The sequence below is a fragment of the Necator americanus genome, chromosome I, assembly GCF_031761385.1.
Source record: "Necator americanus strain Aroian chromosome I, whole genome shotgun sequence".
Lineage (NCBI taxonomy): Eukaryota > Metazoa > Nematoda > Chromadorea > Rhabditida > Ancylostomatidae > Necator > Necator americanus.
This window is the reverse complement of record NC_087371.1, coordinates 8,802,273-8,909,433: the sequence shown is the minus strand read 5'-3', so window position 1 is coordinate 8,909,433 and position 107,161 is coordinate 8,802,273. Positions and strand designations below refer to the sequence as shown.

The following is a 107,161-nucleotide window of genomic DNA, read 5'->3' as shown; positions in this document are numbered from 1 at the left end:
CACAAAAATTCTTAAATTTCATGAATCATCCGAAAGAATATTTAGTGAATGAATTTATGGTGGAGTTGTTACGAGGCCTACAACCACAAAATAAAAAGGTGGATAACCTTTATTCCAATTTTTTTTTCTCACCTCGGAGTAAATACAGTGCTCTATCGATATATTTTTTAGAATACCCTCGTAGGAGTACGAAGGGATAGGCATGGGTAACAATAATAATCCAAAGAATATTAACAAATAATATAATCCAAATAATAAATAGCCAAGCTGAGCCAATCTTTTCCGAACTTTCTACACATTTCTGGATACAGCACCTATGTGAACTAGTAAATGGAGTGATTTTTCACTAAAGAGCAGGAGAGGTTAAATGAAAAACTACAGCGCTTCCCAACGTCCAAAATTTGGATCATTCCTAGCTGATATGACGTGACCATGGACGGAAAGAATGGGCTGAACGGAACGGAAATTCCACCATCGAATACCTGTCTGCTTCCGAACATCAATTTGCAAAAATTATTTGGGTTAGCTCTTTTTTTTTACTAAATGTGTAGATCACTTGCGTACAGTCCCACATTTTCTCGGGCTGTCGGAAAAGTCATGCAGTGCATGCGATGTGCTCATTAAACGTGAGGAAAATTATCCGTTTTTTTTTCAAAGCAACTGATAGCTGGAATTCTAAATAAAGATAAAGTGCGTAAATATTGTACTGTGTTGTATGCAAATAATATGTTTGAAATACATTTAGTTCAATTTAAAAAAAAACTGTTAATTAAATAAATAAGAATTAATTTATTAAATCAAATATAATATTTAAATATAATTTATTCATTTAAAAAGTGAAAGATATTATGGATATGTAAATGAAGATTCTAAAGAGAATTGGATTATTTACAACAATATGGTCGGGAAACGGTCTCGGTCCAGACGCGATTATTTGTCTCGAATGATATCGAAAGCAGACATTCATCAGAAAAACGTTCTGCTCTCAGTGTGGTGGAATTTCAAAGGTATCGTATTTTTCGAGCTTAATACCAAGAAACCAAGCAATCATTCCGGATGTCTACGGTCGGCAACTGGGCGGCTTGAAAGAATTCTTTATCTGGAAACGTCCAGAGGTCGTCATTCGTAAAGGATCGTCGTGGTATAAGTATTTTTTAAAGCGCACCTGCTTTCTCACGTCAGCATTTACGTTGAAAAACAATGTTACAAGCGCCAGAGGCTTTCCAAGATGGCGGTAAGCGCTGGTAGTTCGGATCGATACACATTTTGGACACAGTTCAAGCTAATCAATCAGAATTTACGACAAAACAAGACCATACACATAAGTTTGCCAAAAATTGTCAAAAAAATCCAAAAATTATTGGAACTTGGATGCGATGTGTTTCCATCACACCCATCAAACTCACCTGATCTTGCATCATCAGATTTCCACTCAATCCCTCATTCTCTTCAAAACTCCTACCATGATATAACGGTCAATTCCGATGAGGCTGTAGATCAGCACTTTTATTCAGTTTTGCGCGGATAAATCGAACAGATCCAGATATATATATATCCTTCAACGAGTTGAGAAATTATGGGGCTCATTGAAAGATGGCGACGGGTTGTCGAACAAAACGGACAATATGTCATTGATTGATTTCTTTTTTATATGGATAATTGTGGACTTTTGGGAAACATTGAAAAAATACGTCATGACTTTTCCAACAACCTAATAGGATTTCGTTTTAACTTCCCCTTCTGAAAACATGGTAAAGCCTTCCATGCCGACATGGATCTTTAATTGGAATCCCTTTTTTGTGTGTCTGTCAAAACCGAAATGACGCTCGACCGAACGAACGAACGAACGCATGCACGCAGCTCGTGCGTCTACGTCGCCGAATGTCGGCCGCGTACACATCGGCCGGCGATGGCTAACGGGGAAAGCGCGGCCGAGAGATTTCTTTTGCTGATCCATTGCTGCTACAGTAGCTGGATGAATCTGCTATTACAGGTTCATCGGCTAAGGCGACACACACAGACACAAGCACACACATATACACGATCGCCTCCTTGTACGGCATACTTTTCGTGGTCGTCGTCGTCGTTGTCGCCGTCGCCGCCGTCGCCACCACGCAAAAACACACACAACACAACACACACACATACAAACACCCGATCCACGTACAATAGACACATTAATGCGCAGATCTTTAGAGATGTCCACGGGATGCGGGATTCGTCGACGGTGGTAGCCGTGTGAAGAATTCGCCGAACTTGAAGAGGAATTCAGTTTACAAATTAGGTTAGAAAAGTGGCTATTACGGGGATAAGTTCATAAAAATAAATAGAACAAATAGAATCGAAGTCCCCAGCAGCTCCTTAACCCCTTCGTGATTTGGAGTTCATTAAAGTATCCGCAAATTCGTAAGCGGTTACCAACCCCGGATTTGTTATCCGTCAATGAACTTAATAATTCCTTTTTCCTTATTCGTTAAAGGATCTGTCTTTACATCAAATTTCCTTTAGAAAATTTCTATAAACATCAGAATTTTCCTGAAGGATCTGTCCTTATATCAGAATTTTTTTTTATTTTTCATAAGCATCAGAATTTTTCTGATATTCTTCTTATGAACACAAAACCCAATTAACCATCGACAAGTCAGCAATTAGTGTTTCCTCGAACTCTAACCCCTTTCTCGGTTCTGGAGTTCTTCTGAATTTTCGGAGGATTCCTGATTCTGACAGTCTGTCGAGGCGTTATTTCTGTCCTCGCTTCTCCTCCTTTTCATAGAACTTTTTTTTACTTTTTTTTCAGGAAAGACAAAGGAAGAAGGGGGAGTTGGAGTACTATTTTTAACCTGTAATGGCTGTATAGCTACGATTATTATTTCCATCTTCACACACAAACACTTTTTTCGGATACGATCAACGAATTACTTTTTTCTTGCAATTGCTTCTACCTATGGTTACGAACGAGCTATTCGAGTGCTGGAAAACTTTCGCGTGTATTTGTGAATAACGTGAACCATAGAGGAAGCATTTATTTATTTATTTGTTTATTTATTACGCTCAATGACGTGCCATAATGGAAGTGGCAAGGACAAATAAAAAACTAATACGGTACTATGTAGGGAAAAATATATAGTGAAAAATTCATATAGTGAAAAAGTAGAAAAAAGAGGTGATTTAGCAGTTATGGTTAGAAAAACTGTTATTTATTGTTTTTATTTGTTTTTTGTACGCTTACTTCTTGTTTATTGTCTTTGGTCATAGTGCTAGACATATAATTTCCAATTACGCCAAAGAATCAGTGTAAACTGCGTCATTAACAATAGTTTACAGCGGTTCTTCTCCGGTTTCAAGCTCCTGCATTAAAACTAGACATAATGATCGAGATCAATCGATTGATCAGCCAATAATCGATAGATACAAATCAATCCGCTGATAATGCTGCAGTTCTCACGTTTCACGCATAGTTTCCGACAGTAACGTAGGGTTTCAGTGTTAAAGATCAAAAACGTCGTGACAAATCAAATTTAGCCAAAACTAATTTAATTGGAAATGTTATTAATAAAAGGCTCTAGTTTATATGAAGTATTTTGAAAATTTCAAAAATACCATCATAAAGATAGAAAAAAATTAAAAAAAACCATAGAACTAATTAATTTGTCATAGAAACTACCAGAATACTATAAAAAGAAGTAGTGGCGAGGGAAAAGCCGTTCCTTTTGTCATGCCCAGGAGAGGTGAGAAAGTAACAGCTACTGTGTTCGGACGCTTCGATCCCAATAATCCAACGTCTGCGAGAAGCCTTGCCACCAAAAAAAAAACAAATTATGGACGAAATGAAGTGCGTATCATTCGAGAAGCAGTGAATTATATTTTGATGTACTTCTGCAATTTTGCTTTGCTTGATTTTATGAACAAATTTATGTATGCGTGTAGAGTTTAGAAAACTTTTCTTTTAAAAATCATGAATGGATTTGAAGAAACGGACAGTAAAGCGAGATTCATGCGCAGATCTTTGTTATAAGCGCTGATCAAAAGGTTCACTGACAAGCTAAGTTTCATTCACCTCAACTAATTATGTAGCGGCTGTTATGATTAATAAAACGATAAATAACAATAATAAACAATAAACCAATTTCAAAATTTCATAAATTCCGAACACATAATAGATCAAGAGAAAAAAGTGCATAATATCGATCTAAGTGAATAAAGCTTTCCCTTTCCACAGTTCCGCGCATAATTTTTCTATCTTTATTTACATTGTTTACTATTTATTTAGGCTCAAAACGCTACAGAGGCTACAGAGGGTTTAGAATCTTCATTAAAATATTCCTAGTATATTTTACTTTTTAATTGATTAAATTATATTTAAATACTATATTTGATTGAATAAATTAATTTTTATTGATTTGATTAATTAACAGTAATTTTTTAAAAATTAAACTAAATGTCTTTCAAACATATTATTTGCATCCAACACAATACAATATTTACGCAATTTATCTTTATTTACATTGTTTACTATTTATTTAGGGTCAAAAGGCTACAGAGGGGCTACAGTAGGTCAAAGATTTAGTTGCTCCTCAGAAAAAAAAATTATTCGTATTACTTTGGTATTTTTGCTCGAGAACCCTTCAATAACTTTTTTTGCATTCAAAATTAATACCTGAAATGAATGAATTCTACCACTAAGGCTTAAGTTTTTAATTTCACGAATTTCATTGAGAAAAAAATAGCCAATGCGATAAGATCCCCCTCTTATTTAGGTTATTATGGATTTGAAGATGTTTTGCGTTGACGATAACATCTCGAATAGCATCGTACGCTCGTTCAATTACATATGCTAGATTTCAATTGGAATCTATACAGGCCATAGTCAGCACACAATCCGAGTTTACAGCTATACCGCAGCACAATGTTCGCATGAAAAGCATCGGGGGATTCACGTGATCAGCAGTGAAGAGTTAGGGGCCGTCGAACTCGTCCAGGCCACAGCAAAACTGTGTCATTCCTGATCTCATATTGGCAGCAGCCGTTCTTTTTACTTACAATGGATTTTAAGCAATTTCCCACCGAGGATTCTCCTGAATGAATTGCTCGAATTAATCAGAATCTGCACAAAACCTGCAAAAACATCGCTTTCATCGATGCTACACCATTGAAGGTCGGTATATTCACGAAAGAAGTATATTAGTTCAAAAAAGTACCATTTTTTTATCGTTTTGAAAAGTAAGGAAACTTTTGGAGTAAAATCTTGACCCTCCTAAATTTTGTCCATATAATTATTTCGTCTACGTAATCATTTTCGACATTAAAAATACTGTCCAAAGCCAATACCAAAGAGAAATACCCCAAAATTAAGTTAGATTCCGCCAAAAGCATAAGTGACGCTATCAAAATTCAATAAAAACTAAAATAGAAAAATAAAAACATTAAGATAAAAACTAATAAAACTCTTTAATTGGTAACTTAGAAACTCGGTTCTCAATGTCTCCATGATACTATAACAGACCCGAGAACCATTTAAAATTTTAAAAACTCTACCTGGATGATCTTGGGAGCTTCTATTTAAAAAATAACGGTAGAATTCCAGAAAGACGTCAAATTCTATTCGATCAATATTCTAGGATACAGTCGTTTCCAAAAAAAAATGTGACATTGGTACGATTCCATTCGTGGAGACGAAAAATTGGAAATTGAAACGAAAAAATTTAGCCATCTCCCTTCAACATTTTGTCCACAATCATCAATAAATAGCAAACAATTATTATCTTAGGATTATTGACCGATTATTTTGATTGTTTATTAATATTACTTCATTTTAAACCTTATTAACTTTATTCAAATGTTCAAAAACTTCACATTCGTAAATAAATTCTTGATAAATTAATTCGTGAATTAGTAAAAAATAGTCATATTTTTCAAAATAATCCACAACTATCAAAGAGTTACTAATAATATTACTATCGAGTCTATTACCAACTTCTATTAGTATTACTGATTTTATTCGAATGCTTGAAGAGTTCAGAATTTCATCGATCTCCTCCTACATTATTACTTAATTGCTGAGAATGAGTTCCGAAAATTTCCGTTGAATTTTATGCGAAATCTTTAAAGAGCGAAAAAACCAACGTTTCGTTCTTTTTTGTAGGATTTCCTAGTCCTTTCCAGTATTTCTCAAAGATCCCCCGAGGGCTCAGCAACGGTAGCAGCACCCCTTGTTGCGGTACAGTGCTGCCCAGACCGTATAGAATTGATGCGTAGCCAACAAACTAAGCTAGTTTCTTTTTCTCCCTTCCGTGAAAACGGCGGTTCATGTGTGTGTATTAGTGTGATCGTGTCGTCGTCGTCTCCCCCTATTGTCTCTCGAGTTCCATAAGCCAAAGCCCGGCACCTGCTGGTACGAAAACTTGCTATTGAAGTCATGCTTTTTGAAATCGCACCAGACACAGACACCGGCCGAATCGCCAATCATGCACCCAAGCACATCATTAGCAGCAGCAACAGCAAAAACCGCCATCGACGACAACGTCGTCATCGACGACCACGACGCCGACAACGGCGTAGAATTGCACGGTCGCAATTTTGCGTACGCAAGTGCATACGGAATACGGCACAGATGCAGTGCGCAGACCCACATACACATACACCAACACAACACGACGTAGTTGCACTACTTGGATAGGCCTACTTCTCGGACAACCGCTTTGTGACACATTGAGGACAATGTCAGCCATGGCCCGATTTTGGTAATTTCGCGATAGAAAAAGCCTCGTAATGGGACAGTTCTTTGTAGCCATGACCTCGAATTTTTTGCCGCCTACCAACTACTTCCAAGTATTCTTTGGTTACGCTTGGTATCTGGTGTCGTAATCTTTCCAAGCAAGTGCAGCCAGGCGCATTCCGAGGGATATCGTCCCGGTTTGTGCTTCGCAGAGGAAAGATGGCGATGGGATTCTTGGAAGAGGAAATAATTTTAGCAGAAACCCAATCGCTTCGTTTCTAAAAAATCCCGAGATTTACAAGGGCTTTTAGACGGGAAAGTCTCCTACATCATCCACTTTAACTCTATCTTTTCGGGAAATTCCATTTTTCTTATGAACGCACATTTCAAGAGGCGGAAATAAAATCCACGGTTCACTAATTTATTTCTTTAGTTTGAGGAAAATATTTAGTTACGGTTCGAAACACTCAACTGTTTTTTGTTTCGAGAATTATAATTACATATCAATGAATAATATTGTTATTTCTTAAAGGCGTAGGAGTTGCAGGTTTGTATGTGGTTCAATGGATTTCCTATATGGGAATCAATATGTTTTTGAAAAATTGGACAACAACAACAATGACAACAGTAACCACAAATTTTATAATTGGATGAAAAATAGTTTCTTTTAAAAAATTTAACTTAAAAAAGACCATAACAAAAGAAGAATCGACGAAAAGACAAAAGCTACTGCTCAGAGTGAGTTACAAGGAAAATTCTAGATAGTTTTTTTTTTCCCATCCATTCCTTATACCTTCCCAATATGTCATCTACCACGGTACACATAAATATCCAGATCTCATTATTTCTATTTTTCTTGTATGTTTAAGGATTTCCAGTTCTCTCATTTTGCTATGTTTATTTGTTAAAAATCCTCATCTAAAAATATCCTCCTAGGATCTAGAAGGATAACCAGCCAGCTCTTTTTCCTACATTTCACATGTTCCAGTTGGTAGTTCTTTTCTGGTGCATAAGGATTTCTTATCCATTTTGTATCAGGAAATATAAAAAGGGAATTTGAGGAAGTAAACAAAAACAATATATGATACCTTACAAGCGATAATAATGAAAAAATAAGGAAAAAATAAAAATAATAATAATAAATAATGATAACCTAAGAAATATAAAAAGGAAATTTGAGGGATTTTATCAGACTCAAAATATCTCACGAAGTCATGGTATTCATAGACTAACAGTTGTTTTAAAGTATAACTTCAAAATTAATCAGTTATTAGTTTCCTGAATCTCATCGAGGTGGTTTAACCCATTGGCACCAGGTCAGGAAGCATCCTAGGTAACCATCAACAGCGCTGCCATCAACGCAACAGAAGAAGGAACGCAGCTTAACGGAAAGCAGAAATCCTTACAGTAACCTCCTTACAGTATTGTGAAAAAACGGAAGTACTCAGCATTCGACCTGACCTTTACAGTGAAGTTTCACTGTGGATTGCGGTAAAATCGCTTTGTGCAACGATTTTAATGCAGCTCCGGTCCTTCCCGGCACTTCTTCCACGATCCTAAACATTTTCTTTTTCATTCTACAACATAATCAATCTGAAGTAGCCGGCATGCGGTCGTGCCCAGCGTTTACTCGTTGTCGATTCTCGAGCGCACGCGCGCGCGCGTCAATTGTAACGCATTGCGTAATGATGGAACGTAGTGAGGCGATAAATGGAAGCGCAAAAGCGAAAGTTTCGCGATTTTTTTTCGCCAGCGCTTTTTGTGCGATAACGCGGCTAGCCCTAATTGAAACGCTGACGCTGGCGACGACGGCGACGATCTGCGCGCTCACGTGCGGCGGCATCGGCGCGCGATCGCGATCATCTCGGCACCGTCAGCGAAATGATGAGTGAGCATCGAGAATCGCGTATAGCGCTCGATTAAGGAGGTGTAAACACGATCCGAAAAGTAACGGATCGAATAAAGAGAAGGAATAGAAGAAAAAAAGTTGGTAATTGCTAAGGTGGATATAACTGCAAGAAAAAAGTTCATTCCATTTTTTCCAATCACTAACGGTTACCTTTTTCCGAGTTTTCAGACTTTTTAACATCTTTTCTCATTTCGAGGGAATTTTTGCGCCGCTGCAGCTTCTCTTCAACAAATTGAAGAAATTATAGAATTTTATTTTTTTTCTTTTCGAGAATTAACACTGACGCTGAACTTATTGCAGAATGCTATTGGTTTCATGGCAGAATCGATGAATTTCTCGAAAATTCCAATCGATAAAGTCGAATGGCGTCTGTAAATGTAGTTCTATATGCATTCCAAAGTTTTTTTCTATTATAAAACACAAGAATCTTAAGATTTCCAATATCTGTGTCAACGTGCCTCATGTCGAGGCCATGTGTTTACTCAGGACGACAAAAAACATTCTACTCTCTCGAAAATTTGTTTATATTTATTTGTTTATTCATTATGCTGAAAAAGGCGTGGGAAAAATAGTGTGTTATGGATAGGCAGACAAATACAAGAAAATTCAGATAGTGAAAAGACAGAAAAAAAGAATACAAGAATAAAACAAAATAATAAATAGTAATAACATGAATAAGTAATAAATAAAATAAATAGCAAACAAAATAAAACGAAAAGGAATAAAGTGAAAACAAAAATAAAAGAGAAAAAGACAAAATAAATAAATATAAAGATAAAAATCAAAAAGACACGTTACTATGCCGGAATTAATTGAGAGTCAAACTTTTCAATATAGAGATCAGTTTCCAGATCCGAACGATTCTGGATTTAGTACTCAAAATTCAATTATTGAGAACAAAAACAAGTTTTACTTGTGCCACAATTAAATAATACTGTTGTTGTCGTTGTTGTTGTTGTTGTTGTTGCTGTTGTTGTGTGTAAGAATTGATAGGAATTCGTACGATTCTGAATTTAGTACTCAAACTTCAATTATTGAAAACAAAAACAAGTTTTGCTTGTATGAAAATTAGATAATAATAATATTATTATTGTTGCTGTTGTGGTGTGTAAGAATTGTTAGGAATTCGTGTTCCCTAGGGATTTTCTTCTAGATTCTGGAAATCAGGATTCGATCGCTATTTCTCTATTCTGACATCCAGACGGTTGTCCAGTTTGTTTCTCGTGTGCTGTTGTCTCATCTCATGTATATCTCAATCAATTAGTGCTCGTTTCAGATAGCTAACGTGCACTTAGCTAACGTTCAATGAATCTCGCAGTCTTGTACTCGATCCGAAGCATACAAATTCGATTATCCTCCTCCACATTTCTCAAGCAGTCCATCAACGAATCCGAAAAAAAAAAAACGTATCGACGAACGGCGGTATGTGGTGATGTTTGTGTGCTGAAGAAACAAAGCAGTTCGTTCGTCGGCCGCCCTCGAATTTCGATTCTCCTCAAATTAAGCGAATCGTTGCAAATTTTTACGATAACGCATCTGTATACAGATAGATAGACAGTTCAAACGACGAGCCAAAAGCGTGTCATGACGTCCACGTCGTGTCATCCGCGACGTCATTTGTCAACGACGAAAGAAACCGATGTCTGATCCATGTATCCAGAAACAGAACATACACACCACCACCACGACACGCGCACACGAGCGTGCACGTGAAAAATCTTACTCGCCGATCACTCGAAAAAAGAAAGCGAAGCGGGCCGACGACGGCGACGACGAACGTTTTGGAACACAAATCGAACCGAGGCCATAAACCGAACTCCGTCGTTAACGAGTTCCACATCTCAAAAACAGCATTTGTTCAAAGAGGACTGCATCGAACCAGTTCATCTCCTCAGAAAAACGTCGAGGAAAAAGCTCTTTGTTTGTTCATAACACCGCATCAAAGAAGAACACATGTAATTCTCTAAGAATGAAACCCTCGGATATCACATGGAAAAGCGTAAGAAATTCACAAAATTCCAAAAATTAAATGTCAAAAAGAAACAGCACCTGGTAGGTCATTTTCGTCCACCGAGGGGTACGGCAAGTGAGGAAGTCGATGAATCCGTGATCTTACCGGAAACACCTAACTGCACCGGGAAAAATGACCTACATGACAATATCCATGAGATCAGAAGGAAAAAGGAATAGACCTTAATCAATCGATCGATCTCGATCAAGTAAAATAGAAACAGTTGGAGATTTTCCTTAGTTTTATCCTGAAGTAGTTCTCTGAAAATCTTTTTTTATGTAGCAAAATCGTTCAATAGTAATTTTATCATACACATTCACTCCTCCGGCGAGCTCAGCTTCAACTCCCATGGACAAATCTTTTTTTTTCAAAATTCAAAGAAATAAAAATTCCACAAACGTCGCATACAAGTTTTCTTCAGAAGTTCTCATTGAAAAGAGTGAATATTCTATCTTTCATACACATGCAGCTTTACAGATTTAGAGTAGAGTACAATTAATATTTTGAACTGCAAATTTTGAATATTATAAACAAATAAAATACAAAAATTTAATAATTTAATAAATTTTAAAAAATTGATATTGTAAATCTATAAAATAAAATTTGACACATGTCTAACAGTTCTAGAATCTATTAATAAATTTATTTTATTTATCTATCAATTCTACTACTATTTATTATTATTTTACTGATTTATTTTGATTCAATTAATTTATTTCTCGAATTTTTTATAAGAGTTTGAGAACTTCCTTTTTAAAATTCTGTTACTTCAAAAAAATCTAAGAATAGATAAATATAAATAAAAAGCACAACAACAAATAACACACGCCCCAGTGTGAATTGAAATCGAAATTTTGAGTACAAGTCCGGGCAGGGATAATAGTGAATTGTTAGAGTTTCAATTTATTCTTTAATCAGAAATTTTTCCAGGAAAAAGGTTGGTTTTGCGAATTTACTGGTGGGCGCTTTTAGAGAGAAATTCCCCTTGGGAGTTGCTGTGAAGAAAATCTGCGCTTATCATAGTCATTAGTCTAATTTTCAAGCGTTCATGAAATAATGAAGGAAAGACATATTATTATTATTATTATTATTATTTTTATTATTACTATTATTATTATTACTATTATTATTATTATTATTACTATTATTATTACTAAAACTATTAAGATTATGGTAGTAAGGTTGTAGAGAAATCATGATAAAATCTAGTAGTGCCATGGATAGAACAATTTCTGTGATCCAGATACAATATCACTCGACATGTTAAGCGTTTCCTCCTCTTTCTCCTCTCTCTTTCTCTTTCTTTTTCTGATTTCCTGAGGAAACCGCTACCATCGGGAGCATTCCACAGTCGTTTTGAATCATGTGCGACTGAGGTGATTCATATACACACATATGTAGGTTACAAACATTTTATTACTATTTACTCACTTTATATAATGTGATTTTGTGCGGAATTTTCAAAACAAGCTCTTCTTAATAATTAAAAAAACTTCCCGAACGAATAAGTCCCAAGAAATATACGTGAATTTTGACGCTCGCCCCGTTATAGTGCAAATGTAGTGCCCTCTACCTCTATTCTACCGCATGAAAATTTGGGAAATTCCCGGAAATACGTTTTTTTTTTTAAAGTAACTAAAGCTTAAAAAGCTTCAATCCTAAAAGAAAGCCTAATTTGAGCTCAAAATACCAAGCCAAGTACCTATTAGGTTTAGAAAAGTACAACTAAAAAGATAGTTCGAGGATTTTGAACAGAAACATAAAATGATGAAAAAAAATGAAATAAAAATAATTTTCAAGACAGATAAATCTTTGAAAAAAAAAACGCTTTTGATCATTTTTCCCCTGTTCTTCAGCAGTTGAAAACTTATTTGTTTATTCATTTTTATTTATTCACATAAACCGATAGTGCACAAAAAAAAGAAAAACGAAACATCTTTTGCTTGAGTCAAAACATCTAGAAAAAAATTTAAAAGGATAAAGAAAGGATAATTTGAGAACTCAAAAAAAGGTAACTACAGCATTTCCAGTTTTCAGTTTTCAGTTTTCATTTACAGTTAAGATTAATTAGAAAGAAAAAAATTGAAAACCTTTTCTCATTCTGTTTATACATCCTTCCAAAATATATGTATATATTTGAACAAAGAATGAGCAATTAGCTATTGTTGCCGGGATTGGCAAGGATTATTTGAAATTACAAGTCTTTCCTCCGAAAAAAATTTACTGAACTAAACTAAACTGAAGTAAATTTGGTTTATTTATTTTGTTAAGGAATTTAATAGTTTCAGAATAATTCTCTGAGTGTTATCAAACTCTTTTCCACGTAGGACCTCGTTCCATGGTGCTGTTGCCAAAATACGTACTCGCTCAGCTGAGTAACCGAAGAACAAGGCCATTCGCTTTCTCTTTCATCCCATCTGGAAGTTTTTGCTATGGTGCAGCTCACGTTGTTGAGCGATTTTTTCGGTGTAACCGGCGCACGGCAGTTTCTCGCCCTTCGCTGTACCACGCACCAAACACGATCTCCAGTGCGAGTGTCCTTGTCCCTGTTCGTTGTCATTTTTTCGGACTTCACCGACCTTGGAGTGCCATCAACACTGACCCATATCTATCGCACTACAGCTACCAATCAAACCAAATCGAGTGTATCTTCGCCACAAATTTCAATTTCAGTGAAAATTTCAGACATGAACATGAACGTCGAGGCGGCGGGTACTCGTCGTGTCGCGTTCGCATTTCATCTCCACCTGACCGCTCAATCTCAGCCACCTCTTTGCACTAAAAGCACTACCGTACTTCACTAGATCTGATCCCGATTGCAGCGCTACCTTCGTCGCGGTATCGCGCCGCTTCATCGCTCGAAACGACCCCGCTTGTTGCAATGAGTCCAACTGAGGTCATTCTCGCGCGGTTACGGTAGCGGACAGCGATCAGCTGATTTCGAAGCGAAGTGCACCCCACATGACTTTGTACGGTCCTCCTTAACTCTTATAACCACGTTAGCGGACGAGGAAGTTGAAGTTTTGAGGTCATTTGCAGACCATCATATTTTTTTGCTGCAACATTAAGGACCAGTTTTTGTACGTCTTCGCGCAACCAAAGAACCACAACAACTTCGATCTTCACAAAATTCTCGCAAAATTCAAAATATTTGCCTTTTTCGTGTTTTTTTTTCTCAGCGGTGGAAAAACAACGTCTACCACATTTACACCTTCATTCAATGATGATAGAGATCCAAAACTGCAAAAAACGGTACGAAGGTGCGCCATAGGACGAAATGTAGGGACTACTGGTAAGCTGGAGAATTTCCTCACAGAATTCAAATTCCACTAATGAATATGGGTCCCATTACGTAGGTCCCAAAGTCGTAATAGTCCCATGCCACATTATTAAGGCGTAGAAGACTTCTCGATTTGTTGAGCTGTCGAAATTATCCTGGATATGGTAACAATTTGTAGAAAAGAAGAGAATCTGTAAAAATAGAAGAGATCAGAGAACAAAAAGGATTGAAAATTCCAAAAAAAAAGAAGGATTAAGTGCTAATTGTATATTTAAAGAAGAACATTTCAACCATTCAGGTCCTGGAAAAAAAAATAAGGAGCGCTTCAAGCGAATCAAATTTCATCATATTCATCCATGATCTTTTTCTCCTATCCCTCAAATTCGACAATATTTACTTAGAAACTTGGGTTCCCATTGTGACTGGATACAAATGATGAAACGAGAAAAAGCACAAAAGAAATATGGAAACAAGGATGATTCTTCAAATGAGACCGTCGAACACAATCTGTATGACGTCATTCTGGAAAGGTACTCCATGAAAAACTTCAACCTCAGTGTTGACTTCACCTTCTTTCTACGCTGCTGCACTTCTCCAACGTATCTGCTAAGCCATCGCCAAAAGAAATTCCACAAATTCCTGCATTAACACAGATTCCAGGAATCCCAGAAATTCTTTCCATCAACAGAAATTCCAGAAATTCTTCGGAACTCTTCTTCGGAATTCCAGAAATTCTTCGGAACGCGCGACGTTTCGTCGCAGTGGCGATGCGGCGACGACGACGCTCGGGTCTGCCTTGACCCGAAATTTTCTCCTCGCCGCGAAATCTCGGGAATAACATGACTTGACGACAGTGATGTTCCCTTCTAGTGTTATCATAGCGTATTTTTGCACGATCTCTGGATCATCGCTTGCACCTCATCTCTGCTGTTGTAAACATCCAGAAAATCCCTGTGTGTTTCATGTGTTAGTCCACCCGTTCCGAATCCACAAGCAACCGACTCAAATCGCTTTCATTGCGCGTTCTGAAGTGGACTTCCCCCCACCGCGGTCGTGTCGTTATGTCATCGCTCGCTTCCCTTCGCTACTTTTTTGCGACCTCTGGCGGTACATCTTTGCGCATCTCATCTGCAATTCCTTAACGAATGTCTGTCTGTGTGTATGTGTTCATCTGTTCGTTCTTTTTCTGTTCCAATTCGCATTGTTGCGCGACATTTTCATCGTCGTTTTATCTCACACGCTGCTGCTGCGGCGGCGGCGACGGCGGCAGCACGGCGCGAATGCGCCAACTGTAGAGTACACTTGGTTCTCGTCGTGTACTACGTCTTGTGGTAAAATAATCGATTTCGATGAGATGGTAGGAATTCTTTTCAGAAAGTCACTTGTTTATCATTTTACTGCCCGGGCCGAACTTCATCTTCCTCGCTAGCGTTCCTTAGAGCAGTGGAAACTCCGAAAATCCAGTTAAACTCGACCTTTTTACCCGTACGGGACAAACATAATTAATATGAGCGACATTTAAACATAACTGTTGGGATTTATTCATTTTTCTGTTGAGAAAAAGAACAAATTCTCAAGGAAGACGGATTGAAATATGAATGGAAGGATAGGTAAGCAAAACTCCCTACACTTCCATTCAATATAGATCTAATTCCTGGAGGAATTTGTCGTCACATGTTATTGGAAACAAGTGGGCTTCCAGTTACATTGGTGCCGTTATTATGCTCTTATTGCGCTTATTAGCTTCTTTTATTCATCTATTTGCCTATTTATTTATTTATTTATGTATTTATTTATTTGTTTATTTATTCTTTACATGCCAATTCATGCGGCTTACGAATGGCGTATAGTAATTTCTGGTTACGGTCGACGTCTAGAACTATAGGTCCTCAGTATGAGTTTACATTTATCCAACGTTCTATATTCTATTAATTATATCAATCCTATGACCTATATTATAACTGATTTAATAAAAATTCATATATTAATATCCTTAAATATAGCAGTCACTAAAATAGCATCCTCTATTATTTCTTGTGGACTCAGAAAACTTCGCTTAAGCTAAAATAAATATGTGTCATTCATAAATTCTTCATAAAATAATTCATAAAATAAATAAGTGTAATAACGTGCTTAAAGAATAACTAATAACAATATCAATTAAGTAGTTAATAGAACTAAAAATAACATATATCCTTGTAAGATTATTATTAATATTAAATAAAGATCTAATTTAGATCAAATGTACCTACATTAAGCGGGACAAGTTTACAGAACCCCTTTTTACTGGTTGTATACAGTATATCAACAAGGATAAGACGGGTAGAGTGTCCAACGTTAATCAATCCGCTTGGGACCCGCCAATGTGTCCACTTCAATACGGAATTTTTTCCCGGTTTACCAACCGGGAAAAACTGGCCCATATAATGACTTGCGGGGGTTAACCGATATGTCGAATCAGTGTTTTTTTTAATCCACCCAGACAAATCCGATACCAAATAATCGACCCCTAAAGGAAAAAGACTTGGTTCGCTATAGGGCGGTTTCAAACCTCCGATCGATCGCGCAAACGTAGGGGAACCTCTTACAGACTGCGCTACATCCGCCCTTACAATATATTATTTTATATTTAAAAACGTATATAAATACAAATTCAAAATATATAATAAGTAATAAAAGTTACATATATACAATAAAACAAAATGTATAATAGAAAAAATACCTATATTAATAGTAATGAACGCATGCGGAATGGATCTGACGCGTATTTGCAGCAAAGTTTACCCAAAACAATGGAATTTGATGAGGCACAATTCATAATATGGAGCGAAACAGCATAACTCGTCCAAACTCATCCGCTCCGACGCAATGGTAATGCCCAGAGTAAAATAGGGGACAAAAAAAACCGAAAATAAAGCTATAAAATAGAATAAAATGATAAATAATCAAGACTAAAAATTTGCGCTCCATGAAAAATATTTTCTAGAATGGGAACAACAAAAATTGATGTTCCAATTTACATTTGCATAAACTTTAAGGATTCTAAACTTATGGATTATCAATTACTATTATTCGTTGAAATTAAAAACAAGTTATTAATTTTTTGAAAAAAAAAATAAAAATAAAAATAAATAGCATATACAATGCAATTATGCAGCAATGCAGCAATTTCGCTATAGAAAATTTCAATTCAGATTTTTCTCTTGATGCTAAAACTATATTTTTTCATGTTTCGTTCCTGGAATCTATCTTATTTTTGCAAATTGACGCCACCACAACAAACTTAAAGTTTTTTTTTTTTTTTTTTTTGAAAAATACAAACACCCGGTTTCTTCTAGGCAAAGATACTGTTATTTTTAGAAATTGTACAAAAACTCTTCCTCTCCAAGTCAATTGAAATCTGTTATATTTCTAATTTTGCCTTCTTCTTTCTTTTATTTTTATTCTTGGTGTACGATTTTAGTGAACTTGGGGATTCAAGAGTGTATTTTATGGAAAAAAAATGGAAGTACAAGTCAGGAGTAGGTAATAGAAGTCAGTTTGTCCTCTAAGAGGTTGATTTTGCTGTTCGCACAGGGAAATTAGTCTCAATTCGAAAACATATTCCATTCCAGAAGGATTTTACGGGCCCATAAACAATTCAATGTAGAAAAGAAGCGTCTTTTGGCAATTCTTTTCCTTTTTTTCTCAAAAATTCTGATATAAGCGCTGAGATCTAAAAGTTCACAGAGGTGTTTCCAGATTTATTCGTTGGAATCCCTCTCGATAGAAAACAAGAAAGTAATTCGTGGAAGGAGCGAAATCCTTCTACTTATCTTCGTATTTTTGTAAGGAAGGCAGTGTTCGAGGGAATTTTCAATTTTGGACCCCCAAGGACGTCGTTTGCAAAAAACCAAAAGGAACGATAAAAACAAAGGTCCTTCTAGGAATATGAAAAAAAAGAATAGATGAATCAGGACCAGCGGACATGAACGGACTCCACACATCTACGGCAGCTGCTGAGTAAAGAGGGTGAGACTTCACTGGTGTACTTCTACATCACAACGTACTACTCGAAAGAACAAAAACATCAAAAATATTCCACAATTGAGGCCTATACAAAGTAAATCAATTAGAAGAAAGTTCTGCTTCATATTCTTTCTTTCTTTCTCTTTTCTTTTCGTCCATAAAGAAACCAGTAATGTTCTGGCAGAAGTGCAAGCGAAAACATTTTATCGTTACCATTTAAAAAGTAATAATTAATTATTGTTAATAATAATAATCCTTCTCCTCATAACAACAGTAGTGATAATTCTTGTTTTAAAGTAGTAAACAATAAAAAAATCCTTGTTTTGGTCCTCTATTGAAACTAAAAAATTTTGGAGTTTAGGAATTTTTTCTTTGAAATTTCAAATTTCAGCATCATCAGGAGGTTATGATCAAATAAGCCGGTAAGTAAGCGAAAAAAAAGCAAGTTAACTATCGCCTATCAACAATGGGAATCCTTCATGGGTTGAAGAGACAGTCGAGGATAAAATGAAGGGAAATTATCCGAAAAAAAGGAGAAAGTTGTGTGGAGATCTTCGAAGTCCTAATCGTTTAACCTCGTATAGCTCTTAAAGACACCTCACATTTTAAGATCCAAGAAAAAATTCCAAAAAAAAACTAAATTCAAAAATTTTCCTAGAAAAAGGCCAGCCCTTAGTAGTTTTAAAAGTCAGATAAAGTCACTGGCGTATCAATCCACTTGGGCTGCGCCAACGCGTTTTACTGGAATTCGTAATCGTTGAGGTTTTGGAACGCGTGTTAGCCTATACAATGACTTGCGGGGGCCAGCCGGTGATCAAGTCAGTGTTTTCATCCTCCCAGACAAGTCTGGTACCAATTTATCGACCCCGAAGAGATGAAAGGCTTGGTGAGCACTAGGGCGGATTCGAACTCTCGACCGTGTGGCTACAACGGACCTCTAACCGACTGCGCCACACCCATTCACCTCCCCTCACCTCCCCTTCGCTCTAATAATATCTTTATAGAATTTTGTAGGAAAATTCCAAGGATATTATATCCGGGATTTAACAAACTTTTGGAGAGTACACCTTGCTATGATTGCTTTTCGGAGGCAACATTGTGTTCCAGATAAGAATCTGGCGCAATCGTGGCTTGATCTCGGAAAAGCGCTCACCACCCGCTTGCTCGTCGTCCGCGCACCCGCGCGCATGCGTCCAAACTTGCTGGGGACCCGATTTATCTAAGCCTAGGGGGACTAAAGCAATGAATAGTCCAGTGATTTGGCTGACGAATTTAGCGCTATGCACCGTATTTTGAGGATAACTAAATAAAATATAATTAATAAATCATTTGGGTGGGGAAATTAATGGGAAACTCCGAGAAAACTCCCGAAGAAGAAAAAGACCGATACGCAATTCATTTTCGTTCGAGGTTCATTCATTTGCGACAACGATCTGGTCTGATTTGATCGTATGTTTTTCGTTGTGTCATCGTCGTCGTCGTTGAAAAGAAATTTTCGTTTTTAGACGTCCGAATAGGTTTTATGAATATCGTCGTCGACGCCTTTCCGTTAAAAATAAACCTGACTTCAGCGAATGAACGCACAACGGGGCGTGGCCAACACACGGACGGGTCTTGCAACGGAAAACAGCGAACGACGCGTATCGATGCCATTCGCGCGGCTGCTGTTCTGATTCCGATTCTGATTTTTTCCCCGGTGTTTCTCCGGACAACTCGTCCTTTCTTTGTTCTATTCGAAATTCTCTACATATTTCTTGCATCCTAGAAAACTTCCCAATATCTACTGCCGGACCTAGCCTTGGACCGTTATAGGACTCCCAATCTGTCCCTTCTCCCCTCCTGAACAACACTACGGTAGAGGTATAGTTGGCGCCAGTGTAGGTTCAGATCGTGGACCTAAGGTGCGCCCACGCTTACGCTACGCGGGACCGTAAAATCCCTGCAGCTGATGGCTGCATGCACGGCTCTCACCATCCATTTCTCACCGATCTCTTTTCGCTTCAATTCATCCGATCCATGCTAAGTTCTCGGCATGCGGGATGATCCGAGAATGTTGGCGGCGATGCTAACGGACCGTCTAGACACACAGCCACATCCACAACTTGCTACATGGACTCAACGTTCACGCGGGAGACGGACGGGACGGCATGAAAACATGAAATTTACTTTTGCTTGGCAGCAACGAAATCTGCGAGATCAATTCAAGAAAAAAATCATGAGGCACCACGAAAAAATAGATTTTTCATGACATAGTTCAATTGAAGATTTTTCATTCCACCTCTACTTAAATATTGGACAAATAATTTCGGAATACTCAGCTCCTAAATACTTTTCTGTGTAATCTAGCACATTTCTTTGCTTTTAGTGGGAAGTCATGGGAACTTGCAAATTTGAAAAAAGAGTTAGAAAGGAAAAAATGTCAAAATGACGTAATTTTTTCGTAACTTTTGTCAAAATAACGTAACCGAATAATAACGGAACTTTTCTTTCGCAACAATTCCTTATAAGTTGTCCTCGAAGTTTTCCTTGAGCTCAAAAAGAAAAAAAAAATTGGAAGAATTTGTATTTTCGTAATTTTGAAATAATATTGAATTTTTTCCTAAGCTCAAAAAAAGAGGTGAAAGATCACGGAATGTTTTTGTGAAAAATCATCCCAGAAAAACGCTTCCCCTTCCCAAAAAGTCGCATAAATTTGAGAAAAAAATGCGTGGTCAATTTCTATTTTTTCCGTTCTTAGATGTGGTTTTCGTGAAAATTTTGTTCTAGGTTCAATAATTTATTTGATCATGCGATGACAATGACAGAGAGGAATAAATGAGGTAGAAATATCAGGGGAATCTAGTGACGTGAAGAAAAACTGCTGAAACCACTAAGAATCCAGTAAAAGATGGATTTTTTGTTAACCAATAGGTGCATGAATGATGTTTTTCCTCAAATTTTTTTTCAATTCATTAAAAAAAATCAAATGAGCACTGTTTGTAGCCGAATAGATAAATCGTAGATAGCTGTAGTTTTACAGATTATAAATTTTTTATCTTTTTAACCTTATCTATTTCACATTCGCTTTGCAAAATTCTTTTTCTACAAAATTCTGCAAAAAAAAAACTTTTTCTATAGGGTCAGCGTAGTATTTTTTACAGAACAAAAATACTGGCGTAGTATTCTTACAAAAAAAATGCAAAAATAATCTACACTCATATGATAACGATCTACAATGTTTGGATTTAAATTTTGAAGCACATACTTAATCGCTAGGAGAATACTCGAAGATCTTCTTATGATTCCCTAAACATTTGGGAAATGATGGATGGAACTGTGAAGTATCAGTTTTTGTTCTATTTCCTATTCCCGTGATAAATTAGATAGATAAATTTCCTTCCAATTTTTTTTTTAACTAAACTCGAATCGTATAAAAAATAATTTTACAGTTGCAAATATATTGACATTGTCGCAAACAGAAGAGATTCACAATTTAAATTTCTAACAATTAAATTTCTTTCGGCGTAAAAAAGAACTAAAATCTTAGATAAATGAGTTTCATTTAATTTCAGACAATTCAATTAATTTCAGAATAAAATAAACCTAAAATTATCTCGTAAATAAGAAAGTTTTTTTCAAATAACGTGTCAAATAACGCTTAACTGCTTTCTTTCTGTGTGCAACTTTAGATTTAAAAAACAAAAACTCCTATCACATATTAATTAACCTAATATTACACACTAAAAAAAATCCTGAGTGTTCAGTTAAAATTATGGAGTGATCGAATCACTGCAGCTCTGAGAATTTTAGCTTTTTTCTTAAGTTCTAACCGCTACCAACTGTTTTGAAATCTGAAATCTTAACACCAGGCCTAAACAAATTTTTCGTTGATTATCGTAGCGAAGAAAAGATGCGAAACAAACTCACCCGTTACTGTGTGAAGTATCCACGCTTAAAAAATGTGTAGCAATTAAAACGAGGACGTCAGACATGCGGGCTAAGTTCAAAGAAAAGTCCAAGCTTCAAAAAACAAATTAAATCAATTCTCGTCCGCCTTTTCTTACTTTTTCCATTTTTCGTTTTCTTATGATAAGTATGCTGCCATGTTTATACTACTTTGATTTAGAAGAACTCGGAAATTCAGAAATAGGAAAAAATCCCTCGAGCAAAAAAAAGTCCTGTCTTAAAGCGAGTAAAGGATGAATGTTCAAAAATATTGTTAAGGCCAGTTTTCCACATTTTTCACCTTCTTAGAGCTTATAAAGATGTCATTTTCCAAAAAATGCAGGGTTTCCGCCCATAATTTTCCAGTTTTTTAAATTAAGTGGCCTTGACTGCACTGCTTTTCATGTATCTATTTGTGTTTATATGTGGTATTTTGAGGGTGAGTGTAGCGCAGTCGGTAAGAGCTTCGACTGTGAGTGCACGATCGATCGATGGCTCGAAACCGCAGTGGTGCCAGCCGAGATTTTCATCACTATGTAGTCGATAAATTGTTACTAGGCTTGTCTGGAAGGATAAAAATGCTGACTTCACACATCGGCAAGCCATCGCAAGTCATTGTAAGGCTGCACGCCCGGCTTCACAAACGAATTTTAAATTGAAGTCGAACGCGTAGGCGTATCCCCACAGGGATCAATCGATGCACACGTGCACTTTATCCTTTATTCTAAGGTGTTTTTTTAAATAACAAACAAAACAAGTAACAAATAACTGCAATGTTCTTTAGAGCAAAATTTTAAAAAATTTATTGATTTTATCGGAGTTATTCAAAGTTCATGTAGTACGTCAAAGAAATGTGTTGTTTCATCTTCGACGTGGAAATATCAGGGTGAATCCTAATTTTCGTGGTAATTCCACTCACTTCCTCAAAAATCACCTTCTCATGTTGATTACTATCTCGAACCTACAACCATAATGCAGTATCCAGTATATGGGTCCTTACGAGTATAGGCACGATGGATACGAAACCATCGCCAACTTCTTTCCCCGATCGCGCTAACCAAAAATATTATTTGATTATTTTGCTGACACAAAATCGGCACTTCGCTGCAGGACCCGACGGTTTCCTGCAAAAATATTTCCGATGCTAGAACGAATGGAATCGTAATTTCGCTACGCTGCGATGTGTTTATCTATGGACAAATTTTTACTGGATAGCGTTGTATCCAACTAAAGCATATTTGCCAGCTAGGGCACTTTTATCCAGCTGGAAAAAATTTATCGGATACGACCTCAGGTGTGTTTCAAAGATTTTTCGGATTTTTACTGGATCATTTCTGTGCATAATAATGCCAATAGCCGTACGGTTGCACGTAGTGGCTCCTCGAATGTGGCGCGCCTCTTTGGAAAGTTCTGGAAGCTGTCGGGGGTCGCTATATAAACAGAGTGGAGCGACGATGGTCCCCAGCTGTTGCATCTCTTCCTTGCGCTGTGCTGATCAGTACCTCAGCGCTCGAGCATCTCACTTCTTAAGAACTTCAACTATGGCTGTCTTCTCATCGTAGAACCCAAAGAGGCGATTCTAGAAGTTTCCAGAAGCCGTTGGCTCAAAGCTCCTCGATGACTTTCTATACAACTTTTGTTCAATAGTTTATTTAGAGCTCTTAAATCACAACAACCTTTAGATTCTCGTAGAGCTATTACCATTCTACCAATTCTCTTTCTTCGCTCTTAGTTGTACTGATGAAAATATCTGGAAAATTCTGGAAAACTCCATCAGGAATTTCTCTTCGGACTTTTTGCTTTACGGTATTTCTTTAGTTTTTCAATTCTGAGAAAATTGCAAGAACAGCTATTAAGTGGCTTTACACTATTTCTTTTAATCCAATCCGAAAGAATAATTGGCTGGTGTCCGGAATTTTATGATCACAGAAGCAGTTCTGCAAGAAATTTCCTGCCGAATCCAGAAATCGATCCGATCCAGAACGACCTCCAGAAAACCGTATCCAGCAATTGTTGTTGTGACCAAATTCACAATGCATAGTATGCAAAGTATGCGCGCTGTTTATCCTCACCGGGACCGATTGACCTTGGATATACCACATAGATAGGGGATATAATACAATCGCTGCCAGTATGCGACAGCCGCCGCCTCGTCGTACCTTCCTTCTCATCTTGATCATCCTCCTTTCGCTCCATTCATTCATACGTTCGTTCACTTATTCATTTATTTATTCGTTCATTTATTCATTCATTTATTCGTTCATTCATTCGTCCGCCGTGTTCATTCGTTCGATATCTTCCTTTTCATGCCGCCTAACGTCTCTTTCCTACTTTTTCCCCCCGTCATTCCCAACCACCACACATCAAAACACACCTGCACAACTCGTTCCGTGAACAATGAGATCCGCATTGAATTGAGCTGATATGCAGCGTATGTGTATGTATGTTTGGATTCCGATTATCAATCCCGCATTAACTGGTCGTCTAACCTGTTCTCCAGCGACTCCAACAGCCAAATCCTGGAAGAGACCACCACACCTTTCTCTCTACACTTTTCCAGGCAACAGCACTGCTCGTTTCTGTCTTTTTTTTTCTTCATACATTTTCTACATTATCACCGCTATTTCATGTGGAATTTGCAACCACACTGATAAATTGTCCAGAGAACATCATTTCAATCGTCCTCTAAAAATTCGACCCATGGTATGACTGGAATTATGGGTGTTTTTTTTTGCACAAATACTAGCTGTAGATCCGCTGTGTGGCTACGATATCCAAAAAATTCCGCAATTTACGGACTCTGTAGTGATTACTGATAATTAATAGTGATATGTGCTATTTCCAAGTCTCCCTATGTAACTGCAACTACAAGGAAAAGTAATAGGAATTGATCACAAGCAAAATGAAATCTTTTTAAAATTACTCTAAGGAGTCATTGCTTAATTATTACTTATAACTACTCTAAAAATTAAATTAAAAATTAGATATTACTCTGAAAAAAACCACCAAAAGACGCAAAAATAATCCTTTTTCCGGATAAATCGTTCTCAATGTAAATCAGTAGATCAAAAAAAAGATCCTGTTGTGTTGTCGAGAATTCGTTTCTCTGCTGGGATGGGAAAATTTAAAAGCGGTTGTTCAAAAAATCAAAAGACGAGAGCCATAGTTTTATTAAATTATATTATTTTGCAACATTTAAATCAGCAATCTCTCCGGTATTTTTTGTTTTTTTTGCATTTCATTTTTTTTGGGCCGATTTTGTTTCTGGATCAATAAATAAATGATGTTCTCATGAATATAGTAGTATAAATGAGAAATATTGGTTCTGCTCGTGCCCTGTCATTTGTATCGGCTGAACTCACGAAGGAGAGTGTTTTCAATCGAGTGAATTCAACTTAATGTACTTCTGAAAAGGTATTTGGATCATATATCTATTTATACTGCAATCGAATACCGTATTTAAATGGTTTTGGCAAATAGCCATAATTTTAGAAGAATTCTAACAACGGGTTAGAAGATAAGGTTGTTGATCGATTCTTTTAGGATGCACCTAGGCGTGCTAGTTTAACTGCAAAAAAAAAGAGGTAACCCCTTTGGTATAGACTCAGAAACCTCATAGTGAGTGAGGTTCAAGGAGGGACGTGCGTGCAACCGTCCACAGTGATTTCCGGCTTATGTATCAAGCCAGTATTTTTATCCTTCCCAGACACGGCTAGTACAAATCCATAGACCCCGAAGAGCTGAAAGGCTTGGCTGTCACTAGGGCGGTTTCGAACCGTCGACGATGCGTTCGCAGCCGAACCTCTTAACGACTGTGCTAACATCCGAAATAGGACGGAAATTCACCCAAAAACAAATGTTGGGTGAAGTAATTTTTCTGGCAATTACCAAAAACAACCAAAAGCAATCTTTTGTCTTCTTTTGGGTTGTTTTTCCGTTCTTTTTCACGGTTCACGGGTAGCTTAGAAACCAAACTACATTCACGTGCATATACATTTGTTCTTATGAGAATGTTCTTCATTCCAAAACCAGCACATGACTAGTCGGTATGGTATTATTCATTCCAAATCGGACGGACGAGTTTCCGGCGATTACATTTGGCGAGACGACGACGCGTCATCCTAGATCTCTCGCCTACGATGCGTGAGGCGCCAGGTGGCGCCGGCGCCACGCGTTAGCCTTCCGTACGCGCAAGCTCCGCGAAGTGGGTGTGGTCTGCCACTCAGCGTCCGCGGCGCCGACGGAAATGGGCGTGGTCGAGCCGGGCGGGCACACAAAATGGGCGGGGCGGAGCGTAGCGGCGCTACGGGGCGGCGGGTGCTACTGTCTACCAGTCTCGACTTCACGTTAGCACCGACACCGTAGCTAGCTTGGTTCGGTCTCAGGCACGGTGTCGTCTACGGCTTACTTAAGCCGACCATCTCCCTTATTTGGATGGTGGTGGTCGTGGTCGTCGCGTTTCGCGACCACGTCTTGGTTGACTCTGGGTTTCCTGCGATTCCGTTCGGGATGCATCATTGATAGTTAACGTCGATGAACAATCGTGATTTGTCGTTTTCCCAATCTGCTCCACATATTTTACAGTTTCTTTCCAGAACACCACTCGAAATGCTTCCCGATAGCCCTTCCCCACGTGCCGCACTCGCCCTCTCAGACCTTCAGCCTCAGACTGGCGCCTCCACGTTCGCTGTTGGTACTGGATCTGGGAATTGGTGAGTCAAAACTCTTCGATGGGTTGTCGATTACTTACTTACTTTTTTTCGTACGACTTTGCTTTTGATCGTCGTTTTCCAACCTCGAGCATTTTTTTCTTTTTGGCAAAACCGTAAAATTGTTACCCTATCATTATACTATTTTTCTTCTTTCTGTGCTATTAGTGAAAAACTCCGTGCGATTTTTGCAATTATGAACGAATTCTGGCTGGAAGTCTTCCCTCCAGTCTCTAATCATTTCCCTCTCAGCATCATTATAAGCCTCATTTCATCACGACCCATTGGTTCTGGATGAATCGTATTCTAAAGCTGGGGCGGTCTGGAGTTCATTCAAAACCTCTCAAAACAGCGCCCATTTGAGTCCAGATGGTATCCTGAGCGCTTTCCGAGAAATAATAAAAGTATTAGTGTAACTTTTATCGTTCGAATAATTGCCTTAAAATCTTTAATCTCATTAGGATTGTGCAATTTGTGGTCATCTTTAACGTTACGGCCTATGATCTGTTTCATTCTCGGTAGAGTCTTCTAACGTAGAGCTACGTTCGCACCAAGTTTATTAAAAATTTCCAGGATCGATCCCAAGAAATTTACGAATCCCGTTTGTTAAATCGAATTCTAAACTGAGAACCTCTAGGACTGTAGCAACCTTCTAACGTTTCTTGGATCTGCTGAGTAATTGAAATGATTTTCGCATTCCGTTTAGTCATCCTCTGCATCTCTCTAAGAATAAGATTCTCAGGAGCACAAATTTCTCGTATCATTTTGAGAATAAGCTTTTTGAAAGCTTTTTGAAATTTGAATAGTAGACAATCATGGGATGTTAATCGTTCTTTTAAGTTCCAAAATTTTGGCACACACTGCCGCTGAACCGCTCCAGAAACATTTCGTTCCCAATGAGCGGCCATTATTTTGTCGCTAGCATTCAAGCTTCCCCCCATACGCCCATAAAAGTCAGGGTCTGTGAAGTTTTTATGACGACAATTGAGTCATAATCCTCAAACTGCACATCGTTCGTCCATCAAACAAAGCTTGTTATCCGCTTGCAAATCGTTACGTAATCCTTACGCGAAGCTTACGGGGAGGCGATGCTTAGAAGACTGGTTGTCGGGCGGCTAACGACGAGTGACCAGCTGTGGTGGGTGCCGCCGTCAGCCGTCGTCGTCCACGTCCGAGAACGTGCTCGAACACGGACGTTAGCCTAACCATAGAGATTAGGGGAATCTCGCGACACACGCTGTGTCGCCAGGTTACGCGCGATGCGAGCGCGCGTGCGAGCCGGCGCGTTTCACGCAGCACTCGCAGCGCTCTTATTTCAACTCGTCTCGTCCGCTTCAAAACCGGGAAATGAGAAAATTTTTCTCTCGAATTTTTAGGTCAACACACGGCGTTGGCGGTGTGGGCGGAGACTCGTTCATGGATAAGAATAGCAACGGTGGAGGATTGTTCGGTAACAACAGACAAAATGTAAGTCCACTCCATGTTTCTTCCCACCACCACCATCATACTAATTCATAATAATTCTCTAAGGCCTAATTGATACGTGCCAACGGATGCACGCTTATTTACACCAATAAATAACCGGTACATTACTGTAATGAACTATTGTGTTACCTACTACCAAGTTTACACTATAAAAGTCGTAATTCTCACATGGTAGGTACTATTCATAGCTTTTGAGCGACACCAGAAAATGGGAAAATATACTCCACACAAGTTCAACTTCAAGTTTATCTTTACGTGAATGAGCAACGTGGGAAGATTCCATGAAGACGAAAAAAGACCGAAAATCTTTTGAAATTAATCCTAGAAGCATTTTTTTTGCATTCTTATAAGTCCGAACAGTGGGTGAACGAAGTAGGAGCAGCGAGTAATTGAGAATCCCTGCTACCCACCTTCTCTCTTTTCGATGAAAATCCACAAAAACCCAAAATTCATGTTTGTTTCCAAAACTAGGAAGTTGTGAAAAAAAAAACTTTTATTGTCTTCCTCTCTCTGTAACGTACCTTAAGAATAAAATTTAAGGTGCTTTCAAATAGCAAAAAATCTGTACACCTATATTAACTCAATAGACTTTTGTAAAACTGTCCAGTATAAATATAATAATAAATGTCCGTAATAGAATTTTTACAGAAGTATCTTGAATCCCCCCTTCATACTAGCCCCCCTTCGTGCCCACATCCCCAGGACTTGTAAGAATCCAAAAACTGTGCTTTCAGGATGATTTCCCGGGGATTTTCGCTCCTTTTTCGTTTTTATGCAACTTTCCTACGTTGAATCACCTAAGGATAAACTTAGATTTCTTTCGAATTTCTTTTTCTCCTATGGAAAAACTCTTACGCTTAATTTTTGGTGATTTAAAAAGAGCTTAACAATTTCTCACTATTCATGTCAAAATTTTAATGCTCAGTCATCATAATCTATGCTTCTTTAAAATGTTATTCTAGTTTTTCTGGAAGATTTTAGTGTTCGTGCAAATCGCTCGAGTGTCCTCAGCACTTTCTCAATTTCATCACCATTTTCTCGTCAGAAATTCATTTTATGAAACTATGAAGAAAGCAGAAAGAGATTAGAAAAAAAACACAAAGATGGAAATCTTCGATTTTCAGTAAACCTCAGGATTGTAGGATATCGAACTGGTTTTTTATGAGTTATTCTAAGTTCCGGTGGGGGTTACTCAAAAATTACTTAAGATAGGATAGTGATCATCTAATACATGATCTATTGTGCTTATTCTGGTTCTTTCTCGAACTCCTGAGAACATTTTTTTTTTCGTAATAGCGTTTAGCTGAACATAAATTCATTTTGAATCACACGCTCCTTACGTAAGATAACAGTTGGATCTTATAAAGAAGACGATTTTTAGGAATTCCAAGTAAACTTAATCCTTAGCAGAATCCATTAAAAAAAAAGAATGATGTCGGTAGCCGCAGCACCCAGTTCCTTATAACTACACATCCCCCAAAAGACCTCTCACATGAACGGAAGAAGGTAAAATTCCAATTATGCGGACTGGAACTCTCCACAGCTACAGCTCTGGATAATTAAAGTCTTGCGTTCTGTTTCGTTTGCTTTTTTTTCTCATTTCTTTATGAATGAATAATTTTCAAAGATATTAAGATTAATTATAAACAATTTCCCTCACAATAACAACCCTGAGGTTAGAAATCAGCTGCATTAGGAGTATAGGTATGTAGGTCAAGTTCTCCTGAAAATAAAAATTCAATCGAATGACTACAGCGGCTACAATGAGGGTGATAATCTGCTGCAGAAAAATGTAAATAAAAAATATTTTCTTCTGGAATCGATAAAGAGGCTAGGAGTGAAGTCCCAAGAGTAATGAAAGAATCCCTACCTCCGCTTTTACTATCCATAAGCTTGAAAGATGCTATGCTTTCTGGTTTCGCCGATTTCACTCTCACTTTCTACCCACCGAAACATAGAAGTTTCAAAGCGTCCCGCGGTGATGGCCCGAAACCATTGTCTTCATCCAGAGAATCGTGGATGACCTCATTTCACGGTAGCTTTCGCTTATAAGGCCCATTTTCAGGACCGCCCATTCGACTCGTTCTTCAACAATCAAGGCCCTTGTGGCTGTGCCTCGTCGTCGAGTTCTGGTGGTGGACTATTCTCACGAAAATGAACTTCAGGTATGTACCGTATACGATATTAGGTCCCCGTTTGATAATATATCTCCTTATTTTGTGGTTTTTTGATTTCTATTTGAGCATAGCTTTAGTGATAATAATTCGTTCCAATTATTATATCACAAGGATTTAGTACGGGGATTTGACACGGGGGCGGGGGGAGGGGAGGGTGGCTGACCTCGTGATTCCCCCATTGTGTATGGTGGTGGTGTGTGTACATTTGTGATGTGTTAACCGATCATCTTCTGTTTTTCTGGCGCATCCCGCATCCGATTTGTCAAGGTTATACATTGACGGCGGGATCGTAGTTTTACCCTACTGACCCACCCGGCCAATTCACATCACACAGACATACACACACGCACACTACATAGATGGTGATTACAAAAACACATTCACGTCGATGAACGTCGTGTACGCGGCGGAAAACGATGAACGACGACACGACGAGAACGAGAACGTGTGCACGAGTTCAGAAATTTTCTCGTACACACATATTCTTCTCAGGAATTCTCAAAAACTTCTCGAGAATTCCATCGGAATTCGGTACAGGTCAAGGAATTCTCGATGGATTCGATTCCAGCAGAATTTTTGAAGAACCTTTCGTCATTCAATGATACACGAAAGATTAGAAAAATTTTCATTTTCTTCCTTTTATTATTCTTCTATTCTTTTTATTATTATTTATTTCCAGGTATTGTAACGCTATCTCTTCTATCACAGAGAAACACGTCTAATAATTTAATGATTTCTATAATATATAATTATTTATTTATTTATTTATTTATTAAGCTCAAAGGCGTGCCCAGAGTAAGAGGCAAGGAATGAATACAAATAAACAATAGAAAATCCAGCAACGAGAAAGGAGTAGAATGAGAATAAGCAGGGATAAGTCACGCGAACAGTAAAGCAAGTGACGATTTAGTAATTTATTAAAATAATAATATACTTTATAATATAATTTTTCTCTGTGTATTTTCCCTCAAAACTTTTTGCTTATGAGCTTAGTACATCCAGTGGAAAATTTCCGAGAATTTTTTCTACTGATCTTTTTGATGCTACGCAATTTTGCACCAATACTGCTTAATTATTCGCATTGTACCTAATCCCCAATGAAATCGTTGCTGCTACAAGGAAATTTCAGACCTCATCAAGCCAACGCTGCTTCCCTGCATCCGATGAAAAAACTCCGAAATGGAAATCGCCACATTTGCTGCGCTGTCACGTCCAGTAGAACCCTATAAAACCCCTTTGAAAAAAAAGTCGCACATTAAAACCGATATCGCGTCATTGAGCCTATTTCTTACGTATCATTACGTTTGCATTAATGCGTTCAAGAAAAAAAAACACGGCAATCTGCGGCAATTCTAAGCACCTCATTAGTGTTCTGGATTTTGCTGTCTTTAATGAAACCATTTCACATCCATATTCGAATGATTTCAAAATATTCTTTTTGCTGTAGCTGTAGCTAACAGAATTTGAGTTCAATTTATCTGAATAAGTTCAGCCTATTAATCCAATGCCAAGATAATCGAAACCTCTGCAAATATATTTCTCTTAAAATTTTGAAAAAAAATACTTACCAAAATTTATGAAAAAGTTGAAATTTTTTTTTATAAAGGGAAAAACTAAAAAGAGAAAACAAATAGACTTTTTTGCTTTTAGGTAAACCATAGTTATACGAGTTTGTTTCTCTATGGGAAATTTTATCAACGCATTTGAATATAGTACATTTAAAGTATTAATAAACTTCGGTACTTATTGTGAATTCATCCATGCACCATAAAATTGACAAATATCAACTTCGTGGATAATCTACGACATTTTTCCTAAAAACATAACTCAATGATCTGTAAAAATAATGTAATTGAAAAAATATTATTATAATAAGCTTAATAAAAGATGCATCAAAACCCATCCGTGCTCTTGTGACGAAATTTTTCTCTTTTCCTCAAATTTTCTCAATGACCTCTAGCCTTACGAGTACGTACCCTATCAAACTACTTGAGCTCAGCAAAAATCGTTTACGTCTCTTGCGTGCTCTCTGTTTTTTTTTCTGGATCTCACGGCTTTAAATCTGCAAAAATGTGACGTGAATTGCGGTGAAGTGTGATGTTTACCAAGGAAAACGTCTCCGCGTGTTTTCTGGGACCTCTTTGATCTCTCCACGTTCTCACGTTCTTACATCAGCCGTCTCCAAAGAAAAAAATGGCTATTCTAAAGCTACACATATACACACACGCAACTTTCAGCCACGATTTCTCTACGTGTGTGAGTGTGACGCGTGAACGAAGAAAGCGAACGCACGAAATCCAGGAAAACTAAACTGACTTTAAGATACGACGCGATTAGAGCGTGGTTTGTTGAAAATGGAATGAAAAATTCAAAATATTGCAATTCGTCAACGAAACGAATCTCTGGAAAACATTTAGCCACGTTTACTGGACTTAAAGAATTTATTTACATCGTCGATGACGTCACCAGTCATCTTCAATAAATCACTTAATGGTTTCATGGGTCAGCGCTTATTTGTAGTCTCAAGAAAACACCACAACCGAAGTAGACTATACATATTTCAAAATAATTAATTTGACAAAATAAAGAATAAAAATAGTTATAGAAAAAATTATAAAGGATGAACTCAATAGTCTCTGATAAAATCAATAATTTTTTTTTTTTAAATTCTGCTCTAACGAACATTGCACTTATTTGTTATTTAAAACCCCCTTAAAAATAAAGGATAAAGTGTACGCCGTTGATCGATCCCTTCAGAAATGCGACCATGCGTTCGATTTCAATCTCAGACCTCATTTCAGGTTTATGAACCCGAGTCCTGTCTTCCAATAACTTGTGAGGGCCAGCCAATGTGTCAACTCGGTGTTTTTAGTTCCCTCCCAGACAAGTCTGGTACCAATTCATCGAATCCTAAGGGATGAAGGGCTTAGTTGTCACTAGGGCGGATTCGATCCTCTCATCAGTCGTGTGTAGTCACAGCAGAACCTCTCACCAACTGCGCTACACCCGCTCCCACTAATAAAATAATGATAACAAAAATATAATTCTCGATTTATTATTTAATCCTCTTCCAAAATGTGGATTTCAATGTATGTGAGAACGCCAAAGTTCAAAGATATCTTTTTTTCTCTTATCCTATTATTTTCAATTTTTAGGCTTCGTACTTCCGCGCTCGTCGTTCTTGTAATTACTCTTCTTCATTCTTCTTCTGTTCGTGGCGACGTTAATTTGCCCGAGTGCCATGATATCCCAAAAGTGCTGTGTTGTACCGAACGTGTGATAGGTGAGTGGAAATCGAAACATATCTATATCTATAATAATATCCAAAAAAAAATTGGCAATCCGCCAACAGTTACGTCGCCGCCACGCGCGCTTTCTTTCCGCTCCGGCAAATCTCTCGCTCCACTGTAACGTCGATGTTTATCCATTGATAATTTCCTCGGGATCAGGTGATTCGGAAGAGATACGTGCGCGCGTGCGCCTTGACGGGGAAAACCCGTTACCATAGGCACAAGCTCACGTGGTCCCCTACGAATTAGGCCGTTGATGACAGGTGAGGCGTCATTCCTGCACTTGATCTTTGAGACATTCGCCGTCGAGAACCTGCCGCACAGGACTTTGGACCTTTGTTTGGATCGATCAACGCAGGAATTTCATCCGCTTCTATCAGCTTTTTGTATATAGAATGTTTGAGAATTTAAAAAAATCCAAGTATCGTTTTTGAGACGAACCACGAATTCTCCTGAAGATAGTTCGAATATTAAAATCCGAGAAAAAATCCTCATTTCTGTTTCTGCAGAGAACACAATTCCAGAGAAAAGTTTGTCCTTTTATTTTTCCACTTTCGTTTGGCGCATGTATGCAATCCCTAGTTTTTTTTTAAGATTTTTTCTATTAAAACCTTTGAAAACACGCAGAATTGCCAGCAAAGTTGCTAGTAGTAATTGGAAAGATCCAACAGCTCTCCGATTTCTGATGTCTTATATATTTGGATCTGTTTACCACCGCATTTTTCGAAATTACTACAGAAATCCAGCAAAAAACACGACTTCACCGAAATACACTAATTCCTATCTACTTCTCAAAAAAATTTTTCTTATGCATGTCGCTCTACCGATCGATAGATCAATTTTCTTTTAGAAAAATGCTTAACTGGTTGTATTGACTATGTGACGGAGAAATGCCCGCAAAAACTCGAAAAATATGATAAAATTGAGGAAAAGAAGCCGGTTGCAGATAATAAGGTACGTTCTTTTGGGAATTTTCTGTTTTCCTTGTTTTTCTCTTTCTCTAGATCTAAACAATACCAAAACAATAACAACAACAATAAGTGAAGAGGGGTTCCAAACGTCTCACCTGCATATGTCTGATCTTTGGGGATTTTCGGGTTAAATAGTTGTACGATGCTTTGTTTGGAAAAGAAAAAGAAAAATTGTTTGAAAAAGGAGAAAATCAAAATGTCGAATTGATCCTCTGCGAGCTACACAGGCGATTGCTAATTGATTTTATTGGATTTTATTTTGAAAAAAAAATACCAATACGACATCCCACCATGTCTAGGATCATTGGATGTGGAATATTTCGATTAAGCTCTGAATAGAACAACTCCAAAAAAAGGCTATGATTCTCAATGACAAGGCGCTGTATTCCTGGAAGTTCAAATAGTTTACGGAAATCTCTGAAAACGTATCGATTAGACTTCCCATTGAACTGAACCATTCAACAGTGGTATTGATTGATTGGCTATAGTTGGTACCTGTCCAGAAACGTTCGAACAATGTTTATGCGCATGAATGTAGCGCGTTCAAAAACTTCAAAGGATTACATTATGGATGACTGCCTCGGCAAACGTATGAACGAACGAATTGAAAAGTTATGTAGATGAAATAGGTTGTACAAGCGCCTGGATTTTCTTCGTTCTCCTACTTTTCCCCGGATTTATTTACATACTGTTCTTTTCTGTAAATTGTGTGGTACGTTGACAGGTCGTAATCCTTCTGGAGAAGGTTAGAAATCCTTGCGTGACATCGTTTTTTCGAACAAAACAGCCACAGTAAAAGCTACAGTAATACAACAGTTTCCAGGATTAGGATGACCAAATCAAACCAATAATGGAAAAACTACCAGAATTATTGAAAGCAAAGTTAATTTGTACTGAATCAATTGATTAGAAAAAATATAAAAATAAAAACAAAAACAAAATATCGAACGTTGCGCGTTCTTCCGTGAGGCAATTTTACGCTCAATTCTTTTTTAAACTCATGGCTTGCAACTGACTTCACAAAAAAAGCTCCTGCTATAATGTTTCGACAGATAAATAGAATTTTGTGAAAAACTGTCTCCTTTCCTCCACAGTTCAGATCAAATTAACGCTTATACTAATTTTTACAAGTCATCAAATTCATACAGTAGCAACGTAGTAACAAGGAATTATGTGAAAATGTCATATGAACCGTATTACTAGAAATTCCAAGGTTCTACCCATCCTGACTGCAATTTTTTCAGGTTGAAAGCGCCCAGCTCACTCGAGGTGCACGACCCGTCCTGCTGCCAAAGGTCAGCGCCACTCGTCCTCCCACCGCTGACGAGATATGGACGGACACGTCGGATCGGCGACGAGCACCCGCTGGTAAGGCCTTTGGCCCGCTTCCATCTACTCAACAATCAATAATGACTGGCTCCTCCAATACTGATTCAATCAATAATGATTAGGTTTGTAGGTGGTGATCGAAAACTCCTCAATCAAGAGTATCCGATCACTGAAGTTACCGACGCCGACCTCACTGCGGAATGTGGCACCGAAAAATCCAGACCACCGTATTCACCTTGTCTTGCTCGTAAAACAGTGGACGATGTGTTCAAAACGTGCTGCCAGCAACATGTGAGTTTGAATGGCGAAGTAAAAATAAAGTAATCCATTGCGAGCGAGAATTGTTCTCACGGTTTTCCGTGATTTTTTATTTTTCTGATGTCCATTGCAATAACGATCACATTCCCTTTTGATCCTCAGCACATACATATGGGATCCTAGAAATCTCCCACCCTTAACTGCGTGCTAAGGTCGGGTCAAAAAGAAATTAAACAGTGCAGTCCTCAAGCTACTACGCTCAAAGCGGCGCGTTGAAAATATCGGTTGAAATCGATATGGGACCATTGCGAACTGCAGCAACGAATGGTGCCAGCAAGGGTCCCCTCTCGATAATTGCTACGCTCCACCGCACCGCTCCGAGCACAGCCGCTTACGTAACTACACGGAACTTCCTGTCGTTTTGACCTGAATCTACACTGCCTTTAAAAATTTTAAATTAAATTTTTGTCTGTGTGTCGCAATGCAGATCATTAGAAGATTTCCAAAACTAATTGACCATGTACGCTTATCCCCGAAACTCACTAAACTCAATACTGTGGACATTTTTTTCTCGAAGAAAATGGAATTTAGGTCCCATCCAGCTGCCATTCATTGTGCACTTACGAACATCGTGAACATGTTGCTGCTGAGATGTTGATCTCGGCAGTACAACAAGATGGATGCGATCTTAAGGTGAGCCTACAGTCTTACTGCAGTATACCGCGATCGTGCCGTATCGTTAACGTTACAGTATCTGTCGTCCATTCTCTACTGTGCTCATCAAAATCGTGACAACCGTAAGTGCTGCGAGTTTCTCGGCATGTCCAACTCCGAACTAGGAGTTGGTGATCGGTAAGTGCCGGAATAAACTTAGCTGGTTTGAAGTACGAATCAATATCTATCCTTTTCACAGGTGCCTTCGTATGTGCAATGTTGCTCCATCTGGTGATCGTATCAATTCCGTGGAGAAATCAGATCTGGTCTGTCTGTCCAATTGGAACGTCATGATGTACTGCGCTCGTTCCGGGCTGCGTACTTTCAACTGAACCTCTCCGCAATCGTTCCTCTCCTCAATCATCTCTTAATTTCTATTCTCTTTGAGCATTTCTCCGTCCGCTCACGTTCCTTCTCTTTAGTCGTACGGTCGGTGTGATCGCTGTCTAAAAGTCGAGAGATCTCTATGCGTTCCGCCGCGCCGACCGCCTTACCGTAGTCGTTCAGGGTTCTTCTTCATTTCCTTTCTTTTTTTTCTACCCGCTTTCATTTCTTTCGAAATTTTTTTCGTTTCGGAATTCGCCCCAATTAATAATGTGCTTCATGATGTGTGCGTGTGCTCTATGTAATAAACTTCTGCTGCTCGGGTGCGATGCTGACGTCATTTCCTTCCCTGCTTCTTTCGTTTTTCGTCTTTCTCGCTCGTCTTTCGCCCAGAGTGAGTGTGGCGCCGCGGCCCTGGCGGCGGCACAGGCGGCGCCACAAGCCCGCCCCGTCCCCTTCTCTCCTCCACATACGTTCTGCATTACAATACCTGTGATATACGCGCAATTATTGTTGTCTGTGATTGTCAGCACGCTCATATCACTCATTCGTTGTGTGATCGCCTTAATTACTATGAACCTACTAGAGTTAGTGGTATGGGCTGGCCGAGTTTGCTATGTAATTTATTGATTGATTGATTGACTGATTGATATTTAATCACATATTTATTTATTTATTCACTTATTTATTTACTGTGATAGCAATCAGATTATTAACCTGAATTAGAAATAAAACTGAATTCCTACATGATCAACAGATGATTGGTTGATTATATTACAAAGAAGAAACCGTGCATCGTTTTAGAATTTATTTTTTGTGACGTTTAAGCTTTGACTCTTCAGCAGTCTAGGAATGTTCGACCACACAATATAATTCAACAGGAGAAAAACTGTTCAAAACAAAGTTTGCTAATCTTCCAAATTTCCCGGGCACCTGATAGCGATTATTGATTGATTGCTAATTATTGCTTTATCTGAGAGAAATAAAGAAAATATTTGAGGAATGTATAATAGTTTCAAAAAATCACTACGATGCGATACAGAAACGTTCATGCTTCAATGAAAACTAGGACGCGTTCACCAAAATCAAATTCAACGAATCCATTTCCTGGTAAATATAACTTGAAAAAGAAGTATTTCTATCAAATTGCAAATAATTTAAAAATTCCTAACTAACTCATTGATCTCATTACAATAGAGGATTAATGAAATGAAGAAAAGAATAAACTATTTTGTATGAGCGAAAAAAAATATTTTGAAAAAAACCTATTTCTCTTTCTCGTCAAAAATCACACCGAACGTCGAGTCCTTTAAAAAAAACCTCAGAAAAATGGAATACTACGTGATGTAAGGTAAAGAAAAAGCCAGAACACTAAACGCAAGATCAATTCACTTCGATTAGAAAACGTTCGGTTTATTTTAAACCATCCAAAAAAAACTGCACTGTCCACTTTTCTCTCTGTGATGCTTATCAAAGCAAAAATAAAAAAAAATAAAAAAAAATAAAAGAGTCCTCTTTGAGTGTTCTTGCTAAGGAGATATTGTAAAGCAATAATTTCAACCTAACATTAATTCTATTCGTTTTTTGAAGATTGTGATGTCGATCAGAGAGGAAAGTACTTAAGGCATGAGGAACGTATGTATGTACCGGTGCAATACTTTCCAGTCCACCTTTACAATTACTCAAGAGACAGACTGCACAGTACATTACTGTTCGTGAAACTTTTCAAAAAAAAAATTAGGAAATACGCAAGAATTTGGAATTCATCTTCCTTTCTAATTATTTAGGAGGTGGGAGATAAGATAAGAGAGATGACCATTTAGAGAATGAAATAAAAATGCAGATGTTTGTGAAATTTTTCTAGCTCCTAGAACAGCCGACAAACAGGTAAAATTTCAGAAATTCTACAGCATCTTTATATCTCTAATTTAACTCCTCGTTTTCTGGAAAAAAAACCACTCTACAAAACTTTCTTCTTTCTCTGTTCCTTTTCCCTGTTACTTAAAACATCTCAAACGACCAGCGCTCGTCCTTCTGTCTGTGATTCGACTTACACTGCTGATTAAACAGTACACTTTAGTGAAAATGGTTAAGGTCTTAGGATTTCTGGAGTCTTTTTTTTTTCACAGACAAACTAACGCCTTGGCCGAACTGGCCACATTCCTTCGTCAACGAAAAAAAAAATAAAATACATATTAATTGACGCTGAGGAAACTAACCCCTTGGGTAAGAGTACGAGCAGAGTAAATAATCACATCTATCTCTAATTTCTGCGATAATTACAGGAAAAATAATCAAAAATGAAAATGAATGAGATCACCTGCCTACAGTAATTGTTGTGATGAAGACTGTGAAGGTGAACTTCGCAATAGTTCGCGCAGATCGAAAAAAAAAAATGATCGTGTCCCAGGATCGTTTCTAAAAGAACGAGGTATGTCTTCAAGTATAGCACAATCTTCAAAAATTGAAGTAGCAAGGAACTACGTTGAAAGACGGGAGGATGAGAAAATCAAAGGCCGTTTCCAAACAAATGTGCCAAGTTTTTCATGAGTGCAAATATCTGAATAGAGTAATCTTCAAAAATCGAAGTGGCAAAGAAATACGTTTAAAACTAAAGAAGAACTTTCTTACTTTATTTTTATTTTATTTTCTACTTTATAACTTTTTTTTACAAGTATATAAGCTTTAAGCTAAAAGCTTTATAAGTATAAAATAAAAACTGAATTTGATCTATTCTAACGATAACCGACAATTATTACGGGGAGGGTGACAAACTCAAGCATAAAAAAATTAAAGGAAGTAATGAAGTGAATAAAAACTAACTAGAGATTCACGAGAGTTTGTTTGCAATGCCAATATCGCTATATCAAAATCGCTTTCGCTCATTTTTTTTATCTGCCACGATTCCCGGAACAAATATTACCATTAATCAATCCACATTGCTATGAGGTGATGAATAATAAACCTTGAATAGGAAAGTATCAGGAATATAAACAGAATCTGTAAAAAAAACACATAAAACAAAAATATTTCCACAAAATTGTGACATTGAAAAAAAGTACGTTGAGGTGAATGAAAAAAAGTACGTTGAGGTGGAACTTTGTTGCCTGAACGCAATGATTTGGCGGATTTTACCGATAGATCAACGCTACCGCAGACCTTAGTTCACGCAAGATCGCATAAGGTGGCTGTGTCACTCACTATCCTGACCAAGTCGAAGCAGATCGATTAATTATATCCGACCACCTTCTTCCAAACCCTCCCTAAAACGCCTAAGGCTCAAATTCTTCGGGAAACTGATTTGAATCCTGAGCTCAACTGTGAATTGCTGCGGTAGGCTGGAGTGGAGATTCTACAGGTCGATCAACAACAACCAAAGGTACCCAACTTCGCGCATCTCTTCGTCAAATCCTTACATCATTCAGACTTTCCAATCGTCGAACTCGTGAACACTCGATCATTCGATCTCTGAATGCCTACTACAGCTTACGTAGCTTACGTATCTAGTCACTTGGATATGCAACCAAGCCGAGTTCCGCTTGATTCAGCCAGAAATCCAGCAAAGACGTTTCTTGATCAAATTTTCTGTGCAACAAACTGAACAATTACAGGCTACATTGAAAATCCATCAGTTCGTTAGAACTCTAGAAGCAGCATCGCTCGAGTTCTGGAGGTAATATTCGGTCAACTTAAGATTGAACCAAGAATTACAACTAAACATCCTCAACTTCTGAAAGCAGTAACTCACTGCTTTCGCTACTTTTTGGCAACTTCCTAGTTTTCTTTCTTGCAGTTCTACAAGACGAATTACTACCTTCCTTGAACTGTGTTCCTTGGGAGGTCTGCTGGAATTACTACTCCAGATTGGGGCCACTATATAATGCAAAGGATTGGCAGTTTTGCAGGTTTTTTTTTCTTGAACTCAGTCCTCTCATCAAATCTTCAAACACCTTTCCTGAACTCTAGGAACTTCTCACCGTCTTTTGATTGAGTTTGACTATTATCCCTCTTATTCGGTGAACGTATTCTATATTTCTTCTCGTGATTCCTTGAGTTTTGCAGCTGGAAAGATGAGTTTTTGTAAAGAAACATGGAACAACAACAAAAAAGTAACGTTTCACAGTCTATCCATGTACTCTCCACTGATCTATGCAAGCATGGCAATGATAATAAAATCAAAAAAACAGATATATTTGAAAATTTCATTCACAGGAAAAAAATAATAAATAATAAATGATAATAAAAATAATAATAAAATAATAATAAATAATAATATTCCCTTCCATGGCTAATCGGGTTTAATAATAATATTAAGCATATTATTATATTAATATTATTATTAATCCCCAATAGCCACAGAAGGGAATAACATAGAAAAAGTGTGCGTTTCAAATGAATTTACCAGTAAATACATAACAGACGATGCAGATGAAGAAAACACAAAGAAAAGTGTTCTCTTAACGATCATCCAATTCAATAAATAACATCACTTTGCGCTTCAGTTGTGTGCTCCAAATTCCGAAGCTAGCATAGTAAGAAAAAAAACCAATTGCATTTTGTTCAAGGAAAATGCACTATAAGATGATTACTTCGAGAAAATCTCAGCAGAAGGATATGCCTTCTCCACCACTTGCTTAATTCCTCCTTAATTTTTATGTTGACAAAAAAAAAAAAAAAAAAGTTACCTAATGCAAAACTTCCAAAATTAAATATAAGGGAAAAAAAAATTTTTTGGAAAAAATTTCCAAAAAAAAAACCCAAAAGAAAAAAAAAAAAAAAAAGCCAAAAAAAAAAAAAAAAAAAAAACCATTACCCATCTGGAAAAGGAATCTGACTGATTTTTGTTACAATTTGCAACATTTAATTTGCACATGTTTTGTTTCTGTTTGTTTATTCTCACACTTTTAGTTCTCAATCAGTGACGTATCCTCCATCAGTATTGACGTCCGGTCAGTTTGTAGATTTTATACCTGCAGAATTCCGAGGATTTCCAATCAAAGAATTACTGAATTTGTTTTTTAAGCTCATCCTCGTCAACGAAGTTACGTCTTTCCGCATGATGAGTCAGAGATCGGAAAAGTGTGCGGTGCGATATCCAGACTGGATGGCGCGGATAGTGAAGGAGCTTCACCTGAGCCAACTTCACGACATGCGCACGCGCGTTGTCCTGCAGGAAGGCTTTCCTCTGTAACCCTCTAAGCTTTGTAGGCACCCGGTCCAACTGCTCGCAGTACTCCTCAGCAGCGATGGTAGAACAATGTGGTAGAAGTTCATAATAAATAACTCCCTTAACAGCATCACACCACGAATCTGAGTTGGTACGGATTTCAAGTGGAGTATTCGTTTACGAGATCGTAGATTATGGAGAGGTGGGTGATTCCGTCCATTTCTTGCTAATTGGCGTTAAAAAAAACTGCCCGAAAGATCCGGCGCATGCACAAGGCTGGCGCGCTCCAATCGAACTCGTTGTGGAAAGTAGTGCGCCAGAATGCTCGAAACCGTATTTTCCGGGCCGTTTTTTACTACAACTGGGAAGAAATGGGCGGAATCAACCCCCTCTCCTTAATCTACGATCACGTATACGAATACTCCACCTGAAATCCGTACCACCTCAGATTCGTGGGGTGATGCCTTTAACATTCCATCAGCAGCACAAGATGAGCTTCACGGACTCCGATCGAGACCCTTGGGCCCTTAACGAGACAGAGAAAAAGCGGTCATGGAGGGTGATAGAATATGGACTGAGACGAGAACCTTGGGGGCATTTGATGAGGGATATTGGTATGTGGTTGAAAGTCCCCTCAAAGAAATATCGATATTATTGATATGGACCTCCCCTGCAACCGCCTCATAAAACTGTGCATATTCTTTGCCAACAAGGAATCTATTTGGGATACACTAATAATCGATAGCATTAGGCTAACAGGCTGCTATAAAAATAAATTCAAAAAAAAATATCGAAAGTGGCTACAGAAAATCGTCTTCGCTTCTCTGGTCATACACTGAGGAGACCAGGAGATCGTCTTGTTCAACGAGTTCTGAAGAGTTTGTCGGGTTCAAGCTGGAAGAGGCCACCTGGCCGAAAACGGAAGTTCTGGACTGAGGTGGTGAAAGAGGACTTGAGGACACTCGGCGTGGATAGGCAGTTCAGGCGAGACGTAAAGTTTCGCAGAATATGGAATAGCGACGAATAGACTGATTTTGTTCAAGCTCTCGCTGAAGGTCGAAAAGGTTGGGCAGAGCTAAGTTAAGGGACGGCACACCTCAGCGAGGATGTGGGTAATGGCGTCAGGCGATGACATCAGCCCGCCGATTACATCTAGTCAAGTGATAGGTATTGTAATTGTTATTAATTAATCTATAGTAAAGTTAAAAGATAAAGTTTCTGGCGTTAATCAATCCGCTTGGGATGCGCCTCCGCGCTCACTTTAATTCAGAATTGTTTGAGGTTTACGAACATGTAACTGGCCTATACAATGACCTGCGGTGGCTAGCCGATGTGTCAAGTCAGTGTTTTTATTCTCCAGACAAGTCTTGTACCAATTTTTCGATAAGGGCTTGGTGAACACTAGCGCGGATTCGAACCTCCGATCGATCGTGCAGGAAGCGGAACCTCTAACCGCTACACTACACACGCTCTAGTTAATGTATCATAATTTATAATAATTAATAGCAGAACAATAATAAGAACTACCAGCTTATTAACTAGAATAAATAGAATAATTAGAATTAGCAACTTATCAATTGCGCGAATAAACAACATGATTGTTTCAAATATCTTCACATGCAGAATTTTTTATGTTTGTAAACAAATAGCAGCACTTCTTAGAAGTTAGCAAAATAATTCTTTGGACACGTTTTGAATCGTAAAAGAAAATTCATTAAAAGTTCTTGCAAATGGCGTTTGCAGCAGTTGCAAAAGTTGCTCGGGAGAATTCATTTATTCCAATAAACTATTCTCGTCGTAATAATGAAAGCGACACGACACGATTTTCACCTGCACTCCGAGTCCTTCATAGATCAAAGCTTAGATTTTGCACGAGCCATATAAATCTCTAACATGAAGCCCGATCATCCGGGGTACTTCGATTTCCCCTGGTGTGCTTTTATTTGTGTTCGATGGAAGAGATGCACAATTTACACAGGGGACATCTATAAAACTCTCTCTATTCACACGATTTTTTTTCCTCCATGGTGTTGACGTTGTGACGCTAACATCAGCGTGAAGCATTGTTCATTGCGCTGTGAATCATAAAATCACAAATCACGATCGTCACGAGAAAAATACATTTCAAACACCACGAACTTTCGTCATCGTAAATCAATAAATTTCGGAAATAATCAATAATTAATCATTTAGATCTTACAAAGAGCTTACATCTTGCAGTTTCTCGCAAATTTCTTTGAACATCGAGTGGACATGTTTTTTTTTTTTTCAAGAGGAAGAGATCTATTGAATGGTGTTGATTTAGTACAAAAAGTCTGTGTTGTTCAAATTTTTTAAACAATTTTTTTCAAACTCCGTTAACCTCTGTGGAAGGTTGATACCAACAATGCACGCCGGTTCACCAGTTGCCTAAAGCCACACACCGAGCTACGACTGTGTTCCCGCATTGATAACTGCATTTGAAAAAAAAAAATAGAAATAAAATAATTTTAAAAAAGACTACAGGGAAGAATGTTACATCTGCAGAGCGATATTCTTCAGATTTGCGAGTTTTGTTTCTATTCTGCTCCTTTTATTTTTTTTTTGTTCTTCCTGATTCCTCGCTTTTCAGAATTAAAGGCATCACCTCACGAATCTGAGATGATGCGGGTTTCAGGTGGATTATACCTGTACGGGGTCGTTCACTATGGGGAGGAGGGTAATTCCGTCCATTTCTTCTTAATCGCCGTAAAAAACGGCCCGGAAGATACGGCGTGTGCACAAGGCGGGCCCCCTCCAATCAAACTCGTTGTAGAGAATAACGCCCCGAAAAGCTCGAACCCGCATGTTCCGCATGTTTTTACGGCAATTTGGAAGAAATGGACGGAATCACCCTCTTCTCCACAATCTACGACCCCCTGTAGGCGTAACCCCACCTGAAACCCTCAGCATCCCAGATTCATGGGGCCTTTAAAGTAAGGTCATCAAATGAAAGAAATTACGATTAAATATTTCCCACGATCTCATGGTAAAGAGATCTGATGGGTTTCCAGTGGCTCTTCATTGTTCTACATCATTTATTTGCTGGATTTTTATTTTTCTTATTTTTATTTTTTCTTTTTTTATTTTTCGATGAGATCGTAGAAAACGTTGTTCAATGGTAATAGTCTATTCGACTTGATGACTTCAATTTAATTTCGAAGAGGAAAAGTGCAGGTGGAACGAAATCGATTGCAAATAAAGTACGAGGACATGGTGACCAATGTGAATAGAACTACCAAAATTTGGTCCCAGAATTACGTCAAGGATCCACAGCTACATAGGCAGGGTCCCATCTTCAATTCAATTTCACTGAATCTTCAATTTCAAGAATTTGCGAGAATTTCAAAGATATTCCCGGAATAAAACAAAATATCCTAAAGAATATGTCGTTCTGCATGTATAACACTCTTTTCTGTACTTATTCCCTTTCTTTTCAAACACAGTATTCAATCCGGTAACACCGCAGTAGTTCAGGGGTACTGTTCGGCCTAAGGAGCCGGGCTGGAGTGCTTAGATTATAATAAAGTGTGGGTAAAAGTGTTCGACGTTGATCAATCCGTTTGGGATGCGCCCCCACGTTCACTTCAATTCAGAAGGAGGGGGCCTTGGGCCCCTATCCAGAAGGGCTAGTCGATGTGTCAAGTCAGTGTTTCTATCCTCCCAAACAAATCAGGTACCAATTTATCAACACTCGGAAGGATGACATCCTTGGTGAGCACCAGAGCGGACTCGTACCTCCGATCGATCGTGTAGACAGCGGATTCTCTTACCGACTGTACCCGCCTTGATGATAATAATCTTCCACAAACGCTGGAGGAGACTGTGATAAAAATTGAATGACACAGAATTTTTCAAAATTAATACAAATCACGAGTTCTGGAAAAAAAAACATATTCACCTGATATTTGAAAAAAAATTCTGAAAAATTGTAAGAAGTAAGCACTTTGTAAAATCACATAAAAACATTTTCATTTTCACAGCTTCAAACCTGACCGTAGCTGAAGCATATTATGGAAAAATCAAAAAAGAAAATCCAAGGACAGGAACCGTTCTCTAGAGGTGAAGCGTCTACGAAAGTCATACCTAATTTGTGAACAATTCACTAATTTCCAGAAAAAAAAATGATTGTTTACCATTTCCACACTGAGTGTTCTATGATCTCGTTTTAAGAAAAAACAGCAAAGTGCTGCTGCAAAGTTATTCAATTTGTACGCGATTTCGATTCCCTGCTTTCGTCACAAGAAACGGCAGCGAATATTATTTCTTTCTTCGATACACCTCGATGTATGCATTAATAACTCAGAGGTAAGCTGAAATTCGATCTCGCTGCACTCACTCCACGGTCTGCACTTGCCGAGCAACGATGAATGACGTCTTGTAAATGTTGGAACGATTCTCCGGAGTACGCTGCTCCAACAAAAACAATGCGAAGCGTTCATCACTAAGTACGTGACGTGTTGACCCTGGCAACCCGGATAGGAGCACCCTACAAAGCAAACGAAACGTGTAATAGAATTTCCGATCCACCACAAAGCGGTCAACAAAGCACCGCACTAACAGCGTCCTCGTTGCCCTTGGATGCAGGTGCGGTAGATCGGATGGCTTTTGCTGGAAACTTTGCACATCCCGCATATCTTTTCATCGGATTTTCGTCACATTTTTTTCCGAGAAAATCTAAAACTCATAATCTAATATCCGGATTTTTATTCTCAAGCTGTTTTTCAACAGTAAAAATTGCACCTTGACCTAATTATTTCCGTCTAACCATTCGAAAACCTTATTATTTTTCTCATATGAGTTGAACTACACTACTAAATGGATTTCGCCAACAGTCATTAATTTTAAGAACAATTTAAATGTTTTTTCTTCACTTTTGCAAAGCATCCACAACAGATGAGCATCAGACCAAGAATTTTTTTAGTTTAAAACGCTAACTGACCTGAATACGGCGGCAATTCGCTCCAAAGTTTTGATTTTTTTAGGCAATACTGCTCGAGTTGATGGTTCGTTTGTTTTCTGTACCTTCGATTTTTAGGACGAGATGGATCCACTGTAGCACCTCAATCAATAGTGGTCAGGTTCCAATCGATACTGCTCGGATCTTTCCACGAATGACAATGAGCCACGAAGTGATTCCCTTATCCTCCTAGTTTTGTTTGATTATCAGCGGATTTCCAACGCAATTTATACAAATCTATTTTTCCCCGTGTTTCTTCACCACTACCTCATCCGTCACCGCGTTCATTAACCTCAAACGAACTCTAAATTAAAGTCGAACGCTTAGGCGTACCCCATAGCGATTGATCAATTCCGTGAACCTTACCTTTCGCTTTAAGGTAATTTTAAATAATAAATAAGTACAATGTTCGTTAGTGTAAAATTTTTTAAAAAATTCATTGATTTTATCGGAGTTATTCAAATTTTGAAAAAAAAAACACTTTCCTTTCTCAAAACTACTTTCTCATTATGATACTACTTTCAACCTCCAATCTTATAGCGCATCTTAGTCGAACGTTTAGTTTTTTTTAGTCTTTTTTTTAGTTTTAGTTTTAGGTTTAGTTTTTTTTTAGTTTTTTTTTTAATTTTTAAAAGTTTTTCTTGATTCGCATCCTTACAAGGATTTGAATAAAATTTCGCTTTACCAGAAACATTCCTAAACATCTAAAGATCTAACCGATCAATCCAACGACTTCAATTCAAACTCTAATCCCCTCCTAGTTGTTGTCAACCAAGGATCCCGTTCCACTTCTGAGCTCGCTCTGAGCTTATGGGCAAAGTTTCAGGATCATCTGTCCAGTCCTATCCGATTCCTGGCCGATCTCACTCCCTCTCTCGAACTCGGTTGCAGCAACGCTTTTGTTTGCTCGCCAGCCCATACGCCTGTGCACAAATTCCCACCTGCTGCTCGCCACATTGATATTCTTCTTCCTTTGCTGACACGGACACCACTTCCGACACTTCGTGGACATAGCGGATGGCATAGTGGAAATTGGCTACCGCCAGAATGAACGGAGGTCCTTCACCTTCAACTTTACCAGGATAACTGTTATCCTAAATATTGTGACTTTGATGACCACAATTCCCATAGGCTACGAACTCACCAAGGCTCTTCGAAATCTCACAGTCACGAGCGAAGTCCTAAAAAACCATCCAGATTTCACAGCTCTAATTACTCTACCTTTATCGTCTTTCCCGTCAAATAACACCGATTTTTTCCACATTTTTTCGACCGTTTTATATATTTGATTGCCATGGGACCTTAGTTCTCATGGATTTTTCGAACCGAGCAAAGATTGCAAATTACTTTAAAATGGTTTTGAAGAGAGAGATTTCTTCTTACATTCAAGGTCAACATCTTTTCACATGAGAGTTTTCAAATTTTTCACCACATCTACCGTAACCTTGTTTGAATAAGATAATGGTAACTTGGTGATTTTCGAAAGCATAAAAGTGGTCGTCTTTTCATTGGCGTTGGCTTATGCTTCTATTATTTCTATTCATTGTATTTTCCTTTACTTGTATTTATATATTTTCTCAGCACGGAATCTTTCTATGTATCTCCGATGAGCTACAATAGTGTTCAAATCAATAGATAAAACAGAAAAATCCGCACATCTCCATCGTTCCCAGCGCCTCGTTTTTTTCCCTCGATGAATAAAACCTTCTCGCATTTTCCATACTCAAGATTCTCAAAATCAACAAACTTTGAGTTCCGGAAACCTCCTTTTACTTAGAGTTTCCCGGAAGAGGACCGGTCTGACGCGTATCCTGCATCAAAGAGAGCGACCCGCATAGATCATGGATTCCAATTCCAAGAAAGTTCGATCAGCTAATCAGATCAGATCGAACAGCTAACAACTATTAGATCATATCATTACCTTATACTAAGTTTGACTAGCTTACTTTACTAACTTTATTTCAATGATTAATATTTATTTATTAATATATTTATTTAAAAATTACAAAGTAGCCGGTGTCCTCGAGAAGTCCAAAGAATTCAGCGAGTACGCAGGAAAAAAAAGTGTGAGAAACTCGTTTGCTCTCCCGCTCTCAGGTGGTGGTAAGAACGGTGCGGCGCGCTCCGGTTATGTGTATACATCAGTGAACGTTCTCATGTAGGTGCACGGATGTGGAAAACTTCTCAATTCCCTCTAACACCTCTTTAAAACTACTCTATTCGATTCCTCAGGATGACTGAGAGATTCTTTTACTTTTCCTAAACTTGCGAATCAAAAAATATCTCATAGAGCTTTTATAGCTTTATCTCATATCTATTAAATATATATCTCATATCATATATACTTTTATCTCATAGCTTATCAAAAAATATTTCAAGCTTCCACCCCTTCTGGAATCGTTTTTCCGTGTATTTTCTTTTTCTTTCTTTCTTTCAAATTTCTCAACTGCACTAATCCTACAACTACTCCCATAAATGACCACTAATAAAACTAATAACCGTAGCAACATCACCTTAGTTACGGCCGTTTATTGTACTTTTTTCATCTTTCGGTCTCTAAGAGACCACCCTGGTGACAAAGCATTTCAGCATCCGAGACTACCGGCTAACAAGTTATGTTGTTAGTGTCTGTTGACAAAACAATTGTAGAACTAAATCAGTCAATCTTCATAAATTTGTTTGGTTCTACATTCATTTTGTCTACTAATTTATTTCTCCGACCTTTTCCATAATTTTTGCTTAGAATTCGATCAAAGACACGCAGCTTTTGATTGATTCGCTTGAGCCGTAGCCAAGATTAATATTGATCTTTCTTTATTATCTCTCTATCTCTATATCTTTAACGTTTCGGCGTTTTCGCCTCCCGTCTGAGCCTGGAAAATCAAATCCATGAGTGATTTATCCTCTTAAACGCCTCATCACCTTACAGAAAGCATTCAAACGATAGGCGAACTCAACATATCCGTTAGCGCTTACCTCATTTGCTGGAATTTGGAAACGTAACAGACCACCACGTAGCACAACTAGGAGTCACAAGGGTTTTTATAATGGAACTGACGGCCCACCGCGTAGATCCAAACCCGCACAGATCTTGATATGGGACTAGATCGTTTGTGCATTCATCCTTTCAGTCGCAACGCACTCATCCTTTAATTTCTTAGATTTTTGGACCGTTGACAGTAAGCCAAAATATTTACAGTGTCCTGCGTTCTATCACCTCGTACTCGAAGGATACTACCGTAACACATCTACCTCTTTCTCAAGCTTTATGACAAATTTCACGGTGTGCTCTGAGCGCGCTAGAAATCTTTGATTTCGTGAGCTCATCTAAAAATAAAAGATAGCTCTTTTGTAAGTGACATGGTTGAATATTCTTCTTCTATTCTTTTGAGCCTAAGAAATAAAGGACAGAAAAGATAAAAATTCTTTTTTTTTTCTTCTACATTTGACGAATACAAATTAACCGATTAAATAATAGAAATGAAATAAATAATAAAAAATAAAAGCAAATAATATGTGCTACTAATCTTCCATACGGCTCACCTAACCACTTTAGAAGACTATTCTTCAAGCAGTGATTGATTGGCAGCCGACTGTGGATGCAACTAGCTGTCATTCATAGAGCCTGACACTTACTTTATTTTTTCTAATTGCACAGAATTGCAGGTTTTTTTTTTGCTAATTCATTTCATTTGTCCCTAATTTTGCATCGCTTGATTAGCTGATCTAATTATTCTATTTGTCTATATCATTGCGGTTTCATTTCGTTTTTCTTGCCTTTTATTTATTTATTTTTTTCTAACGATCGCCCAAAAAGTGAGACATTGCGAAAGCATTTCGAAAAAAGCGTTTAAGCATAGGAAAAGTTTTAATAAGGCTAGAAAAAGAACCAGGTAGCGTTTAATAGTTAGTAATGAATAGATAAATAAATTTTAGTAACTAGTAATAATTAGTAATGAATAAATAAGTAAATTTTAGTAATTAGTCATGAATCAATTTAAAAGAAAAGTTTTAAAAAGTAAACTTACCTTAAAATCCCATAGATAAGTCCGCTTGACAAAGTGAGCGCTATCAGCATCATCAGCGCTATCAGAAAGTTCAACTAAGTTGTTTTTGTTTTGATGTTTTCTTGCTTGAAATTAAAAAAAACTCATGAGAAAACCTTTGTCAAACAGGAGCAACAAAAAAAAAAACACATGCATCTTCCCGCAAAAATGAAAACGAAATTATCTATGGGATTTTAGGGTTAAAAAATCAACAATAATTGATAACAGATTAATAGTGTTTAGTTATGAAAAAAAAAAACAAAAAACAAACGAAGCAAAACGAAATAAACATTCTCTTACACCAGTCTTCTTCTTCACTTGGGCTCTTTTTGTTAAAATAAACATGCACAGCAAGTAAACAAAAGTAAAAGAATATGAACACTTCCCATATTAACTTACATGCCAGTTCTTTGGTTTCGTCCATCCTCCTATAATTTTTTGCTCCTCTTCTACAAACTTTTTTTAGCAATATGTTGTTAATTTCTTAAATTCACTCAAGTATTCTTTTTTCGTTTTTGTTTTGTTTTGTTTTCTTGCATCCCTGCTCCTGCTTTCATAAACTTTAGCAATGTTCTATTAATTTTGTAAATTCACTCAAGTATTTTCTTTTTATAAATTAACGCTTCAACAGTTCACCTCGCCCTTGACTCTAATTTCCTCCAAAGCGCAATTCACAACGGGAAAAAATTGAGGGGAGCATTTCAACAAAAAAAAAACGTTGGAAAAATGGGAAAATTATACACTTAGGAAAGGACATGTATATCTATTTTCTTATAGAATGTACATAAAGACACGAGAACTAGTTCTGTTCGATGCTGGTAGTATTTAATTCTTTGAGAGACGAGAATATAATAAGTACACTATACTACAGTAGTAATATAGTATATGTATACAGCAATACGTGCCAGAAAGCACAGATCCGTCATCTCTTATCAATATGCTACATATTTTATGACAATGTCAATAAAAAAAAACACTTTCCTTATGAGCGCTGATTAATTCTGCAGAGTACATTTAGACTATTACACAATTAGGAACACTTGAATTAGTCGTCCATTCAACCATTTAAGGAAAAATCTAAGGATAAAAAGTGAAGGATTTAAAGGAATGAAAATAAAATAGGATTTATGATAAAGGATAAGTATAAAGTGTCTGGCGTTAATCAATCCGCTTGGGATCCACCAGCGCGTTCACTTCAATTCAGAATCGTTTGAGGTTCACGAACGTGTAACTGGCCTATACAATGACTTGCAGGGGCTAGCCAATGGGTCAAGTCAGTGTTTTTATCCTCCCAGACACGTCTGGTACCAATTTATCGACCCCGGAGGGATGAAAGGCTTGGTGAGCACCGGGGCGGATTCGAACCGATCCGATCGATCGTGCCGGTAGCGGGACATCTAACCGACTGCGCTACACCCGCCCTCGGAATATAGCGAAAACAAAAACAAAAACAAAAACAGATCATATGAGTGAATATATTGCTGCTGTGCAATTTTTCTCCCTGACGTTTCCATGCAACCTACACACTTACACACTGATCAATGAGCACTCCTATGGATCCATGAAAAACGACTCCTTATCTTATCGGTGGGGACATTCATCACAGAAACCATTCGGCGGTGCTCCTCATCACGTCTGTACATAGTGTCGGGGATTCGTCATCTAATAGGTATTTCTGCTTTCTGCATTCATTCATCATCGTGTGTGATTTCCGAGTGTACATGTGCTTTCTTGTTCTTGTTAACAAAACTACTTGATCCGAGAATTTTTTCCACATAACCGGTCGATTAACATTTTGCACTTCACACTTCTGCCACTCACATTAAAGAAATTTTTTGCATAATTTTCACTCTTTTTATCATATTCCAAACACTCTTTTTATTTTCTTAGTTCACTCTTTTCTTTCACTTTCTTTCTTTCTTTTAACTCTTTTTATCATATCCTTTTCATACAATCACATATAATTCCCCATTTGTATTTTCTCCTGCATCAGTTAGATCATCGCACAACATATTTCTTTTTTTTTGTTCATTTTCTTGAGCTCTAGCCAAGATTGGTATCCATCTCTAACATTTCATACGATTACACACATTTTTCGATAAAAATGATTCGCAAATGTATGTTACGCGAAAAAAAAAACAAGCTCTAGAGCCTGTTTTTTTTTACTTTCTATAACATCAAACTGTACAACTGTACTGTACTGTATAACATGTACAACGGAACAATTTATTAAGACGTCTGTTACAGACAAAAATGATTGGCTTATTGCTATTACCGTTAATTTTGGCTCGGCCACCAAACAATACAAGAAGATGTCTGGATGGAAGAAGGTTTTCTTATATTTTATTTCTTATATTTTTTAAAATATTTTTATTAGGAAAACGGTTTGTTACGATATCGCTCAAACGCACATTAGAAACCAGGATATGGAAAAAGGAGAATAAAAAAAAAGGAAAATGGAAAAATACTGTAAAAATTTTGTACGTGTGTGATTATTTTTAAAAAATTCAAAATAGTTGCTTGTCCTCTTTTACTTGACTTCAATCACGATCACTCACAACATCATATATACTAATCGTAATATAAGTTAGTATAGCCGCACAGTTTTGATAAGAGATAACAGTTCACCGACACATTCACGACCTCACCGAGTTCTATCAAAACATCGTCTCAAAAACTTCGATCTAAAATGTCATACACTTGAAGTTAAGACGGGAAGGAATCCCGTAAAAACACCTTCACATCTGAACGCACTCCGAGTTTTAAAGGTTCTAAGCAAAAAAAAATCCATCCAAAAATTTGCAAAGAATCAGAGTTCGCAGATATTTTAGATAATGAAATGTTCACGCAAATTACCGTTTTTATCCCAGTTTACAACCTTCCATTCAATTTAATTCACAGTATAAAACACCCACAATCGTGCTTCACATCTGATTAAAGTAACTACAGTAATATTAAGTAACTACTTAGTACTAACCGTACTCGATAATAACAGTTTGCAAAAATTGCAAACATCCACGAACTTCAATCCTAGTTTCCAAAGCATAAATCTTAAAGAACTAACATCTACGGATTATTCATGTAGTTTACAAACATATTTGGTTGAAGTAAGTAGTAGCCAAGTAAAGAAAGATATAATTTAGTTACATCTTCGATGAGGCCACAGACACATCAATCGACACCGGCGAATGTTGTTCAGGATTCTCAAGAACAGAATTTGGTCACTGCGTAGAAAGTAAGAATACTTTTCAAAATTTTGTTGAAATAAAGAACTATAGAATGAGTTTTTCATTAAAGAGTCATTTTCACCGCGGTGAATTTTTAGCCATAGAAACCATAGAAAAAATCACCGAACAGAAACGTAACCGCAAATAGCTGCTATCAACATTTAAGCAAATTTCAGGACCCTTCACTACTATAACTATTTTTTATAGTATGTTGAATAGTAACAACAAAGAAGAAAATATACGAATTTCCTGTTCAATGTTTTAGGAATCATCCGACATTCGTTTCCACGATTCGCTGTGCCGCGATTTGCAGCAGCGATGAGTCTTCTGCTAGTTGTGTGGATACTGATCGGTGTTTTTTCCATGGTGATCGCGTACGTGACGCTAACGCAAAGGCGACGAATCGCGTTGCCGCCGACGGATCGAGACGTAACAGAAGTTGAGGAAGAAGCAAGGTGTGAATTAATTCTATAAACTTAAGAGGTTCAGTGAATCCAAACTTCCAAATGCATTTTAGCACTCGGCTTCTCGAACCTCAACCTACTCCAACTCAATTACATTCTGCGGTGATATAGAAACTAATTAATTGGACCAAAGATTTCATCATACTCCTCACGGGCTTTCAGTTGATCCTGGTAAAATTACGTGTACTGCTGACCTACACTTTCAGCACGGTTTTTTTTTTCTTGACATCTGATACGCAATTTTATGCACTAAAGATCTGAACCGTATTGTCGGTCGGCTTCGAAATAAACTAGTTACAATTAATGGATACTATACAATTCAATGCGTTCTCGCTAGATTTAAAAAAAAAAGCTGAAGCAGCTGACACAAACAATAAAAAAGAGAAACTTTATCTGATGAAAAACGGCAACGCAACTCGTAGTCTATGCTTTTTACCACGTAAGGATGGTTTGTATCTCATAGCGTCACCAAACAGTGTGAAAACTCGTCCATCAAGAATAAACTGCAGAGCGGTGCCCTGCTTTGGAATTACTGAAAAAAAAATATCTGTGGATGACAGCCAAGTAATTTTTAAGGAGAAAAATTTCGAGAGGAATTATTAGATAATTGATTCTTTTTTACTAGATATAGATTGTTTAACATCCCAAACTTCGAGTACACCTCTTCACCGAATACCTTATTCTGACGAAGGGACGAGGGTACTAAAAGGTCTAACAGAAAAATACTATTAAAATAAAGTCACCTCAACCTCATTTTAGTCAGCAGCACCTTGCTGTTTGTTTAACAATTTGAGAAAAAAAAAGCAACAGCATGCAAAGCCAAGAAAACTGAATCCGCTAACCAACGTATTTGTCCTGCTTAGTGATTAATTGAAAAGTTTGTCGAGTCTCCAACAGAATAATACCGACAATCCCTATCTACAACAAAAACAATGAAATAAATGTTATGGTTGAAGGTTGACAAATAATTCCTTGCCTGAGTGGTATTATGTGCTTCTGCAACAAGCACTAGTGCTCCGTGATAATCTGCCTTCAGCATTCGCTCATCTGGAGACTTTTGTTGGTCACCTAATAGACTTCGATAGTAGTCACACCACATCCGATATAATGGCTCCACATGTGCATATCTAGGGAAATTCTGCTTGAAGAGACTTAAGTAGAAGATTCTACGTAAATTCTATCAAGTAACCTTGTTTGCCGGACAGGCTACAATCAGGTCAAAACGACCTGAAGTCTAGTGCAGTCGCGTAAGCGGATGCTGTCGGCGCGCCGCAGAAAAGTCAGCGGTCGCTATTCGAGTGGAAGCATCGCTAGCTCTACTCGAACTGCAGAGATAAGTAATATGATAGGATAAAAAGGGTACTTACTTAATATTCCGCTTATCCTCCTCTGTGAGAGCGCTTCTAGTGAAATTTGTCCTTTTGAATTTCTTCGGATTTCGTTTGCGGCGATGGGTTTTGTCCAAATGCAATACGCCCAATCGCTGTTCTTCATTCTTGCTCATCCTACAAACAGTAGAGGATCACGTAAAAATAAACCCACAGAAAACAAATAGATAAAACAAGTAATTTAAAAAGCAATAAAAGGAAAGAGATCAATCAACGGAAGTTGTTTTGCTAAGAATCTAACCGCTACGCAACCGGGGCGTTCTTTCTCCGGTTCTCCCAGTTTCTGGTATAGTCAGGTAAAAAGGACATGAATCTCGGAGCAGTTGCTTAAAGGCAGCATACCACGAATCTGACGTGGTGAGGGATATACGCGGGAAAGCTAGAGATAGAGTTGTATATTGCCAGATCCAGGGTTGCTTCGTTCATCTCTCCCTAATCGTCGCAAAAAAACGTAGTGGGAGAAGCCGTTTTATATGACGATTTCAGCTGCAACGCAACGCCCTCGTGCACGTGCCGTATTCTCGTGCGAGCAGTCGAACGCCAATGAGCTCTATTCTCGCAATCTACAACCACATTTCTAGCTTTCCCCGCGAATTCCATCACCACGTCAGATTCGTGGAATGCTGCTTTTACGTGGCTGCGCTCGAGGTGGCGTAGTGAAGCTAGTTGTTGTGACCGTGGTGGGACCATCAAGAACTGCAGCGATGGATCTGTGCTGGGAAGGGCCGATCGTAACCACTACCCCACACCACATCGGTTTGAGCGCAGCCGCTTGCGCAACTGCACCGAGCTTCACGTCATTTTCACCCGACTATACCTGCACTACTTTATCCTTATCTTTCTTAATCTTTCAGGAAGATCGTGCCAACGACGGACCACCGTAAAGTATGTGGATTAAATTTGCAATCTGGTCTTCTACATGTGAATGCTCTGCTTTTGTCACTTTTTTTTTGCCAGAATATTATTTTCACTCAAGGGGCCACTCAGTGGCGCCCTTATTTCTCGAAATTACCAGGCCCTAAGACCTAAGCATTAGTCTTAGAGAATCTTTGACAGAGGCTAAACTTACTAAGAGATAATAAAAAAAAGTTGGAGCGTCGAGAAATACGTTCGCTACTGAGTGGCCCCTCCCCCAACTACATTTTCCCCCGAGATATGAACTTGCTCCAGAGAATGGAAAAAATGAAGGAGAACGCAATACCGAAAAGTACTATCATCTGCAGGCATTGCAAATGTTGTGAGAACTGCTCACAGAGCCGTATAGATGCAATAAAAACACAGTACTAAACATGGACCAAATCTTTTCGATGCAGAAAAGAAGAACAATGCTATGTTCTTAACGTAGAGTATAAACGTAATCTCAATTTCCACGCTATTGTAATGAAACACTAACATACGGTCATTTCCAACAACCTCATCAAAAGTGTCTCGTGGCCCCGATGTATAAAAAACTAGGCTTACGGATGATCAAATTCTTATCAACTTTATCCTATGTTGTGTACCCTATGTTAAGTTTTCCTCAACTCTAGATAACAAAGAGATTCATTGGCGTGCTCGTGCGCCCACGAGTACATTATTTGGAAGCGTCACATGCAGCACAAAAATCGAGAACTCATATATAAAATCGGCAGCTTGTCATCGATTTCACATGGGAGAAATCCAAATTAACGGTGACACTTTAAAAATTTACTTGATAAAAGAGCAAATAACAATTAAGAAATGGCGGTTTGATTAGTACAACAGTTATGACATTGAGACAAATCGACTTTTACAGCACAAAATAAACATTCAAAATTTGGGAACAAGGAAAAATTGAGTTAACACAAGTCAAAACAACCTAGGCACTGACTAGACTTGTTCTAATATGTTCCAAGTATAACACAAACATAGGATTAAATGTTCGAACGTTGAATGAAAGCTGATTTCCAGAATAAATACAAAAGAAAAATTAACGAGAAAACACATATGTAAGCTTTAAAACAGTTCAAATGTGAGCGTTATACTAACTGTCTTAAAAGTCTGTAGCTATCATAATTTACGACCACTTATAAAGCGCTATACATCCGTTACATTAGTTTGGAACGATGCTTTCATAACCCATCTGTTTAGAAATCTTAGCAAACTCAAAATGGGAACACGGCTTCACATCTCCGAAGTAGTTCGGCATCACCCAAGGACTCTTCTTTACATTGCAGAGGTGGCAGCAGTTCTCTTCTTCAATTCTGCCTCAACAGCCCGCAATTGCTCCATGAGCTCCCGTTTCCGCCGCTCCTTCTCACCTAAAAAAAAATGCGCGAGTTTTACAGTGTCCTGAAATAAAAAACAAATGATCCATTCACATTAGTGGATTTCACAAGTAATATCTGCATGCACGAACCTAGGTTAGAAAAGAATCCAAACCCTCACCATCGTTACTATTTTTGGCTTTCTTCCTCGGCGGACTTCGTGCGCGCTTAGTTCTTGCTTCTGCTACTCGTTTTTCAGCCTCTCGTAGCTTTCGCTGTTGTCTTTCAAGAGCAAATTCATTGATCAACGGTAAAGGAGGCGGTGGTGGAGGTGGAGTTACAGACTTGTCGCGATTAGGACGGCGGTTTGCTGCATCGTCTGGCGGTGGAGGTGGTGGAGGAGATGGCGATGGTGAACTAAACCGAAACAATCTGATAGAGACACCAATTTCGGTAGGGCTTGAATCTCTCATATATTCCGAAAGGTTGAATTATCTGTAAGTTAGAAAAAAAGTAATGTAATGCTGTAAAATGATACAGTCAATGTGGATTCTGTGCAGCTTTGTTCAGCTTTGTTGTTTGTTCGACGAGTCCACGCCAATACTCATCACTACTTGTGTACGCTAATACGGTTCAAATTATCGTATCTCCTCATGAACAAGTCCTGAATTGATCTCACACAATAGTTCTTCAATTTGGTTCAACACTGCTGAAATGTACTGTAAACTCCCGTATCCATAATGCAGTTAACCTGATGCAGGATTTCAGTAGGGTTCAACCCATAGATGCGATAGTCGGAGCCGGTGCTCTGACCCCCTTCACATTTCAACGGTTGGCGAAGGGTCACCCTTCACTGTTGAGCGGTTGGCGAAGAGATCCTCGTCACTTGAGCAGCCTCCAAGAGCTAGACCCATTCACCTGAAGAGGGTGCGGCTCCTCCCTATCGCACCTATGATTCAACCCAACTGAAGAAATATTGTGTGAGACCAATTTCGATCACCTACTTACTACAGGTTATAGGTCATCCGAATCCACATTAGTTCATTTTGATTTCCTCAAAATAGTGTCTTCATAAAATGACTCTGAAAACTCGAATTCCTACATTTCCCGCAGCTGGGATGACTTTTCCTTCAGTTTTTCTTTCGAGGAACTTTTCCTGCGACTATCTGCTTTTTGATCCTCATCTGAACTCGACACTGAAGATGCATTCCTAAACGAATTCACGTGTTTACAAATGAATTATATGACCGAAAAGCAACGAAGAGAATCTACCTCAGCGAATCTTCGCCAATCGTACCGGTTGTTCTGTACTTAGCAGGGAGTGCCGGCGAAGGCGATCGACTTCTTGAGGACGTAGATGATGAAGATGAGATTGAAGACATTTGACTGCCAGAACGAGCAGATTCAGACTAAATAGACAGTACTTAGATCTAAAACCTACTCTTCTATTTGCTTACATATTTCTGATTGTTGAAACATATGAGATAGATAGAAAGCAGATAGATACATAGATATGAAGCAAGCTACATGACGAAATTGTTTAAGACAAACATATCATTCAAAATTAAGGAAAACAGCAAGGAAAAGGACGTATTCGAGTTCAAAGATGTTCTCTACTTTCTTACTAGATCGTAATTACGTCACGATTTTTCGTTCATTCACAAAATGTCCTGAAGAAGACTTAACATCTAAAACTGATTGGAAGAACTAACGACAAACAATCAGCAAAAAAAAATTATGAAAAAGTCCACCCGCTCACTAGTTTCACTAACTAAAGAGCAACTTAAGTTGTTAATTCGTTCAATGAATTTTTTCCTTCCACTTCTCTCGGATGTAATACTGTTCTTCTCATTTCTTTATCATTAAATAATCATTCATCAAGAATGAACCACCCACATCACTGATGTTCTCTGCACCGTGGCTGTCAATCCCGTCCACGATCGGGTCTTCATCGGAAATTGGGTCATGGTCATCATTTCGCTTGGACTCTTTCTGGAAATGAAGGACTCAAAGATCATTTTCTAGTCTAAGAAAGTTAAACCAAATGCATGACGACATGACGACTTTTAAGGAACACCAAAGCAACTCACAAATGGTTTCTTTCCAAATGCACAATCCATTGTTTTCTGTTTGTTTTCCGACCGCAGAGGGCTGAAAGGATTTACATGTATCGAAAGAAGTGATGCATCCAGCAAAAACGAATTGCGAACCCAGCTGCCCTACTGCGATTATCGGTTGAGCAATGTTTCTTAGGAATACGGAATCCTGTAATATCTCCTCTTGGTGGCGACAACCGTCTATCCGTCTAGAATAATATAACGGTTTTAAAAATAGAAGTAAGATTTACAAGGTAACAAGCCATGCTAACAAAGTAAACCTGCAGATCTATTACCTTAGCTGGAAGAGGACTGCGAGACCGACGAGAACTCGCGGAGGCCGCCGCAGCACGTCTCAATTTTTCATTACTATTTGATGAGCTTGTTCTGGAATAACTTAAACTCTAAGGATGTCTGGAAGTTTTAGAGCTCGTTCAGAAAGAAAACTCACGAGCTATTGCTAGACGATCTTCCACCTCGCCTTCCATCGCTTTCCTTGTTTTTCGTTGAGGATGTTTTTTTCTTGCGCGCCCATGGATCTGTGACATTTCCCATGGCACTTCCACCTTTTGCAGGTTTTTTGTTGCCTACAAAACACTTATTCAGCTCTCTAAAATTAATTTTAAAAATATCTAAAACTAAATTATGGAGTGAAACTATTCAAAACGGAGCGAGTTTTGACCGCACAACCTCGAAAGAACTAACCCGTTTTACTCTCGTTTTTGTCGTTATTGACTGCGGAGATATTTTTCCGTTCAGGAGAAACCGAGGAATCACTGCTAATTGGAGAAGCATCGAGAGAAGGAGATATTCTGCAAATAACTGACTCTACAAAATGCAGTCCGACTGTAAAATGTGAGCATTGCAACAAACCTAGACGCCTTGTTTGACTTTACAGAACTTGCTCCCGATGGTATGTCACGCTTATGACGTTGCACCGCATCTCTGTTCCTATCTGAACGTGATGATTGTTGACCGCTGTTATCTACACCTCCACCTCGACGCCCTTCGTTTCGACGAGGTGTTGGACGTCCACATGGGTATCGAACTTGTGGACCCAAGTCTGCAACTACCAGCAATATCCATTCAAAACTATTTCACATAGTCTTTCACTTTAAAATTCCAAAAAAATCTAAAAAGTGACGACCGTTGAATGGGTGGGAACACGTCAAGATTCGAAATAACGAATCGACTCCATGCAGTTAATTAAGTTAAACAGTATTAGTCGATGTAAAGGGTCAAACGTTATTTCACGCTGCGTTTCCCAAAATATGCTTCTATTATAAAGGGAAAACTTCCAAGTGCAATACATATGCAATTCAAATTTCTCCTAAGAAACGTTCGGTCGTACACAATAGGAAGGCATAGAATATGTGAGTGAATGTGACCTGAACAAAAAATAGAAGTGGATTTTAAAAAAGTCATTGAACAGATATAGCCGTTGATTTTCCGGCGACGTAATCATGCATTGCTTTCTATGAAATTGATCAAAAGCAAGAAATAACTACAAGCTTTGAAGAGTAAGGAAATATTGGAGCGCAAGAAACTCCACGTAGAAAAAGTACAACACTTTATATTTTAGGACAAACACTTCCTCAAAAAGCGAAAATGCTGCAAGTAGTGGCCAACTCTGACCGCAGCATTGTTATTTGAAAGGTATCAAATTCCTTCAAGAAACAACTTTATTTACAGGAATAAGGAATGCTTAAACCGACCCTTCAATATTACTCAGTCAAAGCCTCAACTCCCCATTTCCATTTACTTTTTATAACATAAGAAATTTTTCACTTAGTTGATTTTCTCCCTACGGAAATAAAATACACACGTAAAACTGAGATCTCTAAAAGAGGTGAAGATTCCAGACTTCTGAAATCAATCCGAAAATGGAAACACAATTACCTAGCGTTGATTTGAATTACACATTTTCCAACAGGATGAGCAGCAAAACAAATTTCTGCGGCCTAACATGTCAATTCACTCTCATTCGATTCGTCGCAGAAAAAGAATGGGATCTACTCCCATTATGACTTTTTTGCCTGGACGGAAAGCGCCATTAGCAAGTGTGTGGTTAGTTGGATTAAGTCTGATAAGCCAAAAAAGCTATGGTTGGAAATTTTGAGATCCTGGATCAGACAATAGCGGCGATTTGTTCTCTTTTTTATGCTCTAGCAAAAGAAAAGTGGCCTGTACAATGAAGCCGCACAAACTTCAGTTACAGCACAGCTGACCTAATACAGGCTAATAATAATGTTAAAATCTATAGAATGTCGAAGATGGATGATGTTTCTTCGAAAAACGTTTTTTTTTTTTTTACAATAAGCAGAAACTCAGAGCAGAGCAGAAATCTCTCCTACCCTTGATTTCTCTCCTTTCTCTGTACCCGCCTGCATCTCTGTATCTTCCACTGTCTAAATGGTATGGCCGGTCGTCATCCTCAGAATAGCATGGCGAACCACGGGTAGCACTACGAACACCATCTGACACGAAACACTCGCAATCAGTCAGGACAAAACGACATGACATAGCTCTTACAAAACTTTCCGACATAACAACACAAACATTTCATTCTCCTAGCAAATCAGACATGCGGCACTTGTGCAGCTCACAGCTCCATAAAATAGACCAAAATTCGACGAGAAAAAAATCTCTGTAAACTTGCACTAATGGTATCTTAGAATGGAGCCCATAAATACATCATTTGCCTTCCATCCTAACCGTAATTTTCAAGGTTCGTAATGAATAGGAATAAAAATTGTGGTATGTATTGCAGCACCACGAACTGTATTTTTGGGATCATACCGAAGTCTGCAGAATGCAGGGTGGGAAGCAAAAGCACATTTGCTGTGATATTCTTGAACATACGTAACATACAGGACTGCATATCTCAAATGCAAGGATCCAGAGAATTTTTTCGAGCTGGGAACATTTGGAGTACACAAGTACCAAAAAACGACACACTAATCGATCAAAAGTTCCAACATTTTTCGGCAGTCTACTGAAGAGTAATAAGTACCTTTTTGTGAGGAACGGTAACGTGGTGGCGCAAGCGTTGTAATATCCAAAAGTGATGGTATGTGTCGACGTGTTGATGGCGGTGATGTTCTGTAGTGAAGTCGTAATTATTGATAAAGCCAAGCTACGCTTACATCTCGAAAAAGGAAGAAAGAGAGCCGAGAGAGTATATTCTAGTCACTAAGAAAAAAAGCACCTATGCGATACGGATCCTTCGTCTGAATCAGAATCGCGGGCATTTCTGATTCGCTCCCCAGTTGGTGCAGCATTCAAGCGTTTCGTCTCAAATTCAGGTTCCTCTCGCTTCTTTGACGCTCTTCTCATAGCTTCACGAGCTTCTCGTAGACCCCTTTCCCATGATGTTTCTTTAAAGATTTGTAAATTCCCAGTATTCTAAGTCTTCGAAGAAAAAAACTTCAACTAAGACCAACCTTCCGCCGGTTTACATCTGCTGAACAATCTGGTGCTCTCCTAGAAACAAATTAATTAATAAACAATGAAGCAGATAGAATATTAGTCCCGAAATCCTCAATTTCGAACCTGCGGCTTGCTTCGATGCGAATATTTGCAATCCGGTCCCCAAGAACATGAACCATTTACTTCATAAGGACACGCTTCTCGCAATTTCCCTACCTTTTCACGAGCGGCAACAGGCCGACTCAGACGCGACTAAAACATGACATAAATCATTTCCAAGTTTCCAGAAACGAGGTTCATTTCCTAAGGTTTCTGCGACACCCGTGGAATAGAATCAAGATGACTTTTATCCCAACATATGTAGCATCAACACTACCCATCCGAATCTAGAACCGTGGATACTAAGCATAAAGTTGTGGACGATAAATCGCATGACCTCCCAAAAGAGATTGGCTGTGGTGGATAACCCTACAATTACATCCCTACTAGAACTTAAAAAAAAGAAAATGGTCACATGCATGCGCGTTGTCTCCCATGACAACTACGTCCACTCATTATGGTAAATAATACCATTGTCCATCAAAACAAGGGATAAAACCGTGTCCAAAAACGACGCACATAAAATGGGGACAAAAGAGAAAGAATTACTTCGATAGGCACTTTCCGGGACTTTTGGACATCTACATCTCCTTCGCCTTCATCGCTATCCTCTATTTCCCCTTCTTCTTTATCAGTGTCACCTTTCTTCTCATTTTCGTCGCTCGAATCATTTATTTCTCCATCAGAGCTCTAAAAATACAAAAGGCAGACTAGCTGGCGAACGTAAACATTTGTTTAAAAAATCTAGATGTTTACTTCTTCCCCTTCTTCATTCTCATCCGCTCTTTCCACTTCCTCGCCCTCCTCGTGTCCATCAGCTGTTTCCACCTCTTCACCTTCTTCAACCTCATCACCTTTTTCAGGAGCTGGATTAGTGCCTTCATCGTAGTCCAAATCTAGAACATCTTCCATCTTCTCTGATGCAACCGCTTCGTTAACATCATCTTTTAGCTCGTCCCCGTGGTCTAAATCGTTATACGCTTAGAATTGTTGAAGTAACTCTTAAAGACAGCAACAGCTTTCACAATCTACCGTGAATCTCATCCGCACTGCTTTTGGAGCCAGCATCAGAACCACCGTGATGCGAGCTCTCATCTAGATCGCAGTGTAGCTCTTCCGCCATTCCCCGTCAAAGTTTCCAGCCTGAACTGAACTATTTACACAATTTTATGACGAAATCACGTGTCTTCGCAGAAAACCTCCATCCTCAAATCAATAAAAGTTTTCTATTTGTCGAAAGAAAAAAAGGAAACAACGTGTGAAGCAATGCTCTGCCCTCTTCACAATTGCTTTAAATCTAATAGGCTCCTCAGGCAAAATGCTACGAACGAAACAAGCGGGTCAAGAGAAATTCTCTGCACTTGTTAACCGTAGTTCTCGTTCAAACGGAAATAAGCAAAACGGTAAGGTGCGCTTTTTAGAGAGAGAATAATCGAAAGCGTAATGGACATAATAATCACACCAGTAAGTAGCAATATAAAAGGAACTTTTACTACTATGCTACTACTTAGTTTTACTACTAGTGGTAAAACGAAGCTAATGGTGAACAGAAATATATTACTTATTTTAGCCAAATTAACATTTCAGTAGATGATGCATAGGAAAATAAAGTTATCCACACAATGCACTGATAGGTTATCATATCGGCACTTTCTTTTCAAAAAGAAAAAAGCTCTAAGCAGGCCATGAGATAGGGGTACACGAATAAACCTTTCAAATTTAACGTTACTATGGCAATCCGAGCTATGCCAATCTAGAAAATCTTTTCTGTGTAGGAGAGCAATAGATTGAAATACTCTATGCGTTCAAGTTCCAAAATACTGCGTTAGTCGAGGGGGGAAAGGGAATAAACGAAAGCGTATATAAAATATTCGAACTATCCTAACTTATTTTTATTGATATAATGGACTCAGTCTGCATTTAGCGCACACTTACTGAGAGATTAGTTTTTTTTTTTTTTATCTCGCGTTCTTACTCTGTGAGCTATTTTACCTGAGGTGCACATTTGTGATGACATCAAACAACAATCTCTAGGTAACAGATAGAACTGCTTGCAGATATATTCCATCAATAACTCAAACCTACATGAAAAAAAGCGTCCGCAAACTAGTTCTCTTTCAGAAAACTGCTCTAAACATGACTAGCATCGCTTGATGTGAACGATGATTACGTTTAGAACGTAATCATATCCATTTCGTGGAATAACAAAGCTATACAGGCAGACGAACACACATATAAGGATGAAGAAGAGTAGATAGAGTGTTTTACCGGCCCAACCTCGAGCGGCGAGAGTGATAGCATATTCTGACGAGTATGGATGGATGTGCAATCCAAACGGAACGAGGGAAACGCTCGTTCATACACTTTGGAAGTTTAGATGTGCGGAAGTGGACTATAAAGGAGGTAAGACTGGACATATAAGTCCGTCAGCAGGTCGACGAATAGCCCGAACATCGGCGAGTGCAGTCGCACGACTGCCGGCGTGGATCGATCGCCGCCACACGACCGGCGCGTGTGTCCACACACGCACACACTCTCTCCCACCGTACCTCGAAACTGAAAACCTTCTGAAACATCTTTATTGGTTTTGATTAATTTACAGGCAGGAAATACATCCGTCATAACTCATATGACTAAAACATGCACTGGCGAATACCGAACGCTAAGCATTGAACCGTCGAATAAAACTCCAAAGATATACGTTAAGAAAAAATGTACGGCTCACTATTCCATAAGTATTCAATCCTTCAACTATATGTTCATATCTGTGGGTGGGTGTAACAAAATAGAAACCGTAGTGTCAAACAAATAGAAATGAAATAGTGCAAACGTATACATATAAAGACGAAAACACAGCTACAAAGTTAAACCGAGCTGGATAATTCAAGTCAACTTTTTCGAGATATGTTTGTGAATAAAACGATGTTCTATGTTAGTTGAATCGAACACGCTCGAATTGTTCGTGAAAATTAGTGCGCACGCAACTCCTTCCACTGCTCTAGAAGATCAGTCGGCGTGTCTGGGTATCTGAATACCTTATCTAATATATCTTCGGGGAAAAAAGTGTCCTCACAGCAACGCTCCACATATAAACCGTCGCATACCACAAAAACTGATGAATAGTTCACGAATAAGGATGGGAAATAACGTACCTGTGGTCATAAAGTCCCTGCGCAAGAAGTTCCTCATCGCACGACTGCACAAGAAGTTCCGTTTCATTTGAGCGACTCTGTTTGCTCACGTTGTTCTCCTTGTCGTCCTCGGTAATTGTGTCCATCTTCGTTCCTAGAGCTTTCTCTGGCCATTGACCACGTTTAGTGCGATTACCACGTGGTGATCTGAATAATACTACTCTAAGCTATGTATAGAATATATTAGGTTGATAAATATTGAATTGTGTAGTATGGTTTTTTTTTTAAAGTCGAGAACTTTCGATTCTTGCTCGGTACCTACGATGTATCATGTGGTAATTGTATAACATTCTCGAAGATTCTCCGCAAAAGGTAACTAGGTAGATAGCCGGGTACCGTTCCTCAACTTCAAACATGATGTCAATTTCACAAGAGCAACTTCGATCCATCATCTTCTATGAATAGCGTCGCGGCAGTGGAGCGACGACAGTAGTCCGCAACATTAATCAAGAATGCATTAGAGGAGGGGGCTACTACCGTCAGGACACTGTCAGAGAAAGGGAAAAGATCCGCTCAAGCAAGCGAAACCGGAAGTGAATCTCAAGAAGGTACTCTTCTGCTGCATCTGGGATTCGAGAGGAATGTTGTACTACGAACTGCTCCCGCAAGGACACACAGTCACCGTTGGCACTAACGCCGCTCAGCTCCAGAAACTCGTGGAAGTTGCTCGAGTAAAGCTGCCCAGACGAGCTTCGATGTGTCTTCGTTATGATAACGCAAGATCCCATGTAGCTAAGGAGACTAATTGGAAGATCAAAAAGCTAAACTGAGACCCAGTACCCTATCTCCTTACTCTCCTGACATAACCCTTTCTGATTATACCCCTAAGAAGCTAAGAAAACTTTCACTAAGTTCGATGACATTAGTCGGTCGGTCACCGACTTCTTCGACGCCCAGTCTCAGTTTTGGGAGAAGGGGATCGCTAACCCGCCCATTAGATGGAGCAATGTAGTGACTAAAAATGACGGTTATATTGTTGATTAATTTCCATTGTATGCTGAATAAAGAAAATGAAGAAGACAAAGATCACAGAACTGACAAGATTTTCTCATTAACCTAATAGAACTGGACTAACCCCTCTTGAGTTTGTGCTTCTTCGGGTTCTTCTTTAATCAGTGATAGATCCGGATGTTTCTTGTTCTTCTGCACAACACGAGTATCCACTTGCATGTCGCCAGGGTCAACCGGCTGCGCCATCGGTGTGCTGCGGACGTCTCCGATCATTCCACGGTTAGCAAGGGAATGCATTGACGAGGACCTAAATGATTAGACTGCTCGCAGTTCGCTACACTAGAGGCCGAGGCTTAACCGAATTCTTCCCACCTTCCCATTTGTCCACTGCTAAAGTCTATGGCTGGCCTCATGTCGTCAAATTCCACGGAACGGCGACGTGTATTGGTCGCTAAATGGAATTATCTCGTCTATAGGTTTACGTTCACATAATTTACGTGCATTTAGGGGGCGCGTATACGAGACTGATTGCTACTTGCTCGCGATGGACCTGCCTCTACCAAATGCAGTCGGGCATTTGACTACCCGCTTTAGGCACGGGCGACCTAGATAACTTGGAAATTTATATGGCGAAAGTTACCCAGATATTGCAAAAATGTGCTGTTTTCCAGTACATCGCCGAAACCGAACCCAAAGAGGTCTTGCACCCAGAAACGTGAAATTTTCGATAACAATTCTTCGTTTCGTTCAACTGAGCTGCCGGACATTGTCAAGCTAAGGTACTCCGGTCACTCTAGCAGTTCACATGAGATGCTAGTTTCGCAGGCTATTGAACAGTGACAAATGGATCAATTCTGTGCGAGCTCTTGCTGTAGATCGAGAGGATTGGGAAGAGTTGTGTTCAAGGATGACACCCTTCGGGGAAGATTGGCGTAGACCGCGAAAAGCGATGATACCAGCTCGCCGATTTCGTCAAGTCAAGTCAGCGATGTGTATTTATGCATAGTCGGATCAAAACGACATGAAGCACGGTGCATTTGCGTTCGCGCTCGAAACAGCAGTTGGCACCAAGGTGGAAGTATCGCAAATTGCAGCAAACGATGGTGCTTACAAAGGTCCCAGTGTGCTCGAGAGAAACCGCATACGCAATTGCTCCGTCCTTCATGTCCTTTTGACCCTACTATACCTGCGTATTTTGCTGAAACGTAACCGAACGGAACAAAATTTTGTGTTGAATCGCATGGAACAAAGTTCTACATATGCTTTTCCATGGATAAGCAGTCCGGCGCTGAAATTCGCTAAAGTATTATGTCAGTCACAGCGTGCCACTTCTGACTTCACCTAAGAAAATGCAAGGAACAAATCCAGAAAGATGGAGCTACTCACTTTTCTCAACGATATCATTTGCATATTTGCACGCACGTTCAATATTGATGATCTCCATTTTCGGATATATCGCATTGGGGATCTTCTGCCTTGGAGTAAATGAATTCTCACGATCGAACGATAGCCTTCTCGCTGTGTCCGCGCGATTTCTACAAGTGTTTGAGCGAATGGTAATCATCATTTTGCAATCATACAGTACATTTATAGTCATATAAATAGCCACGGAGGTATTTCTAAGACGTGTCCACTCTGAAAAATATCACGGTAAGAAAAGAAACCTGTTTGGACTTATGGCGGACGAGCGACGAGATTGGGAAACAGGTGGCATGCGAGACTCATCCTCTCTTTCAGGCGAGATCTGTCCTGCTGCAAGAAGCCGCTCATACTGGATCAGAGGCAATCCCTAAAAATTCCATTGCGTTTTAAACCCAGAATATACACCTGCTAAAAAAAGAACAACTTTTTTCAACTTATGAATGAATTGGCAACGTGGTCCGTACGGGCAGTGTCCGAATGTGGAGAATTTGTCACAAAGCTGAGTTTTGTATTTTGGATGCGCCTTTCCGCGAGGCTGAAAGTAATTTTAACGTTGTCGTTTCTTCGCCGTGTCTTTGGTGGAGTCAGAAACTCTCGAGGTCCGGTGGAGAGGTTATTGACTGAGAATTGCCTGAGGTTATCTGAAGTTCTCAACCGATGTCCCTGCACTTCAACGATCTGCGAGCGCACACGGTAACTCAAATTGTGCAAATGCACTAATCATCTTAAGTTTTCTAACCAACTGTACTCATTTTGTGAGCTTTGGTTAATCGCTAACAGTGTCATAGCACGCAGTTGTCATGAGTGTCGTAGGACTCGTGAATATTTCCTGAGGATTCCTTGGAGATAATACGACTTGTATAAAAAAAAGTCCCAATATATCAATCAGTCTTGATATTTTTTGTACCTAGGGCATGAAACGCAGATAATAGTCGGAAAATACAGTTATGAACAACACGATCCGATTGCGATTCTCTCGTTGGAACCTTTCACATGCCAACAGGCATCACACAACTGCTTTTCTTTTCATCTGCAGCATACAAAGCGCCCAACGCACGTGTACTCGTACATTTTTGTGCATAGTGCAGAGGTGACAGACTCAAACAAGCAAACCGCAACCGGTTTGGGATAAATATGTCTGAACGGACCCAATTCAATGAGTCATAAATAAAACTAACCAACCGAAATCAAACGTATTTCACACCAACCTATTTTGGTACTTCCGTTAATTCTAAGAGAAGAACTGCATACGTTAGTATTCGGGCGGAGGGAAATGTAGGGGAGAGCACTCAGCTGCGCCCTAATTTCTGGAGGTTCCATCCTACTTTTTCTCTTCGTAACCTTAGCTTACATATCATAGGTCCTCTAAGACTAGTGCTTAAGATTTAGCGTCCCGATTGATTTGATTATTTACTTCGAGGAATAAGGGCGCCACTGAATGCCCCCGAAACGAGTTCTTCAACAGGTTACTTTGCATAGGAGTTCACTTTATCGATAGGTTAGAATACTTTCTGGTCCTGCTTTTGTCCCTTCATGATGATTACGGCATTACACTAATGTATCAAGATGATTTTGTAATGCTACGTACCTGAGCAGGGAGACGCAATTCGCTATCGCCGTGAGCAAATCGACAGCCTTCCCCGTAGGGACAGAAGCCAAATTTCTTGAATGCGTCGCATAAAGCCGTCTTGTATGCCTCGTCCTTCCTAAACAGGCAAAATAGAGGATAAAGTGCTTGACGTTAATCAATCTGCTTGGGATGCGTCAACAAGTTCACTTCAAGTCAGAATACCCTAGCGCCAATTTATCGGCTCCAGAAGGATGGAAATGATGGTTGGCACTAGGACTGTTTGACAAACCGATGCGATCGATGCGTTCGCACCGGAAACTCTTACCGACCGCACTGCACCCGCCCCTAGGCAAAATATCCCTAAGGGAGGAAAAAAGAAGAGAAACTTGGGCACACACACTGTTGCTTGATTTGGAGCACGCATCATTATTTCTGAGTAGGAATTGCGTGAGAAACGTGCCTTTGAACTGTAGCAGTTGGCTGCAAACCTGGTTCCCCTCCGCAAGTGTCCTTAGGTACAGTCGGGTCAAAACGACATGAAGCACGGTGCAATTGCGTAAGCGAATGCGCTCCATGCGACGCTCTGGACCAAGCGGTTGGAATCGAGGTGGGACGATTACGAACCGCAGCTATTAGAAATGCTAGCATTGCTCCCTACACGATCCTATTCACAGCACTCCGAGCGCAACCGCCTACGCAGCTGCACCATGCTTAACCTGATTTCGTCTGTCGTTTTGATCCGACTAATATATCAGTGGTCAAAGTAGGTAGAACTGAGTGCGCTGCTCGTCTGACGCAACGCACGTGCAGTAGGGTCAAAACGGCATGAAGCACCCTGCAGTTCCGTAGGCGGCTGCGTTAGGAGCGGTGCGATGATGTAGTGATAAGGATCGACTGAGGAACTTTGCTAGCACCGTTCTTCGTTCGTTGTTGATCCGATTCTAACCGCTGTCCCCATCACGGCGCATCGAGCGCAGCCGCTTACGCAACTGTACCATGTTTCATGTTGTTCTGACCTTACTTCAGTTTCTGTGCTTGTTGCACCTCGTCTCTTTCCTCTGGGCGAACCCAATCGAAAGAAATCCAAGAGAAAGACACCATTTGTGACGTGAAACGCAGTAGATTCAACGCAGAAGCGTTTATCCAGCAAGCATAGCGAGATCGCCGCGAGAGACATGCCAGCGAATACACAGTTTCGGAAAAAACGGACCTACTGATTTAGAAACAGCTTACCTCTTCATTCTCTGCACTTCTTCGCGTTCCTCGTCAGTCATCGTCTCCCAAGTGACACACTGCCGACGACCACGTGCCTGAATGTACGCTTGAAAGAGATATTATTTTGAATATGTGACGCTTTTAACAAAATATTTCATTGCTACAGTGATTATTCTCTGTCCACAGAAAGACTCAAACTACACAAACATCAAACAGGTCACTTCGACGTCTTCGTGAACCTCCGCTAGCCTCGATAGGTTCATTTATCGATGGAATTATTGCATCTGGCGTGACAGTGATTAGTCGCGTTTGTCCATGGAATCCTGCAAAGAAAACATTTCGGTAGACCACGATGAACAGGGTTTCTATTTCAAACTGTCCGTACAGTAATCGTAATGATTCAAGTCTACTTTAAATTGTACTATTTCGCACTTCCTTTTATCTTCTTATTTGTGGACCTCGACAGGTTGTTTGTGGTCAACCGATTGTTTAACTGCAGCGACGCGATAGTTGAGGGCGTATAGTCGGGTCAAAACGACACGGATCATGAGTGTAGTTGCGGTGCATTTGCGTACGCGCTCGAAACGGTGCGGTGGAGGCAGCGGTTGGAACCGAGTTGGGACCGTCGCAAACCGCACCGATGGGTGGTGCCAGCAAGGGTTTCACTGTGCTCCTAGCCGCTACGCTCCATCGAAGCGCCTCGAGAGAACTCGTGTGCGCAATTGCGTACATGCTCCGTGCCCTTTCGACCCTGCTACATCATTGAAGGCATCGTGTCACGAAAAAGACGTTGGGATCTCTCTGGCCAAAAACAGAGTTCAAGCTGGAGATTACAAGTATTATAAGTGAGTGGCTCCACTCAATCTCTCTTAGTCGTCACAGAAAACGGCGTGGAAACGGCCTTGATCCCTGTGAGCTGCGTCAGAACTAGCCTTATACAGGCTACGGTTCTGTTCTCACGTGATCGCTCGTGGATGCACCGCGTACACAAGGGTGGCGCGTCCTAACGCACCTCGCACGGACAAACGCCGTTTCCCACGCCGTTTTTGAGGGCAACTACGAGGGATTCAGGGGGGCGACGCTGAATCTACACCCCAAACTCTGATCTGTTTGCCACAGAGACACCAACATCGCTAGTTTACTGATAATAATCAAAGGATTAATTATTATCACTAAACCAACTATGTTGAATTCTCTGTATTACTCCTTCAATTTACCCGTTATAGTCGAGTCCAATTGCCCTGGGGTTGGGCTTTGTTCTGCGTAAACGGTTGCTCTAAAAGTGGCCCGTTGTATAGTCGGGTCAAAACGACGTGAAGCACGGACAGTTGCGCAAGCGGTTGCGTTCAAAGTAGTGCAGTGGAAACAGCGGTTCGAATCGAGGTGGTACCATGGCTAACGGCAGAGATAGGTGGCGGGAGCGAGGATGCTTACGCGATCCCAACCGCTACGCTCCACAGCACTGCTTCGAACGCAACCTCTTCAGCAACTGTCCGTGGTTCATGTCGTTCTAACCCGACTATACTTAGTGGTGGTGGTGGATTAAGGTCACCGCCCCACTTCATGTGCAGCCACTCACACAAGTGCACTCAGGCTCAGGTAGTTTTGAATTGACTGTTAATGGCTTCCAGCTCGAAAACGGAGGGCAGACTTCACCGCAGGTTCGGGAAGACGATATAGCTAATCTAACCAAAGCTGTATAGAAATTCCTTCCCATACTTAATACTGTTTCCGAAACTTGTTTTACTTTCAATTACGGCAGAGTCAAAAAAGAACACACCCTTCGATCCAATTCCCTTCACCGCAACGCTTTACAGGAATCACCCCACGAATCTGAGGTGGTACGGATTTCCGGTGGAGTATTCGTATACGGGATCGTAGATTGTTGAGAAAAGGGTGATTCCGTCTATTTCTTCCTAATTGCCATAGAGAACGGCCCGGAAGATACGGCTTCGAGTGTTTCGGCACACTATTTTCCACCAAGGAGTTCGATTGGAGCGCGCCAGCCTTGTGCACGCGCCGCATCTTCCGGACCATTTTTTACGGCGATTAAGAAGAAATGCACGGAGTCACCCTCCTCTCCATGATCTACGACCCCGTATACGAATACTCCACCTGAAATCCGTACCACCCCAGATTCGCGGGGTGATGCCTTTAAGCGACTGCATCGAGGTAGTTTTGATTCGACTATAGGTGCGCCAGGTTCTGAACCGCTTTTGCCCATTGTGGATCGTCTTTCCCCACACACAAATGTAACAAACCGTAAAATTCTGGAGTTCTGGAGAAAAATTCTTAAGTTGAGATCCATGAATTGAACAGTTATTCAAGCATTCGACTAAGAAGTAACGTAAGTGGTCTCTCCAATGGATTTTTGAATTCCATGGGCTTTCATAATCTAAAAGTGTTCTCAATGGCAAGGACACTCACAATAAGATTAGAATATATTACCATTCTTCTTCGTAGCATTTTCTTAGCCTAGAAGCTACAGTGGTGATGAAGCATTGCTACAATCGAGCAGCCATGTCAATACGGCTATAGTAGGATCAAAACCACATGAAGCACGGTGCAATTGCGCACGCGGCTTCTCTCGATTCGGTGCGGCGGAGCGTGGCGGTTAGGAGCGTACTGGGACCCTTTCTGGCACCACCCATCGCTGCAGTTTGCAATGGTCCCACCTCGGTTTCTGGTTCCAACTGCTGCCTCCACAGGGCGGGGTTTCGAGCGCAAATGCACCGTGCTTTATGTCGTTTTGACCCGACTGTACACATACTTGAATTAGAACCCAGAAAAGATGTTCCCTCAGATAAGGGGTTTAAATTGATGTATTTGCTTGTATAGAGTAAAGCTTGTATGTACTACTGCCAATTTTTATAATGTATCTTTGTTATTTGGTCCTTGTATGACCCGTTTATACACACATGGATATACCAAAATAAAAACGAAGTGAAGCGAGATACAGTTGCGCAAGCGGTTGCGTTCGATGCAGTGCGGTTTAGCTTAGCGGCTGGGATCGTGGTCGCACCCTTGCTAGCTCCATTTATCGGCGCAGTTCGCGTTGCTCCCAACTCGATTCCAACCGATGTCTCCACCGCGTCGTTAGCCGACCGCAGCCGCTTACGCAAGTGCCACTTTCATGTCGTTTTGACCCGACTGTAATCATGTAATGAGTAAATAAATAAATAAATAGTTACGCATTTAGTTACGTTTAGTTACGCATGAATAAGTCAGAATATCTTAGAAATACTAATCGTTCATAGAGTGCATCTAACACTAATTTCACCTCCTCAAAAAGTTACCTTTCTGGCGAGTTTCTGTAACGGAACGAAGCGACGCTGGTCGACGTGCTTGGTCCTCGATCCCATAGTAAAATTGTTCATGCGCTGAGCGGGACATCTAGAAATCCATAGGAGAAGTCCATAGTAGTAACTAATGTGTTTGCTAAGATTTCACGCAGCGAACCCCTCGAAGCGAATAAAAATGAAGTTGAAGCGAACTTGAGATAATCTTGAATTTTCTTTTCTTTTAAAAGTGAGCGTCGGTTAAAGAAGAACTTCAGAAGAACTGTTGCTAACAACGAGAAATCAGGTAAAGGAGAAAACAACGACACATGGTGGGCCGATTTCATGGCGGCACGAATGTCTCCACAGTGCTATGGATTCGTCGTAAGATCACGAAGGGGTTAGATCAAGTCCTATTTTGAAACTGTTCCTTCAGCGATTCAAAGCACACACATCCTTGACTGGTGCGGCTCTTAATCCTCGATCTATCCCCATTGAAATCGAAGCACCAGTGTAGAACTGGTGGAGTTCCGTAAAAATCTGTGAATCATCTTTTCACGGAGGTAGATCAATCGCTATCACTGATCTTGAACTCGCTGTTCTGTAGCATTGCGGCTCAGTATATGAGCATATGTGATTCTTTCAGAATCCTTTATCAATTGAAAAATCCTTAAGGTTATTCTTGCCTTTTTATCCTTAAATTTACTTTCTATCCTTAAATAAATAAAGGTGGATCTGATGCGGTGGATGTAAAAAAATCTTTAATGAACACGGCACTGATTTTCTGCATCTCCGAGTAATTTTTTGTTTTTTTTTTAAGTCTATTCAATTTCTCTTTTTTCTAGAGTTTTTCTTTGGTTTTTTCTTTTAGTTTTTGGCAGGTGACATCTAAAGGTGAGATCGTACACGCAAGCCACAAAATGGCTATAGGAAGGAAATACACAAGCTGACCGCTATTCTCGGATTTTCTTTGAAATTCCCATTGTTTTTCACATCAGAAGGTGGATAATCGGCAGCGACTGGTCTGATGGTTATGAAGTAACATGAATTTATTAGCATAACCTCAAAACAAATCCACCTGAACACAGGGAAAATAGAGAGTCTGACACAGTGAACGTTTTCATTTGTTCTTTTTCTAGAAGTCAGATTATTTTGAACAATAAATGTGTATGGACCTTCGGGTTGTTAACGTGTACGGTATTTTATGCTTTGAGAGCAGAAAAATTTTTGAAAGCACTTTTCTTTGTGCAAATTTCCAGAAACGAATACTTTTTTTACGTTTTTTTTTTTTGAAAATAATTTCAGTAGTCACAAAACTCGAATGTGAGTAATGAAAAAAACTTATCTAGTTGCTAACCGCAATACAGTCCACTTTTGTATTTTCACCTCAGTGAAATTGTGCACTCTAAGTTCATTTCTACTCGTTTTTCCACCCCATTCTTGGTCATTCTTACTTTTTACTTTTTAGTAATCGTAGTGGGTCTCTTTCGGGCAACCTCCTGGTCAGATCCTAATCGTATTCCCAAAAGTTTCGGCTTATCAACCAGAAATCAAATGTATGGGTCTAAAACGCTGATGCTTTTGAAAGATTCAAATCTAAGTGACTTGAACTTCCCAAAATATTCCGGAGAAAATTTACAAGAAGTAAAATGTCAGCGACACTGCGTTAAAGTGATTGAAGTGGATTTTCTAGTTTAAACACAACTTGTTTTTGTTGTAGACAAGGTAAAAATCAGTGAGTAAGACGAATAAAGAACAAAAGAGAAGCTTCCTAAGGGAATCCGGGATGTGTAGAAGATGTCGCTACTTTCTCGAACTTCCTCTCCGCTTACGCAAGATATATTTCACATTTTGGCACCTTGCTCGGATAGGAGTCTTTTCTTTTTCACCCCACGAAGGAATCACCCCACGAATCTGGAGTAGTACTGATTTCCGGTGGAGTATTTGTATACGGGATCGTAGATCATGGGTAGGAGGGTGATTCCGTCCATTTCTTCCTAATTGCCGTAAAAAACGGCCCGGAAGATACGGCTTCGAGCGTTCCGGCGCACTATTTTCTACAAGGAGTTCGATTGCAGCGCGCCAGCCTTGTGCACGCGCCGCATCTTTCGGACCGTTTTTTACGGCAATTAGGAAGAAATGGACGGAATCACCCCTCTCCTTAATCTACGATCCCGTATGCGAATACTCCACCTGAAATCCGTACCACCTCAGATTCGTGGGGTGATGCCTTTAATCCTCTTTTTATTTCGTGCTCATATCTTCAGCACTGACGTCCGCGTTGTTCCTCTCGTCTACCCGTATACATCCGGACATCATCTCCATCCACGGTCACTCACGATCCCTTGATCCCTTTACGAGCGAGGAACTATCGAGGAGTTCTCTGCTAGGCGGTTTTGATTTATATTAATAATAACGACAACTAAAGTTGGCAAGCAAGTGTGTGCGTGTGTGTGTGGTCGAATGTATGACCTTAGTGAGACTATGCGACTGCTCTATTCATTCCATGGTGCCACCTAGATTATATGGGTAATTTAGCGCACACCTGACTCGAGTTCGATGACCTTTTCCGCTTTGTAAGGAGGGATCAGCGCGACGCGACGCGGCGATCTTCTAAGCACCGAGCAGAAACGGTAGAGATCTTGAGGTATCGCCGCACGACGAGCCATTCTCCCTCTTTTTCGCCGTGTAACACGTGTTTCACATCGAGAACTTCTTAATTAACTGCTTTCATTTATGAATTCTTGCAATTTCAAATTTGAATTTTATTAAAGTTAAAGTAAAAGTTATTAAAGTTAAGTTAGTAAAGTTTATTAAAGTAAAAGTTGAAGTTAAAGTTATTTTACTGAACTCTCCACTAGACCTCTAATTCTATCTGAAGTGGATTTTTTACTTTCTTAAATTAAAAATACCGTAATGATCTATAAGTCTATAGATATAGTTATGAAGAAGTATAAATGTGAAGGACTAGCAGAGATGATAAGAAATAATATTTAAAATAAAATATTCCATTAAGGACCTTAAATCAAAATATGTTCCAAAGCGTTAGTAGTTATAATAATTTCCAATGAAATTTTGTATATAATATTGTTATATTTGAAATATTAATTATGCACAACGAAATCTGGTGCGGTTTCTGAATTTTTCAACGGAAAAAATTCAATTTCCCATAATTTTTTTCCCTCATATTGAATCTAAATGGACATAAAACCTGAGAAATTCACTGTTTTTTTCTTGTGAAAAAAAGTTTCTATGTTGTACTAGAAAATTCGGAATCTTTATGTGTCAAGTGAATGTTTTGAATTATGCGTAGCCAATGGAACGAGCAGTACCCGATAGCCGGATGGACGAGGAGCGCAAGCAAGGAGCCGAGAGCCTTCTGAAGCTTCCCACGATGCCTTTTGGCTGTTGACCTGCAAAATCGTAGATGTCTATAGAAAGTGTGACTGTTTAAACTAATTTTTACCCTGATGAATGATCTCACGCGCCAATCGCGAGACGTGCGTCGGGCAAACATCCGCGTTTTGCCCGCCACGATGCATGACGGGAACTCGCCCGCCTAAACAACCAAACAGTGAATTACCGTATACTACTGCTGTGAATTCATACACAGACACAGATAAACGGATTGGTGAAACCTGATGACCCATTTTGAATTTATGTGTCCACTCCCGTACATGTACCCAAAATGAAACAGTACAAAGAAGATTATCATGGGACCTGCGCAAGGATGACACGAAAATTTGTGAAGCATCCTAAATTTTTTTTTAAACTCTCTCTCTGAATTTTATGGTCGAGGGTCCATTTCTAGTGGATATGGAAGCTCATCTATCTTCATTGTGAAGAAGGTAGCAAGAAGAAATCATGGGATCGTTTATTGATTGATTATTCCTTCTTTTTTTCTTGATTGTTCGAGTCCAAAATGGAAAGAACGGTGCAGATTGAAATCTTCGAGCAGTTTTTTGCCGAAATGACTGTATGTACTTCAATGCAGTTTTTTTCAAATCTTCTATTTTTCTTGATATTTTTTCCTGATACTATCATTTCCATTTGCTTTGGGAACAGGCCGCGTAGTACAGGGCAATACAATTAGTCCATCCATAGCCACAAAGTTTTTAATTGTTGCCAAGGATGCAACAACTAATAGGTCTTCACAGGACCGGCACCTCAAAAATTTGGGAAACGAGAAAGGCTTCCTGATACTATCATTTCCAGTGTTCAGGACCTACAGCGGTTCTGCCCGGTTCCGGCGGCACAAATTGCGAAAAATGAGCTCGTTATGCTCGAAAACTGCTCGTGGACCCCATGGTCAGATCCTGTGACGAAGTTCGAAAATCTCTGCAGCTCCCTCTCCAAGAACGTCACAAAAGAAAACCTCCCCAAAAATTTGGCGGATACCACCATTTCGAGGTGACATCCAAAGCGTAGATCACCGTAAGGACAGGATCAACTTCCTCTACACATCAAATACATATCCTCATGGTCTCTCCCGGTTCCCTTTGTTTTTATTTGATGAATCGACGATGATGAACTCGTCATCGTGCGAAAAGTGGGACACAAACTATTCGTATATGGGACTAGCAAATATAGCAAAACAACGAGAAGGAAAACGAGCGTATATGTACACAATAACTGACCAACATCCGCATCTACAAGTTCGTAGTGGAGGTGAAATTTTCCGAGAAAACAACGTGTTTGTTATGGTTAGGATTCAATGATGGTAGTAATGAATACCGTTCGGTTTTAGGAGATCCATACTGGCCCCTCTTTCAATCAGGTAAACATAGGTGCCAGCGACTATGTTTTTCACTAAATGTAACACGGAATCACGTCGATTAAACCAGTTCTTCTCCCTTTGAATCCTGAAATTTTTCCGTTACTATATATGAATTCCCGGCACATCTCTCTGCTTGTTCTGCACCTTTTTTTGACTTCTCTCGTTTCTTCTAGCGATTTTTTCGCTCCTAGTTCATGGTTTGAATGTCTAGACGCATAAAATTCTTCCTGTTGAGAATTTTCTTCGCAACAATCAAGATCCGAACCTGATCAGGATGGAATAAACTCTACATTTGCCTACGCTTTTCCAGCATAACATAATAAGGTTGAGGAAATTCCAGCCTCTCCACAACATTACGCTAAAATACGCATTAAATTCATAAAAATAATAATACCAGAATGAATAAATATATAAAAATATATAATGAATAATAGTAAACAAATATAAAAATGTAAAATAAAAAACTAGTTGAATTCACAAATTTGCATTAAAATTCATGAAAAATAATCTCTTTAAAGATGTTATTGCTGGGATATGGTACGCTTACTCCCGCTGAATGTACACAACATGTAAACATAGTAAACTTCTCTCTTTCTCTCTCTCTTTGCTCTCTCTCTCTTTCTCTCTCTTCCTCTCAATTGAAATTCATGTGTTTCACTTAGAACCTTTGCTAAAAATGCAAGAACTCAATGCATTTCAAAACAATATAAATATAGTAACTAAAAACAAAGAACAACAAAAATATGATAAATATTTATGTTGTTTTTTGACTAAACTGAATAAACAATGCATTTCCGCATACGGTAGTAGTACAAGGATTTTCACAAATTCCTTAAAGAAGTGTCTGAGCACGAGGTTATACTATGATCCTAAATACAAACATTTTGATAAACAATAAACATCTCATAAATAAACAAAATACTAAACAAAAATAAAGAAATGATTAGATTGAATAAATAAACAAAAACAATAAGATAAATAATAAACAATACCAAATAAAGTACATATTTCTCGCGTCAACGATACACATCCAGTTTTTCCTTGAAGTTTTAAAATCCTCTACGGGCATCTGGTTCTATCTGGAGTAGTGTTTTTTTTTAAATTAAGTGAACAAGAACTTTCACAGATCTTTTGATCTAGTTCCAATGTTTTTTTGGTGAAATAGATCCTTGTTTTCTCTTCCTTTTTTTCTCGAGAGCAACCAAGTGCTTTTCTTTCTTCACTTGACTCAAACGTTCCATCTTTCCATTTGCTGGTGGATGCAATCGTTTAGGGTCCTACTGAGGGTGTACATAGTTCAAGAGTAGTATCCACGGTATTTGATGTGTCATTGCACTTTTTTCTATTTACAAGCGTTACGATCTGCTTGCTCCGAACAACTTGACACGATTCTCCTTCGAGCTAGCACCAATTCGTTCAGTAAATGCAACCAATTTCACGTGATTTGCATTGTGGACGTGCTAACCGTGTCTAGCGGCGATCTGTTAGAATTGTCTCGTGCGTGTGTGTTGGTGTACTTGACCTGACACCCTCATAAACTTCAGGTGAGAACACATGTTGCATAGGTAGACGTGTGGAAAAAAAAGACTGAGAGAGTTACAGTCGCCGGCGATTCGGTGTCAACGGCGACAGCTCGAAAAGGTCATCGCATCGCATCGCGAGAGGGAGGCGGCGATCGGCGCCGCCGCCGTCGCCGCGGAGGAGGAGGAGGAGGAGGAGGGACTTCCCTCATCGTATCGGGCCCCGCTCCGTCATCCGCACAATCATTCCGAACATGTTCAGCTATGGTGGTGAACTCCTGCTCCTCCTATTACCTCTGATCTCAACTGATTCGTCCTTTATTGAAAACAGTATCGTGGGTAAGTAATCACAGTTCACGTTCCATTCAACATGCACACATTAAATATACTGTAGGATACTGTAAGGTGCGGGCGCAATGCTTCTCCTGATAATTCAAAAAATTGCGAATTCCGCGGAATATCCAGCATTTGGTGGTGGAAAATTAATTTACAGTAACTATCGTAAGCTGTTGCCTCGGACTGCCGTTGTCCATACGTTAGGTGGAACCATTGCATAGGATTTAATGCCTAAGCTCTTCCTACTGTATTCACTTCTCTTCCCCTAGATGTATCCTTTGAAAAAAAAGATCAAAATCACAGTTCTAAGCATTAAAATGCATCCTTCATTAGCTCAGAATCAGAAAATCAACAGAAGTTGCTATAGGTGATTTCCTACTTGTTCCACTTGGGACCTACAAGCGTTTCCATGTCTGAAGCTGTTAGGTCCCTGCGCAAGTAATGGCGTTTTTTTTCTAATTTAGCCTCGCGCCCAGAATAAAGAGTTAAGCGTTATTTCACACGTTGTTTGAAGGATTTCAGGTGACGTATTCATTTTCTAAAGGGAAGCGTTTTCGGTTTTTTTTATCCTGATTTAATTTTTGTTAATTTTTACTTAAATATGATACAAATTTACATTTACATGCATTCCAAAAGAAATGCTATAAAAACTTATTTTAGCAAAACAACACCACGAGTGTTTTAATGTAGACTTCCTGAGTTTCCAGAGAAATTTTGCCTAGTTGTTTCTTTTTGTTTCTGACGTTTTTTTTTACATTTTCATACTTTTAACTCCACGCATCAAACATTTTCATGGATACAACTATTAAAACGAAAGAAAGTATATTATTGAATCAGTTTCCTCGTGAAATTGTACTGCAAACCTTTTTAAGCAGAACCAAGATTGTTATTGATCTTTATTCTGGCTAACGTTTCGTCGTCGTCGCCTTCTTCAGAGCCTGGAAAAATCAAAGTTCTGCTTAAAAAGTAGTACACAATCAAATTAAATTCAAAGGAGGTCGAACTTGGAACGTACTGTAAACCGTTTCACAAACCAACATCGCCTACAGTCGAGCACAGTTGAGTCCTTGAATTGTTAAGTCCCTCGCAAAATTATTTGTAAGTGGTTTTTAGGAGGTTTTTAGAGGATTTCTTCATGAGCGCAATGCCATTTCTAGCAAGAGAACATTTTTCGTCATTTTTAAGTTATGGTCAGGGTCACATGGATACTCCATTCATGAAAAGGAATACCAATACTAAACAATCCATAAACTGAAGGAATGAGAGATAAAGATGTCAAGTTTCAAAATTTTCAAATTTCAGTGACCCTTGTAGAAAAACAACTCTATTTAGTCCTTTATTCCTTGTTCAGGACAGTTTTCTCATTTCACGGGACGTGAACCGTGCCAGTCGGGGATCTCAATATTTGCGGAAAATTTTCGCATTACGCATTGTTTACCTTTTTGCATAATTCTTGAATCCTGCTTCACTTGGTTCTATTGAAATTTCTAAACTATTTTCCAATTCACCAGCTCTTTACTTATAAATAAGCTATTGTTTTCTGCTGGTCTTTTCTCCACTCACTCACTCATCTGTCCATTCATTTATAAATTAACAGAACAAACAACTTAGTTGCCTCTTTTCCTCTGAATTCCTTCTCGATTCTTTCTTTTTTCTTTCAATCTCTTCTCTCTCTCCCTCGTTGCTCCCAGCCAACCAGTTACTTTTCTTCAGGAAATATTTTTTACTTATCAATTTCTTATCTATTTTTCAAAAAAAGCGGAATAGGAGCAAAACTAAATTCAGCTGTTTGCAGAAACCTCCCAGAAATCATTTCAAAATTTCCATGATTTCAATAGTGTTTTTGACCAAAGAGACATAGTTTAGAAGGATGCCTCCGGTTCTTAGACTTATTCCCGATAATCTCTAATATCTATCTTTAATTCCTAGTTAAATCTGCGCTCAAAAATAAGGAAAAGTTTCTAGGTGCACATGATTACTTATGTTTACCCTAGCAACCGTAACGCGTCCGTAGCGGTTTAGATTCGTTTCTTCCACATAACATAGCTATTCCCTCTGTACCGTTTTTGATCAAATATCTATCTATATTTGTCTATAGATCAAAAATAAACGCCAACCCTCGCGGAATCTTATCCTTACCATGTCTTATTGATTATTCCGATCCTTAATCCGGCACAAACTTCAGGTACTCCAAAGGTGATGTGCGAAGATAACGATTTGGCGCTGGACATCGTCACTGAGAAACCATTTCAAGGGAATATATTTGTGAAGGTGCGTTTACGGAAATATTTTGCACAACTTCAAGTGTTTTTTTAAGCTCGACGTAGCACGGACTTCATAAAAAAATAAAATAATATTCGGTAGTAAAAATAATAATTAGCAGTAAAAGACTAATAATAAAAAAACAATAAAAAAATTAAAATAATAATAAGAAATAATGGAAATATAGATGAGTTTATGGATGGAAAAATATGGGAAATACAATAAATAAAATAAATAAATCTTTTCCAATGGAAAAAATGTGGTCACCTATCACGATTAGAGAAGAACATTTGGTTAATTTCAGCAACAGTTCAACTCTGACCCTCACGAGAACTCCACTAAGATACCTCATCGAATAATCTCCACTATCCAAACGTTTTCAATCACAACGTTCGTTTCACCGCCGATCCACGAATCTCCATGAATTTGGAATTTTGAGCAATTTCAATGTAAAACTATGCCCATGGACTGAAATTTCTTTCAGAACAACATTCCTCTTTTCCTCACTTTTTTTAAACGCGCAGGAACAGAAGTACCACTTTTTTGCGAACGGTCGCGGATCTGCTGTGTAAACAGAAAATGGAACGGACCGCCACACGTATACGAGTACGGAAATTGGAACGAATTCACCTATGAGAAGGGAATGCTCGTAGGAAGTCCCTCTGTGACAGAATTTTTGCGAAAAAAAAGATCGGGAAAATATTTCTAGTCATGATATGCATTGCTGTTGAAGTATTATTGCAAATTCTTCTTGTAAAAACACTAAAAACGCAAGAAGAAAACCATTTTTCGCGTTATAATCCACCACGCATGAATTTCACTAAATACGGTTCAACAAAGGCCATTTGAAATAGATGGGCAAAACTGCTGGAGGTATGGGGAATCGAACCCCAGACTTCTCGCATGCAAAGCGAGCGCTCTACCCCTGAGCTATACCCCCACAACACATTCTCGAAGTGATTCTTTGATTATGGTGCGGGAAAAATGAACCACTAAAGAGGAAACAACTTTGTAACTTTGTCGATGCACTCCTCTTTCACTTTTCTAACTTTTTGAGCGTGAATTGATTTTTCTTCAATCTCTAATTTTTTTTTCGCATCAGTTGCCGTCACCTTTCAGCAATCCACAAATTAAGGTATCGATCACAATCTTCTTTGAAGAGGTTTCCATCCCTAGTACAAGTACAAAGTTTTATAGAAATGCGAGATAGAGAAATTTCTCTTGTGATGGAAATTGAAAGTTTCAATTTGAAAGTTTCGCGATGGGAACGAAGTATCAATGCGGATGATTTCTGCATTGAATAAATTAAATTTTTTATTGACTTTTAATTTTGGACGTGAAATAAGGCGCTCCAAATTTCGATTATTTTCCCAGCAACCTAATAAAATATTCTCTAAAGGAAGAATATTGCTGTGATTTTAACCAACCCGTATGGGAATTTCTAGAAAGAGGCATGAATACCCCCCCCCCCCCTCTCATATTTCCATGGTCGTATCGGTACCCTAGGTTGGACTGAGTTCATAAGAGTACTGGATACTATGGAGCCATAAAACTAGGTTCCTGTCCATCTTCTCGACTGGACAACTGCCACATCCAGCCATTCATTACGCTATAGCCGAAATATAATTGCACATCAAAAGTCGTGGACCGGCAAAAGTCGTCGTCGCCTCGGAACGTCAATTAATCACAGATACTCGAATACAGACAACCATGAAATGGTTATTGTTTGGTAGTGGAAATAAGCAGGTTAGCCAGTCGGTCGCTTTTTTTTCTCCTCCACGAAGGGCGGCGGAGCGGACCCAGCTATAATTGACGAGTTCTGATTTATTCCGCCCTATCACGCATAGTAATGGTATCTTGGTAGCGTCAACGAAAAAAAGAAGGATCTACTCAACCAAATCCTTAGCTTGTAGTAAACTAAGTGGATTTAAATTGAAAGTGTACATGCCATATTTAGGGTCGAGCAAAGGACAAATCCTGCCGTCAGTCGTACGCCAATAACGGTACAAATTCCTACTCATTACCGCTGGGGAAATGTGGCATGCAAAGATTACGATCGGTAGGAGTTATTTATTCACTGTTGGCTTATTTTTCCTTACGCGAGAGGAGAAATCGCTAAATTTCGCAGGCAAATCCACGTGGAGTGAATTTTGTTGTCACCGTACTGGTTTCGTTTCATCCGGCAGGATTCATCACTAAAAATGATCGTGCATTTCATGTGAAATGCTTCTATATGGAACCGGATTCTATCGTATCGCAATCGATTGATGTAAGGTGGGTCAAGTTAAGCCTCATATCACCTCAAAACTGCTGTTAAACCGATTTCAACAGATTGTGTGAACACTAAGACTACAGCTTAATGAAGTGAGTTCTATATGGAAGTAGAAAGGAGAAGAAGAAAGGAAGGAAGGAAGGAAGAAAGAAAGGAAGAAAGAAAGGAAGAAAGAAAGAAAGAAAGAAAGAAAGAAAGAAAGAAAAAAGAAAGAAAGACCACTTAACAGACAAAAAAGACGAAAAATCCACTCAGCTCCTTTTTCCGCACAACTCTTCAACGAAATAACTGGAAGATTTCCGCGTGTTTCAGCTTATCGTAGCAAGAATTTGTTTCCTTTGCAACCTCATTTTTTTAATAATTACAAAAATGAGCTCTGCAAAAATTTGAACTGATGTTGAGAATGAGCTAATATGCATTTAATTTGAATTTGAATCTGAATTTGACTGCATGAAACCGCAAAGCCACAAAAAAAGTACGTATTGATCCCGTCGTTGTTTTGATTTCGGGTCGAAACAAAGCCAATTTACTACCCAGCGGCTATCAATTATGGTTTATCAGCCTGTACATAATTTACTAACCTTTAGTTGACCCATTGAGAGCATCTATCACCAGAAAAACAGGGGAGATAAAAGATTTTAAGAAGCATATTTTCTTGTAGCAGGTTTTTTCGCTTGCCACAACATTTTCTCGGAAGACCGTCATTTAAAAGAAGAGATCTAAAGGATGTGCTGAAATGAACCGAATCGAGAATCATACGACTGATTCCATTTGGAATTGAATGATCAATTTGTCCCATCCAATAACAGTTTGTAACGTTATTCCAGTCCAACAACGATTTGGCCATAATTCCAAATATGCTGAATCAATTATAATTCACTCGTCTAATCAATCAATATGATTCAGTTACGTTCCAGGGTTTCTATCTTACTCCTTTTTTATTTCTTGAACACAACACTTTGCTTTTGTTTTCCTCTCCCCAATCAATCCTGAATAACGTTTAATCAAGGAGCTTGGAAAGCATGGATAGTTTTGTCATAAAAATCAATAAATATGCAGTTTTCTGGCAAACGGCCAATGCATTAAGAAAAATAGGACTGAGATGACTTCCTTGTGGTCGATTTAGGACTACTTAGGTGACCCTAAAAATGTTTGAACAATTTCTGAAATGTTTTTATGTTAAGAACGCTGCAAAACCATGTTGAAATCCACAATTTATCCTATGGTGCGTGAGAATCGAGGCCAACGAGTCCATATAACCCCAAAACAAGTGCAATTAGCGCTTAGTGAGAAATATCCTACTTAGTGAATCGATTTTTTCTCTTCCTTTGTTCCCGGAGAGGATTAGTGTTCTTTGCAAAGTTTTGGTCCTCATGAGGACCAATTACCGTATTATAGCAGTGCCTGAGTATCTACCATACAGGGAAATAAAATGTTTCGACGCTTATGGAAAATAATGTTCAAATTTACTATCTTAAGACATTATGTTGATGTTACTTATATAATTGAAATATAAGACTAATATAAAAATTAAAATATAACCTAAAGTGGTAGGAAATATTAAAAATAAAACTATTAATCTATAAATTCAGCTTTGAGCTTGTTAGAGAAGTGATCGTGGACTAAAAATTCATTTGTTATTAAGTACATTCATGTAGAATCGGGAAGAGAGCAAAATCAAGCCCGGTTAGCTCAGTCGGTAGAGCACCAGACTCTTAATCTGGCTGTCGCGGGTTCGAGCCCCGCATCGGGCTTAGCTTTTGCATTTGGTCGCTTTCACATCCTGCTGGCCCCGTCACTGTAGATATTGTGATCCTTGAACACTACAAATATAATATATTATTTTTTGGCAACTCATCTCTTCAGTCGTATAATTTTCACTTATTTAACTTAAATTACTTAGATAAATTGCTAGTTCATGAAATACTTTCTTATTTGTGTCTTCGTCATATTTTGTTCTAAACGATGTAACCTTTTTACGGAATATCTCCTGAAAATTATACCGTTTCACTGACTTCCTTTAAAATGCTTGATTCGCAAACTTTCAAAATGTTTTTATCCTAGCAGTCCATCCAAGAATTCCATGAAAATTAAGAAGTGGACACTTTTTAAGCAAGAAAATTTCATTTTTTTTTTTATTTTTAGCAGTCTTCCCACCACCGAGATCTCTGACGCAATGCAAATGCCAAAATGTGAATACTCCGTACGTCGTGACTCCCCGAATGGACCCGCATTAACATTTGCAAATGTTGGAGAGACGGTAAGAATGTCCCACGGGAACTAAGTGCTTTTTGTACTTTCTATCGTAGGAAGAAAAATTTTTAAAAAATCTAAAATTTTTTCAGGTTTATCATGTCTGGGAGTGTAATCCTGCCGATATGGGGATGCTTGTTAAGAAGTGTTTCGTTACGGACGGTGATGGCGAGGATCATGCTGTTATCGACTATGACGGGTAAATTGATGAACCATGCCCCGTTTTTCTCGATTTCGAAGGCTCAAAGCTTTCTTTACAGATGCTCCACTGATGTTTCATTGCTCAGTGAACTTGTCTACGATCAAAATTTGATGAAGGCACATGCTACAAGTCAGGTGAACTTTTTGTTATTGAGTTAGGTTTCCATTACTTACCACTCCTAACTGGCCAGATCGGACGAGATGGCTTGTTTTCTAGGTGGCGTAGCTGTAAGCGTTTGATTTTCCCCAAAGTTCCCCAGATTAATATTTAGAAAATTCAAGTTCAAATTAACTTTGTTGATGGCTTCCTAACAGGATCCACAGAAAAAAGCTTACGGTACCTCGGATACTGTAGGATGTCAATGTCCTTGTGAGTATAGATAAAGCAGCATCTGTAGTCCGTTAAATTTCATGAGGCTAAGATTTAAATACAGTATCAATCGAAGGAACGCGCTTTTTAAGCTTCAAGTTCTATTTTCGTATTTTCTATCCTAGCTAAATTAAGTATCGTACTTAGAATGTAAAACCAAGTGAGTATTTATAGTTAAGCAGCGCCCAGAGCCATTCCACCTTCAAATTTTATGAAAATACGATACGATAATTAGATACGGTATCGATCGAATCAGCGCCCATTCTATGTTCTAATTTTGTAATTTTTTTACATCAGCTAACAAACCCGTACTGGCCAGATTAACTAACGAGAACATATTCAAACCTAGTTGTCGTACGTAATTCTGAATTTTTTTTTTCGAAAAACAGCTGGTAGAAGTAAAGAAATAATAGGCCTAAAATAATATGAGATTTACAGGTTTCTGAAAATTATAAAAGTGGAGAAAAACAACAGAAAGAAAAATAATCTCTGTTGGAAACGTGAAACAACTACAATTAATCGAAGTTTTATCAGAAGCTAAATTTTAATCAGCGAGTTGTTTGAGAAAAAAAGAAATAAGCGGGAATATTCTACGCAGGGCTTTCTCGCTTGTAAAATGTAAAAAAAAATAGTGTAAAAAACCGTAGAACTACATTATTCTTCAGTGGCGTACATTCATTTAACCTACTGACGATAACGCGCTTTTTTTTGCACCAATCCACTTTTACGAACTATATTTGAACAAGGAAATAATAGTGATAAACCCATTAATAAACCCACTGCGGGAAAAAAACTCTTCAAAAAAAAACTGGGAAATCGTGTAAAATATGCAGTGATCTACACCGCAGTCAAAGGATTAAGCAGCCACCGACAAAAAATCCTGGATGAACGATTAATTTTTCAACTCACATTTTTTCCCCATTGATTGCTCCATTTCAAGAATCCTGCTCTGGTTGAAGGCAGCTAATGTGACTGAGATAGCAAAATTTTTCGGTTCGCTACAGCCATAATGTAAAACGGGATGGGAAATGTTGTTTGAAACCTGGAAAATCTTCAAGTAGCGTTGTTGTGCATCCCGTATGAATCCATAGCAATAGCGATTAGAAAATATAAATTCCTACTAGTTTTTTGAATGGATTTCCGGTAACTGGACTGGAGCATCGTGAATATTGTTAATAGAATACTTTAATTTTGCGATCTTAAGTTTTTGTGAATTTACGGCTAGTAAAAACCACATTTATAATTTAAATTTAATCCACATTTTTTTACTATACATATATTACATCATATTCATATACTATATCATTATTTATAATCCATACCTATTTATCCACGGGAATTTTTCTTGAATTTTGAACTTGAAAGGGAATTCCTGAGAGATTTCTAATGCAATGAGAAAAAAAATTGCGCAATCCATGCTCTAACACAAAAAACTTGCAGGTTTTCAAGTATGCGGACTCAAATCAACTGTATTTTACTTGTCAAATTCGTTTATGCCAACGACAGATGGGAATGTGCCAAGATGTGACAGTAAGTCGTGACCTTGCCATCATATTCAACCTTCAAAATTGTGGACAACCGTCTAATGGATTCAATATGGCCAATAATCCCGCAACCACGCGTGCATGATGAGATGATTCGGCGATACTCACTGAAAGATGGTGAATTACGTATTAGATGACGTGTTGTTGATTTAAGGATAGCCCTATATTAGAAGCGATGAGATTTTTTTCTTTCCCAAGCTCAGAGTCAACTTGAAGTGGTGAAGCCCAAGTGCTGAAGATGCCCTTCAACTCTTCAAATTAATTTGATTAAATTAACTTTAGAGTTCAGATTCAAAAAAGACCGAAATGCAAAAATGGAGGTCAAATTACCGGAATGGAAAACAGCCAAAATTTGATTTAGAACTTTTTTTACTGTTGTTGTGGAAGTCCACTACGACGCCACCTAGCCGTCACCGCCTTATGTCTCCCTCAGTTGTGCGTCATGCCACGATTAAAGGACAAAGGATAAAGTCTGTGTCAATCAGCCTCAATCAATCCTCTTTGGATGCGCCAACACGTTCTCCTCAATTCAGAATCGTCGGAGGTATAGGAACGCACGTCTAGCCTAAACAAAGACTTCCGGAGGCTGGCCGCCATGTCAATGTTTTAGTCCTCCCAGACAAGTCTGCTATACGATTTATCGACCCTAAAGGGATGAAAAGCTTGATTGGCACCGGGGTGGATTCGAACCTCCCGATCGATCGTGCAGTCACCAGCGGACCTTTTACCCACTGTGCTACACTCGTCCATCGTCAACACATAAAACTAAGCGCACTGCGCAGAAGTGATATATGCAAACTCGGATCAAAACGATCTGAAATTTGAGAAGCGACTAGGTGGAGCTAGCGCCTGCCATCGAGGTGGGATTGCGAACTGTGGCGATGGTGTTGGTGCTTGTAAGGTTCTCGATCCTAGCTGCTACGCTCACCATCACCGTTTCGAGCGCAGCCGCTTGCGCAACTGCATCGAGCTTCATGGCGTTTTGACCTGACTTACCAGCACACCGCTTACCATTTCACTACACACGTGTTGAATCTATTGTAGTTTCTTAGCTGTAAGCTTTTACTTAGCGCATCAGCGCCACTTTCCAAATCATTGAAGGCAGCATACCATGGATCTGAGGTGGCATGGATTTCTCATGAAAAGCTTCTATACGGGTCGTAGATTGCGGAAAACCAAGTGGTTCCGCTCATCCGCTCATCTCTCCGCGATCGTCGTAAGAGGCGGCATGGGAATCGCTCCAGTTCCAACGTGGTGCGCCAGAACGCGCCTCCATGTATATGTTCCGTTCCCTCCAGCGCTCTTTTCATTAGTTTGACTTGAATAGGCTGGTGAGAAGACCTTTTTAGGGCTCGCTCGTTGATGCGACGACTGCGCAAGAGTGGCGCGTTGCAATGCAAGCCGTCGTAAAAAAAAACCGGCGGCTTCCGGGCTGTTTTTTTACAGCCCGGAAGCAGTCAGCGACAGAGAGATGAGCGGAACCGCCTAGTTTTCCGCAATCTACGACCCTGTCTAGAAGCTTTCCATGGAAAATCCACACCCCATCAGATTCGTGGTATGCTGGCTTTAAAATGGTCTGCATGCTCAAATTACCGACATATCCATAAACAGATTTTTGTACCGATATTAATGAACTGGGAAGATAATCATTGCGTAGCGAATCCCATCCATATTTAGGCAAAAAAACTGAACAACTGACCCATGGAGCCATTTTACTTTACTTAAAGCTAAAAGAGTAAAATTTGAAATGAAAAAAAATGTCAGGATGCACTCTTCCTTTCCTCTTGATAAACATGCATCCTTCGAGAATTCTCCTCATTTCAGCCACCATTTTGCGGTCGAAACCGCCCAAATCGAACGCGACGAGCCGCATCGCGAACCCAGGATCCAGAAATAGACGTCGCCACACGAGAAATGTTGGTGTTGGACCAGGAGGAGCGGCGTCAGATGGGCTCAAACCCGTTATGTGTGCCGAAGATGACGTTGCCATTGATTCCGTTGGTGCTTATCACCGTTTCAGCCGGTACGTTACGTTCAATAACTGACATTAGAGAAAAATTGAAACTGTTTTCAAAAAAAAAATCATTTAGTTTCTGTCTCTGCTACGCTGCTAGTCGTCGGTCGAAAACGAGAAAAACTTCCCTACTAGCCATAGAATTACGGATTTGCTTGTCCTTCTCACAAACAAGCATTCGAAACTGATAGTCATAAACTTTAAAGACATCTAATTCTAATAGTAGTTTTATTCTCTATTTTTATAGTTTAATGCTATTGCTTAATAAGACATTAATAAATCTTCTTCACTATGCGGAAAAAATATGATTAAAGAAGTGAACTGGGAAAAAGCGACGAAATGACAAAGTCAAAATCCTATAGCGCAGAGTAAATCCCACGAAATTAATCCAATGTAGGCCCAAAGATCCGTTTTGTTTGAAATATGAAGAGGAAATGGAAAAAAAGAGAAAATGTAGAGAATCTGACAGCTCCTCTAGAAATTAGTTTGCTCTTTGCTGAGCTAGTGCTACGGAATCACTGTTAAATCTTTCTACATTCTCTTTTTAAGGTTTCACGTTGAGGTTCAAGACGTATCCAAAGAAAAAATCGTGCTTATGGGTATCCTAGAACGATCGCGATTCTTATGTACGATTGTATCTACCATGTGTTATCCACAAAGCATGGAAAGGGGCTTTTTTCTAACGTGCAGCGCAACAAATCCCCGTCGCTTTGTAGTCTTTTCTTAAAGGCATCACTCCACGAATCTGAGGTGGTACGGATTTCAGGTGGAGTATTCGTATATCGTAGATTATGGAGAGAGGGCTGATTCCGTCCATTCCTTCCTAATTGCCGTAAAAAACGGCCCGGAAGATACGGCTTCGAGCGTTCCGGCGCACTATTTTCTACAACGAGTTCGATTGGAGCGCGCCAGCTTTGCGCACGCGCCGCATCTTCCGGGACGTTTTTTACGGCAATTAGGAAGAAATGGACGGAATCACCCTTCTCTCCGGAATCTACGATCCCGTAAGCGAATACTCCACCTGAAATCCGTACCACCTTAGATTCGTGGGGTGATGCCTTTAACCTCTTTCCCTACCGTACCTTCACCGACATACAGCTCAAATCTACACGAATTGCTGTCATTTGTTCACATTGAGTGATTTCTAGGTTATTTCTATTTCTAGTCGTTGGAATATGTTCAAATACGAGAGTATTTGTCTACGAACACACGGAGAAGTAATTCTCTCGGCAACGCAACACATCCTGCAATGTCTGCACACTGTTCTGGAATACATGAATTCCACCTTCTGAAAGAATTTTGAAAAAGGCAGATAATCGTTTGCACGTCATCCAGCATTTTCACAAAAAGAGATTCTAAAAAAATAGTTAAAGGAAAAAAGAGAGAGGTCAGTGAATGCTGAAAAAAAAGTTTTCTTCCAAGACACTGGGATTCAAACATTCAAAAAAATCGCACTAAGCAATGTATCAAGTTGCTTCAACGAGAAAAAAAAAGAATTCTGGACTATGTTTATTATCCCCTGTATGTCACAAAACTGACGTAATTGAGAAAGTATGGAGTTTGAAGGGCAGATTACGAGTATGCCCAAGCCGTAGGTCACACTCAATTCCCTCTAATCGTCTTGAAAAACGGCGTTTACTCCTACGAGGTATATGAAAACGCAGCTCCATCCACGCAGCTGAGAGTGCGTAGCGTGCACAAGGAAGTGATAGGCAAGGTTATACGGAGAAAAGCGTACGAATAATATTTTGTATGCGTAGAGACGGGGGCGGACGTGGCGCAGTCGGTTAGAGGTCCGCTATGGCCATACAGTAGATGGTTCGATGATCCGCCCTAATGCAAACCAAGCCATTCATCCCTCCGGAGTCGATAAATTGGTATCAGACCTGTCTGGGAGGATAAAAACACTGAGTTGATCATCGGTTGGCCCTCACAAGTCATCGTATAGGCCAGTTACGCGTTCCAAAACCGCAACGACTACGAACTGCAGTGAAACGCGTTGGCGCATCCCAAGCCGCCCATTACTCAACTTAGCTAAAGTGAAAAATACGAAAGTAGAAATTGGGGGATAAAAAACGCACTTTCTCGATTCATAGCGTGTTTAAATATCACTTTAAACCGTAACTCTCATCTTCATAAAAATTTGACGGTTGAATAATTCTATAGATGCTGTTTTAACTATACTGACATAATTTGACATTTTACGGTATCCGAGGTACCGCAAGCTTTTTTTTGTGGATCATATGAAGAAGTCACTAACGAGGTTAATTTAAACTTAAATTAACTCCTAAATGTTTTGTAATAGTGTGCCTGAAACGTCAGGCAAATAAAGGGTTCCATCTAAAAACCTCGCAGGCACACTATAACAAAACCAGACAAAATATGCCGAGGTTTCAAGACAAGAGAACATTCCAACTACTACGTAACTCCTAAATATTCATCTGCGGAACTTTAGGGAGAGCCAAACGCTTACGGCAACCCCACGTTGAAAACAAACCATCTCGTTCGATATGGCCACTTAGGAGTACTAGGATTGATAAGACAGAGACTTTATCCTATTTTTCATCTGATAGACTGGGCAGTAGCAGTTTTAGAACTGCTCGAGATTAATCATATTCATAGGTGACAATGTATCCGACCTTTTCACTCTTCAATGCCTACTTGATTGCTAGGTACAGAGTTATTTAGACGGAGAATCATAACTATACTTTCTGCGCTGTCTCCATGGTTTTCATAGAATGCTTCTTTTTTTGCAGTTTTTTTCGTTACTTCTATAACTACCTCCTAATATTTACTTCCAGATTTTATCATTTTATCATGTAATGGTCAATTCCGATCTGATTTTTGATCGTAATAAATAAGCAATAGTTCTTTTGAAAAAAAAACAGTCAAAATTAAGTTGGGTATAACTAGTGGCGCCATTTGAAACTACAACAGATCCATTGGCGGTGCATGGAATGTGAGCGGGAATATGGCAACGTTTCAGAGAAATAGCTTTGGATTAAGATTTGTTCATTTTTAAGGTGAGAGAAAGTGAGCATCCAGACACCTGTTCTTCTATTTAATGGATTCTCGTTAGCTTTTCAATGACATTTCTTGACGGTTTCTAAGCATAAGCTCCTAACACACCACCGCAATTACTACTATTCTGCCTGGTGATTACCACTCATTTGTTGACTCATGCTGATTCTTTTACTTCAATTTTACGTCATTTTTCGTTCTTAAACTTCATGAGATGGGTGAAAATCTTTGAACGACAATAATAAATCGTAATAGTTCCTAGGAATATCCGCTTTCGTTCTGAAATTTTCTGAAATTATCGTCCAACTAAGAAATGTTCAGTTCCTGCCGTTCACTTTCAATCCACTTTTGCCTTCCGTGCCTGATCGGAGGGAACCAGCCCTATATTAGGATATCACTATGAACCACATCTAAAATGACAAACCGATTCTTACGACATGCATGCAATTCTCTGCGTATTTCAATTAGCATCGCTACCGAGCGCAGGTGATAATCGACCGCATCCGCATCCGACTTACTTGCTCAAGGAAATTGAGTCATTAGAAGAGAGGAACATTCACACTACACTACTATAATTAATCTAAGGGTAGGGGCGAAACGGAAGTATTTACTATATTCTAAACTACTTCACTGATATTCAGCTATATACTAATATTTCATTATTCATAAAACTACTATTAATTTGTTAATGCGAGAGAATTTTGAAATTCAAATGTTTATGGCCCCTTTTCGATCAAAAAAACAAGAAGCAGCAGACTGAATGGACCTTTTCGTACGGATAATTATGAGAAATACCTAAAAGAACGCATCAATTTATTGGAAAACCACGAAGTCATTTCTCTCAAATGTGTATACATTTTCTTGTTCCTTGATGGGAAAAAATTGAGACTAGAAATCTTTTGACCACTGCTTACTTATCGAAAATCAAGTCGAAGAGATAGAAAGAGAATCTGGACTGTTTTCGAGGAAAGTTCCACATGATAATTGAATACAAAGATCGCAAAATATCAACACTCTTTCTATTACTTCAGATTAGGATAGAAATCCCGGAACAGGCATCTGATCTCGTCGATATTACTTGAACGATCTCGTGAAATCACAGGAAACAGCAGCTCATAAAAAAAATAGGTGGGAGGGAAAGAGAGAGAGAGAACTCAGCCTATTTTTCTCTCTCTTTTCTCTCTCTCTCTCTATAAACTCTTATTTCCGGAATCTCGATCTTCCTTCTTTCTCTCAGTAGTTTTAGCCTACATGTCATAGATCCTCTAGGACTAATGTTAAGGTTTTAGAGCCCCGAACACTTAGATATTCACCTCCAGAATTAAGAGCCCGGTTGACTCCCCCGCTCCCAACACTACACTTTCTCCTTGAAATGTATACGGCGGTACGAAACAATGGATTTCTTCCTTTTAACAAAAATCCATTACTGCAGAGATGGATCAACGATGACATCGAGCCCATTAAGAAGAAAATTCCATAGAACAGATAGGATAACCTTGTTTCTAGTGTTCCGATTTTTTTAATTCACAAAATAGGACCTATTCTCAAACGATTCTTATCAGACGTTGTTGAATTTCCTAACACCTCCTAGGCGGTAATTCATTGTGCTCAGGGGATTCTCCGCAGCTATCAAGGGCGTAATAATGTATTTCTACCATATCGACTTTTCGAAAACGAAAAATCCAACATTGTGAAGTATCGATAATAAAATAAGAGAGAAAAGAAAGAAAGAACAAGAAAAAACAGGCTTGAGACAATCGTGAGAGGAAGAAAGAACTAGGATAGCCAAGCAGAAACTAGGAGTATAGTAAAATTATAACGTTCTACTAGGAATTCATTTTTTCCTACAGTCTTTCGTTTTCACGTTTACGTTTTCATACGTTTTCTATAATTGACTCCTTATATTCCCAGCCAATTCCGTTAACGACGTGCACATTCACCACATATCCGAACTTTTCGATGCGGCGCTTGCACAAGGCTGGCGCGCTCCAATCGAACTCGTTGCAGAAAATAGCGCGCCGAAACGCTCGAAGCCATATCTTCGGGGCCGGTTTTTACGGCAATGGTGATGCCTTTAATCGTTCTGAGAAACAGCGTGGGAACGATGTTTGTTCCTACGAGTTGCATTAAAAACGTCCCATCCAGGTACACGCTCCGTTCTCCTCAGCAACCTATTCATTAGTTTTACTTGATTAGGCTGGAGAGACGAGCCCGTTGATCCCCGGCCGCTCGCTCGTGGACGCGGTGATGCCTGCACAAGCGTTTTCAGGTGTCTTGTAGTAAATAAGTCGGTTCCTACGCCATTCTCCAGAACCATTCAGGAAAATTAAGCAGAGTGACGCTCATATTTGTGGTCTGCATCCCAAACTCTGCATCTTCCCTCACCAATTTCGTGATACGCTGGTTTCAAAGCCCTGTTCCGCGTGAAATCTTTCATTTAGGTGGGAATTTCTGATTGTTCGGTAAATTCTCTGGAATAATTCTGGTATAGTTCTCAAATTTAGTTGCTGCATTCCAGAAAACCGCGCAGTGTGGCCGAGAGTATGCGCTCACAAGGAGTGTTATGTCAACAATAAGGATTGTTGACATTATTCGACAAAGCTAGTGTGTAGTCTACAGTCGTGTATCTTATCTTTTTGTAGTTGTAGCCAGAGCCATGCTCACCAGCTGATAGCTGAAGTTGGCTACAAAAGGAACGTGCCGAGCTGTTCTGTTTTGGAGCGCTTACTGGGCAGCGGAAGATTGTTCTACGACTGTTTCTCTGCCTGTTTATCATATTTAGCACAATTTCAATCCAACTAATTATTGAAAATTCATTTTGGAATCCGTACAAAGATTTTCCAGCGGTCCACTTCCAATCATTTTATAATGTAAAGTCGTTCAACGTAGAAACGCTGTTTCATTTTTCGGATGGGAAATTCTAGAAGTTTTCAGTTCGTCTTTTCTACTTCTACTGCTTTTCCTCCTCTACTTTCTTAGTGCTTTTTTTACTTCTGAGTAACTCACTGCAATTTCTTTTCTCCATCTTCCTTTGTCCTATCAGAATCCAGACTAAAAAAATCTGATAATTGTAAGGAGCTCTATACAAACTTTTGTGTTATTGTCAAAAACAGTGTTCTTGCCTTCACGAGTACGTTAAAGCTTTCATCTCAGAAAAAGAGAAAAAAGAAAGGTAGGGGAGTGAGTGGAGAGAAAAAAATTGCGGATCTTTGTACCAATTCTTTTCACATCCTTGAGATACGTTAATAGCAACATTACGAAGGGATAAAAGTATGGGGTACAACATCTGATAGAAAATTAATACGGTATGAAAGTGCTGAGCGAAGATTGTCGAAACTTCACCAATTAGCCCACACATTTCACAAAATCAAATTCTGGAAGCATAATTGGAACCGCTCATTTCTGATAACTTTAAGAAGTAGATTTGTTCATTCCTAGGAATTCTTGAGGAAATCCATACTCGACGGAAGAATCCAGTGAGGATGGATTTTGGGTTGCCAAATTAAGATCGTTTACAACTGAGACGTGAACGGAGTGTTTGGAAAAAATCTTTTGGATCGAACCATTACTTTTGGCATAAAATTCGCTTACTTTTATTATGGAGAAACTAGTAATTATAATTAACTAGTAATTGTGATTGCAGACGACGTTGCGTATGGAAGTGACAACATTCTTCCTGGGGATTTGCATAGCATATGCCTTATTTCTGTTGATACGATGGTTTCTTGAACGTTACGAGATTGAAGATCTTAAAAATAAAGCAGTTTTTATCACAGGATGTGATAGCGGTGAGAATTTTTCTTTTGCAGATTCTGCTTTCCATTACTCCTTTAATTCTATTGTTTTCTCCTTCATTTCCCTTTTTTTAAGGATTTGGAAAAGCACTTGCTATTCGCTGCGCTGAAAGAGGTATGCCTGTGCTAGCCGGTTGTTTACTTGAGAAGGTAAGCAAAATGCAAAGTTTCACCACTTTATTTACGGCAGACATGGTCGAATTTGGAAATATGCAGTAAAAAATAAAGTTTGGAAAACAATGGGAAAAAATAAAGGACAAAGGACAAGGATAAAGAGTGTGGCATTGATTCTGAATCCGCTTGGGACCCGCCAACAGGTTTACTTCAATTCAGAATCGTTTGAGGTTTACGAACGTGTAACTGACTTGCGGGAGCTAGCCGATGTGTCAAGTCAGTGTTTTTTATCCTCCCAGACAAGTCTGGTACCAATTTATCGACCCCGAGGGTATGAAGGGCTTGGTTGGCACCAGGGCGGATTTGAACTCCGATCGATTGTGCACACAGCGGAACCTCTAACCGACTGCGGTACACCCGTCCCCGAAAAAAATTATAAAATAATAAAGTTATAGCTTTTGCAGAGCGATTCCATTAGCTCTCAATGATCCATAAAAAAAAAGGTAATGTCTAGGTAAGCCGAAAACAAAGACGCAAACCATGCGGACTAGGGACTTTCTGCAGCGACTACATTATTGATCGATTGATTGGAACGGTACGCCGTGAGAAAAATAGGCGGTGCTTGAGCGCTTTGCGGCACACCCTTTGTTTTGCGTATGGATCTTCCTCATTTTGCCAACAACGGCAACTAATTCAACTTGTGTTCCAGTCTATCAGCGAGTATAAGGAACTCTCTAAAAGCTACCGTACTCCAATCGACGCATTCCTCCTTGATGTTACCAGCGATAAGAGCGTTATTGACGCTAAAAAGTATGTGGAAAATAGGACACAAAAGTACGGCGGTGGGTTAAAGATTACTTCGTTTCCAAAAGGCTCAGAAGCATAAAATTTGCTTATCTTGAAGGATTTAATTTGTGCACTAAACAAATTCATCGTCTTTCAAGAAATAAGAATAAGAGAATATTTTTTTTCTAGAACCGATTTCGATTTTAGTTCAACTTTTTTGAAATAAATTGTTCTTTTTCGTCTCGAAAAAAGATCCCCATTATAAATGTTATGTCTTGGTCGACAGCAAATCCAAAGTTGTTCGTGGAATTATATCAGGCGAAAATTTGATAACACTGGCCAGAAGGTCAAGAATAAAGCAGCGAACACCTTTTTAGAAAAGAATCTTTCTAATGGAAAAATTTTTTTATAATTTTAATTTAATTTGAAGGTCCTTGTGTTTCTGTTAGAAATTTTGCCCCGTCAACTAGAGGTTTTTTTTTTTTTGAATTCATACCTATTCCAGTAAACAAAACTGCTAACCACCTTTCAATATCGAATCAACTTCTCGGAGTTTTTCGGTTTTAAAATTGAAATTAAGTTCTAAACTAAGAACGAAGCAAAAAAAATCGAAGTATGGATCTGTCATGGACTGAGATATGATATTTTCACCTCTCTTTCCTCTCCTCTTTTTGGAACGTTTGAAAGCTTGCCAATTCCCAAATAGCACAATTATTTTAAAATCTAAAAAAAAAAAGTTAACTGTACACAAATGTTGTAATCCTTTACAAAGAGAATGAAATTGATGGTGCAGAAAATAGCTCCTCAACGAGATTTTGCTTTCTTGAGCTTTTTGACTTTTTCGCCTTTGTTTTTTCTCTATTTTGCATTCATTTGCAGCAACTTTTCAGGTCTCCACGGAGTCGTAAATAACGCTGGGATTCTCGGCCACACTTTCTTTGACGACTTTCTTACGTTAGAAGACTATAAGAAAGTGGCGGAAGTGAACACATGGGGTGTGATTCGAGTGACACAAGCCATGAAATCGCTTGTGAAAAAAACTAGGTTGGTGTGCTCTGATTTTTCTTCCCTCAAAAAGTCCTCTCCCTGAAGAAAGTTATTGTATCCAAACACAACCTCATATTTCAAAGGGGACGAATCGTTACGGTCACAAGCGCATGTTCTCGTGTAGGAGTTATGAGTATAGGACCATATACAACGTCAAAGTTTGCAATAAGCGGATACTGTGACGTCATTAGGTAAGTTTTTAGGGCAGTTTGTTACGGAGAACAAGAACAATGGTTAGCACTTCATAACTTAACATTTAGGAATGAGCTTCGAATGTTTGGTGTTTCATTGCATATATTGGAACCGGGTTTCTTCAATACTTATTTGACTAGCACAGAAAATGTAGAGGTAATAGTGTCAACTATGTATATTTTTATTTATTTATTTATTTATTTATTTATTTATTTATTTATTTATTTATTTATTTATTTATCTATTACGCTCAATGGCGTGTTAAAAGAACGCTAGCTATCAAGAAAAACCTTACTACTACTTTGCTTCATAGCGAAAAGACGAAAGGAGACAAACAGGAAGAACATAGAGTAGAGATTGCTACAAGGTGGGCCAAGATAAAGGGAAATTATGAAAATTGTAGTGGCAGTCCTGATGAATTCGTAGACAGGTGGGAGTGGCATTCTTCATCATGTAACTACAGTCGTATAAGAACGACATGAAGCGCAGTGCATTTGCGTACGCGCTCGGTACGGTGGAGGCAGCAATTAGATCAGAGGTGGGACCATTTTTGTGGCAAACTACAGCAATAGCTGGTCCCAGCAAGGGTTCCAGTGCGCTCCTAACCGCTACGCTCCTCCGCACCGCCTCGATAGAAGTCGCGTACGCAATTGCACCTTGCTTCATGTCATTTTGACCCCACTATACTTGCCAATTACTAATAATGAATCAGCGGATCAGTTCACAACGTGTATTTTGCTGCGAGGTCATTTTACGAAGATCGTGATAGTACGACTGTTGCTCAACGAGAACACCGACCTCGCTACGATTTAGGAAGTCATGCTCGCGTTCCAATTTCCCACATCATCAATACATGAGTTAAGAATTTCGTGAAGACGGGTTCAGCTCTAAAGCTGATGGTCCAATACGTGAAAGTTATGGGAAAGTTGAGCCGTTGAGCAGCAATCGCACTATCACGGTGTTTGCAAAATGACCTCACAGCAAACCCACGTTGTGAACCAATCCACTGCTCCATAATTACTAAATGGCAAGTAGCTGCATACTGAAAATGCCACTTCAACCTGTCTACCGTCTTTGCAGGGATGCCACTCCTAAATTCAGAATTTCCCCTTTCCCTTGGCTATCATATACCTCAAAAAGTGTATTACTTTTAGGAATGTTTAATAACTCATTCCGTACCTGGTAAGAAGCGGTCTGAGATGTTCGTAGTACAAAAAATGCTACGATAAATGGTAATAGATAAGGCTATTTTGGAGCTTGCCTTGGCATAGCATCAATTTATTCGAAATTTTTAATCGCTGCGAGCATCCGCTTGACTTATTCTTGACTTGTCGCAGTAAACTGCACCAATCTGAGAGATCGCTGCACGTCACATCGTTGCAAGGCTGAAGGTTACTTTGAAATAACGACTAGTTAGCGGTTGACTTCGTAGCATCGGAACGGGCGCATCACATTTGACATTTGCACCTTATCAACGGGACGGGGTGAAAAACGCACAACCCTCTTTTCTGTCAATAACTGCGTGCAATCACGTGTCACCTTACTACCGCTTAAGGTCAGCATACCATGAATCTGACGTGCTCTGGATTTCGGAAAGCTTCTATACCGGGTCGGAAAACGGATGCGGAAAACCACGTAGTTCCGCTCCTCCCCCCGTGATCGTCGTAACAAACGGAATGGGAATCGTTTCAGTTCCTACGAGGTGCATTAGAATACGCCTCTATGTTCACCGTTCCGTTCCCCTCAGCAGTCTGTTAATTGTTTAACCTGAATAGGCTGGTGAGGAGACCTCATTAATTAATAGGTTATGAGTATGAGTGTAGCTGAACTCAATTTCCCCCAATCCTCCTGAAAAACAGTGTAGGGAACTTGTTGATAGTCGAATTTAAGCAACAGCCAAGATTGTTAACAAACTTTATTACGGCTAACGTTTCGGCGTTGTCGCCTTTATCAGAGCCTGGAAAGTAAGAACATTTGCAATATATCCCCTCAAATACCTCATCCAGAACAAGTCATCATCCCCTAGGATATTACACCCGAAAATGAAACCAAAAAAGCGTAAATGCCTTGCAATCTCTATGCTAAGATTCAAGGAAACTCGAACTTTCGCACTTCTGGAAGTGTAGGAAACATTTATTCATCTATGAGGTAACGAACTAACGGGCCACCTTTCTACACGCTTCGGTACCTTTAGCAGCCCATTCATTGGTTTTACTCACCTCATTGATTTTCGACCGCTCGTTCGTCCATGCGGCGCGTGCCGTATTTGCCCACAGAGACCTCAGCATTGTCAGTTTCTTGATATGCTACCTTTAAGGAAATGGCCACAAATAATTAAGCAATCATTGAAGTACTTCCAGCTATCGAAGAAAAAATAATATTATAAGAGAGTTAAAGGTCAAGTCGAATCTCATTGACCCAAGTATTCTGGGAAAATTTGTGAACGCTGGATTCTTTTTGATACCTTGTATTGATCTTGTATTATAGAAACAGCTCAACAGTCTCTACGCCAAATGCTCTGAGGAAGCGAAGAACGAGTACGGCAAGGAGTTCTTCATCAAAAGTAGGCTCCAACTTTTTGCTATTTATAATCGTCGGTACTTATGTTTGAACAAGGGACCGCGACGCATCCGCAGGAAAACACGCACTTTTCCCTGTATGACACGCACTTCGTACTACTTTGTTCGGGCACTTATGTTGGTCGTAAAGGATAAAAAATGAGCACTAACATCTCTATGTCTATATAACTCCTATTGATCACGCCACCATTTCAGTGCGAACGAAAACTGCATGGGTGTTGAGTCTAATCGGTAGTAACAACATCGACTATGTTACCGATGCTTACTTCCACGCTCTAACAGCTGTGTACCCAAGGACCCGATACCAAGTCGGTTGGGACAGTATTCTGATGTGAGTTTCGGCTGAGTTGTGAGCATTTTCATTCGTGTGGACTTGTCTACTCCAGTCAGGATGTTACTGATGAAGATAGAAATCGCTTCACACCATGCTTAAAGGCATCACCCCACGAATCTGGGGTGGTGGGGGTGTCAGGTGGATTATGCCCATATGGGGTTGTAGATTATGGAGAGAGGAGTAATTCCGTCCATTTCTCCCTGTATCAGTGAAAACGGACAACCCCAGAACACTTTTTCCTACAACGTCCTCAACTGCAGCGCGCCATCCTTGCGCCGCCCCCCGCCTGCGATTCGTCCGAATGGGTTTTCGACGAATCGCAGGCGGGGCGGGGTTGAGCGCAAACGTTGCGCATTCCAACATAAGCCGTCATAAAAAAAACAGCGTTCCGGGGTTGTCTGTTTCCACTTATACAGGAAGAAATGGACGGAACCACTCCCCTCTCCATAATCTACAACCCCGTACAGGCATAACCCACCTGAAACCCGCACCACCCCAGATTCGTGTGGTGATGCCTTTAAGAGACGTGCGCTGTCTGATAGAAATGATCAACTATCTGAGGCGCCCTCGCCGAACATGTGTGATATCGATCGGAATGTTTCATGATATAGTCGGATCGTGGCGACCTCAAACCCGGTGCAGGTTCTGTGCTCGGATAGGCGCGGTGGGGGTAGCGTGTAGTATTGACATTGGATCCTCCTTGAAAGCGGCCTGCTCATATGAGTAAGGTCCCACTTCAATTCCAGCCGAAAGCTTTACTGATCTGACCACATACAGTGAAGAAGTGTGAAACGTAGGTTAATTCCCATGGATGTCTTCCGTTAATTACTCTTCCGTAGATTCTTCTATAGATGGAGCGTAGCGGTAAGGCTCCACCGCGCCGCTTCGAACGCAGGTGCTTATGAAACTGCACCGAACTTCATGTCGTTTTGACCCGACCATACATACATAAGATATAGTAGGGTCAAAACGACATGAAACACAGTGCAGTTGCGGCTTCTCTCGAGGCGGTGCGGTGGAACGTAGTGGTTAGGAGCGTACTGGAACTCTTTACTGCCGCCAACCATCGCTGCAGTTTGCGATGGTCCCACCTTGGCCCCAACTGCTGTTTCTACCGTTGCCGTTTCGAGCGCATACCCAAATGCACCGGGCTTTATGTCGTTTTGACCCGACTATGTCGGGTCAAAACAGCAGTACAGATACGTGAGCGGCTGCGTCAGAAGCGGCTGTTTCGGATCATTCTAATGTTTATTCTTCCATTGTCTTTGAAAATAAAACCAAACTCAAGATAGCGTATTTCAAGAATGATGGAACGAATATGCTTCTACAGAGATAGAAATCACCAAAAAGAAGACGTTTCAGATACGCTCCTCTCTCGTTCTTGCCGACTCCCTTGGTGGACTTTCTAACGCAAATCACATGTTGGATGATACGGGTACCCACCCCGATCGCTTTGACAAAAGACAAGCAGCCCTAGTTGGTCGTGATGTGTTCAAAAAACTACCTTACATTATTTATTTTTACCTTTACTGTTAATAAATACTCTAATAAATAATACACCCAATATGTCGAATGTTGTGGGTTTGTCAGCAGTTGAGTTTAAATGTAACGTTTCACGAAACTGACGATGTTGTGGTTTCTGTGGGGAAATGCATGGTTCGGGGTGAGTATGAGTGTATCCCCGCTCAATTCCCCCTTTTCGTTCTGGAAAACAGCATGGGAAACATTTGTTCCTACGAGGCACTTTTGAATGAGCTTCCCCTTCGCACCAGTCCCCTCAGCACCGCATTCATTGATCCTACTTGAATAGGCTGCTGAAAAGACCTTATTGATTATCGAACGCTCGCTCACGAATGCGGTGCGTGCACAAGGATGGTGCGTCTTCGTGTATCTCA

The 107,161-nt window shown here is 39.3% G+C and overlaps 9 protein-coding genes across 13 annotated transcripts; 5 read left to right on the top strand and 4 right to left on the bottom strand.

Annotated features, from left to right (window-relative positions):
- Positions 1 to 25,895: 25,895 nt before the first annotated feature.
- On the top strand, positions 25,896 to 37,112 carry RB195_004924 (uncharacterized protein; the record flags this gene model as incomplete). The annotated part of the gene is made up of 11 exons (XM_064177149.1): positions 25,896 to 25,990; positions 26,443 to 26,559; positions 27,933 to 28,006; positions 30,107 to 30,206; positions 33,374 to 33,501; positions 34,359 to 34,462; positions 35,724 to 35,847; positions 35,939 to 36,099; positions 36,658 to 36,759; positions 36,818 to 36,918; positions 36,980 to 37,112. 11 exons carry the CDS (start codon positions 25,896 to 25,898, stop codon positions 37,110 to 37,112), a joined length of 1,239 nt encoding a protein of 412 aa, XP_064034274.1.
- A 2,536-nt stretch (positions 37,113 to 39,648) lies between these two features.
- On the bottom strand, positions 39,649 to 51,330 carry RB195_004922 (uncharacterized protein; the record flags this gene model as incomplete). 2 transcript variants are annotated; one of them, XM_064177146.1, is made up of 6 exons in its annotated part: positions 39,649 to 39,664; positions 46,629 to 46,778; positions 47,232 to 47,308; positions 48,191 to 48,343; positions 48,394 to 48,430; positions 51,278 to 51,330. In XM_064177146.1, 6 exons carry the CDS (start codon positions 51,328 to 51,330, stop codon positions 39,649 to 39,651), a joined length of 486 nt encoding a protein of 161 aa, XP_064034271.1. The 2 variants fall into 2 exon arrangements, with proteins under 2 accessions (XP_064034271.1, XP_064034272.1); XM_064177147.1 differs by lacking the exons at positions 39,649 to 39,664; positions 47,232 to 47,308; positions 51,278 to 51,330 and adding an exon at positions 46,851 to 46,900 and having other exon boundaries at positions 46,625 to 46,778; positions 48,394 to 48,513.
- Positions 42,762 to 43,298, top strand: RB195_004923 (uncharacterized protein; the record flags this gene model as incomplete). The annotated part of the gene is made up of 2 exons (XM_064177148.1): positions 42,762 to 42,885; positions 43,078 to 43,298. The coding sequence occupies 2 exons, from the start codon at positions 42,762 to 42,764 to the stop codon at positions 43,296 to 43,298; spliced, it is 345 nt and encodes a 114-aa protein (XP_064034273.1).
- A 2,218-nt stretch (positions 51,331 to 53,548) lies between the features above and the next one.
- On the top strand, positions 53,549 to 55,097 carry RB195_004921 (uncharacterized protein; the record flags this gene model as incomplete). Its single annotated transcript, XM_064177145.1, has 4 exons — positions 53,549 to 53,625; positions 54,439 to 54,530; positions 54,788 to 54,977; positions 55,040 to 55,097. 4 exons carry the CDS (start codon positions 53,549 to 53,551, stop codon positions 55,095 to 55,097), a joined length of 417 nt encoding a protein of 138 aa, XP_064034270.1.
- A 278-nt stretch (positions 55,098 to 55,375) lies between these two features.
- Positions 55,376 to 56,490, bottom strand: RB195_004920 (uncharacterized protein; the record flags this gene model as incomplete). Its single annotated transcript, XM_064177144.1, has 4 exons — positions 55,376 to 55,518; positions 55,829 to 55,904; positions 55,963 to 56,113; positions 56,354 to 56,490. 4 exons carry the CDS (start codon positions 56,488 to 56,490, stop codon positions 55,376 to 55,378), a joined length of 507 nt encoding a protein of 168 aa, XP_064034269.1.
- Positions 56,491 to 58,558: 2,068 nt separating this feature from the next.
- Positions 58,559 to 65,346, bottom strand: RB195_004919 (uncharacterized protein; the record flags this gene model as incomplete). Of its 2 annotated transcripts, XM_064177142.1 has the most annotated exons (19): positions 58,559 to 58,653; positions 58,781 to 59,016; positions 59,702 to 59,809; positions 59,872 to 60,008; positions 60,496 to 60,591; positions 60,690 to 60,750; positions 60,810 to 60,904; positions 60,992 to 61,082; positions 61,147 to 61,282; positions 61,401 to 61,507; positions 61,569 to 61,758; positions 63,050 to 63,172; positions 63,709 to 63,797; positions 63,904 to 64,072; positions 64,139 to 64,178; positions 64,248 to 64,376; positions 64,773 to 64,913; positions 64,980 to 65,188; positions 65,256 to 65,346. In XM_064177142.1, the coding sequence occupies 19 exons, from the start codon at positions 65,344 to 65,346 to the stop codon at positions 58,559 to 58,561; spliced, it is 2,343 nt and encodes a 780-aa protein (XP_064034267.1). The 2 variants fall into 2 exon arrangements, with proteins under 2 accessions (XP_064034267.1, XP_064034268.1); XM_064177143.1 differs by lacking the exon at positions 63,050 to 63,172.
- A 1,846-nt stretch (positions 65,347 to 67,192) lies between these two features.
- Positions 67,193 to 80,981, bottom strand: RB195_004918 (uncharacterized protein; the record flags this gene model as incomplete). 2 transcript variants are annotated; one of them, XM_064177141.1, is made up of 18 exons in its annotated part: positions 67,193 to 67,250; positions 67,376 to 67,561; positions 68,490 to 68,672; positions 68,738 to 68,816; positions 69,752 to 69,900; positions 70,030 to 70,154; positions 70,212 to 70,322; positions 71,376 to 71,493; positions 72,591 to 72,667; positions 72,780 to 72,895; positions 75,869 to 75,965; positions 78,396 to 78,414; positions 78,472 to 78,565; positions 79,183 to 79,263; positions 79,317 to 79,409; positions 80,585 to 80,712; positions 80,772 to 80,834; positions 80,893 to 80,981. In XM_064177141.1, the coding sequence occupies 18 exons, from the start codon at positions 80,979 to 80,981 to the stop codon at positions 67,193 to 67,195; spliced, it is 1,866 nt and encodes a 621-aa protein (XP_064034265.1). The 2 variants fall into 2 exon arrangements, with proteins under 2 accessions (XP_064034265.1, XP_064034266.1); XM_064177140.1 differs by lacking the exons at positions 78,396 to 78,414; positions 78,472 to 78,565; positions 79,183 to 79,263; ... (2 more) ...; positions 80,772 to 80,834; positions 80,893 to 80,981 and adding an exon at positions 76,802 to 76,909.
- A 3,701-nt stretch (positions 80,982 to 84,682) lies between these two features.
- On the top strand, positions 84,683 to 93,534 carry RB195_004917 (uncharacterized protein; the record flags this gene model as incomplete). 2 transcript variants are annotated; one of them, XM_064177139.1, is made up of 9 exons in its annotated part: positions 84,683 to 84,754; positions 86,703 to 86,804; positions 86,874 to 87,019; positions 89,163 to 89,277; positions 89,363 to 89,469; positions 89,531 to 89,606; positions 91,291 to 91,371; positions 93,210 to 93,408; positions 93,476 to 93,534. In XM_064177139.1, the coding sequence occupies 9 exons, from the start codon at positions 84,683 to 84,685 to the stop codon at positions 93,532 to 93,534; spliced, it is 957 nt and encodes a 318-aa protein (XP_064034263.1). The 2 variants fall into 2 exon arrangements, with proteins under 2 accessions (XP_064034263.1, XP_064034264.1); XM_064177138.1 differs by having other exon boundaries at positions 91,282 to 91,371.
- Positions 93,535 to 100,075: 6,541 nt separating this feature from the next.
- Positions 100,076 to 106,743, top strand: RB195_004916 (uncharacterized protein; the record flags this gene model as incomplete). Its single annotated transcript, XM_013440344.2, has 9 exons — positions 100,076 to 100,208; positions 100,291 to 100,364; positions 101,038 to 101,170; positions 102,005 to 102,158; positions 102,245 to 102,352; positions 102,422 to 102,509; positions 104,841 to 104,916; positions 105,128 to 105,263; positions 106,629 to 106,743. The coding sequence occupies 9 exons, from the start codon at positions 100,076 to 100,078 to the stop codon at positions 106,741 to 106,743; spliced, it is 1,017 nt and encodes a 338-aa protein (XP_013295798.2).
- Between the last annotated feature and the right edge of the window lie 418 nt (positions 106,744 to 107,161).